Source organism: Hemiscyllium ocellatum, chromosome 16 (genome assembly GCF_020745735.1).
Source record: "Hemiscyllium ocellatum isolate sHemOce1 chromosome 16, sHemOce1.pat.X.cur, whole genome shotgun sequence".
NCBI classification, from domain to species: domain Eukaryota; kingdom Metazoa; phylum Chordata; class Chondrichthyes; order Orectolobiformes; family Hemiscylliidae; genus Hemiscyllium; species Hemiscyllium ocellatum.
In genome coordinates this window covers 34,644,038-34,788,216 of record NC_083416.1, presented here as the reverse complement: position 1 = coordinate 34,788,216, position 144,179 = coordinate 34,644,038, and the positions used below count along the sequence as shown (strand labels likewise).

Genomic DNA, 144,179 nt, shown 5'->3' with positions numbered 1-144,179 from the left:
CCGGTCCAGTGAAGTAGTTGAGGCTTCCTCAGTAAATGTTTTAAAGTGAAGATAGATAATTGTTTGAACAGTAAAGGAATTAAGGCTTATGGTGGGAGAATGGCTAAGTGGAGCTGAGGCCATGAAAAGATCAGTCATGGTCTTATTGAATGGCGGAGCAGGCTCAAAGGGCCAGGTGACCTCCTCCTACTTCTAGTTCTTATGTTCTTTTGAAAGAGATTGAACACATGCTCAAAGACAACATAATCAAATTGGGTTGCAGTGAATGGAACACACATGGTTTGGACCAGTTTAAAGTCATGTCATTTACTATGAAATATATGCCAGCCACATTTCAAGAGCTAACCAATAAAGTCATTTCAGGATTACCCAATTGTGTGGTGTACAATGGTAATCTGGTGTTTTTTAAACATGCATAGAAGAAACATTTGGAATAACTATTGGAATTGTTTGATCAACTTCGGGAGGCTGGCTTGATGATAAACCCGGCTTAGAATGAGTTCCCAAAAGCCAAAGTCAGCCATGTTATTGGACATGGACAAATGGTCCCATGGGAAGTGAAAACAAAGTTACTGGGGAGTTTCACATATCATTGATGAAGAGGGAAACACTACAATTCCTGGGAATTAGTATTTTTTATTGGAGGTTCATACTGAATTTTAACAGCGTGGTTGCTCCACTGATTGACATGTTGAAGAAGTGCAGAATATGTCAGTGGATGGTGAAGTGTGAGAAGGCCTTTGACAACCTGAAAGCTGTGCTGACCACTGCCCAGTGTTAGCCACAACTAATTACACAAAGCTATTCAAGGTGGCTATTGATGCGAGTCATGTGGATGTTGATGTTGTATGCTTACAAGAAGACAATGAGAAGGTAGAAAGATGATCTGGTTATTTTTTCAGGAAATTGAATAATCATCAACAGAAATGTTCCACAACTGAGTAGGGAGACTTTGAGTTCGGTGTTGACATTGTAATATTTCAACATTTACATTGCCAGTAATGTGTCTGAGACAATTGTTTATATTGGTCATAGCCCCTTAAAGTTTATGGTACTTGGCATAAATAGTGAGTCAATGGCTTCAGTATAAAGGCCAAACTTTCATTCACCACTTGCCGGTTAATACCAGCACAACTGTCTCTGCCAAGTTCAATACCTACCTTGAATAGTGATGGATTGTCATATTCATAAATCATAAGCCCTGCTGAACTAATCACCTGCTTTTATATGGTATTTATTGTCATACTTTGTTAATTAAGTTGTTGGTCTTAGAACCAATTTAACTACCTGCACTGTGGTAAGTAGATTTTATCAAGAACATGCCTTGTTAAAAAGCAGGTAAGTGTTCTCTCGATATTATTTTAACAAGGATCTCATACTGACCTATCATGGAAAGGAAAAAAAATGCAATATTAAGTTCTGTTCATATTCTGTTTATTTTGTTCACAATTACTCATTCATTGCTTTTACAAAATACGCTCCATCATCTGGTATTGAAGTGTCTAACGGTTGCATTCTGTATGTTTCGTTATACGAATGTTGACTTTCCTTTGTCTGAAAAACAATGCAATATATTCAGTCTAAGTTCTGCTACAGCTCCCCTTATTGCCTTTCATTGCTGACAAATTAGACAACTGAGCACAGGTGCTATGCATATGGGAGCAAGAACTTTGGTGAATTTTTAAACTAACAGATGAAAAATAGAGTTTAAGGTGATACTGGCTGATGTACAGGAAATACATTTGTGTGATCTCACTATATTCCCACACATAAACTCAACACAAAGCCATTACTCATTACTGTAGCCTTGGAATATTTTTGACCATCTGCTTATTTTCCCCAGATCCAGCTACACCCTAATTTTAGTCAATATATAATAGTGTTATAGTCACAACCTTACTGACTGTAATAATAAGTCTTGCACTTTCTTATTTTATTGGTTATTATTCAATTGGATATGATCACAATTAGTCTTCCTCTTCAGAGGTCACCTGTGCAAATAATCAAATTATTATTTCTAAATTTCCTCAGGCTTTCTGTCACCTTGTTTGCCCATGTATATTATGTTCTGCATCACTTCAAGCATGTAAATTACAGCATTTCAACACCAGAGAACAACAGACTGCCATTTGGCCCTTTGAACATGCAATCTCTTTCAATGAGGTCATAAGTGACCTGTACCTCAATTCCATTCAGGTATCTCATAGCCAAATCCTATCATCCTTGCCTAACAAAAATCTATCCATTTCATGAGATTTCAATTATCTCAGCTGTAAATTTCAGATTTTTATTGGCCGTTGTTAAAAATATCAAAAGGTTTGAGAATATACAGATGCAATGCTTTGTTAATGATCTTTTTTTCTCTGTTAATTAACATTACTGAACTTTAGATTTAGGTTTAACATTCCCCTGCATGCATATATTTGTGAAGAAAACAACTGGCTTCCATCTGAGATGGAAATGTTTATTGTAATTTGATTGTTATGGTTTTTTGCTTTATTTGGTACTACATTCAATTAAAACATTCAGGAGCTTTATCTAATAACTTATTGTGAGACCTTTATTAAAATTTGTAACCAAACAACAATTGCTTGCTATTTCGGATGCACACATTTAGCTCAATGTTTGTGTAATCAGTTTGTATACACTATACAATATATGATAGAGACTTCTGTACAAATAGCTACTTTTCATTTCCTTTTAAGTAAAAGAACTAATTCACTCACTTGATCTCAAGACACATCAAGCACTCATTTGAGTACGTGTTGCCATCTGTACCGCAGACAGGAGCATAATTCCTCGCACATACAGGTAATATGTATTTATCACAGGCAGGCTACAAGAGATGGAGAGTTGCACAACTTAATGCTAAGTTTCAATTACTGTAAATTCCTTTTTTAAGTATCAGACAACAAATCATGATCTTACCTGTTCAGTTTCTTCATTAATATTAATACTTTTGGACATATCTGAAATATAAATAAAAAAATTCATATAAAATGCAACTTAATGCATTCTGTACTTTGTGAAAAAACAAAACCAACTATACAGAAATAAAACTGAATGTAAATGAACTAACCAAAACATTTCTAATGCATTAAAACGTGTCGAAGATAGAAATTTTAATTTGTCAGATCTTTTCAAATGCAAGATGAACAGAAACCTATATCAAACAACATGCATCATTTAAATGGTTGAAACAGGGAATAAGCTTAATAGAACAAGAGTTATAAGTTGAAAATAAAACTATGCACAATAAATAATGGACTGTTGACTATATCTGCATATAAAGTATATTTTTAAATACAATACCAGAGTACGGTAAAGGAATTTCCAATTGACTAAATTCTGTTACGAATTTAAAAACTGAACTTCGATTTTTTTTAGCAGAATTGCTTTTAGGTGTTGTATTCACATCCTTATTTTTGCAACAAGGTTTCTTTTTACATTTCTTCTATTTGTAGTCATTCATGACAAAATAATTAGGAATGTTATTAACATTGGATATAATGACCTATTCATTATAATATTTCAAAGCTTTTTACTCATTTTAAAGATGATGGTGAAACATACAGGTAGAAACTTTACTTACCAGTAAAAATGAAAGCCACAATAGCAGCAATGAGGAAAGACTTTGTTACCTTCATGCTTAGTTTCCGGGGTAACTTTGAACCACTTGGTTTCAGCAGTATTTATATCTTTACATGATCCTAGTCAGCACGTTTGTGACATCATTAGCATATGATAAAAGATCAGCCATTGCACAACCTGATACCTGCAACAGTTATATCATAGCTAAGATCGGAGAACAATCACTTTCAATGCTACTTGCTAAATGTTATACTTTCAATGCATTTGATTAAGAGGTGGACATTAATTGAATCATTTACAATACAACTTTATGAATCAAGAATATTTTAACTTAAAGTACTGATTCCTTACATAGCAATAATGAAACTATTTGTCAAGAATTACGGTTATCAATGAATATTTACTTAAACAACATATTATGACTATACGTGAATACTAAGACATAATTTCTCCATTCTCTTAACAATTTACGATATTTGCCTAAATCCATATTTCCTTCAGTTAGGCAAGGACTAATAACTACAAACATGGATTTCAATAGATGACAAAAGAGGCTTTGTTTATAAAGTTTGGAAATAAGTTATAATTTAAACATCAATGGAAAGCACCCTGTAGCAATATGCATAAAATATGTACCCAGAATACACAGAATACAATTTTATTGGTTAAGCAAAGGCTAAGTATTTGGGGACAAAAGGCAAGGAAGCAATGACAACCAAACCCTAGCTTCTAGGATTCTCAAAGAGTAGTTAATCAAAGACTGCTTCACTTAAATCAGCCCTCATGTTCTATTCTCTGATTCCCAAAAGTTTGATATAGTCATGCCTAAAGACCCAAAATACTGGAGCTTTCTTTCAATGATCACATTCTGTGCTGCAGGTTGGTTCCTTGGAGCTCAGGACACACACATACCGTAGTACAGTCATCAGAGATTTGGCATCCTGGACATTTAAGTATACATGCACGTAACAATATCATTCCTATCTTTTTACTAATAATGCATCCTCTATCTTGAAAGTCACCACAATATATCAGATCAACTGCCTCAATCATTACATTTTTGAATAAAATAGATGTAGAAACTAAAAAAAATTAAGAATTTACTTTTACACTTTAACTGATGACTTTAAGTGTCTTTTACACCTTGTTTTCTTTTGTTAACAACTTGAATCATGGTTGTGGATTTGGAATTCATTATGCAAACTATCAGCAATAGATAGAGTCACCATCATTGCTGTAGAAGTGTACGGTAAGAGTGATGATGAGGACACTGATGGAGAGCATTCCCATTGTTGCCGAAGGCCTTGTGGGAATCTGTTTAAATATGTATAAACATTGCCTAAGTTCAATGAGAAGGATGTAGAAACCTTTTTAATTTCATTTAAGAACATGGCTGAATAAATGAAAAGGAAACTACGGAAAAGAGAAATGCTCAGGTGGTAAGTGAAAAGGAGATAGCAGACAGAGGAGGTAGTGGAGGGTTGTTTTTCAGAGTGGAGGCCTGCAACCAATGGTGTGCAGCAAGGATCAGTGCTGGACCCAGTTCCAGCTTCCACCACTTCCTCCAGCAGCTCATTCAATACACTTCCCTCTGTATGAAAAGTTGGTCCTTGGGTCCTTTTTATATCTTTCCCCTCTCACTTTAAACCTATGCCCTCTAGCTTTGGATTCCCCTACCCTGGGAAAAAAAAACCCTTGTCTATTTGCCCTATCCAAGACCCTCATGATTTTATAAACCTCTACAAGGTCACCCCTTAGCCTCCGATCCTCCAGGGAGAATAGCACCTGCATATTCAACTTCACCCTAATGCTCAAAACCTCCAATAATTTTGTCCTTTAAATATAAATGATTTCAATGTGAAAAATAGGAGGAATGGTTAGTAAGTTTGCAGATAATACCAAAATTGGTGGTGCAGTCTACAGTTAGTAAGGTTATCATGGAGTACTCCGGGACCTTGCTCAGATGAGCCAGTGGGCTGAGGGTTGTCAGATGGAGATTAACTTAGATAAATGTAAGGTGCTTGCATTTTGGTAAGGCAAATCAGGGCAGGAATTATGGACTTTATGGTAAGGTCTTGAGGAGTGTTACCAAAAAAAGAGTTTCATGGTTCCACAGGTAGACAGGCTAATAAAAAAAGACATTTCGAACACTTGCCTTTATTCATCAGTTCATTGAGAATGTAAGTTGGGATGTTATGTTGCAACTATACAGGACATTAGGTAAGCCATTTTTGGAACATTGCGTTTGATTCTAGTCTCCCTGGCCTTGGAAAAATGTTGCTAAATTTGAAAGGGTTTAGAAGAGAATTAAAAGGATGTTGCTGGGAATGGAGGGTTTGAGTGATAGTGAGGGTTTGAACAATAGGGAGAGGCTGAATAGGCTGGGGCTATTTTTTTCTGTTGAATTGGATGCTGAGGGGTGACTTATAGACATTTATAAAATCATGAGGGGCATGGACGTGGTGAATAGCCATGGTCTTTTTGCCAGGGTAGGGGAATCCAAAACTAGAGGCCATACTTTTAAGGCGAGAGAGGAAAATATAAATGGGACTTAAGAACCAACGTTTTCACACAGAGGGTGGTGAGCTGCCGGAAAAAGTGGTGGAAGCTGGTACAATTACATTTAAAAGGCATTTGGATGAATAGAGAGGGCTTAGACGGTTATGGGGCACTTTTTTAAAATCCAAAATGGAGGTGCAGCAGCAGCTCACAGCTGCCTCTCCGGACTGAGAGCTACTAATTTCCAGGAAAAAACAGGAAACCTAGAGTTTGCAGATATTGTTATAGTCTGCACACACTGCTACAGTACAGGAACCAGCTCAAAACATACCTGGAGGGAGAGCTGCGGCAGGAGCTACACGATCTCAGCTTGTTCCAGAGACCAGGCCTCGTCTGATGCCGGTGGCCGAGTCATGAGACATCAAAAGTGGTGTGTGAGGAGGAAGAATTGCAGTAAGCATGGAGGAGTTCTCGGCCTGCAGCAGAGACCAGGCTCCAGTCCTCAGCCTTGTCTGATGCCAGTAGCCAGGTATTGAGTCATCGGAAGCAGTTTGCAAGGATGCAGAAGCACAGTATGTGTGCAGGAGTTTGTATTAGGCTGAAAACAAACCCTAGCTGGCCAGCCCTTCCATCCATTCTGCTCTCCAATGTCTGCTTCCTGAACAACAAACTGGATTGTGACAGGCGTCTGTGAATTCAGAGACTGCTGCGTCCTTGTTTTCATGGAAACATGGCTCAGGTACAGAGTTCCAGACACCGCCATCCAGCTAGACAGGCTCGCCTTGTTTCGTGCCAACGGAAAGGCAGCTCTGTGTGGTAAGGCTCAGAGTGGGGGTCTGTATGTCTATATCAATACAAAATAGTGCAAAGACTCTGTGCTAGTCTCCAGTTACTGCTCATCACTGGTGGAGTTTGTGACTGTTAGATGCAGACCATTTTATTTGCCACAGGAATTCGCCGCTGTCCTTATAGTTGGGGTGTTTCTTCCTCCCAGTGCTACTGCTAGCTAAGCACTCTGTGAACTATATGGGGCTATTAATGAACTGATTGTAGCTGGAGATTTCAACCATGTGAATCTCAAGACTGGGCTCATTAAATTCCATCAGCATGTGGACTTTGTGATGAGAGAGGAGAACACAACAGACATTGGGTTACACAAACATTCCCAACCCATACAGGGCAAAGCTCCACCCCTACTGTGGCTCCTCAGGCCACATCTCTGTTATACTAATCCCAGCATATAGACCGCTTATCAGCCATGTCAAACTGGTTCTGCTGGCAGGAGCCATTTCTGCTCTTCAAGATTGTTTTGAGTGCACTGTCTGGTGCGTGGCAACCAATGATTATTCCATCAATGTAGAGGAGTACATGGTGTCAGTGATTTGCTACATTAGCAAGTGTATTGATGTTATCGCTGTGTCCAGGACCATCATTTCTCGCCCCAATCAGAAGCCGTGGATGACCATAAAGGTGTGTGCACTGCTGAGGACCTGTGATTCCACCTTCAGGCAGATGACAATGAGGCCCTAACAACAGCGAGGGCCAACCTGACCCGGGCCATCAAAGAGGCAAAGTGTGCACACTCATAGAGAATACATAACCACTTCCAGGACAGCGGCAATACGCGGAGCATGTGGAAGGGCATCTAGGCCATTACTAACCACAGAACAGCATCGCCTACTTGAGCTAGTGATGCCTCCCTCCTGGATGAATTGAATAACTTTTATGCATGGGTTTGAGGTATAAAACGACATGGCAGTGAGGAAGACCATCCTCTTCCCAATGACCAGGTGCTGTGTCTTACCACAGTCGACGTGAGGAAAACCCTATGCAGAGTCAACCCACGTAAGGCTGCTGGACCAGATAACATCCCCAGCAGAGTGTTCAGAGGATGCTCTGATGTACTGGTGGATGTTCTCACAGACATCTTCAACATCTCCCTGAACTGCTCCATTGTTTCAACATGCTTCAAGGCTGCTACCATCGTCCCTGTGCTGAAGAAGTCTTCAGCATCCTGTCTCAATGATTACCGGCCTGTTGCACTAACGCCCATCATGATGAAGTGCTTTGAGAGGCTTATGGTGAGTCATATTAAGAGCCTGCTGCCCCTTCACTGGACACCTTGCAGTTCATGTATTAACTCAACTGCACAACAGATGATGCCATTTCCACCACCTTCCATCTTGAATTGCTGCTAGAAACATGTTTATTATTTACCATCTTTCTACCACACTGTAACTTACGTGTTTTGCACTTCTTATGCACTTTATGCCATGTACGATTGTGTAGTTTGTGCTGTCCATGTAGCACCCATGGTCCTGGAGAAAAGCTGTCTCATTTTCACTGTATCAGTTGTATATGGGAGAAATGACAATTAAAAAGAAAGCTACTCTAGCAAATGCGATTAGATTAATTTTGGATATCTGGTCAGCATGGACCAAAGGGTTTGTTTCCATACTGGACAACTCTATGACTATGACTCTATCTCCTCGAAGATAGTAAAGATAGTTCTTTTAATATTTAGTATAAAGGAAAAAGGAAAACCATGTTGGGGAATAAGAAGCGCAAAAGCTCACTTGTTTTCACTGTAATAAAGTAGGCCACATAAAGTTGCAGTGTTGGTGTTTTAGAAAAACCACTGGGGAGGCAAATGTGGGAAAACAAGATAATCAAGTAAGTTGCACTGACATGATAAGGGAAAGCACAGTGGAAGCTAAAAAGCTGCATAAGAATGTACAGCCTGGTCACGGGTTGGTTGAGAATAAGTTGCTAGATCTCTTTAAAGACGTTACTTGTGTGGTTAAGGTTTATTCATTTATGCCCGGAAGATAGGGTGAAGAAATTAAAATTTTGAGAGATATGTGAGCAAGTCAATCTTTGATGGTGAGAAATGAGGAGATATGTAATTCAGAAAGAATATTTCAGAAAAAAGTGGTAATATGTGAAATTCATGGTGAGAAGAGCTGTGTTCCATTATGTAAAGTACAGTTGGAGTGTTTAGTCAAAGGTGGTGAAGTGTTGGTCAGAGTAATAGAGAAATTCTCAGTTCCAGAAATACAGTTTATTCTTGGCAATGATATAAGTGGATCACAGGTGGGAGTGATGCCTACTGTGGTTGAAAAGTCAGTGGAAAATCAAGTAACTGAGGTGTTACAGGAAGGATATCCTGGGATATTTCTTGACTGTGTGGTAACAAAGTCACCAGGTCACAGGTTTGAAGCAGGAGGAGAAGTCAAAGGCTAACGATAAGGAAGTTGAAGTACAATTATCAGAGACTATAGTTGATCAAATGGTTGAGAGAAAAAAAAAATAGGTGGAGAACAAAGTCAATATTTTTAGCAGAGAAATTAGCTGAATTACAACAGGAGGAGGAATACATAAGGCAGTTGTATCAAAAAGAAAAATAGAAGAAGAATCTGAATGTATCCCAAAATGTACCTTAAAATTTACGTCTTAATGAGGAAATGGAGACCATACCTTTCCAGGCGGTAATGGGCAGAAGTTTACCGGTAGATTATCGAAAGACAGTGTTGTAAGTAGCACATGAATTCCCAGTAGGAGGACATTTAGGGGTAAGGAAAGCTCAGCCTAAATACAAAAGCATTTTTACCGCCCTGGATTGCATAAGGATATGGTTGAATTTTGCCGGGCATGTCATTTGTGTCGGGTATTAGGAAAACCTCAGGCAATCATAAAACCAGCACTATAACTAACCATTCCCACATTTGAGTAATCTTTTATAAGAGTCTTAATTGATTGAGGAACACCCCTACCTAAAACAAAAAGTGGGAATCAGTATTTGTTGATCATAATGGAAGTGCCTGCTAGATTTCCAGAGGTAATTCCATTCTGCAGAATTATAGCTAAGAGGATTGTAGAAGAGTTACTCAAAATTTGTACTAGATATGGACTAGTAACAGAAAATACAATTATATCCAGGGTCAAACTTTACATCAAAATTATTAAAGGAAGGTATGGATAGCTTAGGAATAAAATAATTCAAGTCCACTGCGTATCATCCAGAATCGAGGGAACATTCAAATGGTTGTATCAAACTTTAAAGACCATGTTGAAAGCTTACAGTCAAGACTACCAGAGGATTGGATAAAGGAATTACATTTGCACTTTTTTTCTCAATTAGGGATGCACCTATTGAATCAATCAAATCAGTTCATTTGAATTAGTTTTTGGGAATGAGGTGAGAGGATGACTCAAATTAATTCAGGAGAAATTGGTGAGTCAGAGTTCAGAGACCATATATTTAGACTATGTGTCAAATTTTAGGGAAAGATTTGAAAGCATTTGACAGAATTTGAAAGCAATTGAAAGTAGCATAGCAGGTGATGAGATAGGAAGTGGACAAGAAATCAAAAATCCCTAATTTTGCGAGTGGAGATAATGTGTTAGTGTTACTCCCAGTGATGGGTGAACCTTTAAAGCCAAGGTTTAGTGGGCCTAAGCAAATTGAATGAAATAAAATTGAGTGAGGTGAATTATTTGATAATAATATCAGATAAAAGGAAATCTCACAGAGATTTCATGTGAATATGCTGAAAAGGTATTTTGGTAAGGAAGGAAAGCAAAAGGAGAATGTTTTGTAACCAGTAATACAGAGTGAAGAACAAGATCAGATGATTCTGAATTGGATATTACTCAAATCAAGTTAAGCAATGAGGAAATTCTCAAAGATTGTGATGAATTATTGAGTTACCTTTCAGAGGAAAGACCTGAAAGACTTATCACAATTCCATGGGGAGATACGCAGATATAAGTTGGGAAGCACTAATCTGATCATGTATGACGTAGATATAGAAAATAATGTTCTAATTAAGCAGCATTCTTATAGATTTAACCATCTATGCTTTTGGCACAGGTTCAAAAAGAGATTGAATGCATGATCAAAGACAATATAATCGAAGTGAGTTGCAATGACTGGAGCTCACCTATAGTAATGGTACCAAAACCAAATGGTACCCAACGATTATCTGTGGACTACTGCAAGTCAATGCAGTTACAATATCATTTCCTTTTCCATATTTGGAAGACTGTTTTGAGAAGGTGGGACAAAGCATTTATATTTCTAAATTGGAATTACTCAGAGAATGCTTGCAGTTATCTTTATCCAAAAAAGCGAAGGAAATTTAGGCTCTCATAATGCTAAATAGATTTTACCAGTTTAAAGCTTAAGCCATTTGATATGCAAAGTGCACCAGCCACATTTTAAGGACTAACCAATAAAGTCATTTTGAGATTACCCAATTGCATAGTTTACATTGATGGCCTGGTGATTTTTCTTCACACATGGAAGGAACATTTGGAGCAGCTATTGATATTGTTCAATTCGATAGGTGGTTTGGTGATAAGTCTGGTTAACAGTGAGCCCAAGTCATTGAATATTGACAAATGGTCCCATGGGATATGAAAACAAAGGTTATTGAGGAGATTTCCATACCATTGACTAAGAGGGAAGTGCTATAATTCCTGGGAATGAGTGGTTTTATCACAAGTTCACACTGAATTTTGGAAGTGTGATTCCTCCACTGATTAACTTGTTGAAGTGCAGAAAATTGTAGTGGATGGTGGAGTGTCAGAAGGCATTTGACAGCCTGAAAACTGTGTTAACCACTGCCCTAGTGTTAGCCACACCTAATTACACAAAGCCATTCAAGGTGGCTATCGATGTGAGAGATGTGGGTGTCAACGCTGCACTCTTGCAAGAAGACAATGAAAAGATAAAAAGACCAATTGGATGTTTTTTTCCAAAAAATTGAATAATCATCAACAGAAATGTTCTTTAATTGAGAAAGAGACCTTGAGTTTGGTGTTGGCCTTGCAACATTTCAACGTTTATATTGCCAATAATATGTCTGAGACAATTGTATATACTGATCATAACCCTTTAATGTTTTTGCAAAAAAATTAAAGATAAAAATCCCAGACTTTTTAGATGTAGCTTAGTATTGCAGCCATTTAATTTAAAAATTATACACATGGCCAGATGAGAGATCATAATTGCAGATGCTTGTCGTGACTTCATTGAAGGAAGATGGAGGTGTTCAGGAAAAAAAATGGACTGAAGTTGACTGTAGTAGTGGATGTTTGCATGCTTAGAGTGAATATAATGGATTTATATTCTAGTGTAGCAAAAGTGTAAGACTAAAGGTTGTTAGAAATGAAGCCATCATTGAATATTGATTTTTTTTTAAGGAGGGGGTAGTCCAACAATACTGTGATTTAAGAGATCTATTTTGTTCTTTCTTTATGAGAAAGGTTGAGACAGAGGGGAGGAACAATCTATGCAAAGCCAATAGAGTAAACAACTTGTGAGGTATTGGGGTTGTTTTTTTCAAGCTGAAACAATAGAAGCAGCCTGAATGGGTTGGTTCAAGTTCCCACAGAACCAAGATTTTTAGTTATGGCTTTCTAAATTTCTGGGGTTTTGAAGCTGGATATAGAGGCATTTTCTTTTCCTTTCTTTGTTCCTTCCTCTGGGGTTCTCTTCTTGCTGCTAGAATTGCATTTGAAACAATCTGTTTTATAGAATTTGTCTTTGGTAACAGTGTTTTTCTGGGTTGATATTATATTGGAACAGTTATTTAGAAGTAGTTGATATTAGTGGGCGTCACGGTGGCACAGTGGTTAGCACTGCTGTATCACAGTGCCAGAGACCCGTGTTCAGTTCCCGCCTCAGGCGACGTGTCTGCGTGGGTTTCCTCCGGGTGCTCCGGTTTCCTCCCACAGTCCAAAAATGTGCGGGTTAGGTGAATTGGCCATGCTAAATTGCCCGTAGTGTGAGGTGCGGGGGTAATGTAGGGGAATGGGTCTGGGTGAGTGCGCTTCGGCGGGTCAGTGTGGACTTGTTGGGCCGAAGGGCCTGTTTCCACACTGTAAGTAATCTAATCTAATCTAATCTAATATCTAACATGTTGTTAAGCTTTTTGATAGAGTTACAGTAAAATGAATTAGTTCCTTTTTATTTTGGCATATTTTAACTTTAATGTAAAAATATGTGTTTTGCTTAAAGACCAATCAAATTGCTTCTGGAATGCAATGCCTTACACTTACCTTCCAAATAAGAAAAATTAGGATCCAGCCTATCTTCTTAGGGTTTGGTCTGGTCCTTTAACAAAAACAATTTCTTTATTCTGACACATTACCCATATGTTCTCACATTCACTTTCACAGACAAAAGGTTTGGATACAGATGAAGATAATGTAAAAATTAATTTGAAGTTCCGAATAGTGCATGAAAATACTGGATATGACAATATCAAACTTCGTGAATGTTGATGTAGCTACACACATCCAGGCAAGTAGAGAATATGCCTTGTCGGTGGTGGAAAGGCTTAGTGGAGTCAATAGGTGACTACTCACTATAGAATACCTAACATGTAGCTTGATCTTGAAACTAGTTTTTATCTGGTTAGTCCAGATAAATTTCTCATCAACGGTGATCCCCAGGATGTTGATGGTAGGAATAATTGACAATAGTATTGCTGTTGAATATCAAGGGAAAATGGTTAGATTATCTCTAGATAGAGATCGTCATTGCTTGGCATTTGTGTAGTGTAAAATGTTATTTGCTAAACATTAGTTCAAGCTTGGTCTTGATGCATGCAGTTAACTATCTAAGCAGCTATAATTAGAGTAGAACATGTACAAACATCATAGAACATCTCCACTATTCATCTGCATTATGAAGGTTAGGTTATAAATGAGCTGAAAATGTATTGCTGGAAAAGCGCAGCAGGTCAGGCAGCATCCAAGAAACAGGAGATTCGATGTTTGGGGTATAAGCCCTTCTTCAAATCTCCTGTTCCTTGGATGCTGCCTGACCTGCTGCGCTTTTCCAGCAACACATTTTCAGCTCTGATCTCCAGCATCTGCAGACCTCACTTTCTCCTCCTAGGTTATAAATGAAGCAGCTGAAGATGGCTAAGCCTACGACACTGTTTATGGATTCCAACATTGAAGACCCAGGGATGAGATAATGGACTTCAACAAGAAAAATCATCATCATTTACTCTAGACATGATTCCAACCAGTGGAGATCTTTCCCTTTGATTTCCATGCATGTTGATATGGTGAAGTTGGTGGTTTGCCCATGTGTGTCAAATGATTGAGATTAGTGGCCATGAAGCATGCAAGGTAATAGTTCTGAAGAAGCAATTGCAGGATGGTCAGGATAGGTATAAGTCTCTCATCACTAATTTTATCTCTGTACCTGGCATCTATCACCGTACAAGCCTTCACAACCATGGCTTTATGTGTAACACCCAGGTGGACTTTCCACCACTTATTAGCACCATCACTAAGATCACCTATTTCTATCTCCATAACATCACAAGACTGTAATTGATTCTATGACCTAATGACCATTTACCCAACTACTTTTAAAAGGCCTACTCCTGCACTTATTTTATATTTCCAGTGTCTTTGACCTTGACATCGTCATCCTTTTATCAAATGGCTCCATACCTTATGTCATCTTAGTTCTGTAACCTCCTTTGGGCTAGAGTCCCCTACATCTCCACACAGCATGCATTCTGGCCCAATCAGCATGTTCAATTTTAGTTACTCCACTTTTGGTAGCTATCCCTTCAGCTGTCTAGACTTTGGAAAACTCTCACAATATCTCTGTTCACTCAGGCTCATTTTCCTCACTTAGATTGGTCCTTAAAACCTTCTTCAGTAACTAAGTTTTTTATCATCTGGCTTAATATTTCTTAATGTGATTTGGTGCCACATTTCGTCTCATAGTTCTCATGTGGAATATGAATTTGGATGCTGAATTAATTTAAAGGTGGCATCTTATTATTGTTACTGATCCTGTGATGTTCTCTTTAAAATTGCCAGGTTCAATGCTAAATGAGATTGTGACTCAAGTGTGGGAAAGAAGGATTGCCTCATAATGCCCTCATGAACATGAAATATAAATGTCAAACAACAATGCATCTTGCTAGTGGAAACCAAAAGTGAATGTTATGGTATGTGGCACAAATAGTGAGTCAATGACTTCAGTAAAGGCCCCATCTTTCATTCTCCACTTGCCCGTTATTATCAGTACAACTATTTCTGCCAAATTCAGTACCTATTTTAAATTGTGATGGATTGCCATATTCATAGTTTATAAACTCTGCTGAATGAATCCCCTCTTTATATGTGGTATTTATCTTTCATATTTTGTTTAATCAAATTGTTAGTCTTAGAATTAATGTAACTACCTGCATTGTGGTTAGTAGACTTTATCAAGAACATGCTTTGTTCGAAAGCAGGTAAATGCTCTCACAATATTAAACAAATAAAAATCTTATAATTACCTATCAAGGAAAGGAAATAAAACATGCGGTATTAAGTTCTGTTTATATTCTGTTTATTTTGTTCACAATTACTCATTCATTGCTTTTACAAAATACACTCTGTCATCAGGTGTCGGAATGTCTAACTTTTTAATTTTGCATTGTTTCATTATACGGAGGTTGACCCTGAAAAAGCATATGGAGTTTTCAGTGTAGGGTGCTGCTGTAGCTCCTTATTTCCTTTCATTACTGACAAATTAGACAACCGAGCACAGATACTATTGATATTGGAGCAAGAACTTTGGTGAATTTCAAAACTAAAGGATGAAAAACAGAGCTTAAGGTGATACTGGCAGATGTTCAGGAAATACGTTAGTATGATCTCATTATGTTCCCACACATAAACTCAACACAAAGCCAATACTCAATATCATGGCCTTGAAATGTTTTTGACCATCTGCTTATTTTCCACGGTGTAGCCACACTTTAATTTTAGTCATTATATAATAGTGTTATACTTTAACAATGATATAGACCAGACTAGAGCTTAACCTTTTCTTATTTTAAAGGTAGATGTGAAATGGGTGTTCCATATGTGATGTGACTGGTCAAACTACCAGGGTGTTAAGCAAAACACAATTTATTTAAATACTGTAGTTAAAGTACAAAAGACAAAAGAAAGAGGAATTTAGATACCTATTGGTAACCTTAACTGAATAATAGATATAGTACCTACTAATTAACCATTCAAATATAGTAACATCTCATAAACACACACCTTGGCAGAAAGGCAAATTCAGACACAGTTTCTTACATGCAGTTCTCCATTCCAAGAGGAAAAAGACGTCAAAAGAGATTTTACAATAAATAGTGGCTTGGAATCATTCACTGAAGCTTCCAACTCTCCTGAGACCCCAAACAGCATCTATCTACTAAAGCTAAAAAACACTACAAAATCTGGTCTGTGAGAGCTGGCCACATCCATTCAAGCTGCTTCCATTGTTAAAAAACCTAAAGGCCTCACGCAGATCCTTGACTGGCACTACATCCATAAGCCTCCACTCCTTCCAACAGCGACACTCAGCAGCAGTGCATATTGTCAACAAGATCATGGCAGAAATTTACCAAAGATCCTCAGACAGCACCTTCTAAACACACAACCACTTCCATCTAAAAGGACAAGGGCAGTAGATATATGAGAACACCACCATCTTCAAGTTCCCCTCCAAGCTACTCACCATCCTGATTTGGAAATATATCGCCATTCCTTCACTGTCATTGGGTCAAAATCCTGGAATTCCCTCCCTAATGGCATTTTGGGTCAACCCACAGCAGGTGAACTGCAAGTTCAAGAAGGCAGCTCACCACCACCTTCTCAAGGACAACTTGGGATGGGCAATAAATGCTGGCCAGCCATGATGCCCACATCCCACAAATGAATGAAAAAAACATTGTTAACTGAAACAGTTCTCAGTAATCGGTTTGGCACCTCTGCCTCATAAACTCTCTTAAATAAAAACCAGGACAAAATCTTTTAAAGTGACAATGTCATCACAACAACCTCCCTGATCATAATGTAGGTCCTACACTTTCTAATTTTACTGCTTATTATTTAATTGGATGCGATGACAATTAGCCTTCATCTTCAGAAGTTGCCTGTACAAATCATGGTTCTAAATTTCCTCAGATGTTCTGGCACATCTAATCTATAACATTATTTCCCCATGTATATTTCCTCTACATGCCAAAGACATTAATTTGAATGTTCCCCAACCGGAAACCAGATAAACCAGCTGATATTTTTCCTACTGAACTCCAGGTGTACAGCATTCAGGTCAGCCGACCCTGACCTTTACAAGAAATGCAGATAAAACCTCCGTAAGGCTATGAGAGACACCAAGAGGCAATACCAGGCTAAGTTAGAGACCCAAACTAACCACACGGATATCTGCTGTTTGTGGCAAGGTCAACATGAATAACAGCAGATAAAAATACATCCCTCTCTGATGTGTACAGTACAGTTTATGCTCATTTCAAATGGAAGATCTGTGAAACATTGTCACCTGCCCCGACAGTCTCGGATGCACTGTTCCCACATTCACCATTGCAGAAGTCAGATCGACCTTTTTGAGAGTGAACCTTTAGAAAGCCCAGATGGAGTGTCCACAAATGGCCTCAGATTCTGCATGTACCAGCAGGTAGGAGTGTTTACTGACACCTTTAACCTCTCCCCACCTGCTTCAAGAAGACCATTGATGCCAAAGAAAACTCATGCCGTGAAACTCAATGACTACTGCCCAGAGGCTCCGACCTCAATAATTATGAAGTGCTTGGAGAGGTTAATCATAGCTCATGTTGACCCTCGCCTCCCAGTCTGCCTTGATCCCTTGTAATTTGCCTACTATCATAACAGGCTCATGTCAGATGCGATCTCCCTGGTCCCGCAGTCATCCCTGGAACATCTGGATAACAATACCTATGTCAGCCTTTTACTTATTGTCTACAGCTTTGCCTTCGACCAAACCAAACTCCAAATTCTGAGACCTGGGTGTTTCTCTGCTCTCTGCAACTGGATCCTTAACTTTCTGACCCACAGTCTGCAATCAATGAGAATAGGCAACAACACCACCTCCACGATAATCCTCAACACTGAAGCCCCACAAGGCTGTGTACTCAGCCCTTTTACTATAGTCCCTACAGCCTCATGACTGTGTGACCTAATTTTATCCTAACTCCATCTGCAAGTTTACTGACAACACCACCGTTCCAGGCCAGATCTCAAAAATGAGAAAACAGAATACAGGAAAGAGATAGACTGCTTGGTGTAAAGATAACAATCTGTCCCTCAACATCAACTAAATGAAAGAGCTGGTCATTGACTTCAGGAAGCAAGATGCTGAGGGGGACATAATCAAAAGTGTCAAGTTCTTAGGAGTGATCACCAACAATCTGTCCTGCTTAATCCATATTGATGCAATGGTCTAGAAAGGATATCAAAGTTTCTAATTCCTCAGCAAATTAAGGAAATTTGGCATGTCTGTTACCAATTGCATGACTCTTACCAATTTTTGCAGATGCACCGTAGAAAGCATTCTATCCAGATGCATCACACCTTGGTATGGTAACTGCTCTGCCCAGGATCCATAAGAAACTGTGGAGAGTTGTGAACACAGCCCAGTCTATCACACAAGTCAACCTTCCATCCATTGACACCTACAATTCTTGCTGTCTTGGGATAGCAGCCAACATTAATCAAAGTTAATCACCACAATTATAATCGCTTCCAACCTCTTCCATCGGATAGAAGACCATAAAACCATAAGACGTAGGAATAGAAGTGAGGCCATTTGGCTCATCGAGTCCACTCCGCCATTTATTCATGGCTGATGGGCATTTCAGCTACATTTACCTGCACTCTCCCCATAGCCCTTAATTCCTTGTGAGATCAAGAATTTATCAATCTCTGCCTTGAAGACACTTAATTTCCGGCCCCTAGTGCACCACATGGCAATGAATTCCACAGTCCCACCACTCTCTGGCTGAAGAAGTGTCTCCTCATTTCTGTTCTAAATTGACCCCCCCTAATTCTAAGGCTGTGCCCACAGGTCCTATTCTCCCTGCCTAACGGAAACAACTTCCCAGTGTCCACCCTTTCTAAGCCATGCATTATCTTGTAAGTTTCTATTGGATCTCCCCTCAACCTTCTAAACTCGAATGAATACAATCTCAGGATCCTCAGCTGTTCATCATATGTTAGGCCTATCATTCCAGGGATCATCCATGTGAATCTCTGCTGGACACACTCCAGTGCCAGTATGTCCTTCCTGAGATGTGGGGCCCATAAATGGACACAGTATTCTAAATGGGGCCTAACTAGAGCTTTATAAAGTCTCAGCAGCACATCGCTGCTGTTATATTCCAATCCTCTTGAGATAAATGACAATATTACGTTTGCTTTCTTAATCATGGATTAAACCTGCAAGTTAACCTTTAGAGAATCCTGGACTAGCACTCCCAGATCCCTTTGTACTTTGGCTTTATGGATCTTCTCACTGATTAGAAAATAGTCTACGCCTGTATTCTTTTTTCCAAAGTGCAAGACTCACATTTGCTCACGGTGAATTTCATCAGCCATTTCTTGGACCACTCTCCTAAACTGTCTAAATTTTTATGCAGCCTCCCCATCTCCTCAGTACTACCTGCCTATTCATCTAACTTTGTATCATCAGCAAACTTTACGAGAATGCCCCCAGTCTCTTCATCCAGATCATTGATATATAAAATGGACAGCTGCAGCCCCAACATTGAACCCTGCAGGACCCCGCTTGTCAACAGCTGCCATTCCAAAAAAGGAACCTTTTATCCCAACTGTCTGCCTCTGTCAGAAAGCCAATCCTCACTCCATGCCAATAGCTCCTCGAACACCATGGGCAATCACTTTACTCAGCAGCCTCCCTTGAGGCACCATATCAAAGGCCTTTTGAAAGTCTAGATAGATAACATCATGGTCTAACCTACTTGTTACCTCTTCAAAGAATTCTAACAGATTTGTCAGGCAGAACCTCCCCTTACTAAATCCATGCTGACTTGTTTTCGTCTGACCCTACACTTCAAAGAATTTAGAAATCTCACCCTTAAGAATGGATTCTAGATTTTTACCAACAATCCAGGTTAGGCTAATAGGCCTATAATTTTCCATCATTTGTCTTGATCCTTTCTTGAACAAGCGGGTTACAACAGCAATTTTTCAGTCATCTGGGACTATCCCAGACCCCAGTGACCTTTGAAAGATCACAGTCAGCGCCTCCACTATTTCCTCAGCCACCTCCCTCAAAACTCAAAGATGCAATCCATCGGGGCCAGGAAATTTATCAATTTTTAGACCTTTTAGCTTTTCTAGCGTTTTCTCTTTTGCAATGGCTACCATACTCAACTCTGCCCATTGGTACTCCTTAAGTGTTGGGATATTACTGATGTCTTCCACTGTGAAGATTGACACAAAGTGCTTATTACGTTCTTCAGCTATTTCCTTATCTCCAAGCATTAGCCTTCCTGCATCAGTCTGGAGCGGCCCAATGTCTACTTTTGTCTCTCGTTTGTTTCGTATGTATTGAAAGAAACTTTTACTATCATTTCTAATATTACTGGATAGTTTACCTACATAGGTAAAAACAAGGACTGCAGATGCTGGAAAGCAGAGTCTAGATTAGAGTGGTGCTGGAAAAGCACAGCAGGTCAGGCAGCATCCAAGGAGCAGGAAAATCAACGTTTCGGGCAATAGCCCTTCATCAGGAATATTTACATTGCCTGAAACCCTTTGTCAGCCATGGCTGTCTAATCTACCCATGGCCTCCTCCATTGCCAGACCATGACAGGTCCTTGGCCTCCTCCATCGACAGACCATGGCAACACGACGCCTGGAGGAAGAGCACCTCATCTTCCGCCTAAGAACCCTCCAACCACAAGGGATGATTGCAGTTTTCTCCAGCTTCCTCATTTCCCCTCCCCCCACCTTATCTCAGTCCCAACCCTCGGACTCAGCACCGCCTTCTTGACCTGCAATCTTCTTCCCGACCTCTCCGCCCCCACCCCCTCTCCAGCCTATCACCCTCACCTTAACCTCCTTCCACCTATCACATTCCCAACATCCCTCCCCCAAGTCCCTCCTCCCTACCTTTTATCTTAGCCTGCTTGGCACACCCTCTTCATTCCTGAAGAAGGGCTTATGCCCGAAACGTCGATTCTCCTGCTCCTTGGATGCTGCCTGACCTGCTGCACTTTTCCAGCAACGCATTTTTCACCCCTTTGTCCTGACCAGTGTTCGGAGGTCTGTACATATCTCCCATTATGTTTTTTTTTTACCTTTGTGGTTCCTCAACTCCATCCACACAGACTCCACATCATCTGACCCTATGTCATTCATTCAAGACACAGAAAGTTTAAACACACATACCAACAAATTCAAGAACAGCTTCTTCCCTACTGTTATTACACTCTGTTTGGACGTCTCAAACTTTAAAGATAATTTTGATCTCACTTTTGCACACTTTCTCTGCAGCAATAACATTGTATTCCTTGCTCAATTGTATTACACTTATGCACTTTGTACGATATGATCTGCCGATACTGCATGCAAAACAAAACTTTTCACTGTACCTGGATACATGTGACAATACTAAATCACATTAAAGATGGTGATCTGTATCACAGCAAGCATGTAAATTACAATGCTTCAACAGTAGAGAACAGCAGACTGCCATTCAACCTCACGAGCATGCAATCTCTTTCAATTAGATCATAACTGATTTGTACTTTAATTCCATTCATCTGTCTTATCCCCAAAACCTTACTACCCTTGCCTAACAAAAATCTATCCACCTTCATGAGATTTCAATTATCTCAGTAGCAAATTTCAGATTTTTAGAATTTTGAGAAGTTTCAGAAGTTTGAGAATATCCAGACTCAATGCCTTGTTAATGATCTTTTTTTCCATATTAGTTAACATCATTGGGCTATAGATGTAGGCTTATTATTTCCCTGTATGTTTCTATTTATGAAGAAAACTATTCATGCTGTCCATCTGAGATGACATTTTTATTATAATTTGATTATTATGGCTTATTTTGCTTTATTTTCTACTCAAATTTGTAACAAGATTTCAGTTATCTATAAGAATAATAGGATGGTTATGGTAGGGAATTTTAACTTTCCAAACATAGACTGGAACTACCGTAGTGTTAAGAATTTAGATGGAGAGGAATTTGTTTAGTGTGTACAATAAAATTTTCTGATTCAGTACATGGATGTACCAACTGGAAAAGTAGCAAAACTTGACCTACTCTTGGGAAATAAGGCAGGACAGATGGCTGAGGTGTCAGTGTGGGAGCACTTTGGTGCCAGAGACCATAATTCTATTAGTTCTAAAATAGCGATGGATAGGAATAGACATGATTTAAAAGTTGAAGTTCTAAATTAGAGGAAGGCTAATTTTAATGGTATTAGGTAAGAACTCTAAAAAGCTGATTGGGGGCAGATGTTCACATGTAAATGGATGCCTGGAAAATAGGAAGCCTTCAAAAATGAGATGAGAGTACAGAGACCAGGCTGGTAGGTGTAGGGAAAGCTGGATGACTAGAGAAATTGAGCATTTTGTTAAAGAAAAGAAGGAAGCATATTTCGGGTATAGACAGGAGAGATTGAATGAATCTTTAGAGTATAAAGGCAGTAGGAGTATACTTAAGAGGGAAATTGGGAGGGCAAAAAGGGACATCAGATAGCTTTGCCAAATAGGATTAAAGAGAATCCAAAGGGATTTTATAAATACACTAGGGACAAAAGGGTAACTAGGGAGAGATTAGGACCCCTCAAAGATTAGCAAGGCAGACTAAGTGTGAAGCCGCAGGAGACAGGGGAGATACAAAATGAGTATTTTGTATTAGTGTTTACTATGGAGAAGGTCATAAAAGATATAGAATGTGGGGAACTAGATGGTGACATTTTGAAAAATGTCCAAATTACAGAGGAGTAGGAACTGGATATCTTGAAATGCATAAAAGTAGATAAATTCCCAGGATCTGATCGGGTGTATCCCAGAACTCTGTGGGAAGCTGGGGAAGTGACTGCTGGGCCACTTGCTGAGATATTTGTATCATTGATAGTCATAGGTCAGGTGCTGGAAGACTGGGGGTTGGCTAATGTAGTGCCATGATTTAAGAAAGGTGGTAAGGAAAAGCCAGGGAATTATAGACCAGTGAGCCTGACATCGATGGTAGGCAAATTGGTGGAAGAATCCTGACGGACAGGATTTACATATATATTTGGAAAGGCAAGGATTGATTAGGGATAGTCAACATGGCTTTGTTCGTGGGAAATAATGTCTCATGAACTTGATTTTTTTGAAGATGTAACAAAGAGGATTGATGATAGCAGAGCAGTAGATATGATCTAAATGGATGACAGTAAGGCATTTGACAAGGTTTTTCATGGAAGACTAGTTAGCGAGGTTAGATCTCATGGAGTAGAGGGAGAACTAGCCATTTGAATACAGAACTGGGTAGGTAGAAGAAGGAAGGGTGGTGGTGGTGGAGGGTTGTTTTTCAGACTGGAGACTTGTGACCAGTGGAGTGGCACAAGGATCAGTGCTGGGTCCACTGCTTTTCATTATTTATATAAATGATTTGGATATGAACATGGGAGATATAGTTAGTAAGTTTGCAGATGACACCAAAATTGGAGGTGTGGTGGACAGTGAAGAACATTACCTCAGAGTACAATGGGATCTTGATCAGATGGGCCAATGGGCTGAGGTGTGGTAGATAGAGTTTAATTTAGATAAATGTGAGGTGCTGCATTTTGGAAAAGCAAATCAGAGCAGGACTTATACACTTAATGGTAAGGACCTGGGAGTTTTGCTGAACAATGGAGTGCAGGTTCATAGTTCCTTGAAAGTCGAGTCGCAGGTAGATAGGATAGTGAAGAAGGTGTTTGATATGCTTTCCTTTATTGGATGGAACATTGAGTATCAGAGTTGGGAAGTCATGTTGCGGCTGTACATGACGTTGGTTAGACCATTTTTGGAATATTTTATGCAATTCTAGTCTCCTTCCTGTCAGAAGGATGTTGTGAAATTTGAAAGGATTCAGAAAAGATTGATACCATTTTTCCAAGGTTGGAGGATTTGAGCTATAGGGAGAGTCTGAATAGGCTGAGGCAGTGTTCCCTGGAGAGTCGGAGCCATTATAGAGGTTTATAAAATCATGAGGGGCATGGATAGCAAAAATAGACAAGGTCGTTTCCCTGGGATGGGGGAGTCCAAAATTGGAGGGCAAAGGTATAGTGTGAGAGGGAAAGATATAAAAGGGACCTACAGAGCAATGTTTTCACACAGAGGGTAGTGCATGTATGGAATGAGCTGCCAGAGGTAGTGGTGGAAGTTAGTACAATTATAATATTTAAATGGCACCTGGATGGGTATGTGAGTAGAAAGGTTTTAGAGGGATATGGGCCAAGCGCTGGCAAATGGGACCAGATTAGGCTAGGATATCCGGTCGGCATGGGCGAGTTAGATCGTGGGGTCTGTTTCTGTCCTGTATTTTCTATGACTCTAAAAAGTCCAAGAGTTTTATCAAATAACTTACTGTGAGACCTTTATTAAAATTTGTAACTGAAAACAACTATTTGCTATTTAGCATGTTTAGTTCAGTGTTGTGTAATCAGTTTGTATAAAGTGTACAATACATAGTAGAGATTTCTGTATAAACACATACTTTTTGCTTTCAAATGATTCATATTCACATCCTTTAAAGTGAAAGAATTAAATCACTCACTTGATCTCAAAACATCATCACTCATTTGAGTATGTGTTGCCATCTGTTCCACAGACTGGAGGATAATTCATCAGACATATTGGCAAAGTGCATCAACCACAGGCAGGCTACAGGAGATGGAGAGTTGCACAACTCAATGCTAAGATTCAAATACTGTAAAATCTTTTTCTCAGTATCAAACAACAAATAATCACCTTACTTATTCATTTTCTTCATTAATGCGTTGGGCATATCTGAAATAGACAAAACATACAGAATGTAGTTACATAAATATGTGCTTAACTTAATGCATTTTGCATTAAAAACAAAGCCAACTAATGTTCTGGAGAAATAGAACTGAAAGTAAATGAACGAGCCAGTATGTATTTCTAATGCACTAAAATGTGCTAAGATAAAAAATTTCATTTTGTCAGATGTTTTAAAATGCAAGATGAACAGAAACCGTCACCAAAGAACCTGCATCACCTAAACGGCTGAAGTAGGTAATAGCTTAATAAAACATCACATAAATAAACAAATGTTTAAAGCAAATAGTACTATGCACAATACATAAGTGATTATTGAAGATGTTTGCATATAAAGTACATTGTTAACAGAAAACCGGAGTGCAGTAAAAGAATTGCCAATTGACTGAATTCTGAAATAAATTGAAAGAGTGAATCTTGACATTTTTTAACAGAATTGTTTTTAGGTGTTGTATTTGTCTCCTCATTGAGTAGCACCAAGAGTCTTTGTTTAGATTTCTTCTATTTGTAGGTATTGCTGACAAAATAATTAGGAACGCCATTAACATTGCACATAATGACCTATTTATCAAAATACTTATAAGCCTTTTACTTATTTTAAAGTTGATGGTGAAAAATTCGGGTGCAAACTTTATTTACCAGCAAAAGTAACAACATGACTCATGGAGTTGCTTAAAATGTTGTGTGTCCACCTTGTGGATTTGGAATTCATTATGTAATCTGTATCAGCGATAGGTAAAGTCACCATAATTCCAGAGGACCAAAGGCTGCTCTCTCATTAGAGACAAAAAACTGGTAGTGAGTTTAACTTGAGGGTCACCAAGCCTAAAGAAAAGGACAAGGTTGAGATGATAACACCTTCATAGTAGCCTCAGTTGGTAAAGTAACTACACTCTGTATTGCAAATCAGCCATTCAATAAACTGATTAACTGTTGAAAAACTATCCAGTGGAACCATAAATTCCTGGAGTCTGCAAATGAGCCTTCCTGAGCAGTCCACACTTTGAAAATAAGCATCTGAGCCCTCTTAGGAGAATTAGTGTGTCTTACCATTTAATATTCTGCTACCCTATCTCTTTCCCTAATTTCTGTGCGCTTGTGTACAGGGACACCATTTTGGAGACACCTCCTCTTGCCTAGTCTAGATTATATTTGGCATCAATATTTGTGCTGGTTATAGTGAGAGGAAGATGAATCACAGTGTTTCTCCAGGACACTGACACAGGAACTTCTAAAGTTTCAGTACCTGACATGAAAGAGAGATGCAATGGCCAGCTTCCAGTGTAAGGGGACAACAGGGAGGATGTACTTGGTGGTAAAAGTGTGTGCAACATGACATTCACAGTGTGGAGGGTGGGATAGGATCATTAAGATGGAAAGAACGTAAGGTGGGAAATGACTGTGCAGAATGTCAACTGTCAATCACTATGGCAATTTACTTCTCCCTTCTGTCAAAAATCCAATTTTTATCCTGCTTCTTGCTAATTTATTCTATACCTGATATGACTTTGAGCTCATCCATGCAAATTAATAATTCCTGTCAGTAGTTAATTTTACAGTCTTTCAATCTGATTTGTTACAGATGTGGCTGTTTCCTTTGTTCACTCAGGTCTCAGATGCCCTGTGTCCTTTACCTGCTGCTTCTTATACGTACAAAAAATTTGCCGTGCAATAAAAAATACAAAGCTCGATGTTCATGACTAAGTCTAAGGAATGACTGTTTCCATTAGATGCCATATTACAGTACATTCTGGATCATTTCAAAGGGTTGTATACAGTGCACAGTTCCTATATGTATCACACATATTTAATATCTCCTTTAATTCAGAATAAACATGATTATGAAACATTGTAAGTATATAAAAATGTAGCCCACTGAAGGAAAAGTTCCCACTTCAAGCACAATTTATCTCCTGTATGTAATCAGCTGTTAAAGTAAAGAAAATGACTTTTTTAAAGAAAATTGGACAGAGCCGATTACTTACCATGTTGGGATATAATCATCAGTGCCCTATTCAACCAAAAATGCATTCAGACAGCTTTTAAAACATGCCTACTAATAAAATTTAGGCCGGAAGATAAAAAAATACATGTGTGGCCTCCTTCAAAGCCAAAATAAAATGGAGTACTTAGCAGTACATCTAAAAGGTAATTAAAGCATCAGGAGGGTATGAACAATAGATCATGGGCAGGAGCAGTTTTCTTGCAATAACCCAGCTGTTCCAATGACCAGAGTTGTGGAGAAGCACAGACTGGAGTTGCTTATTGAGAACATGTGGAATCCTCAGTATAGCACTCCATAGAAATTGCCTGGGAATTTGATGGGCAATTCCCCTGCAACTGGGACTTTCCAAGAGAAAATTATTTTTAAAACTAATGAAAATAATCATGGAAATTTGTACTTAAATTAAGGTGATCTTTTGAGCAGGTTCTGCTGACAAGTTCTGGTGGTCCAGTTCGAGAAAATAAGTGCAAGTGAGTGGAAATGCAACCCAATATATTTTCAAGATTTAATTTCTTATACATAACCCATCCAGAAAATAAGCATCTTTACTGCCACTTGAAATGATAACAGTCATGCTTCATTTGTCGTAAATTGTTTCTGACTAAATTTATTTTACTCTGCAAATGTAAACCAATTTCAGCAGACAAATCATTTGTTTCGTGATCAAACCACGTGGACATACATTTTGAGAAATCATTATGTTGTTTGCTGCAGGATACTAGGAACATCTTTTAATAGAGAATCAGTACTTTAAACAAATGATTTGCTTTTTTGTTCCACATTTCTTAGTTTCCAAGTGTTGAGTAATCATCTGTGCAGAACCGGTGCTTTTTGAACCATTCAGACTCTGTGATTGATCGCCAAATGAGAACTGATAAACACAATAATATAAATCTTCTTGTCAGTGCAATCATTTGAGGTCAGAACATGTTGATGAAGAATTCAGCAACTAATTTATCTATCACTAAAATAAAATGGGAACTGTTGTTGAAACCAATAATAAATGACACGGCTTCAGCAATGATCACTGGAGGTAACCTTGCTGTTTTTCTAGATGTTTTAGTATCTAGAATGTCATGACCACAACATAGTAGCTACATGGTGACTCAAAGGGTGACATGGTGGTTCAGTAATTAGCACTGCTGCCTCACAGTGCCAGGAACCCAGGTTCAATTTCACCCTCTGGTGACTGCATGGAGTTAGCATGTTCTCCCAGTGTCTGCCTGGATTTCTTCCTGGTGCTCTGGTTTCCTCCCACAGTCCAAAGATGTGCAGGCAGATTGGCTATGGGTAATGCAGGATTACAGGGATAGGGTAGGGAATGGATCTGAGTGAGATGCTCTTTGGAGGATCAGTGCAGACATGATGGGCTGAACGGTCTGCTTCTGCACTATAAGGTTTCTATGATCTCTCAGTGCTCCATCTCCACCTCCACCTATCTACTCACTTCTCCCCACACCTCCCTCCACCAGTCCTTATTTTGTCTTCAACTTAAATACCAGTTTTCCTAACTACTGACAGTTCTGATGAAGAGTCACCAGACTTGAAACATTAACTTTGTTTGCTTCCCACAGATGCTGCCAGATCTATTCAGTTTCTCCAGCAATTCCTTTTATTTTTTTGCTTCAGATTTCCAGTATCCACAGTTTTTTTGTTTTATTTTACCTTTCTTGATAACACTGATATGCTTTAGAAACAGCAGTTAGCTCTGAAACCCCTTAATCTTGTTGCACCATGTACAGCTGACCTGTACCACCTCTGCTTTCCTAAAAGACCAGAAATAAGTTTTTGCTGCAGAAAATACATTCTATAACATATAATTCTGTTCAGTTAAGTGTAAATCTGAAAGTATCTTTCATACTTACCTGGTCTGGCAGTTTTGTGACTCCAAACCCACAGCAATGTGGTTGCCACTTAACTGCCCACCCTGGGATAGGCAATAAGTGCTGAGCTAACCAACAATGTCCTCATCTCATGAATGAATTAAAAATGAGGCACTGCACATGATCTATCAATGTTATTGGAGAAACTGCAACAAGACCGCCTACACATGAACAAAGCTGGAATCAACATTGATGAGAAGGCCAAAAGTAACATATATGACAATGTGGAAAAGAATTGAGCACTAGGTGGTGCTTTTTTCTTTGCTGATGACAGGGAATACACTGGCTAAGGCTATCAGCAGCAAATGGTGATGATGAGAGAATGGAGTGGACATGAGAGCTTGAGCAGTTCAGTAGTCTCTCTCTGGAGCCAAGGTCATCTTGGCAGACTGAGAACTGATGGAAAAATGGATTTCCCCAACTAAATATGAACTACAGTTTTAAATCAATGTAAATACTCTTTTCTTTCTTTTACCCTAATTTCTCTTCATGCTTTTAAAGACCTGATTTTGGTAGAATGTCCCTGCTTCATAATCTTCAGACCTTTTTTGTGCTTAAATCTCACATTACCTTATCAGTACAGAAGGTAGATGTGGCCATACTTACTAATGATAGACTTTTCCCTTACTTGTTGAAAATATGGGGGATTAAAAAGCTTTACCAAAAAAATTAATACTATGTGTGCTGGGCTGGGCTCCCATGGTAGCTGTCAATCTACCCATGGATGCTGGCAAACAGTTGTGTACATAGTTGCTCTCCTGCAGCCTCTGGGCAATGAGTGCCTTTGCACCTCATATACCTACCTGCCTCTCCTGTGCCCCCCCCCCCCATGCTGCTTCAATGAGGTTTTCACCAGTTAATACTCCCAAAATTTTGAAAGCTAATATTGTCACTACCTTGCCAACATCTGAGTGGGTGGGAGGTGCAGGTGGCAGACTCGCTGGTGCTTCCTCTGAGGCCTTGGTACTCTCGTACCCAGTGGCGTCTGGTGGACATGGCCTTCTCTACACAGAGATGGTGAACTGGGCCTGCAAGACAAAAAAGAGACAAGGCAAAGTGGCCAATGATTGGAAGTGGTATGCAGTGAATGACACCTCTGATGGGTTTACCATGAGACATATAGTGGAATGAAGAGTGGTATTTGCTCAGTTGGTGGGACATTGATGTCTCAGCATTCCCATAGGTGCAGTCATGCTTTTCCCCTGCGAGGGACAGAACTGAGAAGTTTGATGTCAGGCAACCATTTTGCCCTGTTGTGGGCTAACTTCTCCTGGAATGAGAGAAAGACAGGTATTGAGTGTGCCTAATTTGGTTGAAACAGCTGTTACTGCTGGTTCATATGGTGAGGAGTCCCGGCGAGTAAGTAGGAAACACAGAGGACGTACAAGGTTAGTGTTGTGGAAGATTGGGCAGGTGAGAACAAGGAAGGGAAGATGTTGTATGCGGTAGTGAGAATGGCAGAGCATGTGCCTTGATGAGAGATGGATGTATTTCACAGAGATAGAGTGAGCCACTTACCCTAGCAGAGCAGTAAAGGTCATTGAACTTCCTGCACCACTGCTATCTCTCTATACCACTGAGGCTGCACTGGTTACCTTGGATTAGGCAGCCAATGTCTGATGTTTGTGACCTGTTCTGCCTGTCCTCAGGGAAGAGGTTGCTATCCCGTCTAGCAGGACATCCAGTCCCTGTCAAGAATCACGATGCCATCTTCTCTTTCTCTGACAACCTTTGCAATGTGTGCATTACTGAATACAGCAGATTTGGAATGTCAGAGGTTGTCTAGATGATACAACAGCCTTTTCAATATGATATGGAAGCCATATGTTTTTGGCTTTGTCGTAAGAATCCAACAAAAGACTCAATACAACTCACCTATAGCCAAATAGGCTAAGATTTAGGCCAAACATCTTTTTATAGAGTTCAGTGTCAAATGTTATTTACCATGTTTCAATTAAGCACCTTGGGTTGTTTCATTAAGGTAATGACATCGATTTTTAAGGTGTTATTTGTCAACTACCCCTGGTCGCCAAGCCACCAAAATTAATTTTTAAAATCTGATACATAATTCTATTAAGTCATGGTGACCTGGTACCTATGAAAGAGGTAAAAACAATGACTGCAGATGCTGGAAACCAGATTCTGGATTAGTGGTGCTGGAAGATCGCAGCAGTTCAGGCAGCATCCAAGGAGCAGCGAAATTGACATTTCAGGCAAAAGCCCTTCATCAGGAATTCAGTCCTGTACATTATTTAAACTCAGCTTCTGTTGGATGATGTATTTCGTGGGTTTAAACTGAGCAACCAGCTTAAGATAAATCTGTGGCAAGCTTCCTCCCTTGCTTAATGCTTTGGATGTTTCTCCAGATGGGTGGATGAAAGATTTCTATCCATAGTAATTTTTTTTTATGTTGTTGGAGCTGCAAGTGGAGAGAGTGTTCCCATTACATTCCTGACTTGTGCCTTGCAAATGATGGAAAGGCTTTGGAAAGCCAGGAGATAAGAAAACAAGGCAAATCCTTCCATTCTTGGGAGCTTTTAAAAAGAAAGAAAATTTCAAATGTGAAATGAAACAATGTTCTTGCTGACTGGAATGTAATACTGAATTACAACAAATTGTTTTTCTCTAGTATTCCTTCAGCCTCACGTGATCTAGAATTTTTGCCGAGAGCACAACGGCTACTTTGCAACTGCCACATGCTTCCAAACTGGCGATTTGATGCAACTGAAGAATCCATCTTAATTACAAATCTAATTGCTAATAATATATGATGATCTTGCTCGTCTAAATCATTGCTAACGATATACAACAAAAACCTCTTAACATAGATATATAAGAATCGAACTAATTCATCATCAAGGACCAAGAGACAGGAAGGAAATAGATCAGATAATGATGTCCAGACATTTTAACTATAAACTAATTTAAAGTCATTGTTGTGTCTTTACAAAAACAAATTTTATTTATGAACCATAATGTATAAATTAAGTATTATAGATTGCATTCATCAAATTGTAATTATTACTCTTAAAATGATGTTAATACGTTAAGATTTTAACATTATATGTGATTAGTAAGTTTCATTTCTAGCTATTTTTTTCTCCAGAATTTAGAAGAAAAACATGGAATGCACATTCTTAAACATGACACATCGGATTAAGAGAGTGAATTCTAATGGGGCTTCATCCTTGCTTCCAAAGGTGCCTCAGGCTCCCAGAGAAAATGACAAACCTCCTTTACTCTGATCTTCCTATGATTTCTACTGTTCTTTGAGCAGAGTTATGGTGGAAGAACAGATCTCCCACATAAATTCAGCCCAAGAATACCAAATGTTATTTTGCTGTTTACCTTTTTCTCACATATACTTGTAGTATTTTATTCTGTTGATGATTAAAGCCTGAATCTTCCATTGTCCAGAGTGATGAAGTCTGAACTTTAGTGTTTTGCACATTGGGCTCCTCGCAGAGATTTTGATGTATGCATGTGCACAATAAGGCTCTGGAAGTTTAAATTTTCAATAGGTTAACTTCTGCTGTCAAGGATACTCATGAGCGTCTCCAACACTGAGCTCAGTGTCAAAGATTTGGGCCAACCACAGGAGGACTGACCTCCATACTTACCCAATACAGATATATCCTGGCCATACCTGGTTTAAATCAGAGATTAACTCAGCTGAGCTTTGTAATGAAACAAAAGATAATACAAAAGATACTAACTTGGGATATGAATGCATGTGGCTATAAACCTAGTTACAAAGACTAAGGAGTTTCTCAAATGAGGAAAATGCAGGAGAGAGGTTTACTGCTTCAGGGAATTTACAGTCTGGTCAGCTGACGGCAGAGAAATTAAAATCAGGGATGTCTGTGTCACCAGAATTAGTGAAATGCAGCAAACACAAGGGATTGTGATGTTGGATGAGATTACAGAAATAGAGAGTTTTAAGTTCTGATGACCTGAGGCATCAAACTGTGTGCTCTCCACAGATGCTGCTAGGTTTGCTGAGTTTCTACAACAATTTCTGTTTTTGTTTCAGACTTCTAGCATCATTTTAGGGAGGGAGAGTCAGAAAGAGTTTTGACACCAAAATAGCATAGATCAATGAGCGCAGGTGTGATGGTGTGTGTTAGGATATAGGCTGAGAGTTTTGGAGGAACAAAAGATATGAATGAGGGTTTTGTTAAAAGCTGAGCTAGGGCAGGGACGGAGTCAAGTGATGTTACATAGATAAAAGTAGGCATGGACATGAGTGGGAGATCATCTCAAAGTCAAATACCTGCCTCAAGTTGCAAATAATTTTGTTCAGCCTCAGACTATAGTCAAGAAGTGGGATAAAACAATAGCCAGGAGAAAATGTTTGTGGCAGGAATTGAAAGCAGTGGCTTAGTGCTTCCACTATTTGGCTGGAGGAAGTTGCCTGACAACCAATAGTGAATGAATAGAAATCAGTAGAGAAACTCATTAGTTCTGGCAATATCCATGAAGGAAAAAACAGAGTTTACATTTCACATCCCTCTATGGAGAATGAGTTTCTCCAACACTTTCAGACCTCCAGCATTCATAGTACTTTGACGTTGAATCAGTCTGACAATTTGAAGACTGTAGGTGAGTTGGGAGAGATTGAGATACAGTGGACTTGAGTGTCATCAATGTGTATATGTAAACTAATATTTTTTTTCAGGTAAGGGGCATTATATAGATAAATAATCAAACATTGGTACACAACAATAGAAGATAAAAACATAAAATGTCTCTTTTCACTTCAAGAGAAGGACGCAATAATTGAATCATGCTAAAACAGATATTAACAGCATTTATCAATTAAGCTCTTTAATCATTGGCAAGAACTTGATCAATATATGTTGCCCTTAGATCATTGTAGACAAATATATATTAGAACATTGCTCTTAAAGGCTTCACAAAACAGATAATTTTAAAACTGATATAGGAAGGAATTGCAAAGCTAAGATGGAAGATGTCCTTTAGAGTTTGGAAATTTAAAAACATTACTTATTTATATTTTGAACTGACAAGTTAAGGAGCTACATAACATCAGTGTTCACAGAGGCTGCTTAAAACAGCAAGATGCTTTAATGCCCAATTATAGTTACTTCAGTTCTCTAAAGATGTGATATACTATTGCAAATATACAATTAGTTTTAAAATATCATGTGGATTGTTATTGGAATTTCAGGTTGAGGTAATTGTTTTGTCTCAGTGAGATCATATTCAGAGATGACAACATAAATAAAAAATACCAATTAATCCTAATAAAACTGCATATCTAGTCAAAGGGAAAGAAATATTTGTACTGAATGTTGACAAAATTACCAGTTTTAAAGAACAGAATGAAATGTACAATTCTCTGCTGCATGAAGCTTGCCAAGAACAAAAATCAATTATCTCAAGTTACAAACCATCTGGATGCACGTTGAACACAGTCATAGTGCTGAGAAGTAGTGTTTGTTAATTGTAATGACACTAAATTGCCCCTTTGTGACGGTTTGTCATAAAAACACAATTTGTGTTTTTAATTTAAGCAAAAGAGCTTTGATTTTGCTTTGAAAGACTGGGAGAGAATCAGGTCATTGAAATATTTCAAGTGGGAGAGTGAAACCAGTGAGAGCTTAAACCAGCTCCAATCTACCTCGTACTACGCTTCTGAATCACCTTTGGCTTCCTCTCCCTCATCAAGCATATTTAAATATAAATCCACTTCTTTTTTGCCTGACTTTGCATTTGCTAAAATTCTGTTCATCTCCACCACCTTAATTGACATAAAAGATCATTCATCCTGTTGTGGCACTGGTGGTCTCGCCTCCAAACTGAAGAGTCAGCAAAGGTCAGGCAATACCTCTTTCCCAATAAAGTCAGTCAGGTAGAAGCGAGGCCAGCAGCAGACGCTCCCTTTGGAATCAAGCTCTGGCAGCTATTGAGCTGAGTAGCATCAACAGGGAGGCTGTGACCAATACTGGAAGGACAGTTACCAGAGTCTCAAAATCACAGAGCAACCTGGGTCAAAGTGATGTAACGGGGTGGTTGAGATATGTTCAAGGGTGATCGGTATGGGTGGTGGGGTTAGTGTGGAGTCGTGGGCACAATGGGAAATCTAGAGGGTAACAAAGGCAGGGGTGGACTCCCACTGAGTGCTTTTTATCAAGAGTCTGTCCCCCTCTCAATGGGAGGTGACAGGCTGATTGAATAGTTTTAGCTGCTGTGCATGTTACATGTCGAGTGGTAATGGTAGTGGAGAAGGAAAGTCGACCCTAGTCCTCCTGTTTGGATCACAATTCTGGCAGAGGCAGGAAGGCAGTCAGGTTTAGGTACACCACCACCTTGCTTAACTGTACGGTCTTTCTGCCCTCAAGCAATCATCCGAGTAAAAGGTTCCACTCTATAACCCTATGCTTTCAGAGATTGCGAAGAGGGCAAAATAAATGCTAATTATTGTTGTTGACTCTCCACAAAGACTAATTGGCCATCTGAATATTTTCCAGCATTTTCAGTTGTCATTTTTCATCTTAGCTGAATTGTATTTCCAGAGGATGCAATGTTGAAGGTGTAGGTCACATTTGCAAAGGTTCAAATTAGACAAATTTCTGATAAACTGAAATGGAGATAACAACTTGGCATTTGCTTCTGTTACCATATCATTGCCCTTTCAAAGCTGGGAAGGACAAAACCGATGATCTAGTAGATGTTGTAAATCTGAAATAAACAGGAAGTTGCAGAGAAACTCAGCAAATCTGGCAGTGTCTGAGGAAAGAGAAAACCTGTTAACGTTTCAAATCCAAAATGATTGCACTTCAGACCTGGTACACTAAATGAGGATGCTCCAGAAGTACGTTGTTGATGATTAATGAGTAGGATCAGAATATTTTACATATGTTTTAATGTATAAGTAGGTAGAACATCTCTAGAAAGGTGTCACTTTGGTTCAAACTGCACCACTTGACCTGAGCTCCCAACTCACCACAATCCCAACTACTTCCTCTAACCAAAAACAAAACAAAAAACAGTGGATGCTATAAATTAGAAACAAGAACAGAAATTGCTCAGCTGGTCCGGCAGGTTTTCAGAACTGAAGAAATGTGACTGGACCTGAAACGTTAACTCTGCTTTCTCTGTTGCCAGACCTGGTGAGGTTTTCCAGCAATTCCTTTTCTTGATTCTACATCCTCTAATCATGCCAATCCCAAAACCACATGCTACCCAGAACTGAAACTTCAATCATTCCTAAACTCTTGTCCACTTTCCAGCCACCCTACCGCCTCCCACACCTAGCATCCAATTTCTGTCACCTCACAAAGTTAATGGTCCCAGAATCCTATTTACAGGGCACCTGGATAGGCTTTCATTCCTTGTAGCCTTAGAGCATCAGTCCAGTTCTCTGAGTGCACTACACTGCAGCAAAACTTCCTGATCTTCCCTGACAGGATGCCGTCTGCTGCCACTTGCTATTCAGGAGTATGTTATCTCTGAGACAATGAGTGGTCTCCAGGTTTCTCGATACCTAATTGCTGATTCTCCTCAGCGTTTCTGGGAAACGTGAGAGGTCCCGTTTCCAGCATGGTAACAGGAGACCCTCCTGCCTGGCTGAGGTTGCAGCCCAGTTTAGCGACCCAATTACCTTCAACCTCCCATTCATCATCCTCAGGATGCATTCCATCATGATTAAGCTCCTCATAATTACATTCGAGTCTCAGAGCTTTGCAAATAAGCTTGCTAGCATGGCCCTTGCTTCCCCTCTCAGCCATCGAGCATCTATGGTCTTATGACATTGAAGTTCCCTGCATGATTTAGCATTCTTCCTCTGTCACCTCAGAAAGGTCAGAGGACTACCAACTCCCTCTTTCCCTTGGACAGCCCTGTCTACACTGTTGTCTTTAGCTTGCTGCTGATCAATTGCAGTCATGGCCTATCGTGAACAATTCTCCAGAAAAAAGCAGCATCTAGTCACTCCAACTCTGACATGTTGAATAACTTGCCTGCTGTGTGCCACTTAGGCATAGTTGTGAATTTGAAGACACATACTTCTTGCTTGCAGAGCACGTAGTATGAAAGGTGCACTTAATTCTGACAAGATTGTCTTTTAATGAACAAATGCATACATGCCAAAGGGCTTCTCACTACTTCCCATGAAGCTTTCCTTGTCATACAGTCATAGTGTAGAACCAGGCCATTCAGCCCATCGAGTCCACACCAATCCTCAAAAGAGCATCCCACCCAGACCTACTCCAACCTTGAATTTCCCATGGCTAATTCACCTAAATGCACATCCGTGGATACCATGGACAATTTAGCATAGCCAATCCACCCAACCTACACATCTTTGGACTGTGGAAGGAAATCAGAGCAGCCGGAGAAAACCCACACAGACAGAAGGAGAATGTGCAAACTCCACACAGTGACCCAAGAGTGGAATCAAACCTGAGTCCCTGGCACTGTGAGGCAGAAGTACCAATCACTGAGCCACCATGCCACCCCATCAAACCTCCAAGTAATTGATCCATAGTTGCAAACTGCCATTGAGAAGTTGATTTTAAGCTTCCTTCACAGTTAAGTTCCTCCAGGGGATAGCACCCAATAGTTGACCCAATACATTTTTGTAATATTGATTGAGGGGTAAGTATTGACCAGTACACCAGAGATAATCCCCTTGATATTTTTTTGAAATAGCACCACACACACTTGAAGTGTAAACAGGGTCTCAGATTAACATTTCACTGACAGTTCAGCGCTCCCAGGAATGTTAGCTTTGATTTTTCTGTTCAAATTCTGGAGTGAGAATTGAACCTACAACTTTCCAGTTCAAAGGTGAGTACTGCCAGTGGAGCCACATGCCTAAAGTATGCTGTTCCATATGTATATCCCTTAGCTAAGATCAATGCACAGCTTGCATCTTCAGTTACTCATCTCTGTCATATTTAAATCGAATTGATATCACATGGTCAATTATTTTGGGGGTAGGAAATAAACTTCAGTCTAAAAATGCAGCACAAAGTTCTGTTGTGCAAATGTCTGTTGCTTTTTAAATTGATTTTAATCCTTGTCATATTTTTCTGCCATTTTAAAATCTATTTTTGGTCTGCTTATTATATGAATAACATTACAATTACATGAAATAAATACTGTCACAACCATATTTTGTAGCACAATGCATTAAAATAAACACTCACCTGTGCCCAAACAGCTTACACATAGTTGCATAATGATGAAAAACAATCAATATGGTGGGAACTAAAGCTGTGAGGTTGGATGACTCTCCAAAATAGTTTACTATCCTTATTCATTGTGACAGCATAGATGACAATATCTGTTCTTGTTTAAATAACTGCCTTGCTTTTCTGCCTTGTTGCAGCTTTCAATAATTGCATCTCAGGCTCAGGCAATAATGGAAGACTTTCGACTGCCATTCAGATGCTGAAGTGGGAAAATAGTTGATTATCTATTGAAGCACTGCATGAAGACTTCCTCAATAAGATCTGACAGTCCTCAGTGGAGTTTGAATGTGAAACATTTAGCTAGTTCAAATACTGGTTGAGTTGTTCAATAGATCACTACTGAGATTATGATGCAATATTAATGGAATATTTCCTTAAATAGAGACAGTTGATACATGACATACTATTTCCCTTCTGAGATTCGGTCACTGCAACATCTAGTGGTAAAATCAAGTACTGCAGAACATGTAATAGCACATCAGGAGTACATACACTCTCTAAGCATTAAAAATTTATAAGTGAGCACTTGTCGCAATGCAGTTCGTAAGAAAACTATTTTGATTCCCCAATTAATTGTGTTTTTTCTACTTTGAAGAGCTGTATCTTAAAATGGAAAATGGCAACTATGGATTTTCAGCTTGTGTTAATTTACTTCAGTGAGAAAAACTAATTATAAAGGGAATGAAAAAGTCTACATTTTAAGTTTTTTTTATATAACACGGTCGTTTATCAACTCACCTTATCTTCTGTTATTTAGTTTTTCTAAACAAATGTTCAGTCTCTACAATCCTTTGATCAGCAGTTTGAGAGAACATAAATCAGGAATATTGAGAAGGCTATAATAAAAACCATTCTGTTTATTCGATGATTCCAGAAATAATTTCAGCTAAAAGTATTTTATTGTAGTGAAACGTCAGTAAGGGGGGATTTTCATGAAGTTTTATTTGCAGGGGTTTTGGTATTAAATACAAATGATTGCAACATTTAAAAAAGTCAAATGATATTGTGATTTAATATTTCAATCTGTTGATTTGCTGACACACATAAATAAGCCGTTCAATGTATTGTCATAGGGATACATGCTAATTAAACAGATTTGCACCTGTATATTAATAATCTGCATTAAAAAAACTCATAAAAAGTTTGCAACCAGTGAAGAGTGAAGAGACCACATTTAAGATATTTTGCAGCTATTTATGCAGTCTGTCTTCAACACAATACATTGCAAAAAATTTGGAGAGGCGATTAGTCAACTTTCAATATAAGAAGTAATTTAACATTGATGAGAGAGTGATTGAATTGAATTAATTAATGCATTAATTGAATCATGTTGAAATACATTTACCATTCCTTTTATTTCTTGCGTTTAAATTTTGCTAATATGTGGTATTCTACAAAACTCCATTTGAAACTCCAAACATAGCAACTTAGATGCATCCAATCTGGTCCAAATGTCTTACACCCAGCCTTTCCAGTATCTAATGTTCTGTCCAGCTGAGGAGAGATAAATTGCTTCTCCTCTTTTCAACCTCCACAGTTGGCCCCATCATAAGAATATTAAGTTATTTTTAAGGCAATATCTGTTTTTCCAAAAGAAAGGTGTAATTAACTAATTTTATTTGCACATTAAGAAACCAATCACAAAGTTTTGAGTGGAAAGAAAAATGATGAAGACTTAAAGTCAAGCGTATCTGTGAAATCAAGTGGGTTCTCACACTGATACAGTGTTAAAGGAGAATACTGTCCACTGTGAAGGATAAGGTGGTTTAAGGTCCCTTAAGGTGGTTTAAGGTCCCTTAACCTGAGACTATGGCTGTTTAATTAATGTCTTTGGCTATCAGCAATTGTGAAGATTGAGAACTGAAAGGATAAATGCAATGTCCTAAATTTTCTTTTTAATCTGTATCATCCCTGAGCATTTTTTTTCCTTGTGGAGCAATGGATAGGCAGTTCTCAGCCTGTGTTCAATGTTGTATCCTTTGCTTCAGTTCACACTCTGCCATTAGCTTAATCTTGAAATACCAGGTTTTTTTTTGTGTATTCTATGTCTGAAATAGGTGAGGCTCTATCCGATGTTTCATCATTTAAGCAAATGATTTGGATGAGAATATAAGAGGCATGATTGTAAGTTTGCAGATGACACCAGAATTGGTGATATATTGGAGAGCAAAGAAGACTGTCCAAGAGTACAATAGGATCTTGATCAACTGTGCCAACTGAAGACTGGTAGATGGAGTTTAATGCAGATAAATGTGAGTAAGTAAATGAGAGTAAATTTTGGTAAGACACACCAGGGCAGGACTTACACAGTTAATATTAGGGCCCTGGGGACGCATTGTCAAACAGAGATCTAGCAGTGCAGGTACATTGTTCCTTGAAAGTGATGTCACAGGTAGACAGAGTGATGAAGAAGGCATTTGGCATGCTTGGCTTCATCTGTCAGAGCACTGAGTACCAGAGTTGGAACGTCATGTTTTGGCTGTACAGGATGTTGGAAAGGCCACATGTGGAGTGCTGCACACAATTCTGATCGCCCTGCTACGGGAAGGATGTTATTAAAATGGAAAGGGTATTGAAAAGATTTACAAAACTGTTACCAAGACTAGACAGTTTAAGTTATAGGGAGTGGCTGGTACTTCTTACACTGGATCATAGGAGGCGGAGGGATGACTTTATGGAGGTTTATAAAATTATGAGAGGCAGAGATAAGGTGAATAGCCAAAGTCCTTTATCCAGGGTAGGGGAGTCCCCAGGGTAGGAAACTTGGTCAGCATGAACAAGTTAGGCCAAAGATTCTGTGTCTGTGCTGTATGATTATCTCTAATGTATGAACACTTTCATGTAGGTGTAAATCAAAATGGGAATTGAGGTCCTCTTTGTGCCTCCAATGGGCAGCTTGCTGGTTAGTTTTACTGCCTTTGGATAAAATATTAATTTTATTTCACCAACTTTTGCCTAACCACTTTGCTTTCCTGAAACTTGGTCACCTGTGTGGTCCAGTGATGTCTGTTAACTGATTTACATCAGAATCGGTTGTCTCTCTTTTAATCCATTTGGGTCCATGGAAGTTCCTGGCATTAGATCAGAAAATGGAATTCAAAAATCAATAATTCATATTTTATATCATTGTGACACTGCTCCTGATCTGTTTTAATCACACTGTAGTCGAGAGTGTGATGCTGGAAAAGCATAGCAAGTCAGGCAGCATCTGAGGGGCAGGAGAGTCGACATTGCAGGCATAAGCCTTTCCTCGGATGCTGCCTGACCTGCTGTGCATTTCCAGCACCACTCTCTTGATGCTGACCTCCAGCATCTGCAGTCCTCACTTTCTTCTCCTTCTCGATCACACTGTATCCTGACAATCGTTTTGTTTACAGTAGCTTTGGTAAAGTCCTCATCCTTGTTAAAAGGTAATACAAAGTGTTCATTTAATCCCTCAGTGTTGCCTCTGCCTCCAACAGAAGGTTTCCATTTCGATCTCTACTTGGCATTACAACTCTTTCAACAACTCTTTGACATTATTTAATTTGATTTATTAATGTCATGTGTACTGAGGTATGTGTTACGTGCTATATACAGGCAGGTTATACTAGTGCATCAGGGTAACAGAACAGAATGCAGGATACAGTGTTACAGCTGTGGAGAAAGTGCAGAGATCATTAACATTTAAAAGGTCCAATCAAAAGTCTGATAACAGCGGGGAAGAAGCTGTTCCTGAATCTGTTCATCTGTGTATTCAAACTTACATATCTTCTGCCCAACAGAAGAGAAGTGGAAGAGAGTATTAGCAGGATGGGAGGGGGCTTTGATTATGTTGTCGCTTTCCTGAGGCAGCAGGAAGTACAGATTAAGTCAATGGGTGGAAGGCTGGTTTGTATGATGTATTGGGCTGTGCTTATAACTCTAGTTTCTTACGGACTTGGGAAGAGCAGTTGACATACCACGCTGTGATGCATGCTGATAGGATGTTTTCTATGATGCATCTATAAAAATTTGCAAGAGTTTTTATGGACCTGTCGAACTGCAGGAGGCAGAGACTATTTATTTATTATAAAGCTCAAGAATGACTAAGAATTTTCTCCCAAAACTATGAGGTATCTCAACAAAATCAACAAATATCACAACAATGAATAGCCTGCTGATAATTTAACTGATTTCAGATGAAAGTTCATCGAGGGTAGTGGCAATGTCATGTATTTCTCTTATTTTTGGGGGAGGTTCAGCAGACAATAAACTTGTTTTTTTTAACTTCAGAAAACCTTGCAATTTGCTCCTTATTATTACCATTGAAGATAAACATGAAACTACATTTTAATTGGGAAGAGGTGTAGCAATGTGCTGCGAAGAACAGAAATCTTTGTTAAAACCAGCTGGGGGGGTGGACGAAAAGGGACCCAATTCACCCATCTTCAGCAGTTCATAACAACAAACAACAAAACTCAGAATTCTCAAGTTCATGATGGCAATAATCAGCCAGACTCCCCATTCTGATTACTATTCAGAGATGGATGGGGTATATTAATGTTAAACACAGAAATGTTCATGTTGGTGGTGGTTCTATCCCTTCCTGAAATAGTTCAAAATTCTGGCAATCTCAGTACTTTGGCTTACTCTTAAAATGAGAATACTTGAATTTGTAGCAGATAATTATTTCAGTATTAAAGGTGGAAGAGGGAAAAATTGATGGAAAACAAAGAGATAATAAAATGAACAATCCAGAGATATTCACAAATTATTGGCACTCTGAGAAGATTATGCCCATTTCCTAACCTACATAATGTACAATGTTAAGTTAGAATATAATTACTGTACCTTGGACAACAAGAGATTGATACAGCCTTTTCTTTGAAGCTGAATATCCTGGACACTGTCTATGGCATAATGCATTACACAGGATCAGAGAATTGAATGAGAATGATGAATCCAATCACTTATTCACTGTTTTCTAACTATTAGCTTGATTTAATTATTAACACTCTTATCTCAGAGCCTCAAGGTTGAACATTGAGAATCTGAGGATGGACTTGAACACACAGTCTGCCAACTGAATGAATAACCATAGCAGTGTTATACATAAAAATTGTAACACAAGCACTGATTAGTTAGTTCAGCCAGACTTTATTCATGTTTTATTTAATATAAGCACTTGTCTTGATCACAATTACCCAAGCTGCTTCTATGTTTCATTTGTTACTGTCTAATGTGGCCTGAAGGAATGCCTGAAACCTAATGGAATGAAGGAATACATGAAGGATGTATTAATTCTATATGTATTGGCTGTATAAATATGGGGTGCTAAAAATGTGCAGCAGGTCAGGCAGCATCCAAGGAGCAGGAGAATCGACATTTTGGACATGAGCCCTTCTTCAGGAATGAGGAAAGTCTGCCAAGCAGGCTAAGATAAAAGGTAGGGAGGAGGGACTTGGGGGAGGGGCGTTGGAAATGCAATAAGTGGAAGGAGGTTAAGGTGAGAGTGATAGGCCGGAGTGGGGGTGGGGGCGGAGAGATCAGGAAGAAGATTGCAGGTTAGGAAGGTGGTGCTGAGTTCAAGGGTTGGGACTGAGACAAGGTGGGAGAGGGGAAATGAGGCAGTGGAAGGGAACTGGTCAGTACGGCGGGAAAGGAAAACTGGAGAAATCTGAGTTCATCCCTTGTGGTTGGAGGGTTCCTAGGCAGAAGATGAGGCGCTCTGACTCCGGCCGTCGTGTTGCTATGGTCTGGCGATGGAGGAGTCCAAGGACCTGCATGTCCTTGGTGGAATGGGAATGGGAGTTGAAGTGTTGAGCCACGAGGTGTTGGGTTGGTTGGTCCGGATGTCCCAGAGGTGTTCCCTGAAGCGTTCCGCAAGTAGGCGGCCTGTCTCCCCAAAATAGAAGAGGCCACATCGGGTGAAGCAGATGCAATAAATGATGTGTGTGGAGGTGCAGGTGTATTTGTGGCCGATACGGAAGGATCCCTTGGGGCCTTGGAGAGAAGTAAGGGGGGAGGTGTGGGCGTAAGTTTCGCATTTCTTGCGGTTGCAGGGGAAGGTGCTGAGAGTGGAGATTGAGTTGGTGGGGGGTGTGGACCTGACAACGGAGTCACGGAGGGAGCGGTCTTTTCGGAACGCTGATAGGGGAGGGGAGGGAAATATATCCCTGGTGGTGGGGTCCGTTTGGAGGTGACGGAAATGACGACGGATGATACGATGGATATGGAAGTTGGTGGGGTGGTAGGTGAGGACCAGTGGGGTTCTGTCCTGGTGGCAATTGGTGGGGCGGGGCTCAAGGGCAGAGGAGCAGGAAGTGGAGGAGATGTGGTGGAGAGCATTGTCGAACACATCTGGTGGGAAATTGCGGTCTTTGAAGAAGGAGGCCTTGCATTTCTTGCGGTTGCTCCAAGGCCCCAAGGGAAAACTTGCGCCCACACCTCCCTCCTTACTTCCCTCCAAGGCCCCAAGGGATCCTTCCATATCCGCCACAAATTACCTGCACCTCCACACACATCATTTACTGCATCCACTGCACTGGATGTGGCCTCCTCTATATTGGGGAGATAGGTCGCCTACTTGCGGAACATTTCAGAGAACACCTCTGGGACACCCAGACCAACCAACCAAACCACCCCATGGCTCAACACTTCAACTCCCCCTCCCACTCCACCAAGGATGTGCAGGTCCTTGGACTCCTCCATCGCCAGACCATAGCAACATGACAGCTGGAGTCAGAGCACCTCACCTTCCGCCTAAGAACCCTTCAATCACAAGGGATGAACTCAGATTTCTCCAGTTTTCCTTTCCTGCCATACCTACCAGTTACCTTCCACTGCCTCATTTCCCCTTCCCCCACCGTGTCTCAGTCCCAACCCTCGAACTCAGTACCACCTTCTTAACCTGCAATTTTCTTCCTGACCTCTCCGCCCCCACCCCTCTCCGGCCTATCACCCTCACCTTAACCTCCTTCCACCTATCGCATTTCCAACGCGCCTGCCCCAAGTCCCTCCTCCCTACCTTTTATCTTAGCCTGCTTGGCACACTTTCCTCATTCCTGAAGAAGGGCTCATGCCCGAAACGTCGATTCTCCTGCTCCTTGGATGCTGCCTGACCTGCTGCACTTTTCCAGCAACACATTTTCAGCTCTGATCTCCAGCATCTGCATTCCTCACTTTTTCTTGTATAAATATGGGGAGCTAGTAATAAGTAGGATGTGAGATTTATGGAGTATATGTAGTTAATTGAAATCAAACTGTCACTAAAAGTAGACTGGAGTTGTAGTAGAGGATGATTGAGTCAAGGTGAATATAATGGGACATAATTAACATCTTGTTCTTTGAAAATTAGTCATATAATCAGTTGAACAATGAAATTAAGATATGGAATTAGCTTAATTATTTACCAAAAACAAAATAAGGTATAGTTTTAGCACATTGTTACAATACAGAGGGCAAACCCCTCTGCTGATTAAAACTAACACCCCACAAAAGTTTGCCTCAATCTGCTAAAAGTGTGATTGAGTGAAAGAAAACCCCGAGCTCCACTGTTTAAAGAAAAAATAACAATTTATTTTTCTACCTCTAACAGTGAACACTAAATAATCTGATCCCAACTCTATTAAAATGCTGCTTCAATAACACAATTATTGAACGTTAAATCAACTTAATCTCTCAAAGTCCACACAATCACTTATGTTGGCTTCTTTCCATTCATCCCTCCAATTGTATTAACTTCTTAATTTTGTCTGCAAGTGTGGTTGCATATAATTTCTTGGTACCCTTATAGATGATGCCTTCTGAGAGATTTCTTTTGAGAGCAAAATGTTTATTTCTTCAGGTGGCATTTGGCTCTCAATAATTTTCAAAATGCCCTTCCTTTTTAAATCCCCAACATCGTACCCTCTCATTGCTCCGATGTTGTCAATACAATTAGATCAAATTTTTGGTATCCTGGACATAATATAAATTAATTTGATAAATTCAAACCTGGTTGCCTTAACATCAAAACACAACCTCAAGGTGATCATTACATATTATCAATTCTCAGCACTCTCTGCATCTGTCAGCTAATTACAACACATGTGCTATCCCAATCTCTCAGCTCAGAAAAAGCAAGTCTGCCTTAAAATGACCGTACACTCTTTTGACATTGTAACAACTTTTATTACCATTCAGAAGCAAGATAAGAAGGAAAGTGTTTTTGGAACTTAAGGCTGATGATTTGAACATGGATGATGGTTGTTAAGATTGTGAACCGCATGAATAAAATTTATCAAAAAGGTGCTTATGAGATATGGTCAGAATTTGACAAATTTAGAAAGACTGCAGACAGTACTAATGAAGAATACATAATGGAATTCAGGAGGTTCTTTGCAGAACTGCAGAAATTTCACTTGGAAATTCCCCAATCTAACATTTATGTTAAGACTGTGCCAAGGTATCAAGTATGACCGACTTCTAGATTTGGGAATTAAAGTTGTAGATTAACATACATAACAGGAACAAATGTCAGAAGTACTAAAACAAATTCTAGGAATGTATTTCATTCTGTAGGATTCTGGTTTTAAATTCCCTACAATGTGGAAACAGGCCTTTCATCCCAACCAGTACACACCAACATTCCAAAGAGTCACCCACCCAGACACATTTCCCTCTGATTAATGCACCATAACAATGGGCAATTTAGCACGGTCAATTCACTTGACCTGCACATCTTTGTGCAGTGGGGGAGGAAACAGAGCACCCAGAGGAAACCCACACAGTCAGAATGTACATACTCGACACAGTCACCCAAGCCTAGAATCGAACCAAGGACCCTAGTGCTGTGAGGCAGTAGTGCTAACCACTGAGCCACCGTGCCACTCAATCAGATGTTAGCTGATTTTTAAGTGGTTCAAATCACTCCAAGATCTCTGGTTCTGGACACCAGACATATTTAGGGAATGTGAAATGATGAGGATGTAGACAGGAGTTTCAGGCCAAAAGAATCTCTGTGCTTATTTAAAATACAAAAGGTAAGTATAATACCAGAAAAATAGGTAAATGCAATAAACAAGGAAATTGTCACAATCAATTATACAGAGAAAATAGTACTATTAAATATGTTATTAGCTAGACTAATTATACTGGAACCTTATTCTACTGAAGTATAGGAAACAACAGTGTTTAATTTCAGACTCTTTAATCAGACTTCCTATCCTGTCACCCCACCCGCTTTCCCCTCTCTGCTGGCTAGTTCGGAACATTAGAGTCTTGGGAGTTTATGCTCACCATTCAAAATGAGGCTTTGAAGTGCACCTGGCTATTGAGGTTCTTGCTGTCAATTCTCTTGGTTCAGGATAGAACCTTGTCTGGAAGCTCTTGTTTGGATAGCTCTAGGATTTGTTTCTCTTGGGTCTTGCATCGGAAGCTGCTTGTTGGGGTGGAAGCCTGTGGCGAAGTTGTTCATACAGAAGCTTCTTTTGACAAAGGCACTTGGAGATTGGGACTAGCAGTTATACTGACTCTGAACCCTATTGTCTCCCTTCAAATCTGTAGTTTTCTTTAAGCTTTAGATGTTCTGTTCTGAAGTTAGTTGGCTTTCCGATGGTTAGAGTATGTGTGAATAGGTTTTGATCGAGGTTGAATGTCAAGTATCTCTGTAGGCCCCATACTGTCCTACCTGTCCACCTTCCTTCCCACCTATCCACTCCACCCTCCGCTCTAACCATCACTCCCTATCGCATTCCCAGCTACCTTCCCCCTTGCCTCACTCCCTTCCATTTATCTCTTAGCTCCTTTGCCCCCCACCACAGTATTTTCAATATTGAAAGATTGTCCATAGTTCTGTCCAGTATTTTAGTTGGAGATTTTTGCTTGATCCTACGTGTCCAACTACATTCACAGCACACGGGGGCAATCAGTGATGCAGCAGAAAATGGAGGACACAATATTAATAAATTGGTGAGGCTGCCTTGATACAGATTGCAAGCAACTGTACAAAAGGAGAACTGAAATGAGTTGAAATACTTACAGAAGTGCAGTTGATAATTTTTGAGAAGTGAAGAGAATTTTGGATTTACAATAAGAAAATGAACCCAAGAAACAAGAAGATAAATGGTGGATAGTGGAGGATCATGGCTGTGAGAGCTGCTCTTGGGTTTGAGGGTTTTTTTCAGCACTCAGCTAGATTTACTCACTTCCTTGGGACAGTAATTGCTGTTTTTATTTTACAAGTTGTCGCATTGTTTTTGGAACTTTATATATTAAAAAAAAACCTTACAAGGAGGTAAGGAAAGAGAGTTTCAAGAGATCAACCATCTGGCAAAGTCAGAGTCTGAGGAAATGCATATCACTCAGAGATTGGCTTTTATGAAGCAGCCAATAAGTGTACAGTTGTTTCTGCTATAACGCGCATTTCGTCAATATGAATTCGCTGTAATGCAATTGACAAATTGTGGTACAGTTTTTAAAGTGCAAACTTTTTAAATGTGTGTTGTAATCATGATGTAACATGATTACATTACCAGCACTTTAAGCGGTGTTTCTAGATTAGATTACCTACAGTGTGGAAACAGGCCTTTTGGCCCAACAAGTCCACACCAACCCTCCGAAGAGTAACCCACCCAGACCCATTCCCCTACAGTTACCCCTGACTAATGCATCTAACATTATGAGCAATCTAGCAAGGCCAATTCACATGACCTGCACATTTTTTGGATTGTGGGAGGAAACCCACACAGACACAGGGAGAATGTACAAACTTCACACAGACAGTCGCCCGAGGTGGTAATCGAACCCAGGTCCCTGGTGCTATGAGGCAGCAGTGCTAACCACTGAGCCACCGTGCTGCCCCAACTTGCAATTTTTCTATGACATGGGATTGCACAAGAATGCAATCATTGCTTGATAGAAATTAGATTAGATTAGATTCCCTACAGTGTGGAAACAAGCCCTTCGGCCCAACAAGTCCACACCGACCCTCCGAAGAGTAGCCCACACAGTCCCATTTCCCTCTGGCTAATGCACCTAACACTATGGGCAATTTAGTATGGCCAATACACCTTACCTACACATCTCTGGACTGTGGGAGGAAACCCACGCAGACACAGGGAGAATGTGCAAACTCCCCACAGACAGTAACCCGAGGCTGGAATCGACCCCGGGTCCCTGGTGCTGTGAGGCTGTAGTGCTAACCACTGCATCACTGTGAACTGACTGTAGATTCACAGCTGTCAGGATGAGACATTAAACAAGGGCTCTGGAAATCAGGTTTCACTAAAACAACAAACAAGCATTTAAGTTTCATTGCTGATTTCAGAGGTCTGAATAAACAATCAGTGCCTGAAGCTACAGAAGAGGACAACCTTTGATTTTTTTTTAACCTGGTCAGCTAACTTATAAGATTTCTAAATTTTAATCTGTTTTGCTTTTGTAAATCCATAACAGTGAGTAAGGTGAGGGCACTTTTTTATGTTTATACTGTGATCTGTCTCTTGAATGTCTTTTAGTATTAAGGATAGGTATTAAGTTATCCCAGAGCAGTGTTTTGGAGCAGTAAGACTGTGCTAATGCTATTTTTTGAACAAAGTGTGTTGTGTTTGTTTTTCGTTGAAAGTATTTGATTGAGAATCCTGGAGATCACATGGATCGGCAGTTAGAGGCAATGTAGAGTATACAAGAGCAAGGGGGTGTGATACCAGTTTCAGGAAGGTGGAGACACTGCAGAGACAGTCAGGTAGACAGTTGACCACTAGGAATGGTAGGAGAGGTAGCCAGGCAATGCAGGAGTCTCCTGTGGCTATCCCCATCTCAAGCAGGTAGGCCGTTTTGGATAATGTAGCGGGAATGACCTCTCAGGAGAGTGTAATACTGACAGCTAGGTTTCTGGTACCATGACTAATTCTACTGTAATGAGAGGTACGTCAGGTTCCAAGGCGGCTTTCGAGTCTGGGGCACAGACAGTGTTTCTCTGGTCATCAGCGAGACAGCAGGATGGTATATTGCCGTCGTGGTGACAGTTTCAAGGATGTCTCGGAGAGGATGCAAAATATTCTGAAAGGGAAGAGTGACCAGCATTTTGGTACCAATGGTTTAGGTAGGCAACGGAATAAGATTCTGCAGACAGAATATAGGAAACTAGGCAGGAGATTAAAAAGTAGGTCCTCAACGGTGGTAACATCTGGACTACTACTGGTGCCAAATGCTAATGAGAGTAGAAGGATAAGGCTGTGTTGCTGAGGAGCTGATGCAGAGGGGAGGATTCACATATTTGGACCATTGGGATCTCTTTGGGGTAGAAATGCCTTCTATAAGAGTTCCACTTGAATTGGAAGGAGACTAATATCCTTGTGGGGAAATTTGGTAGTGCTACTTGGGAGAATTTAAACTAGTAAGGAGGTGCTGCGGGGGGAACCAAAGCGATAGTGAGTAAAGAGAAAAGGCTGAGGCTGACACAGTAGGTAAGGGGAGCAAGTTAAATAGTCAAGGCAGGCAAGATCAAGATAGAGAATGAGTTAAGACTGATAAATTAAACGGCATTTACTTCAATGCAAGAAGCCTGACAGCTTATGGCATGGCTGGGACATGGGACTGGAATATCATAGCTATTACAGAAACATGGCTCACAGATGGACAGGACGGGCAGCTTAATCTTCTGGGGCATAGATCCTCTAGGAAGGATAGAAAGGGAGGCGAGAGAGAAGGGGGAGTAGCAGTTTTGGTTAGGGAGAATAGTACAGCTGCATTTTTTTAGATTAGACTTACAGTGTGGAAACAGGCCCTTCGGCCCAACAAGTCCACACCGACCCGCCGAAGCGCAACCCACCCATACCCCTACATTCACCCCCTACCTAACACTACGGGCAATTTAGCTTGGCCAATTCACCTAACCCGCACATCTTTGTGACTGTGGGAGGAAACCGGAGCACCCGGAGGAAACCCACGCAGACACGGGGAGAACGTGCAAACTCCACACAGTCAGTCGCCTGAGTCGGGAATTGAACCCGGGTCTACAGGCGCTGTGAGGCAGCAGTGCTAACCACTGTGCCACCGTGCCGCCCATAGGAGGATATTCCTGGGAGATCATCATGTGGTTGGAACTCAAAAATAAGAAAGGGATCATCACCTAGTTGAGATTATATTACAGCCTCCCCCCAGTAGTCAGCGGGAACTTGAGAAGCAGATATGTAAGGAGATTGCAGAAAGCTGTAAGAAAAATAGGGTTGTAATGGTAAAGGATTTTGGAGTCGATAAACTGTGGAGCTGGAAATAGCATAGCAGGTCAAATAGCATCAGAAGAGCAGGAGAATCGATATTTCGGGCACGATCCTTTCCAGTCCTGATGAAGGATCCTGTCAGAAATGTCAACTATTCCGATGCTGCTTGACAAGTGTTTTTTTCCAGCACCACATTTTATCGACTCTGGCTTTCCAGCATGTGCAGGTCTCACTATCACCATGGTAGAGGATTTTAACTTTTCAAACATAGACTGGAACTATGATAGTTTAAGGGCTTGGATGAGGAGAAATTTTTAAGTGTGTACAAGAAAACTATCTCATTCAATATGTGTACGTATCTACTAGAGAAGGAGCATTACTTGATCTTCTGTTGGGAAATAAGGCAGGGTAAGTGAATGAGGTACAAGTGGGAGAGCATTTTGGCGTAAGTGATGACAATTCTATTAGTTTCAAAATAGTTGTGGAAAAGAATAGATCCGATCAAAAAGTTAAAGTTCTAAATTGGAGTAAGGCCAATTTTGGTGGTTTTAAACAGGAACTTAGACAGAAAAGTTGATGGGAGATGGGTTATTTGCAGGAATAGGAGCTGTTGAGAAGTGGGTGGTATTTAAGAAGGAGATAATAAGAGTTCAAAGATAGCATGTTCCTGGTAGTGTGAAGGGCAAGGCTGTTAGGTGTAGGGAATGCTGGGTGACTGGAGAAATTGAGATTCTGGTCAAGAAAAAGGAGGCATATATCAGGTATAGCCGGTTGAGATTGAGTGAATCCTTAGCGTATAAAGACAGTACATTTAAGTACACTTAAAAGAGAAATCAGGAGGGCAAAAAGGGAACATAAGATAGCTTTGGTAAGTAGAGTTAAGGACAATTCAAACTGATCCTACAAATGCATTAAAGGCAACAGACTAACTAGGGAGAGAATAGGGCCCCTTAAAGGCCATCTACATGTGGACCCGCATGAGATGGGTGAGATACTGAATGAATATTTTGTGTCAGTGTTAACTGTGGAGAGTTACATGGAAGCTAGGAAACTTAGGGAAATAAATAGTGATGTCTTAAAAAGAGTTCATATTCCAGAAGAGGATGTGCTGGAGGTCTTAAATGTAGATATATCCCCAGGATCTGATGAGGTGTTTCCCAGACCTTCATACAAAGCTATGGAAGAGATTGCTGGGACCTTGCTGAGACACTTGTGTCATTGATAGTAATGGGTGAGGTGCTGGAGGAATGGAAGTTAGCTAATGCGGTGCCATTATTTAAGAAGGATTGTAAGGAAAAGCCAGAGAACAGGTGGGAATGAAACCCAGGTCCCTGAGCTTAATGTCAGTGGGAGTAAGTTGTTGAAGGGGATTCTGAGGGACAGGAGTTACTTGCATTTAGAAAGGCAAGGACTGATTAGAGATGGTCAGCATGGCATTGTGCATGGGAAGTCATGTCTCATGAACTTGATTGAAATTTGAAAGAGATTACAAAGAAGATTGATGAAGGCAGAGCGGTAGACAGATGGATTTCATCAAAGTGCTTCATGGGATCAAGTGGGAGCTAGCCAGTTGATTTGCTTGAAGGTAGGAGACGGAGGTTGGAGGTGGAGAGTTGTTTTTTTGGTCTGGAGGCCCGTGACCAGTGGGGTGCCACAAGGATCAGTGCTGGTTCATTGCTATTTGTAATTTATATAAACAATTTGGGTGAGAATGTAGGAAGCATGTTTGGTAAGTTTGCAGATGACAGTAAAATAGATGGTGCAGTCATCAGTGAAGACGATTATCTCAGAATACAATGGAACTTGATCAGATGGGCTAATGAGTGGCAGATGGAGTTTAATTTAAATAAATGTCAGATACTGTATTTTGGTAAGGCAAACCAGGGCAGAACTTATATAATTAATGGCAAAGACCTGGGAAGCATTGCCAAACTCCATGAAAGTTGAGTCATGCATAGACAGAGTGCTGAAGGAGGCATTTGGCATGCTTGCCTTCATTGGTAATAATATTGAATATAGGAGTTAGGAAATTACATTAAGGTTGTAAAGGACATTGGTTAGACTGCTTTTGGAATAGGCTGCATGTAATTCTGGTCTCCCTTGTATAGGAAGGATGTTGAGAAACTTGAGAAGTTGCAGAAAATATTGACAAGGATGTTGCTTGGACTTGAGGATTTGAGCCGTAGGGAGATGCTGAATAGGCTGGGGACATTTTTCCCTGGAGTGTCAGAGGCTGAGGGGGACATTATAGAGGTTTCTAAAATCACAAGGAGCATGGATAGGGTGATAGGCAAGGTATTTTCCCTTGGGTGGGGGAGTCTTAAACTCAAGGCCAAAGAATAAATTGCCACAGTGTGGAAACAGGCCATTTGGCCCAACAAGTCCACACCAACCCTCCTAAGAGTAACCCAAACCGACCCATTCCTCTACCCTATATTTACACCTGCCTAATGGACCTAACACTAAGGGCAATTTAGCATTGCCAATTCACCTAATCTGCACATCTTTGGACTGTGGGAGGAAATACACACAGGCATGGGGAGAATGTTCAAATTCCACATAAACAGTGGCCCAAGGTGGGAATCAAACCCAGGTCCCTGGCGCTGTGAGGCAGCAGTGTTAATCACTGAGCCACCATGTCATATGTTTAAGGTGAAAGATTTAAAAAGAACCTGAGGGTTAACTTTTCCACGCAGAGGGTGGTGCATGTATGTAACAAGCTGCCAAAGGAAGTGGAGGACTCAGGTACAATTACAACACTTAAAAGGCATCTAGATGGGTACTTGAATAGGAAAGGTTTAGAGGGATATGCCAAACACTGGCAAATGAGACTAGGTCAGATTGGGATGTCTAATCAATGCGAATGAGTTGGACTGAAGGGCCAAGCCTCATTCCTCAAGAAGGGCTAATGCCCGAAACGTCGATTCTCCTGCTCCTTGGATGATGCCTGGCCTGCTGCACCTTTCCAGCACCATACCTTTCAACTCTGGTCTCCAGCATCTGCAGTCCTCACTTTCTCCTCCCTGAAGGGCCTACTTCCATGCTGTATGACTCTGTCTCTATATGTTCAAGGTATAGTCAATCAATGTTTCAGGCATGATTCAGTGTATCATTAAGCCAGTATCTTAAAATATTTTAAATTAAACATGAAATGCAAGATTTGGTAAAAAAATGTTTGAGATAGAAATTAAAGAGAGAGCATTTTATTGGTCATAAGAAATTTCAGTCCAGTGATGAACATGCTGGTGGCAGAGTCTTTCAATTGTGCATTGTGGATGCACATCTACAATATGTGGAATAGACTAACACCTGAAATCCTATCTAGATATTGTGAGTAATAGCAATCAGAACAAAGCTCAGTCAGTTTCCAAATTGAGGATGATAAGACATTAGAATCTTTGAAAAGAGTGATTATTCATTGTAAAGTAGCCAGAATCAATTATTTTATTAAGTCAGAAGTCACGCTATACCAAGTTATAGTCAACCAGGTTGGAGACACTGAATACTGAAAAGGCTACAGGCTTGACAACATTCCAGCAATTATACTGAAGACTTGTGTGCCAGAACTTGCCACTGCCCTAGCCAAGCTCTTCCAGTAAAATTACAACACTGGTATCTACTTGACAATGTGGAAAATTGCCCATGTATGTCCTGCACATAAAAAGCAGGACAAATCCAACCCGGTCAATTTCCGTCCCGTCAGTCTACTGTTGATCATCAGTAAAGTGATGGAAGGTGTCATCAACAGTGCTATCAAACAGCACCTCCTCAGCAGTAACGTGCTCAGTGACACCCAGTTTGGGTTCTGCCAGGGCCACTCAGCTCCGGATCTCATCACAGCCTTGGACCAAACATAGACAAGAGAACTGAATTCCAGAGGTGAGGTGAGAGTGACAGTCCTTGACATCAAAGCTGCATTCAAATGAGAAGGCATCAAGGAACTCTGGCAAAACTGGAAACAATGGATATCAGGGTGCAAAATTGTGCAAACAGATAGGAAGATGGTTGTGGGTTGTTGGAGATCAGCCATCTCAGCTCCAGGACATCTCTGAATGAGTTCCTCAGAGTAGAGTCCTTGGTTCAACCATCTTCAGCTGTTTCACCAATGATCTACTCTCTATTATAAGGTCAGAATTGGGGATGTTCACCGATGATTGCACAACATTCAGCATCATTCACAACACCTCAGATATTGAAGCAGTCCAAGTTCAAATGCAACAAGATCTGGACAATATCCAAGCTTGGGCTGACAATTGGCAAGTAATATGCGCTCCACACACATGCCTGGTTATGACCATCTTCAATATAAGACAATTTAACCACTGCCCCTTGACATTCAATGGCATTACCATCATTGAATCCCCACTATCAACATCCTGGAAGTTATCATTGACCAGAAACTTAACTGGACTCACCACATAAACACAGTGGCTACAAGAACAGGTCAGAAGCTAGGAAAACTTTGGTGAGTAACTCATCTCCTGACTCCTCAAAGCCTGTCCACCATTCACAAGTCACAAGTGTGTGATGGAATACTCTTCACTTGACTGGATGAGTGCAGCCCAACAACACTCAAGAAGTTTGACACCATCCAAGACAAAGCAGCCGACTTGATTGGCAGAACATCCAAAAGCATCCACGCCCTCCACCGCTGATGCTCAGTATCAGCCGTGTGTACCAACTGCAGAAGTTTGCCAAACATCTTTGAAGAGCAACTTCCAAACCCACACCCACTTCCATCGTAAAGGACCAGAGCAGCATATAAATGGGGACACCATAACCTTCAAATTCCCCTCCAAGTCACACACCATCCTGACTAGGAAATATATCAGCGTTCCTTCAATGTTGCTGGGTCAAAATCATGGAATTCCGTCTCTAATGGTATTGTGGATCGACCGACAGCAGGTGGACTGAGCAGTTCAAGAAGGCAGCTCACCACCACCTTCCCAAGGGCAACTAGAGATAGACAATAAATGCTGGCCCAGCCAGCAACACCACATCCCACAAAATGAATAAATTTTTAAAAAACACAGGTTTATTTTAAATCACACAAGCTTTCAGAGCGCAGCCCCTTTGTCAGCTACACCTGACGAAAGGCCAGTGCTCTGAAAGCTTGTATGATTTCAAATAAAGCTGTTGGATTATAGCCTGGTGTTGTGTGACTTCTGATTTTGTCCACCCCAGTCCAACGCTGGCACCTCCACATCAAGGCAATCATTTTATTAGCACAGATGTAATGTCCAGAGAAATACAATTGTTCATAAATAGGCCATTAATCAAGAAAGCACAGATTAAACTGGAAAATGACAAAGCTATTTTATAGGGAAATCTGTGAGGTTTCCATGTACATAATTGGGACACTATTGTATTCCTTTAATGGAACATAATCTCTCCACTAAAGAAATTATTGACATCAAGGATAGAAATTCAGAATACAAAAAGCCATATGTATTAAAGTTACATCGGCAATTTGCTTATTCATCTTCAAAAATGTTACAAATTTTAGTAAAGGAAGCAGGAATCAGGGATGGGAAGTATGATAAGTGATAGGCATGAGATTTGTTAGAAATATTGAAGGAGTCAAACAGGGCTTATAGTAACTCTGCCCTTTGCAATGAATTATTGGTTATGCAATTAAAGGTACAGAATAATTACTTTCATTTCACGTTTTGTTGCTTTAGCAACCAGATTTTGTCAATCAACAATAATACATAGCAAAGACAAGAAAGCAATTGTGAATAAGATAATGGAAAAGTAGATAAGGACTGGACTATGTTGCTGATCCAATGAAGAGTTTGAAGTAAATTCACCTTAACTATTAATGTTTCTTAAAAAGGGGTCTGGTTAGCTCAGTCAGCTGCTTTGTAATGCTAAGTGACACCAAAAGTGTGGGTTCAGTTCCTGGATGAGCTGAGGTTACCATGAAGGACTCTCCTCAACCTTTCCCCTCAGCTGAGGCATGTATCCCTTCAGTTAAACCATCACCAGTTACCTATCTCTAAATGAGACAGCAGCTGCTCTTTCATTTAATGTCATCTGAAGGGATGTTAGATGCATAACAGAACAAGGGAATGGGTAATGGATACATTCACGAAGAGTTAATTGGGTTTAAATTGATTGCACAAATATGGAGAGCTAATAACCAACGAATATGAGTTTTATGGAGTGTGGTTAACTGAAATAAAGCTCTTACATAAAAGTATGCACTTGAATTCTGTTTACATCCAGCTATCCTTTGGAGTGTAATAGTTGCTAATGATGAATTGAGAAAAAAGTATGCAAATATGAAAATAATATTATGAATTTTACAGCAGCAGAAAGGCCTTTTAGCATTGGGGTATATGAAAGGAATCATGAATTAATAGACAAATGCTTCATAAAATGCTGGCAGATCAACAAACACTGGTTTCTTGTCTTCATTAGTGTGGGCTCTACATGCCAAGAATTTGTTGCAGATGCTTGGAGGATATTCATCCATAACGGTTGTATTTGGTAGGAGTTCCATCAGTAATATGATCAATCCCCAGCTTGGAAGGAAAAACAATTAGTTCTAATTTTTTTTAGAGCATTTGAATACAAGGTTATCAGGCAGAAAGGCTTTCATTCAAGCCAAAGTCTCAAAGAATCTCGTGAGCGTTAAAATAGAATGTAAGGCAATTGGAAGCAAGTGTTGATCAGAGAGATATGGTTTACTACAAGAGAGAAATGGACTTAAAAAATGGAGAGCAATGAAAAAGTTATTAGTTAAGATAGAAAATAATTATTGTGCAGCGTGCAACCAGACTGGTCAGGTATTCTTCGAGGTTGCTTGGTATGGAATACAAATTTGCAGTTTCTGAAGAAGTTATAGAAAATAATGAGCCAGGCAAGTCTCATACTGAAATGTTACACAGCTATAAGAATCAATGTAATACAACTGACATCAAAATAAAACAAAGAACTGCAGATGCTGACTCATCAGAATGGATGAAGTTCTCATGAAAAGTCACTGGTCACACAATGTTAATTCTGTTTCCTTTCCACAGATGCTGCCAGACCTGCTGAGTTATTACAGCTTTGTCTGTTTTTGTAACAACAGTACCACACTTGATTGAAAAGTTGGGTTGGATCTGACAGCACAGAGTGCAATCAATTCAAGGGAGATAGGTTCAAATGGGTGAGGGGGACAGAGAAATTAAGGTAATCGTTGTCATATTGATAGCTCTTAATGAACAAGTGGATTGCAGGTAAAAGGTCAGATGGAAGAGTCCAAATGGAAGGAGATTGTTGGATGTTGATGAAGGGGTTTGTGGGATGGGAAGAAGACTCTTTATCAAAGAAATGGATATAGAGGCAAAGATGACAGAAGGAAAGTTCAATGCCAAGGCATGCCCAAAACACATTGAGGTGGGGACAATGGAGGTAAAAGACCATGAGCTTTGCTGGGTACAGAACTTGCAGTTTCATCAATGGTAGGTCGATAGTAAACACTGGACAAGATACAGGGTTAGGTGAAGGGATGGAGGCAGAGGGAAGGTTTAGGGAGGAAGGTTGCAGAGGGACAAGAGAACCACTGAGTTGATTAAGCTCGTACACTTTAATGCCTGAAAGGAATAGAAAACGTTTTGCGTTCAAATATTGAACGAGCCAGAGAATGACGTGGAGGTGAGGAGGGGGCAGGGCAGTTCTGAGTCAATGTGAGGTGGATCTGATGGAAGGAGAAGTCAAAAGTGTGCACATGGTGGTGCATAGCACTGAGTGTGGATCGCAGAATGTGGCACATAGGGCTTCCTAAAGAGCATAATGCCTCACAGACCAATTTTTTTTATTAGCATATTAAGTGAGATTTATTGAAAGGAACAATCTATGGTAAATTTCTGCTGTGCATCTAGTAGATGGTACAGACAGCTAATACCCTGCATAGGTGGAGAGATTGAATGTTTGTGAATGTGCCAATCAAGTGGGCTGCTTTCTGCTGGATGCTATTGGAGCCGCATTAATTCAGGCAAGTGAAGCAGTCATACCTTTGACTTTTACCAAGATTTGGGGAATTAGGTGAATTACTTGCTCCAGAATTCTAGGCCTCAGACTATATTGTATTGATTACATATATTGACTAGCCAGCTTTGTCGGCTACATGGAACAGTCTTACTTCTACAGTTACGCTGGCACCACTCCCCACCTTTTCCTCCGCTACATTGATGATTTCATCGGCACCACCTTGTCCTCCCACGAGGAGGTTGAACTTCACCAACACATTCCACCCTGACCTTAAATTCACCTGGACCATCTCAGACACCTCCCTACCCTTTCTGGACCTCTCTGTATCCATCAGCAGTGACCTACTCAACACTGACATTTTCTACAAACTCACCATCTCCCACAGCTACCTGGATTACACCTCCTTCCACTCTACCTCCTGCAAAAGTGCTATCCCATATTCCCAATTCCTCCGCCTTCTACAAACTCACCATCTCCTCCAGCTACCTGGATTACACCTCCTTCTACTCTACCTCCTGCAAAAATGCCATCCCATACTGCCAAATCCTCCACCTCCGTCGCATCTGCTCCCAGGAGGACCAGTCCCACCACAGAACACACCAGATGGCTCCTTCTTTAAAGACAACATATCCCCTCCCATGTGGTTGATGATGCCCTCCAGTACCATCCACATCCTGCACCTCTGCCTTCGAACCCCCCCCCCCCAACCACAACAAGTACAGAACCCCTCCCCCCGGTCCTCACTTTCCACCATCACATCATCCTCCACCATTTCCACCACTTACAAACAGACCTCACCACCAGATATATATCCTCCACCTCCCCTTTCCACTTTCCATAAAGACCATTCCCTCCGCAACTACCTCGTCAGGTGCATGTCCCCCAACAACCCACCCTCCCCTCCCAGCACCTTCCCCTGTCACCACAGGAATTACAATAACTGCGCCCTCATTTCACCACTCACCTCTGTCCACAGCCCCAAAGGGGCTTTCCACATACATCAAAGTTTCACCTTCACTTCCACATATGTCATTTATGGTATCCGTTGCTCCCAACACAGTCTCCTCTACAGTGGGGAGACAGGACACCTACTCACAGAGTGCTTCAGAGAACATCTCTGGGACACCTGCACCAACCAACCCCACTGCCCCGTGGGCGAATGCTTCAACTCCCCCTCCCACTCTGACAAGGTCATGTTGGTCACGGGCCTCCTCTATCACCACTCCCTAATCAAATGACACCTGGAGGAAGAACCTCCAGGTTATTCCTGATGAAGGGCTTTTGCCCAAAACGTCAATTTCGCTGCTCCTTGGATGCTGCCTGAACTGCTGTGCTCTTCCAGCACCACGAATCCAGAATCTGTATCTGCAGTCATTGTTTTTACCTGGAGGAAGAACACCTCATCTTCCACCTTGGCAGCCTACAACCTCATGGCATCAATGTGGATTTCCCCTCCCCCAACTTATCCAGTTCCAACCTTTCAGCTCAGCACTATGCTCATGACCTGTCCTATCTGTCCATCTTCTTTCGCAACTCTCTGCTCCACCCTCCCCTCCGACCTATCACCATTACCCTCACCTCCATCTCCTTATCACACTCTCAGCTACCTTCCCCCCACCCCACCCCACCCCCCTCCCTCCCCCCCACCTGAGGCTCCCAGCCTCATTCCTGATGAAGGGCTTTTGCCTGAAATGTCAATTTTCCTGCACCTCAAATGCTGCCTGACCTGCTGTGCTTTTCCAGCACCACACTCTAGTCTAATACAATTTCTAGTTAATTATAATCTCAAGGATATTGATATTTGGGCCAGCAATGCTAATGCCATTGAATTCTAAGGGAGAGTTTGGAGGGATATGAGCTAAGCGCCGGCAGATGGGACTAGTTTAGTTTGGGATTATGGTCAGTGTGAACTGGTTGGACCAAAGGGTCTGTTTCCATGCTGGATGACTCTATAAAGAGATTAATTGCAGGTTAAGCTGTGTTTAAAACAGTCAGCTAACCCCAAATGTAACAAAGAAGAAGGAAGCTACTTCTAATAAGAAGGCAAGCTAAAAGTTTGAGGGCTAGAAGTATAATCTATTTGGGATGAAAGAATCTAATAAATCATCAATAATGTTACACTTGAAAGAGAGAAAATTGTGTAAGAATCAAACATCACAACAATTCATGATTTGGAGACGCCAGTGTTGGACTAGGGTGTACAAAGTTAAAATCACAAAACACCAGGTTATAGTCCAACAGGTTTATTTGGAAACATTGGCTTTCGGAGCCCTCCTCCTTCAGCAGGTGGTTGTGGAGAATAAGATTGGAAGACACAGAATTTGTAGCAAACGTTTACAGTATGATTTAACAATTGTGTCATGTCGGCCCAGATAATGCATTGAAGGTGCGAGCTTCCCTGTGTGAGGCTGTCTGTGCCACAATGGTCAGACTGATTCTAATCTGAAAAAATGGATTTACAGAAACTTACATGGATTCATGCAGTTTTTGAACAAAGTAAAATGTAATTCTGCAAGTACAAATTCATCCCACAAACTTATATGTATGTGTGTGTGTAGGAGTCTGTAGGGAGGGGTGGGATATGAGTATCTGTGAAAGAGTGTATGTATGTGTGTGAGTGTGAGTGTAAAGGAGTATAAGTCTGTGAGAGGGTGTGTGTGGGAGTGTATGTGTGAGCGCATGAGAGAGAATCTGCCTGTGTGTGTAAGTGTGTGTGTAGGAGTCTGTGTGTGTGTCTCTCTGTGCATGTGTATATAATGCAATGGGGTTATCTGTAGTGTGACACGAACCCAAGATCCCGGTTGAGGCCATCCCCATGGGTACCGAACTTGGCTATCAGCCTCCTCTTGGCCACTTTTCATTGTTGCCTGTCCCGAAGTCCACCTTGGAGGACTTGCAGTGTCTACCATGACAGGTTGAAGTTTGGTGATTGTTTAAAGGTGAGATGTGGAGGTGTGGGGAAGGTCTTAGCAAAGTGTTCATCCTCAGTGATAGTGTGTTGCAGGCTGCAAAGAATATGGTGTAGTTTTTCGGCTCCTAGAAGTACTGGACAGCAAAGGGTATTCTGTCAGTTGCAGCATGTGTCTGTCTCCTGAGGATGTCATTACGGTTTCTCGCTGTAGCATGTCGGAATTGGCGGTCGATGAGTTGAGCATCATACCCCATTCTTGTAAGGGCATCCCTGAGTACTTCCAAGTGCCTGTCACGTTCCTCCTCATCTGAACAGATCCTGTGTATGCATAAGACTTGTCAAAAGGGGATAGCTGCTTTAATATGTTTTGGGTGGAAGCTGGAGAAGTGCAGCATCATGTGGTTATCCATGGGTTTGTGGTAGAGTGAGGTGCTGAGGTGTCCATCCTTGATGGAGATGCATGTGTCCAAGAATGATAGTAGAGAGTAGTCCATGGTGAGTTTGATGGTGGGAAGAAGCTTGTTGATATCACTGTGTAGTTTTTTCAGTGACTCCTCTCCATGGGTCCAGAGGAAGAAAATGTCAACAATGTACCTGGTGTATAAAGTTGATTGGAGGCCCTGCATGGAGAAGAAGTCTTGTTCGAACCTGTGCATGAAGATGTTGGCATATTGGGGTGCACATTTGGACCCCATGGCTGTTCCATGCGTCTGGATGAAGAACTGGTTGTCAAAGGTGAAGACATTGTAATCGAGGACAAAGCAGATGAGTTGTAGTACGGTGCTCTGATATTGGCAGTTGTTGGTATTGAGTACTGAGGCTGTTGTCGCGATGCCATCATTGTGGGGGATGCTGGTGTAGAGTGCTGAAATGTCCATTGTGATGAGGAATGTTCCCAGTTTGATTGGTCCATGGGTGCTGAGTTTCTGTAAAAAATCTGTAGTGTCACAACAGAAGCTGGGGTCCCTCGTACAATGGGTTTCAACATGTCTTCGACATAGCCAGAGAGATTCCCACACGGAGTCCCATTGCCTGATACGATGGGACATCCTGGTGTATTGGCTTTGTGTATCTTAGGAAAGCAGTATACGTTGCCTATGTGAGAAGTACGTGGGATGAGTGTGCATAGGGAAGTCTAAAGAACTGGATCCAAAGTCCTGATCAATATGTTTAGATCACAGGTGTGCTCTTTGTTCGAATCGGCTGGTGGTTGCCTGTAGTGTTCATGTTGTTCAGTTGTTGGTACACTTCTTTGTAGTAGTATGTTCTATTCTGAATGACGATGGCTCCTCCTTCATTTGCTGGTCTGATGACAATGTTGTGATTCGTTTTGAGAGCATGGATGGCATTTCATTGTGATCAGGTAATGTTCTGCTCTATCTTGTGAGTGCAGCGGATGAGTCTGACATTTATATGTTTCCTGATAGTTTGAGCATACATATCAAGCTCAGGGCAACAGCCCTCAGGTGGGGTTCAAGTTGACTCCCTGTTTGGTCGCTACTCTACGGATCTTGTGGTGACTGTTCAGGTTTGCCCGTGTGCTTATTGGGATCACTGCTGGCATTTTGAAAGAATTCCTGGAGTCTCATTCATCTGATGAATTTCTCAGCGTCTGCTGCAAGCACCATGGGGTCCATTATAGTGGTGGGCACCCCACACACACTCACACTCACCCCCACGTGCAGACATACACATGTAAGTTTGTGGGGTGAATTTGTACTTGCAGAATTACATTTTACTTTGCACAAAAACTGCATGAATCAATGTAAAATTCTGTAAATCCATTTTTTAGATTAAAATCAGTCTGACCATTGTGGCACAAATAACATCACACAGGGAAGCTCATATCTTCAGTACGTTATCTGGGCTGACACCAATTGTCAAAGTTCACTTGAGAGTGTAATTTTTAAAAAAGGTTTTGCGATTTACATATGGAAGAACTGAAACCAACATGGTCATCCTAAAAGATGAGAGACTTAACAATCCAGGTCTTTTTCTATATGCCATTTCAGTTACATGACACTGTAAACATTTGCTACAAATTCTGTGTCTTACAATCTTATTCTATACAACACCTGATAAAAGAGCAGCACTCCAAAAGCTAGTGCTTCTAAATAAACCTGTTGGACTATAACCTGGTGTTGTGTGATTTTTAACTCAGAACAAGTCAGTGGAAGAACTTTGAAGAACAGCAATGCACAAGGATTGAACCCTGGGCACTTCCAGAATCATACACATTTGATTGGAATCCTGGTTAAGTTCCAACATTAATCAGATAATAGCCAAATTGAATTGTTGGGCTTAACTTGCTTTCTTGAGGGGTTTTATTTTGGTTGCTATATGCCATAAAGTTTAAATTATTGTTTCAGTACTAAATTGAGAATTTCTTAATAATAACCAAATTAAAGGTAATTTGTGGTAATTTACCCTTAACAGTATGAGAGTCAGCTTTCCCAAGGTCCTATACCCCCTGCGGGAGTCTGTGCCCCACAACCTGAGCCGCCTCAGGGGTTGCACATTTGGCTATTACCTAACTAATGTTGGAACCTAATGTTTGTCCCCTTTAGGGACATAAAACGGCAGGCTATCCATCGATTGTTGCTGCACATCATCCACCTCTTCTCCCTTAGCCACCATCCGCACATGCCTTGGCATGCTCATTTGCCACCAAGTGGTGGGGATCCCCAGTGGAGGGCTCTCTAAGCAGGAATCCTCCCCCTTTCTCTCAGGGAACTCAGGTAGAGGGTGCTGCACATGGCAGCCTCCTGTAACCGTGGATTGTGGTGGTTCACGAACTCCCAGCCCAGCTGCTTGTTCTGTGGTGCTGCGGAGTTCGGCCCGGTTGTCCTTGGAGAAGGAGCACACCATGTCTACCAACACCTCGAAGTTTTCAGGGAGACGTGGCCACCGCGGAGTGTGGAGTGTTTTATTTCCCCCTCTAACTCTATTTCGATTTAATCCCTTCCCTCCCTTTCACTTTTGTTTTGATCACTCAGCACTGCCCTTTGTTGAGGAGGTCACTGCTTGTCATACTGGCCACTCAGGTGTTTTCCTTTCTTTCTGGTGGCAGAATATAAATAAAAATTTATGCACTCATTCTACTTCACTGTGTCCTACTCCAGCACACACATGACATGTGTTTTGGGGAAAATAAGCAATACCACTGTTAGGCAGTGGTGTGGGGGAAAGAGAAAAAAGCAAAAGACAGCTGTTTATGTCAATACACCCCACCAGAGCTGGCGCAATACTAGACTTGACCCTGGGGAATAAAGCCAGACAGGTTTTCAAGGTGACAGTGGGGGAGTAACTTAGTGAAAACAACCACAATACTGAATGTTTTAATTTTGTTATGGAAAAAAGACAGTTTTCAAATAAGTATTTTGGATTTGTGTCATGTAGATTCTATTAAAATAAGGCAAGATCTGGCCAAAATGGACTGGGAACAGCTACTTGAGGGTTGGAGGCATTCAAACAGGTACTTTTTAAAATTGACCTGTGGGACGTGCGTGCCACTGGCTGGCCTGCAATTATTGCCCACCTCTAGTTGCCCTTGAGAAGGTGGTGGTGAGCAGCCTTCTTGAACCATTGAAGTCCATGTGCTGTAGGGTGACCTATGATGTTCTTACAGAGGGATTTTGATCCAGCAACTGTGAATGAATAGTGATATATTTCTAAGTCAGGATGTGGCTTAGAGGGGAACTTGCAGGTGGTGGCTTCCTTTGTCCTTCTAAATGGAAGTGGTCATGGATTTGGGAGGTCATGTCTAAATATCTTTGGAGAATTTCTCCACTGCTTCATATTGTACACACTGCAGCTACTGAATATTGGTAGTGAAGGGAGTGATGTTTGTGGATATGGTGCCAATCAAGTGGGCTGCTTTCGCCTGGATGGTGTCAAGCGTCTTGACTTGTTGAAGCTGCACCCATCCACCCACTGGACAATATTCCATCACAATCCCGACTTGTGCCATGTAGATGGTGGTCAGACTTTGGTGAGTCAGGAGCTGAGTTACTTGTTCATAGCATTCCTCACTTTTGTCCTACTCTTATAGCCAGTGTTTATGTGATGAGTCCAGTTGAGTTTCTGGTCAATGGCAACCCCAAGGATGTTAATAGTGGGGGATTTAACACCATTGGTGATGGTTTAACATCATTGAAAGTCAAGGAATGGTAATTAGATTGTATCTTATTAGAGATGACCATTGCAAATGAATGTTATTTGCCATTTGTTGGCCCAAGCCTGGATATTGCCTGGTCTGGTTGCATTTGAACATGAGACTGCTTATTTATCTGAGGATAGTGCTGAATACTGTGCAATCATTGGTGAGCATCTGTATTTTTGATTTTACGATGGAAGGACAATCATTGATGAAGCAGCCATTGATGGTTGGACCTGGGGTACTACCTTGAGCAACTCCTGCAGAGATGTACTGGAGCTCAGATGACTAAACTCCAACAACAATGGTCATCTTTCTATGTGGAGAAAGTGAGGTCTGCAGATACTGGAGACCTGCTGCGCTTTTCCAGCAACACATTTTCAGCTCATCTTTCTATGTGCCAGGTATGACTCCAACCAGCATGGAGTTTGCCCCTGATACCCCATAATTGCAGTTTTGCTAGGAGTCCTTGAGGCCATATTCTGTTGAAAGCTATCTTGATGTCAAGGTCTATCTCTTTCATCTCACCCCTATGTGGAACTCAATTGTTTTTCCATGTTTGAACCAGTGCTGTAATGAGGTCAAGAGCTGAGTGGCCTGGCAGAACCCAAACTGGGTATCACTACGCAGATTATTGCTGAGCAGGTGATGCTTGATAGCACTGTAGATAACACCTTTCATCACTTTACTAATGATCGGGAGCAGACCTATAGCGTGGTAATTGGCTGAGTTGGATTTGTCCTGCTTTTGTGTACAGGACATACCTAGGTAATTTCCACATTGTCAGGTAGATGCCAGTGTTGTAACTGTCCTGGAACAGCTTGGCTAGGGGAACAGCAAGTCTTGGAGCACAAGTCTTTGGTACCAGTGCCAGAATGTTGTCAGGGCCATAGCTTTTGCAGTATTCAGTGTCTTGAACCTTTTCCTGGTATCACATAGAGTAAATCAAGTTGGTATCTGTGATGCTGGGGACCACTGGAGGAAGCTGAGATGGATTATCCAATTGGTACTTCTAACTGAAGATTACTGTGAATGCTTCAGCCTTATCGTTTGCACTGATGTGTTGGGCTCTTTCATTCCTCCCACTGACTTTTCCTTCTAGCCACCAACCAGATTCATTCCTCCCATCGACTAACCAGGTCATACCCTCTCCCAGTCTTCACATATTCCCCCCCACCTCATTTATCTCATTATACCGACCCCCAGTGCTAAAGAGTTACACCCAAAACATTAACTTCTCTACCTCCTGATACTGCTGAAAATGTGTTGCTGGTTAAAGCGCAGCAGGTCAGGCAGCATCCAAGGAACAGGAATTTCCTGTTCCTTGGATGCTGCCTGACTTGCTGCGCTTTAACCAGCAACACATTTTCAGCTCTGATCTCCAGCATCTGCAGACCTCACTTTTTACCTCCTGCATTACAGTAATGCATTTTTGGCATTTTATACTTCATGGATTGAAGGGCCTCTTCTGTACCCTATGATTCTGTGACCACCACGATCTAAATCCCACGTAATCAGGAGTGTTGCTAGTCACAAGCAAAATAGAAAACAAGTTAACAAAAGATATCAAGAAGTAAAAAGGAATACAAAGCAGGGGAATGGGTGGGGAGTGCAGTGTCTTGAATGGCCCTGCCTGTCCTTACTTCTTTTATATGGGCCCAATCAAGCCAACCCATGTGACTGCCTCCCCTACTTGCACTTCCCTCCTTGCCGTGAGAGCCCCTCTACCTTGGCACAAACTTCTCTGTGATCCCAGTCCTGGTCACAGCTGCTACCGGCCCTGCAAGTCAGTGGTGTGATGTTCACAGGAGACAACACACCAGGAGTGTCTATATTCACCTGTCAAGAAGGCCACCAAGTACCACACTGACAACAATAATAATGGAGCTAGGCAAAACACTGCACATGCTGGAAACCAGAGTTTAGATAAAAGTGCTACTGGAAAAACACAGCTGGTCAGACAGTATCCAAGGAGCAGGAGAATCCCGAGCAATTTCTGTGAAGAGCAGAAGCGGACTAGGCCGCAAGCGGAATGGGGACACGGCCGGCGAGCAGACAGGCGCAGTAGGGACGGCTTCCTTTGGGGTGGGGAGAATGACGACGCCAGCAAGAACGCATGCGCAATAGGCGGGGGTACTGGCGGACAGGCGCAGATGATGATGATGATGATGCCGGCAAGTACGCAAGCGCAGTATGGACGGGACGGCTAGCGGACAGGCGCAATTGGGATGATGTCGGCAGGCACGCAGGCGTAGTGGAGAAGGGGCCGGTGCGGGGTCTTGTGGGTCAGCTGGCGGATGTTGATGTCGCCGGGCTTGAGATCCCGGTCTAGTGGCGGTGTGACTGCGGCGTAGGTGAGCGACGGGAGGAAGGGAAAGAGTATCCAACCTGGTTACGCTGTGGCATTCCCCGATAGCGAGGTGTCTGAGGAACTCTAGCTTCATTTATTGCCCTCTGTCGCTGGGCCTTATGAGGCCCGGCCTCTCCCGCAGCTCGATCGGTCTTCCGGGGGCAGGGAAACCGTCTCCAGAACAGCTTCTGGGCTTTGAGAATCAGAATAACCGCACACACTGGTCCCCTCCTCGGAGGAATGAACACCCGGGCCAGTTTTTATTTTGCGTGTGTTTTGTTTTGTTGTCGGAAGATTCTCATCCATTTGTTTTCACGGAATCTTATTATGTGATCTGACAAATATAGTCGCGTCTGGAGGGTTTTCAATTAATATATTTCCTGTTCCGTATAAAAATATCAAACGAACATTTCCTGCACTTTTGAACACAATTTCTTTCGTGTCATCCTACAGCCACCATTTCGGGTCTCCATTTGAAATTATTCTATTATGGAATGGTCTGAATGCAAGTCAACATTTTAAATTATGCTGAGTTTGACTAGAGATATGACATAATAGATTCTTGACTGCCTTAGAGTTCGCATCTGGTTTGATTGAATGTACTGATTCCTTGGTTGCAATGTGAATTAACTCTCAGACAAGTCCCCAATCCATGTTGTTGGAACAATTCCTTGTGTAGGAAGAGGAAGTTTAAAGTGAATGGCTTCTGTGTGGATGTGATACTAAAATGAACTTGTCAACTTATATTAAAAAGGTAATTTTAAAAATTGCAGTCTTTGCTCTTCTGGTAGCTTTCAAAGTGTAACTTGTTCACCTTATTTTCATTTCTCACTTAATTTCCAAGTGATCTGGTATACTGTTATTTCTAGGAAATTTCCTGGTGTGGAAATGCTGGTGTTGCAATGGGGTGGAGAAAATCAGAATCTCACACCACCAGATTAATGTCCAACAGGTTTATTTAAAATCACAAACTTCTGGAGTGCTGCAGCTGTATCACCGATGAAGAAGCAGTGCTCTGATAGCTTGTATTTTGAATAAACCTGTTGGAGGATAACCTGGTGTCATGTGACTTCTGAATTTCCTGGTGCCTTTATTCTGTTATCATAAATTTGCCTGTCACTCAAAGTGACAAGAACGTGCTATAAGTCACCCAGTCTTGTCTTTTGGGTACAGAACAGGTGATCCTAGCCACCAGTTTTCACATATCTATTGTATTTATTCTAAACTCCACTCCCGAGCAATCTCTGATGTCCCACCCAATCAACTACGATAGAAGTTGCCACCGTTCACATTTATATGACTAGCTCAAGTTTCAAATATCATGTCAAAGTGTAAATCTATAGTATTAAAAATAATCTGTTATATTTGCAGAAAAAACTCAGCAGGTCACATGCATGGAGCGAAACAGTTAATGTTTTGCGTCTGGTGATCTCTTCAGAATTCTTAAACTTTTTTTGTTGTAGACATCAGAAATTACTCCAGATTAACTCATTCAGTTGTAGAACATAACCATCCATTCTGCTCAACAGTCTTAAACTTAAAAGAAAATGCTGGACTAACTGCCAACCAAAATACTTGGGCAGATTTTGTTAACTCGAAGAGAATGCTTCCAGCCAGCGGACAGAATAGTTTTATCACGCATAATGTAGACTGAGAGATTTATATGTATTTTAATATCATTGATTTTTAATTTAAATTTTGAATTAACGATATACAACTTCCTCTGTGTGTCTCAAGGGTTTAATGATAAACTTCTGAGCATTTCTGGAGCCATGATTACTTATTTGAAAACTGTATGGTTGAGAAGTAACCTCTAGGACTAATGATGTTTTTGTTTACATTTTGGAGAGTTTACGATTGACCAAGGCGAACAATTGGTTCCGCGAGGTTTCAGTTAAAAGCTTCTGGACTTGTTTTCCCTAAGCTTAAACCAAACCCAAAGTTTAAGAAAAAGTTTATCTTTTTTAGTTTGGGGCAGTTCTGCAAAATTTTGATGAAGATGGATTTGTAAAGCAGTGTTCCAGAGAAAGGGAGAAAATAGTAAAAATAAATTATCTTTGGAGCAAGGAGTTTAGTAGTAGTCGCTGATCAGAAGTGTTTGTAGCTGAAGAGATTATTTGAGCTAAGAATGTTTAGGCTCATGTGTCCGACAGGTCTGGGAAAAGAAGGTTTTTCAGATTGGGACTTGCAGGCACAGTTAAATTCAACGTATTGCGTTGTTAGAGAAAGTGTTTTTCTTTGGTGTGATTATTGTGCAGAGGGTGTCGTGAGGGTACTGGTAGAACCATAAAGCAGTGTTTTTTGGTCCATTGATGTGATTATAATTTGTCTGTTTCAAAATCTTTAAATTTGTGTTATATGTAAATAGATTTGATCTACACTATTTTACCTTCACTTCTGGTGCTTAATAAACTTCTGTTTTATTGTTAAAACCAAATCTCCAACATTGTGCTTATGTTTCAGTAAACCTTGTTAAACAAAAACACAATGTGAATAAACCGGACTTCAGTCTGGGATCTGACTTATCCAGTCATAATATTAGCTGAGATCATAATACATGTATAATGAAATTTGGGTTCAGGTTCCAAACACGTCAGACTGACAACTAACATTGTACTATCTAATTATCTAATGACAAATTGAATTTAGAAATATTAGAATTCTTGGAGAAGCTAGTTGATTATTAATGAAAATATAATTTGATATATTTGAACTGCCAGTAACTTTACAAAGGCGTGCACTTCTGAAGCACGTGCTGAAGATGGGACCTCGACGGAAAAGCATCAAGAAGTGCTCAAGTGTGAATGAAGATGGGGAACCTGTAAAGGAAGATGAGCAGAGGGACTACATGAATCAGTTTTCACATGAAGTTTTATGTCATATATTCAGGTTTGTATATTTTAAATTATTCTTAAGCGTGTCACTGTAATGGGGAAACCGATTCATATGTGTTTGACTTTATGTCTTTCTTTGTTTCATTTGCACGCAATATCAATGGAATTTTTTTTTTGAAAAGCTGAGAAGAAATCCTATAACTTCCACAAATACTTCCTTGATTTATTAAGTATGCCTTATAATGCAGAGCACTGAAGGGGATTGGAGAAGGAATGGAAGGAAAGCAGAATCTGCATTGTGCCTATGAAAATGTACTTACCATTGGCACAAAAATGAGTGGGAAAGAAAATGCTGAAGATGACGCACAGATTCTGCAGAGTGGTATAGACCAATTAAGTGAGTGAGCAAACCTTTGGAGTGTAATGTGGGATGTTGAGGTTATGTGCTTTGTGAGGAAGAATACAGGAGTCAAATATTACTTAAATGGAGAAAGACTGCAAAAAACTCAGCAAATAATAGGGAAGGCAAATTGAACTTTATTTCAAAGGGACTAGAATAGAGTCATAGAGATATACAGCTTAGAAACTGACCGTTCGGTCCAACTCGTCCATGCCGAACACACATCCTAAATTAATTTAGACACATTTGCCAGCATTTGGGCCATATCCCTCTAAACCCTTCCTATTCACATACCTACCCAGATGCCTTTTAAATGTTGCAATTGTACTAGCCTCCATTATCTCTTCTGGAAGTTCGTTCTATACAAGCAATGTCCTCTGCTTGAAAAAGCTGCCCCTTGGAACCCTTTTAAATCTTTTCCCCCTCACCCTAAATCTAGCTTTGGACTTCCCTCCTTTGGAGAAAAAAAATCTATTCACCCTGTCCATGCCCCTTATGATTTTATAAACTTCTTTAAAAGTCATCCCTCAGCCTTCAATGCTCCAGGGAAAATAGACCCAGCCTTTTCAGCCTCTCCCTGTCATTCAAACCCTTCAACCCTGGCAATATTACTATAAATCTTTTCTAAACCCTTTCAAATTTCACAATATTTTTCAATTTTCAATAATTTTGGGAGACCAAAATTAAACAGTGTTGTATAAATAGGGAATTCTTGCTAAGGGTATACAAACAAATTTGGAGCATAGAAGATAGGAATAGGAGGAGGCCATTTGAGCCTGCTATGCCATTCATCACAATCATGGCTGATCATCCAACTCAATAGCCTAATCCTGCTTTCTCCCCATAAACTTTGATCCTGTTCGCCTCAATTGCTATATCTGGCTACCCCTTGAATGCATTCAATGGTTGGCATCAACCGTGGTAATGAATTCCACAGGCTCACCACTCTTTGGGTGAAGAAATAACTCCTCATCTCAGTCCTAAATGGTCCAGCCCAAATCCTCAGACTGTGACCCCTGGTTCTGGCCGCACTCACCATCGGAACGTCCTCCCAGCATCTACCCTGTCTAGCCCTGTTAGAATTTTATAAATGTTTGTGAGATAACCCTTCACTTGTTTGAACTCCAGCAAAATTAATCTTAACCTAGTCAATCTGTCCTCATATGTCAGGCCCTGGAATCTGCCTGGTGAACATTCAGAGCACTCTCTCAAGAGCAAGAGCATCCTTCCTCAGAAAAGGAGACCACAACTGCTCTCAATATTCTAGGTGTGGCCTTACCAAGGACCTCATCCTTGCTCCTGAAACCTCCTGCAATGAAGGCCAACATACCATTGACCTTCTTTACCGCCTGCTGCACCTACATGCTTACCTTCAACGACTGATGCACAAGGAGATCCAAGTCCCACTGCACATTCCCCTCTCTGAATTTATAGCCATTCAAGTAGTAATCTGCTTTCTTGTTTTTGCTTCCAAACTGAATAACCTCAGACTTATCCAAATTATACTGCATCTGCCATTGATTTGCCCACTCACCCATCCTGTCCAGATCATGTTGAAGGACTTCTGTATCCTCATCACAGTTCAGCCTCCCACCCAACTTGATAGCAACTGCAAACTTTGAGATGTTACATTTTGTTCCTTCATCCAAATCATTAATATATATTGTGAATAGCTGGGGTCCTAGCACCGATCCCTGTGCCGCCCCACGAGATACTGCCTGCCAATTTGAACAGCCCCCATTAATTCCTACTCTTTGTTTCCTCTCTGCCAACCAGTTTTCTATCCATCTCCGTACACTTCCCCCAATCCCATGCTTTTCACCTTACACAATAATCTCTTATGGGGGACTGCGTCAAGCATTTTCTGAAAGTTCAAATGCTTGAATACAAGGCTCTGGTTGGACAACAGCTGGAAAACTGTGAACAGTTTTGAGCTTTATATCTCAGGAAAGGTATCGTGTCATTGGAACCAGTCCAGAGAAGGTTCATTAGGTTGACCCTTGGTAAGGAGACACCTTTCTCATGGGGAGAGGTTGAGTAGGTTTGACCTACACATTGAAAATTAGAAGAATGGGAAATGTATGTTTCAGTAAGGACACGATTCTTGGGGAACTTGACAGGTTAGCGGCGGAGACGTTGTTTCCCATTGTGAGGGGGTCTCGGATCAGAAAGGGTATTCTCCGAGAAAGTGATGCCCCTAAGAGTAGAGTCTGAGAGTAGGGAATTACTGTGCAATTCATTACCTCAGCAGGCTATAGAGATTGGGTTGTTAAGTTTATTTGAGGCCGAGGACAAATTTTTAATTGGAAAGAGAATTCCTAGTTGTGGATTATTAGATTAGCCATCATCTCACTGAATGCAGGAGCAGACTCAACAGGCTACTTCTGCTCCTATGCCTTATGGTCTGAAGGTATAGTATACACAGCAGATTGAGTTTTGCTCGAGTGTGTGAATTGTGTTCTGTTTCTGTCTCTCTTGTTTTATTAAATGTAGGCATGTATTAAGTAAAATATATTTTCAAATGAAGTGCCCAGCATTCCATCATTGTCGCTTCTGCTCTATTATTTATACAACAGTAAACCAAAACCATGGAATTAGCTTTCTCATATGCTAATGACATGAGCTCACAATGCACCTCTTGATAATGTAGCTGTCTCAGCGACCAATGACCTGTCTGACATTAAGACCTGAATGTGATCAAGTTAATTGCAGCTAGACAAATATTTAAGATAGTGGAACATATTGTGTGGGAAAAACCAGCAAAGATATGATTTCTTCTTTGCTGCAAATTCCAGAATTTCATAGTCTTTGATTTGACTGATATTAAGCTATGCCCTGTCAGCACTGTTGTGTTTCCCCAACCAGAATTTCACTTCTCAAGTGGACTACTTTAGTGTTCTTGTCAGCTTCCCCATTCCATTCAGTTATAAACTGACAGTGCTCATCAGCTTCCCCTTATCAATATTCTTAATTAGCACCATTAACATCCTGTCTTCTCCCAAGAAGTTTCTTCTAAAATGTCTCCTTACTATATCTTATTCTTGCCTCCAGTTCTGTATCCTTCTACATATTGTATATCTTCCAACATTTTTATAATAAAAGATGCTGTCTTCCTTTGTTTTCAAAAGCTAAGACCTTGATCTTCAGTTTTGTTTTCAAGATCAAAGATCATCTTCACTCCCTCCTGGGCTTGGTTTCTACACAGCTGACTTCCTCTAGAGCATTCTGAGGTTATGTAATATTTACTTAAGAAAGTTGTTCACTGATGCAATAATTTGGTTACTTACTCGGTTGCCTTATTATAGAAATTGCTTGTTTGGCTTCAATCTTTCTACCTTCTCATCTTCCAATCACATTTGTTTTCCCAATATTCCAAGTCATTTGTCAATACTCCCTCTAGCTTACAACTGCTCATTATAATAGTAATGCAATCATAGAATCCCTACAGGCCATTCAGCCCATCAAGTCCACACTGACTCTATGAAGGGCATCCCCCCCAAATAACTCTGCATTTCCCCTGACCAACTACCTAACCTATTGGACACTATGGACAATTTAGCATGATCACTCCACATCTTTGGAATGTGGGAGCAAATCAGAGCACCTGGAGGAACCCCATGCAACAATGCAACATTTAAGAGGCATTTGGATGGGTATATGAATAGGAAGGGTTTGGAGGGATATGGCCAGGTGCTGGCAGGTGGGACTAGATTGGGTTGGAATATCTGGTCGGCATGGACGGGTTGGACCGAAGGGTCTGTTTCCTTGCTGTACATCTCTATGACTCTGTGTGGAGAACGTACAAATTCCATACAGTCACCGGAGACTGGAATTGAATCCAGATCCCTGGTGCAGTGAGGCAGCAGTGTTAACCACTGAGCTATTGTGCTGTCCCTAGAATTCACAATCTGATTTTTCTCAGAAACTGTATTATTGATATTGATCATATAAGCATTGTTTTCTGTGTCCAAATATCTTGTTTGCAGGTATCTTCCCCTACAGGATATCATGTGTATGGAATGTTTGTCCCGAAAGCTGAAGGAGGCAGTTACTGTATATATGCGAGTAGTGAAGGTGGTTGACCTATGTGCTGGCTGCTGGTGGGAGTACATGCCATCAGGTTAGTAAAGTAGAAAGATGAGTGTCATATATTTTGCAGTAATAGTGTCACTACATATGCTCTGAGTGTGCTGTACTTTTATAATCAAGTAGGAGGCCTGTGACCTGTGGAGTGCCACAAGGATCGTTGCTGGGTCCACTACTTTTCATCATTTATATAAATGATTTGGATGTGATCATAAGAGGTACAGTTAGTAAGTTTTCTGATGACACTAAAATTGGAGGTGTAGTGGACAGTGAAGAAGGTTACCTCAGCTTACAACGGGATCTTGATCAGATGAGCCACTGGGCTGAGAAGTTGCAGATGGAGTTTAATTTAGATAAATGTGAGGTGCTGCATTTTAGGAAAGCAAATCTTAGCAGGAGTTATACACTTAATGGTAAGGTCCTGGGGAATGTTGCTGAACGAAGAGACCTTGGAGTACAGGTTCATAGCTCCTTGAAAGTGGAGGTAGATAGGAAAGTGAAGAAGGCGTTTGGTATGCTTTCCTTTATTGGTTAAAGTAATGAGTACAGAAGTTGGGAGGTCATGATGCGGTTGTACAGGATATTGGTTAGGCTACTCTTGGAATATTGCGTACAATTCTGGTCTCCTTCCTATCAGAAAGATGTTGTGAAACTTGAAAGGGTTCACAAAAGATTTACAAGGATATTGCCAGGGTTGGAAGATTTGAGCTATAGGGAGAGGTTGAATAGGCTAAGGCTGTTTTCCCTGGAGCGTCAGAGGCTGAGAGGTGACCTTATCAAGGTTGATAAAATCATGAGGGGCATGGATAGGATAAATAGACAGTCTTTTCCCTGGGGTCAGGGAGTCCAGAACGAGAAGGCGTAGGTTTTGGGTGAAAGGGGAAAGATATAAAAGAGATTTCAGGGGCAACTGTTTCCCCACAGAGGGTGGTACGTGTATGGACTGAGCTGCCAGAGGAAGTGGTGGAGGCTAGTCCAATTGCAATGTTTAAAAGGCATTTTGATGGGTATATGAATAGGAAGGGTTTGGAGGGATCTGGGCCAGGTGCTGGCAGGTGGGACTAGGTTGGATTGGGATATCTGGTCGGCATGGACGAGTTGGACCGAAGGGTCTGTTTCTGTGCTGTACATCTCTATGACTCTAAGTAAAAATATACATCAGACATTAGGAAAGAAGATCTATTAAAAGTCAGCTTCTCCTTTAAAGTTATTTCAGTAGTTAAGAATTTAAAGTTCAGATTTCAACTTTGTGTATAAACAATATGTGCTAATTAAATGCTCGCTGCTGCAATGGTTGACCTAGTCTCAAATTTCCGTTTCAAGGCATATATCTGGATGGTGTTTTAATGGTGTTACTCATATGGTACAAAATGAGACCATTTAGTCTATTGCACATTCACCGTTGGGTGTAGATAGATAGCACTGGAGTATTTTACCTGACCAAGACTTCATGAAGATATAGTTCAATTCTGTAAAATGTGCCTTGGAAATCAGGTAATAGAAAAACCGGCACTTTTGATACCCATACAAGTATTGAAGCATAATTAATTGAGTGTTAGTAGATTGTGTAGGAGGATCATTACTATAATCAAAGGCAGAATGTTGGGGCACCTTCACAGTTATAAACACAGATTTCCAGAAGCTATTTCTTTGAGGACAGTTACAAGTTTCTCCCTTGGAGGATAGTGCTGTAATGTTCGACAATGATCTCTGATATGGATCAGCCAACACCAGACTCCCCTCCCAAGTCTATTATTAAGATAACCTAAGCCCTAATTTTTATATATTCTTACAACCCAGTTAAAAGGAAGCAAAAGGAAGAATGGCATAATTTTACTGTATTGAACTACTTCACAAGATGATTTATTATTTAACCACTAGTCATCAACTGTTTCAATATAGGCAGCATATCATCAACACATCCTTGACAAAGACAGATCAGCAACTTGTTTATTATTCTGATGTACTGTCTCTCTAGTCCAGGAGAAAGATGGCCGAAAGAAACAATCTGCCATTTCAACTTAAGAGGAAGCCTTTCTAAGTCTTCACTCGAGCAGCAGCGAACTCTGTCTTTCAGCTCAAGCAAAAGCCACCAACTAACTGAAAATGAAACCAAAATGCTTTTGGGTCTGGTATGAACCTGACCCCACCCACTCATTCTTTTGTCTTGCTTTTAAAAAAACCCACATAGATCTCAAAGCTGTTTACCTTCTACCTGTCAGAAGATAACACTTCGGCATTACTGTGAAAGCACCCCTCTGCTTGAGAAACAGCACGGTATCTTAAAGGCACAGTATTGTCACATCTCCAGAAGGAAATTCTTATTGCTGCAAAGTAAAAGTTAATTCAGAGAAAGCACTAATGTTAAGAAATTATTGTTTTGCACTGTTTTATTTGAAACAAAGGATGAAAGTACTGAATCTGAAGCCATAATCAATGAATGTGGAATACACAACCTGTCCTTTTAAGAAAAGGACAACAAGGTATTCAGTTAGAAGAAAATGAAATAACTATTTAATGTCTTATTATGGATGCACATATACCATCCGGTTTAAATGTACTGCGAAAGTAGTAATTTTGCCCAATATGCAGAAGAACCCTTAAGTAAAAGCATAATACTGTCAATGCTGAAGATCTGAAATAAAATTAATGCTGCCAAAACTCAGAATTAGCGGCATCTGTGGAGACAGAAATAAAGTTAGTGTTTCAAGTCAAAAGATTCTTCTTTAGAACTCGGGAGAACAAGTAGGCAAGTACTGCAAATAAAAGACCAGAATTATCATTGAACTTTCTTTAATAGAGTCCAAAGTAATCTTATGTTCAGATCGCTCGCTGTGCTGTGGAAATAGTAATATTGCCTGTTCATGGGGAAACGAAGAATATCCAGGTAGCCATTGGTACAATTAGAAGAATACAAAATACCTATTGAGCTTCCTACTACAAATTCTTCTTTAGAATCTAGTAGGATGGATGGGTGAACCCACAAATGGATGAGGCAGAAGACATAGCCATACATCATATCTGATTCAAACTAAAAGAATTACACACACATTAATTCTCTTAACAACAAAGTTACTATTTATTGTATCCAAACTGATTTTCTTAGCAATTCTGTATCTTAATCAGTAGTACACACTAATATTCAAGTGCAAGGTATCTTAACGCATAGTGAAGACATTTCTTAATTAGATGCACAGTATAGATTGCGGTGTTCTTGAGAAAATTGTTTATCATTAAAGAATACTTGAAGAGTATTCTAGCTTATGTTTGTGTGCTGGATAAATATAATTTTTTTGTGTGTGTTTAATACCAGGTTTCATTGATGCCAGTTTTTTAACACTATTGAAAAAAATGCCTGACTTGGAACAGCTGTATGGATTGCATCCCCGACACTTGGAACGACGGCGAGTCAGAGGGCACGTTGCATTCAGCATTCCTGGTGTACTTGAAGCTTTGCAAGCCTGCCCAAATCTATTGGCAAGTGAAATAAACATTCAACACGCTACTTAAAGATTAATTGCTTTTCATGTAGAAAAGTGTTTTTTTTTAAGCTTGGTGTACCGAGGACAAACATTGGGTTTAGTGATAAATAGATATTTATAATTTGTTTAGAATAGAGATAAATGGTTTACAGTTGATGTTGCATTAATTCTAAATTAGTGGCACGTCCCTGAATACAATATAATCGGAACTCTTGGCATTTTTAATCAACCTCTCAGAGATGCTGTGAGACCTGAAACCTCTCTGTGCTCTCAGAGTAGGTGGGACCACCTTTTGACCGAGAGGTAGGAACCCTACCACTGCACCGCAAGAGCCCAAACCTTATTAAGCAAGTTTTTTTTAAAAAAACACCAAAAGTATTTTATGATCTAGTAATCACATGTACTACGTTCTTTTAGTGAGAATGTTTAATGCAATAAAAAAAATCCAAACACAGCACCCAATATTATGTGTGCTATTGCACCTACATCCAATGAAATTAGTAGCATTCTCGATGCATCTAGTTGTCTTATATACATTTAATGGAGCAGTAGTGTTTAGCATATGGAACATGAAGCATTTTTAAACCTAGACTATGTTGGCAGTTGTTTTAGTATTGGAAGTAATATTACAAGTTCTTGAATCAAGATTATATACTATTTCCAGATTTCATTATTCAAATAAAAAATGGCTAGAAATACTCAGGTCAAGTAATATCTGATGAAAGGTCATCAACCTGAAAAATTAATCCCGTTTCTCTTTCCTTAGATACTGCTTGATCTATGGAGCATTTTCAGCATGTGTTAAATTTCAAATTTCTAGCATCTGCTTTGTTTTGCACACATTATTACTCAAACAATAAATTGTAGCTGGTTTACATTTTAATTTTGATTCCAGGAGCCAACTTTTAATTAATGCTGATTGCTTTGCTTTGGTCTGCTGTTGCGTAAAGATAACTAAAGCTGCCAGAATTCAGATGCAAGCTGAAAACTAATATGATGAGGCTTTATCATTTAGTCTACTACTATTGTCAAGACAAATATTTTGAATAAACCACATCTAAATTTCAAGAATATATCTTAATAGTTGATTTTATATTTCAATGTTAAGTATTAAGGTGTAGTAAGTTAATTGTTAGATTCAAAATAATCCCTGCTAGATTAGTTATAACAAAAAAAATTAGCAGAATATCAGATTCTCCACTGCAAAAGTTCCTGAATGAACTTCCCAGAAATTTGGTGAGAAATTGCATTAATTTAAGTCAATTCAACTGTATAATCTAGTTTCAAGAATTTTATATTTATATTTCGGGACTATGCAAATCTGTAAATTTAGTGAGCTCTCTGGCTGTTAAGTAAAATATGAAATTCTTGTTTCCTCAGTACCTTTATCATTTTTTTTGGTAGGGTGTAGAAACTTCCCATTTAGAATTAGTAGAAGCCATCTGGAATTACATGCCACAGGTCCAGATCTTGGGAAAGTTTCGAAATCGTAATGGTGCTTTCCCAATCCCTCCAGAAAACAAACTAACAATTCCAGTAGGAGTCAAGATACAAACACTCCATCTGGTTGGTAAGCAGAGTTTTATGCATTTGGTTTGCAGTGGAGAAAAAAGGGATTTTAGTTTCAAAATCTCTTGGCTGAAATGTTCCTGTTATTTTGAATTGATTTAGTTTAAATTTCTTTTTCTTTTAGGAGTGAATGTTCCTGAAATTCCTTGTGTCCCAATGTTGAGACACCTGTATTTACAATGGGTTCGACTAACCAAACCTCAGCCTTTTAAAGACTTTCTGTGTGTCAGTTTACGCACTTTTGTAATGCGGAATTGTGCAGGTACAAAAGAAGAGTATTTTCAACATAGATGCTGTTATGCAAATAAATTGGTTATTTCTTTAAGCCATTTTTCAAGTTCATAAAATGCGCTATACTTGCACTTTTTTTAAACCACAAGTAGTCAGAAATAAAGCATGATTTGTGCTTACAATATGAAGAAAATTTTTAACAAATACATTTGATTTGTTGCATTTTGTAGGTCCCACCAATTCCTTAAAATATGTTCCACTAGTGACTGGGTTAGCTTCAGCCAGGAACTTGGAGCATTTGGAACTAGTTCGTGTACCTTTTCTTGGAGGATTGATTCAACATGTAGTTGAAGACAGCTCCAGATCAGGTATGTGACTTTTCATTATGCTTGAGAATAGGTTAATATGACAAGTTTTGATTTAGTGGCTGCATTTTATTTCAAATAAAAGGAAGTTATTGTATGTTGCCAGTCATTTCAAACTAAATTTTTGCACTGATCTTCTTTTTGAATATGACAAGTTTGTAATAGTTGCCTGTCAATAGCAGCTTTGAAGGGAAGTCTAGCACCGAACTTTCAAATCTGTACAAAATTCATGGTTGACCTATTTTTATTTGACAGTGCCTTTTTGAATTTTGTAAATCAATAAATTAAAATCCAGGCGGTCAGGCAAACGTTTGTGGAATATAAAACAAGGGCAGTTATATTAGATTGAATAGTCAGAAAATCGTAAGTTTCAAGTTTGTAAGTTGAAGAACTGTACTGATATTCTATAGAAACATTTGGCATGAATTACTTCAGGAGTAGTGCAGAATAGGTGACTGCCCATTATTACATTCTTTCCATTTTTTCTTTGTTTGCATGAAATGTATTTTTTAAAAAGTTGATCTGTTGTTCATCTTTCTTTTGCATCTTTGATGTTGTATTCCATTTTTCTTAAAATAAATGCTTTGAAATTTAACATAAGTCGCAATCTTGTATTTTTATCCAAGTTAGTAAAACTACTATAAATATACAATATTAATGTTAGATTATCTTCGTTCTCCATTTACGTAATAAATTCACTTTTGCATTAAATGAAGTCTCACATGATGCTCTACAGCTCTTGAAGATTGAAGTGAGATTTTGTGGAGACGTAAGCTAGTCCAATACATAAAAGCAATTACTCAGCAGGATCTGTTGTCCATTTATCCAGGTGCACAGATGGAATTTGACTGAGAGTGAACTAAGAACTAAAATGATCTAGGGTCGAAAGGTTAGAAGGACCTGATCAAAAAAAAGAATATAAATAGCTGAGCCGGTACTTATGCTTATATTGAATTGGGCCTTTTTTAAAAAAAAAACTTTTCTTAATATAGGTGGTTTCAGAAATCTACATACCATTGTATTTGGAGCATGCAAAAATGCACTAGAAGTGGACCTTGGCTACCTCATTATCACTGCTGCTCGTAGGTGAGTTTATGCAATGTATGTCATAAATGCCTTGTAGGTGTATTAAATGAATTAGTTTGAATAAGATGCATCTATGGAAGACAGTGCCAGAGAGTACAACACCATAACAAGTTTATCTCTAATTTGAATTTAAAGGTTAGCAAATACGTCTTGGATACAGTGAGAGTGAAGAATATTCAAGTGATTGGTAGTGGGAAATATGATTTGTGTAGGGTCAGTTCCCAACAATTTATTTCTTTTTCAGTACTGTTCTGATGTTTTATATAAATTTTTTGTTACATGCTTTTAACCTCAAAGTAACTGTTTAGTTAACATATTATTCCAGCAAGTTGAAAGATTTGTGAAGTTGCATAGGATTCTCTTTGTATTGTTTAATTTCCTTCAGAAAATTGTAGCGAATTTGTGAAAGAAAGAAGTGTTAGTTCTCTTTGTGAAAGTACAGAACAGGATAGGTCCTTGGATAATAAACAGACAAAGAAAAATGAAAGCCGAATGCCTACGTCAAGTAGTAGCTTATAAAAACAGAGATTGGAAAGACTTTTAAGTATTAGGGGGTAAGAAGTTTCTGTACATTTTAATGTTCATAATAAAGACAGTTGGGAAACAAAGATGAGATCGAGCCTTGTTTTCTGTTAAATTAGTTTTAAGTATGACTTGATACGTTCCAGGAATTAAGTAATGCTAACTCAACATGATATAATTACAGATTATGGTAATAGAATAAAATTGTTTGTTTAGTTAATTGTTTAGGCCTCACCAAACCACTGGAATTTTGTCTCGTGTTGCGTTTTCTTCTCCTGTCCCCCTTTAATCCCACCGTCAATTTATTATCTAGTTAACCCACTATGTTAGCATTGCTACTTGGAGTAATTCACTTGCATTATAATGATCTTTTACATGAAAAGAAAATTGGAACATTTTACCCAAAATATCTACGAGTACTGATCCTGAAGTTATCATCCCATATTATTGATTTTTCATTGAGTAGAAAAATTATTATGATTAGTCTCTGAACTCTCCATTATTGAATAAGCAGAATTTTTTTGAGTTAGATATTGGGAAACCAAAGTCATTTATTTTTTAAAATCCCACTGCAAACTTTGTTTCCTAACCATTGGCTACATCCCTTCCTTTGTCCTCTAAATTTCCAAAGTGTTTTAAATATTAATGCCCTATTGATCCTATGCTATGGCATTTCAAATATTCCTCTAAATGCTACTTAATTATTGTGATAGTTCTGGATGTGAGTTTGCTCACTGAGCTGGAAGGTACGGTTTAAGACATTTTGTCACCATGCAGGTAACTTAATCTGTGAGCCTCTGGTGAAGCGCTGGTGTAATGTCCCACTTTCTATTTATATTTTGGGTTGGTGATGTCATTTCTGTTCTTTTTCTCAGAGGATGGTAGATGGGGGTCCAACTCAATGTATTTGCTTCTAGGAATTTTCATGTTTGATCTATTTGGCTTGTCCTAGGGTGGATGTATTTTCGCAGTCAGTGGTGTCCTTTATCATATGTATGTAAGGATACTAGTGATAGTGAGTCATGTATCTTTTTGTGGCTCGTTGATGTTCATGTATCCCGGTGGCTAGTTTTCTGCCTGTTTGTCCAATATAGTGCTTAATACAGTCCTTGCAAGGTATTTTGTAAATGATGTTCATTTTGCATGTTGTCTGTACAAGGTCTTTTTAAGTTCAATGGCTACTGTTTAAGTGTGTTGGTTGGTTTGTGGGCTACTATGATGCCAAGAGGTCTTAGTAGTCTGGCAATCATTTCAGAGATATCTTTGATGTAGGGTAGAATGGCATTTTGTTGCTGAGAAATCGGCAGACGATGGTTATTGGCTACCCGTTCTTCTTGAATACACTGTATAGGTGATTTTCTTCTGCTTAGTTCCTCTGTGCCACAGTGTGTGGTGGCTCATTGAAGTAATGTCCTAATGCTTTGTTTGAGGGTGTTTGGATGACTGCTTCTGTAGTTCAGCATTTGGTCCGTATGTGTTGTTTTCCTATAGATGCTGGTTTGAAGTTCCCCATTGATTGTTCACTACTGTGACATCTAAGAATGGCAGTTTGTTGTTGTTTTCATCCTCTTGTGAATTTTATGCCAGCAAGGATATTATTGATAGTCTTGAAGATTTCCTCTAATTTGTTACTTTTAGTAATGACAAAGATGTCATCCACATAGGGGATCCAAAGTTTGGGTTGGTTGGTTGGCAGAGCTATTTGTTACTGCATCTGCTAGGAAACCTGATATCGGTGATCTCATGGGTATTCTGTTGGTTTGCCTTTAGGTCTTGTTATTGAAAGTGAAGTGGGTGGTGAGGCTTGACAATGTTGTCTTTATTGAAGTTGGCAGTGTCTGGTGTTTGTGTTTTTGGTTCTTCTAATGGTGTAGTCAACATCTTTTGGCCAGGTTGATGTTGATGGATGTGAACCGGGCTGTTTTTGTATCTTGGTGTCTTTGGCTTTCAGGAATTCTTGGGGGGAACGAATGAAGTGATGTGAGTCCTCTACTAAGTGTTTCAGTCTTTTGTGGAGTTTCTTGGCTAGTCTGTACAGAGGTGTTCCAAGTAGTGAGACTGAGTCTGGCGGAGGGTCCTAGTTCGTGAATTTTGGGTAGTCTATAGAAGCATTATGTGTTGGATTAGTCTGATTTCATTTGTTGTAAGTCTGTTTAGTTTAATTCTCCTGATTTCTTAAGTGTTTTTGTGTAAGGCTGAGGTTCGGTTCTCTAGTTATGGGGTTGGGTCTGTCACCACCTGTTGGTAAGTGTCAGTATCTGCAAACAGTGCATTCGCTTTCTCGTAATCATCTGTTTTGTTTAAAATGTCCGTTTGCCTGCAGGTAGTGTTACTTTTTTGAGTCCTTCTAGTGCTTTCCTTGTGTGTTGTGTTTCCTTCCTTTTTCCTGCTTAATGTTGGTGCATCTGTCTGTCTCATGGTTTGCTGAGTTTACGCTGAGAGTTTGTTGTCTTTCAATGTTCATTCTGATGCTGATAAGAAATCTTTTTTGTCCACATTGCTGAAGTTGTAATTTTAATTCTCTTACTAAGACGGCTTTTTTAGTGTCTGTTAGGGGTTGGTCTGATAATTTTTTTTATCCAGACTTCTGTGTTGTTCTTTTGTGAGTTTGTCTAGTTTTTTCTGCAGGTTTAGTTTTCTTCGTTTTCTGTTTGCCGCTGTCTAATGCCTATGGCTCGTTGTACTGTGGTGCACTAAAATCTACTTGCCATTATTCTGTCCATCTGTTGTCCTGTAGTCTTTTCATGGTATGTCACATTGGTAAGTAAAGTTTTTTTTCTTTGGCATGACATTTCCTGGTTGTAGTTACAGAGGACTCAACCAACCAGAAACCCTAGCCACTCTCCCCTGTATCAAATACATCTCTGAAATGACTGCCAGACTACCCAGACCCCTTGGCAACATGGTAGTCCACAAGCCCACCAACACACTAAAATAGCAGCTAATGAACTTAAAAGACCCTATACAAACAGCAAGCAAAATGAATATCATTTACAAAATACCTTGCAAGGACTGTATTAAATACTACATTGGACAAACAGGCAAAATACTAGCCACCAGGATACATGAACATCAACAAGCCTCAAAAGGACATTACCCACTATCACTAGTATCCTTACATACAGATGAAGAAAGACACGACTTTGACTGGGATAACACATTCATCCTAGGACAAGCCAAACAGACATGCATGAGAATTCCTAGAAGTAAGGCATTTCATTCAGAACTCTATCAAACAAACACATCGATTTGGACCCCATCTGCCATCCTCTGAGAAAAAGAACCGGAAATTACATCACCAGCCAAAAGAAACCTAAACACATAAATAGAAAGTGGGACATGACACCAGCGTTTCAATGGTGACTCACTGACATTACCCAGTATGGTAATGAAACATCTGAAACTGAATCTTCCAACTCAGTGAGCAAACTCACATACAGAACCTCAACCTGAGCTATAAACTGGCTAATATTGTGATTGTTCCTGCCTCTGCCACCTTTCGGACAGTGTTCCAGATTCTCACTGCCTTATGGGTAGAAAGGTTCTCCCTTAACTGCTTTTGAAACCCCCTGTTGTCCCATTCCCACCGCAGTCAAAGCAAAACGCTCAGAGACGCAATATAGTTTTGTCTCCTTCATCTTTATTCCAGGCCCTGCAGGGAGGGAGAATGATCACCTATGTGCATGGGGACATGATTTCTCTGTTTTCTCTCGAACTGCAAGTTGTTAATGAATTATATAGTCACTTGCAGGGAGGAGGATCCAGAGAAGGCAACATTCATGCAGCCTTCTTGACCAGTCTTCCATGTGACATCATGTCATAAGCTTTACTGAAGAATATGTAGATTACATCAACTGTACCAACCTTAATTTAAAAAAGTACACACCAAGCCACTTCTTTGTAAAAACTCAGTCAAACTGTCAGACATGACTTTCCCCTGATGAAGCCAGTCTGACTATCCTTGATTAATTTTTGCCTGTCCAAGTGAAGATTGATTTGATCCTCAGAGTGATACCACATTAGCTGTCTTCCCCTTCATTTGACACCTCTGTTGTGGCCAGGAAGGATTTGAAAATATCTCCTTACTTGCTTCCCACAGCAGTTAGCAATATACCTAATCTGGGCCTGGACACGTATCCAATTTTAAGTCTTCGAAAATCGCTAGTATTGCCTCTTCTTTGATTGTGATTTGTTCAAGTATATCTTAAGTCCTCTTCCCTGATATCTATACCTGATCACCTTTGGCAGGTAGGATTAGTTTAGAATGGCATAATGATTGTCACAGACATGGTGGGCCAAAAGGCCTGTTCCTCCACTTTACTGCTCTGTCTGCTATAGTTAAGGCAAGCTACTCATTTTAAAACCTCACCTACATATTCCAGTTCCCCGCACAGTTTGGCACTTTGCTTTCCAATGGACCATGCTTATCTCCTCACCCCTAATGTACTTATAGCATGCCTTTTAGGTTTTCTTTTATTTTATCCACTAATATTTTCATGCTCCCATGCATCTTGACCATCGGTACCCACCAAAACTTCCCAGTTCACTTTGGCTGTATAACGTGGCTTGCTAACTCTCCTTGGATGCTGTGTGACCCATTGTGATCCTTATCATTTGTTGTTTTCAGTGCTGATTCCAGCATCTGCAGTTATTTACTCCCTCATGTTAAAATTAGCCTGCCTCCCACTCGCTTTTATTCCTGGTCCATCTTTGTCTTTTTTCCATGACTACCTTTATTCTTACTGTGTTATGATCACTGTTACTGAAATGTTCCCTCAATGATACTTACTTCCACTTGCCTAGCTTTGTTCTCTAAAATCAGATCTAATACGGATCGGACTTTGTACACGTTGGTTTGAAAAGCTTTCCTGGATATGTTTAAGAGCTCCCCCCACACCCCCAAACCCTTCATTCTTTGTCCATCCCAGTTAATAGTGGAGAAGTTGAAATCCCTTCTCACATCACTTACTTCTCTCTGGAATTTGTCTACATGTTTGCCCTTGCATTTCTCTCTGACTGTTTGGTGGTCTTCAGTACACTCCAACGGTGTGATTGAGTCCTTTTTTTAAAGTGGTGCCTGTATCTGTCTCAATAAGGGGGAGGCCATGTTGACTGAATTGAGAAGGAATTTCATCACTTGCCCAGAATACTTGGGAGAGTCAATTATTGAGTGTGTTCAAGACTGATTATGATTTCTAATGTTCTTTAAGGGATATGGGAATAGTGTGGGAAAATAATTTTGAAATTACACAGCCTTGATCTCAATGGTTGGAACAGGCTCAAAGGGTTGGATGGCACATTCCTACTTCTGTTTTATGTCATTGTAAAGATAATGTCTTGTCTTTTCTATATTTTTGATTGTGGACTGAAATTAGAAAAGAACAGTTTTTAAGTAACTGGGATTGCTGAGGTTTGCTGTATATTTTGGATGCAAGTAGTCTGATGCTGACTGTGAAAATTTTGCACTGCTGCTGCTTTTAGTAGTAGTTTGAAGTGTAATTTGCAGATGAAATGGAGCTGGTACATGTCGCTGATTGGCCTGTGAACTAATAACCAATTATTGATGGCAAAGGTTTTCTGCCTGTCTACAGCAATGTAATTGGTTCTCAGATAACTGAGTAGCTTGAGGCTGGGAACCAGATGCAGAGAAAACTTCTATTATCTCGAGTTTATTTTTTTTCTCCAGCAGTTGCTGTAAGATTGGATTTTTAATTAATAAGTCAGAGGCCTTTTATGAATGAGACTGCCACGGTGTGCTGTTGCAAACCAGTGCAAGCAATTAAAAGGGGAAGGTCGCGAAGCACCATTCTGGTCAGCACAAGAAATACCTCAGCAGATCCTGTGAACAGAGACAACTGAACTGTTTTCTCAGTTTTCCCTCTCATTGCATCCTCCTTATTCTTGTGCATGTATGTATAAGGAGTTTATAAGGTGTTCAGTGTTTTAACTAATAGTTATATGATAGTTCAGTTGTTTCGCAATAGGTAGAATTTTATTACTTGTAATAACTAGTAATTTTTAAGTACAGAAAATAGATCCATGCTTTTTGTCAACCTGGAACTAAGATGACAGGTAACTTGGGGAAAGTTGCAAATGTTTCACAATCTTCAAATTTTCTGACAATGTTGAGAATAGTGGGGCTTGACTTCCAGTAAGGCGTAGCATTTTGAATGATGTAGACACCTGGTGGCGTTCTTACCAAAAAAGGAATTAAGATATGGTCTTGGTTTTGCTTCCTGTAAGAATTAAATCAAAGTATTTAGTGATCTGGATGTCTGTCAATTAGACAGGAATGAAGGCTTTTCCCTTTTTAAGAGTTCCAAGATGAAATTTGCAAGAAAGGTGATGGTTAGTACGTTGGGGAGATTAGGTAGTTGAGGGGAGGTGGAAAGAAAAGGGCATTGATTAGATTAGATTAGACTTAGATTAGACTTACAGTGTGGAAACAGGCCCTTCAGCCCAACAAGTCCACACCGACCCTCCGAAGCGCAACCCACTCATACCCCTACATTTACCCCTTACCTAACACTACGGGCAATTTAGCTTGGCCAATTCACCTGACCCGCACATCTTTGGACTGTGGGAGGAAACCGGAGCACCCGGAGGAAACCCACGCAGACACGGGGAGAACGTGCAAACTCCACACAGTCAGTCGCCTGAGTCGGGAATTGAACCCGGGTCTACAGGCGCTGTGAGGCAGCAGTGCTAACCACTGTGCCGCCGTGTCGCCCATTGAGTTGGGGTTATACCTGTCTTTGTATGGTCAGTGTGAAAAGTTCCTCGTCATTAGCACATGGATTGTGGCATTGACTTCAGATTCTGGACGTCACTGCCATGCATGGATCAGAGAGTCCTGTGCAGCCAGAAAGAAATGAGCGGGAATTCTAATTGGGGATCAGTTTTGTAGCTAGCCAATAGTAAAAGCAAATTTTAGTCCCATTGATATTTCCTGGGCAGCTAATTGGAAGTTAGAACCCACCAGTCTCTGAATCTAACTGAATTGTGAACTCTTTGGAAGTTTCCATATGCTGGAAAATTGTCCTTCAGATGTTTAAATTTCATGGGTAATTGCACTATAATCATTGCATTGGAACTTTCAAGAGGTCCCTGAATCTTTTGAGGTCTGATCTGACCTCCAGCTATTTGAAGATTTGGGTATACCCTTTAAATGTCTGTGAGGCATGGTTAAGCTTCATTAGGCTTCAGAGCAGAGATTGTCATTTTGGGAAGAACACTTCATGAAATAATTGTATAAAAGATTTCCTTAATTTCATTTGGCGATCCTTTTGATCAGTGCTTGCTCCAAGGCGTGCTTTATATGATCTGGCTTCTAAACCTAACTTGTATAAGGTTCTTCAAGAAGGAGACTGTCTGCTTTCTTGGGAAAAATGTTCCTGCGGCCATGATCGTTTCCCTCTTTTCATGGAAGCAATGGAATAATTCGTACTAGTGTAGAATAGAGGATTCGATGAAATTATGCAATTTCAAAATGCCCTGATGCTGTATACATTGCAACAATGCAATGAAAAGATTAAAAACAGGCAGAGGATGAGGTCACCTTTTTAATGGATCTTTAAAGTAGGAAGCAAAATTGAAACAGTAATGACAGACAAACATGTCCCAGGAATGTCTAATGAACAAACTTAAAGTAAACATCGCAAAACAGAATAGTCAGGACCTCAGAACTAATCAATAACAGAATAAAGATAGTGATAATTCTGAAAATATTATACTGCTCACAGGAAGTTTAATGCTTTCATGAATTGGTTGTTTGTGGACTCTTTTGCCTGGTGCTGCACTTGATCTTTGACAGTACATGGAATACATTTTATTTTATTCCTCTATGGAGTGTGTGCGTCACTGGCTAGGCCAGCATTTATTGCCCATCCTCAGGTTGTCCTTGTGGTGGTGAACTGTCATCTTGAACCACTATAATCCATTTGGTGTAGGCACACCCACAATAATTGGTTAAATTTGTTACCTTGATGTATTAAGTGTTAAGATTGACGTGACATTTAAAAAAAGTATTCCTTAGCTTTTGGCAATGTCAACATATTGAGGCCACTAAAGTGTTGTATTTCCATGTAAGTTAGCTGGAGTAAGTAAGTACTGATGTAGTTTCTTGCTAATGTTATACCTTGCCTTTGAATAAATCCTTGATTGAAAAAGACACAAATTAAACTGAGATCATAAGACAACTGATTTAGGAAGGCGGTGGTTTTGCAGTTTACTTAATTAGAGTATCTCCTTAACAAAACCTCAGTTTCTTTTCATTGGTTCAGTGGTTAGCAATGCAGCCTCATAGTGCCAGGGACCTGGGTTCGATTCCAGCCTCATGTGACTGTGCAAGCTCCACAGACATTCTCTCCGTGTCTGTTTGGGTTTGCTCCAAATGCTCCGGTTTCCTCCCATAGTCCACAGATGTGCAAAATAGGTGATTTGGCCAAGGTAAATTGCCCATAGTGTCCAGGGATGTGCAGGTTAGGTGCATTAGCCAGGGGAAATGTAGAGTAATAGGGTAGGGGAATGGATCTGTGTGGGATAATCTTAGGAGGGTTGGTGTGCACTTGTAGGGCTAAAATAGTCTGTTTCCACACAGTAGGAATCCTAAACAAAAGTAGTAATGACATCAGGTAATAAGAACAAGAAAGGAAAAAGAACCATCATATTAAAGTTGTGTAGGAATTTCCTTGCCCTACTTGACAAACAGCAAGCAAAGTAGCAGGTTAGTGACAAGTACACCAAGCTGTTGAGCTGTTGTGCGAATAACAGATGAAAAGAAGGAAGTGACTACATTCTCTACAATCTTTCTATGATGATAGATCTCAAAGACGAGATAATTATTAGGGAGAAAGTCATGGAAAAACAGAGTGCAGATCTAGGCTACCCAGTGAGGAGTTTTGAAGCAGAATTTGCAATGATTTGAGAGCCATGTGAAATATGTATGTCATGAATATTCTTTTCAGGAATAGACTCACTATGATTGATAAAATTGTGAAAACTCATCTAAGCCGTAATCTGCAAGTTGACACTTCCTTAGTAAAGCCAATTCATGCAAAGAATTCACTCCAAATGTTTGAATGATATAGCTCCCATCAGTTAGTCTATACAAAACCCAAATTGCCTCCTGGAGTGTGTGGTAGCCTTTCAGTTTTAAAAGGTATCATTTTCTGATTAGTACCACCCTTTCTGAATGTTGGAATATTTACTGTGCAGAGAGATGGGTTTTCATCAAAGCTGAGGTATGTGCTAATACTGAGAGCTTTGAGACATCGTATAAGCTTGACTGAAACAGAATGTAATTAGTGAGATTTGGTGTATTACAAAATGTTCATAGGAAGTGGAAAAGCCCCTGGATGAGGTAGTGGATCATTACGGTACAACTGTACTTGTTAAATATTGCGATCAAATTGTTCAACTTTGTTCATCATGATTAAGTGGAATTAATTCTGTGCAGTTGACAAGTGAACAAAGTCACCTGTACCTGCTGAATGGCTATTTAGTGTAAGATGAGTGGTTTATGATGCACAGGGCCAAGCTATCACATTCACAGGCCAGTTACCCAATGGAGTCGAGTTAGTGGCGATGTGCAACAATTGTGGAACCTGCAGGAAAAAGTGCTGACAAGTTTAAATATTGAATGCTCAACTTGATGGCTCAAAACTGAGGTCCATAAACAACCAGAATAAGTTGAGTGTGCAGAGTAAGATAATGTACTGTGTGTGTAGGAAGTGAGTATGGAAGTGCTTTTTGCATCAGAAAACCATCATGTACTAGAGAAGAAACCTCCAATAAAGTTTTACCATCTAGACTTTACACAAGCAATTAGACTTGAATGCGAAAAGAATCGTGCAAATGGTGCTTAAGGTTAATATGAAGTTAGTTGCTGAAAGTTTTGAAGGGCGACTGAACTGTGCCTCATTTCATAGTTGCATAGATCAGATAACATAAAGGCTGTGTTTCTCCTGAGTAATATTTTTCAGAGAGCTATTTCTGCAACCACCCAAAGAAGCAAATGGAAAGCTATCACAAATGTCCAAGAATTAAACAATGATTCCACTGCATTTTTTTTATTCTTGGCGAGATTGGTTTTGCTGAAAACGGGTGATGTTGAACTAAAGGTGTTTCTTATTTTCTTGATATCCTGTCAAATGTTTTTGGCAAACTTTTAGATCTCTTCACGATGCATGATTTCTGGAAGTACTGCTGAATGAGAAATTCTATTGTTAGTTTAATTTAAAATTAGATATCATGCTCATAATTTATTTAAATATGTTGGTTTAGATGATTAACAGAGGAGATCTGGGATAACTTTAAGTGGATATTCTGATTTACTGTTACTTCCATCCTGATTGATCATACTATGGTGTCAAAGATGATAACTTAAAGAAAAAGTAGAAATCTAAAGCTTAATTGGTTTGTGCAATCAGATTTGAACATGGCTTCCCATAATAGAGATTGGGAGCCCAATTGGGGTTGGAGGCTCCAAGGCAACCATGCACCCCTGACCTCACACCGGTTGCAACCGTTCTGGAACCTTGAAATGGGGTCATGGCAGAAAATGATTTGGCATGGAGTAGGCCAAATGCCCCATTACCCTCCCTATGACTTGTAAGTATCTTGCCTAGCATTGAACAAATCTGGTACCAACTTGAACCAGGACCTAATCAAAAGAAAAAAAAAACAAAACTGCGAAACGAAAGCATATGTTTTTGGAAAAGCTGAGCAGGTCTGGCAACGTCCGTGAAGAGAAATCAAAGTTAACGTTTCTGGTCTGATACCCTTCCTCAGAACTGATGGTAGGTTGGAAAATGTTAGTTTATGTGCAGGAGATAGAGGGATAAGGAGTAAACATTAGGGAGGGATAGAGCCCAAAGGGAGAGAAGAACAGTTGGACAGACAAAGGAGTCAATAATCTAGCGAGGAGGGTGAATAGCTGTGAATGGAGATTATTAGAGGCTAACAATAATGTGGAGGTGCTGGTGTTGGATTGGGGTGGGAAAGTTTAAAAATCACACACCACGTTATAGTCAAACCGGTTTATTTGGAAGTACGGAGGAACCCTGATTATCTGAAGGACATGGGCGGAGAGGATTTCATTTGGTTAATCGGAGTGCTGCTCCTTCACTGGCAAAGGAGCAGTGGGTTCGAAAGCTTGCACTTCCAAATAAACCTGTTAGACCATAACCTGGCATTGAGTGGTTTTTAACTTGGCTAGCAATAGGTGGTGTGTAATGACATTATGTGATAACAAGACCTGGTGTGTATAGCGTGGGGCTAGGACAAGGGAGAGTTGAGGCCCTAAAATTTATTGAATTTGATAGAGTCCAGAGGGCTGCAGGATCACCAAATGGAAAATGAGGTGTTGGTCTTTCACTGTGAGCTGGCTTCGCTAGAGCACTGCAGCAAACATGAGGCACAAATGTTTTCCAGGGAACAAGGTGGTATGTTAAAGTGGCAAGCAACTGGAAGCTCTCAGGGTTTTTTTGTGTGCAGAACCCGAATGTTCTGCAAAGTGGTCACCCAGTCTCTGCTTTGTTTTCCTAATGTAGAGGAAACCACATTGTGGGTAGCAAATGCAGTAGATTAAATTGGGAGAAGTGCAGGTAAAATGCTGCTTCACCTGCAAGGTATATTTGGGACCTTGGATACTGAGGAGGGAGGTGGTAAATCGAATGTAGTCAGGCCTACTGGCCTAATCAAAGGATACTGGTTGCTTTTGTCCTCTGTCTCTATTTATAAATGCAAGGAACCTACTTTTTTCTGAATCTTTAATTTGGCCTGCCATGTTTTAAAGGCTTGCAAACATAGATCCCAGGTGTCTGTATCCTCCACCTTGTCTTTAAATTTTCACAAGTTTAAATTGTCTCATTCTTGCCATCAAAATTAATCACTTCACACATTTCATCTGCCACATCGGTCTTCCCTATACATGTCTATGTACCACCATTTGTTACATTGAGTTTTGTTTCATCAAACTTTTAAAGTTTTATATCCTGTATGCTCAAGTATACTTCATAAGTATCAAAAAAGGCAGTGGACTTACACAAACCACCCAGGAAACAGCACAACACATTTTCTGAAAAACAATTTGTTTGCTTTCTGTTCTTTAGCTAATTTTGTTTCATGTAGCAACTGCTCCTTTAATCTCAAGGCTATGTCTATTATGTACTACTTTATTATAGTGGTTCTCAAATTATCCGTCAGTACCCTCAAGTGTAGACTCATGGCTGGTCCAAAATGTCGGTCACTGACAATGAAGTACTGTTGCTGAGCCCATATAGGGAACCAGGCAAGAACCCCCATTCTCTCTACTGCGGTAGAGGCATATTTTGACAGGCTCCCCCTGTGCATGGCAAGACTTGTAATAAGTGCAAGCAACAACACTGTAGTTTTATAAATAATATTATTGTTAATTTTATTAAATTAATATGAATGCACAATAATTGTTTCTCAGAATTTTTTTTCTAATTTTAATACATTTTTAGAATGTTTCAAATAAGTGCGCTTCTAATGAGATTTTTACCCAGTGGAGAGTAAAGGCAGGTGAGATAGGATTTGTAGGGTCTTTTGCTCAAGTACTTCATTGGCAACTTGGTTTTGAGAGCTGCTGCTTTAGTAAATATTTTTGATGGTATTGTGCACAATTTAAATCTCTGAAGCCTTTCAACATTTTGAACATTTGAGAATATTTCCAAAATGAATGAAAGAGTTTAAATGCTCATTTTGTAGCTTTGTACATCAGCAAAAACAATGAGGTTTTTGTTTAATATGCAAGATTGCATACTTAAGGGAATTACAATGAGGACTGGCATAATCAAGACTCCCCAAATATTGGATATATGCAGCAACATGAAAGGAAAATGATGGCAGTAGGAAGAGTGTATAATTTTATCTAAGGACAGGAAGACAAATAAGCTGCACAGCATGGCAATGTTTGCGACCTTTGTCCTTTTGAAAATCTGGTGGATTCTTATTTGTAGAAATGGGAGTATACAAGTGTATTTTTAAGAAGTCAGTAACCTGACAATTTTGAGCTGTTCTGTTCTACTTGCTTTAGGTTACATGAAGTTCGTATTCAACCTTCGCTAACCAAAGATGGTGTTTTCTCAGCACTAAAAATGGCAGAGCTGGAATTTCCCCAGTTTGAAACCCTGCACCTTGGATATGTTGATGAATTTCTATTGCAATGTAAGAATCTGAAATTATCTACTTTTTAAAACTGGCACTTCATTGGTGTGATTCAGAACAGAGCTATTCACCAATGGTGTATAATTCAGTTAAATTGACTATCTTGCCAATGATTCTTTTATGGGTTTTCGGTTTAACATAATAAACATGGATATTAAATGCATGGAAGTAAAAAAAAAATTGTCTGTGTTCCAACTATGCTAGTTTATGATTTACTAATGCATATTTTCTCTGTTTCCAGGTAAGATGACAAATACTGAATTAGTGAAGCATGGTTTGGCAGATGTGGTTGAGAATCCTGGTATCATTACAGACATTGGGATGAAAGCCGTAAATGAAGTATTTCCTTGTATCAAATACCTAGTTATTTATAACTGTCCCCATTTGCACAATGCACATAACTGGATAACAGGTACTGCAGTTTTTTTTTGTCTTTAGTTGAGTGTTAAATAGAAATATTTGTTTCTGTATATGTTACCATGAGTTTGAACTCATGGAAGATCATGCAGTAGAATTTGCAATAGGTGATCGGTGATATGGAATAGAGTTGTTACTCAGTTCAGTCATTTCAACGCATGTTTATTGCTAAATTTAAGATAGTTCCCAAATAATATGCATATTTATTTGAAGCTGTTTGCAAAATTATGATTTTAAAATTGAGTGATGATGAATTCCATGAAGAAAGGTTTTCATTCCTGTTATACCCCCTTGTGTTTCAAATATTACAAAGTTTTTTAAAAAAGGAAGTTGTGCATTTATTTTGAAGTGTGGTGACTAACGTAGGCAAACATTTCATGATCATAACAAAGAAATATTGTTTCCTTCCTCAGCATTTTGAAAAATAGCAAATCATAGTTATTTATTGTATAATCTCTGTACACAGATCAAAATTCAAACTATAGTGCCAGTAATGCAAGAATGTGAGTTGAAGTTCATTGTAGATGTGCATGATGTCAATTAAGTTTATTTGTGCATTTAAATCAGGTGCTCAACCTTGAGATCCTTAAGTATTTGTAGGGGATTCCAAACATGGGCAATAACAGCCTTTCTTTCATCCATCATCCCCTGACTAATCTTTACCAACTTATCACTTCAGGATTAGATGAAACCAATTTTTTGGGGGGCTGCTTGGCTGGCCATTTCTTTTTCCCTGTTGCTGCTTCCCCAGCCTCATTCTTCAGTAATCCAAAGTTCTACCTGCCTTTCTTTCAGCTTTTTATATATGTAATAAAAATCTTTAATATTACTAGCTATCTTACCCTGCAATGTCATTGCCTTCCTGCCCCCCCCCCCCCCCCCCCCCCCCCCCCGCCCCAATTGCTTTTTTTAGTTATTATCTGCTGATTTGTAAAGGCTTCCCAATCTTCTGGCTTCCTACTGATCTTCACATTATACATCACCAAATCCAGAATAGCTTGCTCCCTCATGGGTTTTGCTACAAGCTACTCCAAAAAAAATCTCATAGACATTTCACAAATTTCTTCTTGAGATTTGCGACCAGCCTGATTTTCCCAGTCCAGCTTAATGTTGAAGTCCCTCATAATTATTGTAATAGTGCATTTCTTGCATGCCTTCTGATCTGCTGATTTATTCCCCACATCCTGACTACTGGGGTATGACAGTAAACGCTTCTGCTAATTAAACCAAACACAGAAAAGCTCACCTTTCTTCTTAATCTGTTAAAGTGTGAGTGACAGAGAGCCTTCGCTACCAAAGTTCCACTATTAAAGAAAAAACATCAATTTTATTCTTTAACTCTTAAAGTGAACATTAACCAACAACTATTTACAAATCTACGCCTCCTTTCTCTGAAAGGTTTGTTATCTACTTCCCACTCTAATACTATACTGATCCAATAAAAGCCCCAATTAAAATTACAGCAACTTAATTTTCAGACAGTGGCTGTTGTCTCCAGCGTCTGCCTTCCTCTGTTTGTAGATCTCCCTGCGTCGTCTTCGGTCTTCTGCTGCAAAGATGTTTCAAATGGTAAAGGTACCTTTGATAGTGTGTGTTTTCAGGCAATCTCTCAATGACAGGTCGTGCTGGCTCTCTGGCTAACTCTCGAAATGCCAGTTATGTGTATCCCAAACATCAGATTGTCTCGTTGGTTCGATGTTAAAACAGTAAAATTCAAATTTGATTGGGTTTTAGTATCCTAGAGCATAATTTAAACTGGTTAAATTCAAATGGTAGTCAAAACATCTGAGGTATCAAGTTTACAATCAAATGTTACATATTTTCAATTTTCCATATACTCTGAGACTGCTAGTCAGTCACATGGCAGTTGCCTGCAAACCCTCACTGTCAAAACAGCCTTCACACTCACTCAAAGGTACAGTGCACGCCTTCAACTTCATTAGAGGCCTGTATATAACTCCTTTTTTTTAACCTTTGCGGTTTTTCAACTCAGGTTCTACACCTTCGTCTCTCTCCCACTGCTTGTTATCAATTTAGTTTCATTTCTTATTAATAAGACAGTCCCCACCCATCTCTCTGTTCTTTTGATAGGGCGTATATCCTTTGATTACTTAGTTCCCAGCTCTGGTCCCCTTGCAGCCATGTGTCTGTGATACCTACAAGATTGTACGTGCCAATTTCAGTCTGCACAACAATTTCGTCTTGTTTCGTATATTGCGTGCATTAAAATACCACATCCTCAGTCCTAAGTGGACTGCTCTGCTTCTCATCGTTGTCCCCTTATCTGCTGTGCCTGTTAGATTCCTGACCCTTTCCATGCACACTCTCTCCTACATTTGTAACTAGATCATTAATGTACATTTTTTTAAAATGCAAGGGTCCCAGCACTGAACACTGTAACAGGCTTTCAGTCACCCAAATGACCTTTGACCATCACTTCTTTTTCTTGTTGCCACTAAGCCAATTTTTTTTTAAAATTCATTCACTGGGTGAGGGTGTCAGTGGCTAGGTCAGCATTTATTGCCCATTCCTAATTGCCCAGTAGGCAGTTAAAGCTCGACAGCATTGCTGTGCCTTGGAGTCACATGTTGGCGAAACTAGGCAAAAGTGACGACTGTAGATGCTGGAAATCAGTCTAGATTAGAGTGGTGCTGGAAAAGCACAGCCAGTCAGGCAGCATCCAAGGAGCAGGAAAATCAACATTTCAGCCAAAGCCCTTCATAAGGACTGAAGGGAGGGAGCCTCCAAGCTGGAGAGATACATGGGAGGAGGGTGGGATTGGAGAGAAGGTAGCAAAGTGTACAATGGGTGGATGAGGGTGGGGATGAAAGTGATAGGTCAGTGAGGAAGGTAGAGCAGATTGGTGGGAAGGGAGATTTGGCAGGTAGGACCAGTCATGAAGATGGTGCTGAGCTGGAAGGTTAGAACTAGGGTAAGGTAGGGGGAGGGGAAATTAAAAAACTGGTGAAGTCCACATTAATGTCCTGGGTTGAAGTGTTCCGAGGTGGAAGATGAAGCGTTCTTCCTCCAGGCGTCAGGTGGTGAGGGAATGGCGGTGGAGGAGGCCCAGGACCTGTATTTTCTCGGCCAAGGGGGAGTTGAAATGTTGGGCCACAGGGGTTGATTGGTGCGGGTGTCCCAGAGGTGTTCCCTAAAGCACTGTACGCGAAGGCGTCCAGTCTCCCAATGTAGAGCAGACCACATTGGGAGCAATGGATACAATAAATGGCATTGATGGATGTGGAAGGCTCCTTTGGGGCCTTGAATGGAGGTGAGGGAGGAGGTGTGGGTGCAGGTTTTGCAATTCCTGCAGTACCAGGAAGGGAGGGTGGGTTGCTGAGGGGTGTGGACCTGATTAGGTAGTCACGGAGGGAATGGTCTTTGCAGAAAAGGGTGGGGAGGGAAATATATCTCTGGTGGTGAGGTCAGTTTGGAGGTGGCAGAAATGTTGGCGAATGATGCGATTTATGCGAAGATCGATAGGGTGGACGGTGAAGACCAGGGGGTTCTGTCCTTGTTACGGTTGGAGGGCTGGGGTTTGAGGGTGGAAGTGCAGGATGTGAATGAGATATGATGGAGGGCATCTTCAACCACGTTGAAAGGAAATTGTGGTCTCTAAAGAAGGACGACATCTGCTGTGTTCTGTGATGGAACTGGTCCTCCTGGGAACAGAAACAGCAGAGGTGGAAGAATTAGGAATACAAGATAGCATTTTTGCAGGAGATAGGGTGGGAAGAGGTGTAATCCAGGTAGCTGTGGGAGTCAGTGGGTTTGTCAAAAATGTCATTGTTCATTCGGTCTTCATTGATGGAGATGGAAAGGTCCAGGGAGGGGAGGGAGGTGTCAGAGATGGTCCAGGTGAATTTAAGGTCGGGGTGGAATGTGTTAGTGAAGTTAATGAATTGCTCAACCTCCTCTCAGGAGCACGAGGTGACGCCGATGCAGTCATCAGTGTAGCGGAGGAAGAGGTGGAGAGTGGTGCCGGTGTAACTACGGAAGATGGACTGTTCTATGTAGCCGACAAAGAGACAGACATAGCTGGGGCCCATATGGGTGCCCGTAGTCATCCCTTTGGTCTGAAAGAAGTGGGAGGATTCAAAAGAGAAATTGTTCAGGGTGAGGACCAGTCTAACCAAATGAATGAGTGTCGGTGGAAGGGTACCTTTGGGGACGTTGGGAGAGGAAGAAACTGAGGCCTGGAGGCCCCTGTCATGGCAGATGGAGGTGTAGAGGGATTGGAAGTCCATGGTGAAGATGAGGTGTTGGGGGCCAGGGAAACAGAAGTCTTAGAGGAGGTAGACGGCGTGGGTGGTGTCCCGAACATATGTGGGGGGTTTCTGGAGTAGGGGTGATAGGACAGTATCGAGGCAAGTAGAGATGAGTTCGGTGGGGCAGGAGCATGCTGAGACAATGGGTCGGCCAGGGTGGTCAGGCTTGTGGATCTTGTGAAGGAGGTAGAATTGGATGGTGCAGGGTTCCCAGACTATGAGGTTGGAAACTGTGGGTGGGAGCTCTCCTCGTGAGGAGATGAGATTGTGTGCTTTCCACATCCATCAAAGTTCCACCTGCACATCAACCAGTATCATTTATTATATCCAGTGCGGCCTCCTCTATATTGGGGAAACTGGATGCCTTCTCACAGAGTGCTTTAGGGAACATCTCCGAGACACCCGCACCAATCAACCCCACCGTCCCGTGGCCCAATATTTCAACTCCCCATCCCATTCAGCCGAGGACATGCAGGTCCTGGGCCGCCTCCACCGCCACTCCCTCACCACCTGACGCCTGGAGGAAGAATGCCTCGTCTTCCGCCTTGGAACACTTCAACCCCAGGGCATCAATGTGGACTTCACCAGTTTCCTCATTTCCCCTCCCCCCACCTTACCCTAGTTCCAATCTTCCAGCTCAGCACTGTCCCCATGACCGGTACTGCCTGCCAATCTCCCTTCCCACCTATCTGCTCCACCCTCCCCTCTGACTTATCGCATTCATCCCCACCCCCATCCACCTATTGTACTCTTTGCTACCTTCTTCCCTGCCTCATCTTCCTCCCATTTATCTCTCCAACCTGAAGGCTCCCTGTCTTCAGCCCTGATGAAGGGCGTTTGCCCAAAACGTCGATTTTCCTGCTCCTCGGATGCTGCCTGACTGGCTGTGCTTTTCCAGCACCACTCTAATCTAGACTCTGTTGGCTAAACTAGTTCAGGATGTCAGTTTCCTTCCCGAAAGGACATTAGTGAACCAGGTGGGTTTTTCTTGACAATCGACAATGGATTCATGGTTATCCTTAAACTGTTACTTACAGGTTTTTTTTTAATGAATTCAAATTCAATCATCTGTTGTGATGGGACTTATCCCAGGGTCTCCAAAACATTACCTGGGTCTCTGGGTTAACAGTCCAATGATAATAGCACTAGGTTGTCACCTCTCTATTTTGGATCCAATTTGTCAAATTTCCTTGAATTCCGTGGGCTTCTACCTTTTCAGCCAATTTTCCATTCAAGTCCTTGTCAAAAGCCTAATTGAAGTCCATGTAGATTGCATTGTGTACATCTCTATGACTCTATGCCTCTACCCTACTTTACACAACTGGTTACCTCACATCTGTTAGGTGTGATTTTCCCCTAACAAAGCCCTGTTGACTATAATTGAATCCTTACCTGTCCAAGTGAAGAATAATTCTGCCCCTCAGAAATTTCCCCAATACTTTCCTATCACAGATGTTGGACTCACTGCTCTGTAGTTGCCTGGTATATCCCTATCACACTCCTTTACATGAAGGTACGCCATTAACTGTCCTCCTATGTCCAGATTATTTGAAAATTAATTTCAGAGCTCCTGCAATCTTCTCCCTTCCCTCTGACAACAGCCTGGGGTACATCTCATCAGGGCCTGGAGATTTGTCACTTTAAGGCCTGCCAAAACCGCTAATACCCTCTCGCTCTTGCACACACTTTCTTTTGCACTCTTGCTGTCTGACTCTAGCTTTGCTAATTCATTGAACTATATCTCAGCATGCATGCGTTATCCTTTTCTACAGTAAATATTCATTTAAAACCTCAGCAATGTCTTGGCTCTACACATATTGCCATTTGCCCGATAATGGACCTTGCTTTTTCCCTGGTTGTGTCTTGGCCCTAATTTTCATTAATTTCCCACCAATTATTTTTACGTCTGTTCTTCGCTTCTCTAATTTATTTTTCAGGAACTTCCTGCAGTTTCTGTAGTTCTGTAGAGCACCTGTTGCTCCAGCATCACCCCACAGCCCAGTCCCCACCCAAACCTTTCTTGTAGGACTTTTTAACCTGCTGGGACAGGAGGGAAGTGCATTTGCATTTGAACCAATGCTGTCAACAGTAGTGAATTTCATCAACTTGCATTTGACGAGGAGCAGTGGACATTATTAATAAATAAACAGCTTGACAAGATGCTTTTACAACTTCTCTGACAGAACAGCTCATCATTCACTGCGGCGCTCTCCTATCCATACTTTCTCAATGCTGTACTGCCACATTACTGCATTGTAAATTGCAAACAATGTTTTAATCCTATTACAGAAAGCAATGTTTTCAATACCCTCTTCTGCACTGAAATGTTATTTGAATTATAGCAAGTTCATGGAGTTTTCAGAATTCATTGTGAGGAGAAGCTCAAAGCAAATTGAGATGCCTGTTTTTAAATTAGGAGAATGAATATATTCTAAATATAATGTGATCTTATTCATATACTTTTATAGACCATTCACGATGGAGTCGCTTGGTGGATCTTACACTTGTTCGTTGTCACGCAATCAAGCTAGAGTCATTCAGTCAGTTTGTAGAAATGCTGCCAAGCTTGGAGTTCATTTCATTGGACCAGATGTTCCGGGAGCCTCCAAAGGTGTGATTTGGACTTTGCAAAAACAAACAAATTTTGACAATACTTACAAATTTGTGGCATTATTATTTACAACCTTGGTGCCCTTGTTTTTTGGATTGAATCTCCTCTCTGATGCAGTGCTTGGGTGTCTTAACTTTTAAGAAACATTATGTGCTAACACATTAAGAAATTAAGGCATGGATTTTCCACAGTTTTATGTACTGAACAACCAATAGTTTCACAAGTCCTCAGCCATGCCTTTTGGTGGAATATCTTGAGGAAGAGTGATTCACCCAAGCAGATTTTTGCAGGGTGGGGATAGAAAGGACAAAAGTAATAATTGCATTCAGCTCCAAGGTCACCAAGGTGTCATTATTCACTTTCATTATGAGATATCTGAGGTGATGGATATTTTATTTCATCGGAAGAAATGGGAAAGAAAGGATTTTGCCAATAAATTGAATAATTTGAACTTCATTAAAATCTTTTCTTCTGATGTGGGGACTGCTTTTCAATCTTTTGAGTTGCATTTTGTGCTAGCTACAATGTGTGCTCGGTGAAAAATGTTTTATTTGCAAGGAATTATAATCAGTGAAACCTACTACTGACAGATGTTACTGTGGCGCTTTTGTAAACTGCAATGATGCAACCTTAAAATATTGATAGTAAAATCAATGTAATGCTTATCTGTCACATCAGGGCTGTGCTCGTGTAGGGTTGAGTGCTGGCACAGGAATTGGTGTTTCTTCTGCTCTTGTTAGCAATCAGAATTCCAACAATGATAATGATAATAATCAAAATAATCACGGCAATATCAATAATAACAATAACGAGGAGAATGATGCCCGACAAGAGAGAGCAGTTCCTGACTTACCAAACCCAGTGAATGGTAAGTTTTTAATGTCTTTAAAGATATTCAGAGTTCTCTATTTATAATACCTGTGGTGTCACTCTTTAATCAACAGTCTTATTGTATGTTAGCTTCATGTTGTGAAATTTACTTTCATTTAAAGAAGTTATTTAGCACCTGACAAACTATCAACTTTCTACACAAAGTCCAAACTGCCATTCATTTGTTATGGAGTTTCCCACTACAAATAAATTGAGAAACTAAATGAAGAACTATGAGAATTAATTAGACAAATGAGCACACTGGTATTTTGTTTGACGATATTCTTAGTCAGCAAGGACCAAATGAGATACTGGAAGTCTTTATTGCATTGCAGATAGTTACTCCACTGAGTTATAGTTTGAAATGTTTTTCTGTCTTTTTTCATCTTGCCAAATTCTGAAAATTAATCAGTTAGTGACCCCTTCTTCCAGGCCTCTTTGCCTGGCCTCTAAAGTTTGTCTGCTGTTGGCACAGTTTTTCTTCCATTTATATAATTTAGATTACTAATACATGTAAAAGAAGTTTTGAATTGTAGGTAAATGAGGAATTGCCATATTTGAGTATTGCAATGGGGAAATAAAAGCATATTTCTTCAAAGCTTTTCATCTTGCATTCAGCAGGACCATTTTCAGGGTATACCAAAGTAAAGGGGAAGTGATATTTATACAATGAGAGAAGAGTGCTTGATCGGTTGGCACGTTGTTTCTGATTAGTAGCTGTGTTGCCATGAAGACAGAACCTGTACCAGAGCAGTTTGGCACTGTTGCCTCAGTTCCATGGACTAGAGTTTCATTCCAGCCATTGACAACTATCTGTGTGGATGTTATCTGTATGTCTGTGTTGGCTTTCTCCCCTCCGGGTGCACCAGTATCCTTCGAGTTCACAAATTGCATTAGGTGATCAACCATGCTAAGAAATGCCACATAGTGTCCGGGTATGTTCAGGTTAGGTAGGTTAGCCATGGTATAAACACAACGCTAGGGATGGGTCTGAGTGGGGTGGTCTTCTAATGGTCATTGCAGACTTGAACTGAATGTCCCCTTTCTGCATTACAGGGTTCTATGATTCTAAAATGCTGATTGACAGTTAACTGACAAGCTTTGTTAAACTTTTTAGCAAGGTAGGTTGACTGGTCAAGGCATTGACTTGAGGAATGAACCGGACAATAGCTGTCACCAATTTTGTTACATTGAAATGGGCACTGTGCACATCACCTATCTGTCTGGAATGACCCTGTATATTAATATACATTGAGTTCACTACAACTGAGTGCATCATACTTCAAGCCAAATGATCATAATTTGATTACTGTTTTTCACCCAAACAGGAGTCTGTAGGAAATAATGTCAAGTTGCAGAAGTTTATCTAATGTTGGACTGTGTTGTGAGATGTGTAAGAACAGTATAGTTGGGTATGGTTAGTACCTTGCTTGCTGTGACCTGCCAAACCATCTGCTGTTTGAAATGCCTACCTATTTAGCATCACACTAGCAATGAAATTCATATATTGCGTGTGTGATAGGCAGAATGCCTTTATGATTTGATGGCTGCATCCTGTTAATGGCAAATATCATTGTATTGTTACTGCATAGAAGCAGCATCAAGCTAGCTTCGCATGTTTCTGAAATTTCTGGGGTGCCTTATCCCTCCAAGGTAGTCTGATGTAAGTTGAGTACTTTTCAGGACCAAAAGAGATGACCATAGGCCAAATCCATTTGTGATGCCATGTGATATACAGTGAAGAATGATTTGATCAGCATAGCCATTATCCCACATCATATTTCAGCATTGTGCTTACATCGTGAGCAAATTACTTTTCTCTGTTCCTATTTACAAGGTTGTAATAAGGTCAGTCTTCTGCCGCATGGAATTGTAGGAAACCTAGCGTGCATGTTGATTTGTGAAAGTAGGCTTTTAATGGGTTGGTGTGTTCTTCATGAGAATCCTTCTACCAATGAGCCAACCAGTCTTTTCTCATACAGTATGAATGTTGGTTTCTCTTAACATTGTTACTGTGAGTTGTCCTGATGAGTACAAGACAAATTCTTTGACAAAATGCCTGTCTTCACTAGTAATCAGTATCTGTACAACAAAACAAAAATAATGTTGTTTCGGGGTGACGTATTAGCCACATCGGACAAGGCTTAATGTTAACTATGATGTAAATAAACTGCTGTTTTATTTTCACTGAAATTTTCAAATAGTGCGGTGGAGTTTTATTCATGATGCTTGTTCATTCCATGATTTTATTTTTAGATGTCTTAATCATTTGTAGGTATTTTGCTGTTTCAGATCAAGGACTCCAGGAGGCTGTCCAAGAAAGTAGACCAAATGGAGCTGAATGTAGCTCTGACCAGAATAGTGGGCATTCTGTGACACCCATGGATATAGATGAAGAACAAGCAGGTAAAGTGTGCTGTAGTAATGTTGGATTTGTTGATAAAAGCCTTATCTTATTACTATATTGAGTTGTATCATTGGGATTACATTGTCGATCTTGGCTTGTATGATCTTAAGGTTCCATAAGGCAGAAGTTTATATTTTTGAGGAAGCACAGTAATACCAGTTTCTGGCTATCCTTTGCTTACTTGAAGGTTATTTATTTAAACCATAGCTTCATTAAGAATAGAAGAGAATAAATGAAATGACAGATAGTGGATTAGTTACTTTGTTTTTGTGATTTTTGTTTTGGTTGTTGTTGTGATGTAGGCATCACTAATAAAGTGGACATTTTATTGTCCATCAGTTGTCGTTGAGAAAATAATGGTGATGGGAATGATGCAGTCTTTGTAATGAAGATGTTTCCTTAATGATGCTAGTTGGGGAGTTCCAAGATTTTGATCATGACTGAAAAAGTATATGTCCAAGTAAGAGTCTAACTTGATATTGATCCTCATGCACCTGCCTTGTCTGTTAAATAGTATTCATAGGTATGGGTTTGTTATTTTAAAAATTCGCATTGAATTCCTTGCTCTACCATGATGGAGAAAATCCTTAACTTAATAACTTACACCATTTCTTGGAAAGTTAATTATTTATTTTCATGGTGATCCAGTTAAAACAGGTATATATTTTGTTCTTGAATGGTGATGTACTACTAGTGTTGTTGGAACTGTACCCACTTATATTTTGTGCCATCTGTTGACTGAACATGTATAAAATTTAACATAAACAGATTTCAGATAGTGAAGATATTTTGGGATTCCTAACTGCCATTTCTGAGGATCCATGGTAAACTTATATTAAAAATGTAACTGCTGGGGTAAGCTTACTGCAAAAAAAAAGTAATTTCCCAGGATAGGAGGGTTCAAAGAATAGAGATTAGAGTTTGTGTTATGTTTGAAACAATATGATCTGCATGCTTATTGCCAGGTTTAGCAGGTGGATTCTGCTGTGATGTTACTCAAATTGATTGGAAGTGAGGTCAGTTGCAAACAAAACAGAGTATTAAGGGGAGAGGCAGTTTGACACTGGGCTGAAAAATGCATTGGTTTGATTTCTGTTGGCTAGTTAAATTAATTCTGAAAACATAAATAAGCCAATCTATCAGTGTAAAATAATTTAGTTTGTTACTTTGAGAGGAAGTGAAACAGAAAGATGAAAATAAATTATCCTTCAATGATGTGTTTTTAAAAAAAGGATTGTTGTTATTCAGGCAGAATTAAAACTCCTGTTTGTATTGAAAGTAAAACAGAAAGACTGTTGCTGATATCCTACCAGATGCTCTTTCCTGTATTCAAAGGGTAATAAATCTTATTGCTCTTTGGCAACCTAGTTTCCATGACAACCAACCCTCTTAATTAAAATTCCACAAACAAATTGAGTCGCAGAGGTACACAGCACGAAAACAGACCCTTCGGTCCAATTCGTTCATGTTGACCAGCTTTCCTATGTAAATCTAGTCCCATTTGGCTCCTATCTTTCTAATTCCTTCCTATTCACATACCCATCCAGGTGCCTTTGAAATGTTGGAATCTTGCCAGCCTCCACCACTTTCTCTGGCCGCTCATTCCATACATGCACCACCTGCTGCATGAAAAGGTTGCCCCTTGGATCACTTTTTGTATTTTTACCGTCTCACCTTAAACCTATGCCCTCTAGTTTTGGATTCCCCCTACCCCAGGGAAAAGACCTTGCCTATTTATCCTATCCATGCCCCTCATGATTTTACAAACCTCTATAAGGTCACCCCTCAGCCTCCAACACACCAGGGAAAATAACCCCAGTCTAGTCAGCCTTTCCTTATAGCTCAAACTCTCCAACCCTGGCAACATCCCCCAAACTTCTTCTGGGCCTTTCTTAATTCACAAAATCCTTCCTATTGCACACAATACTCCAAAAGAGGCCAACCAATATCCCATACAGCTGCAACATGACCTCTCAATGCACTGACCAATAAAGGCAAGCATACAAATGCCTTCTTCACTATCCTATCTATCTGCGACTCCACTTTCAAGGAGCAATGAATCTGCACTCCCAGGTCTCTTTGTTCAGCAATAGTCCCCAGCACCTAACCATTAAGTGTATAAGTCACACCCTGATTTGCCGTTCCGAAATGCAGCACCTCACATTTATTTCAACTAAACTCCATCTGCCACCCATTGGCCCATGTGATCAAGATCCTGTTGTACTCAAAGATAACCTTTTTCACTGTCCTCCAGACCTCAGATTTTAGTGTCATCTGAAAACTTACTAATGATACCTCCTACGTTCACATCCAAATCATTTGAATAAATGACAAAGCTTGAAAGATATCTTTTAGAAGCTTAAAAATGGATGAACCATTAATATCAGCATAGGCACTGGAGGAGACAAAGGCATTTCTATCCAATCAACCCCAGAAAATCATCCTCACTAATATTTTGGAGCTTGTTTCAAAATTAGGAAAGTTGTCTCTCAAACTAATCAAGTAGCAACCACATATAGTCTCACTCAGAAAATTGTATCTGATAGGAAATATGTCAGTCATCTCCATTACCAGCATCTTCCCACCAGCAAGGCACACTCACCACTGGTAGTACAGTATATATTAATGATCTGGATTTGTTGTGTGGAGAACAATTTTAAAGTTTGCAAATTGCATGAAACTTGAAAGAATTGTAAATTGTGAGGAGCTCTGTGTTGAACTCCAAATGAACATTTTCAGGTTGGAGTGGCCAGAGAAGTTCAATGCAGAGAGATGAGATGGTGCATTTTGGTAGGAAGAACAGTGTAAAATAGGGGATACAATTTTAAAAGGGATGGAGGAGAATATTGCATCCAGCTGTGGGTGCCACGTTATTGGAAAGATGTGAATACACTGGAGAAAGTGCAGAAATAATTTATAAGAGTGGTGCCAGGAATGAGAAACTTCATTAATGAGGATATATTGAAGCAATTGTGACTGCTGTCCTTAGACAAGTGTTCGACAAGGTTCCCCGTGGGAGACTGGTTAGCAAGGTTAGATCTTGTGGAATACAGGGAGAACCAGCCATGTGGATACAAAACTGGCTCAAAGGTAGAAGACAGAGGGTGGTGGTGGAAGGTTGTTTTTCAGATTGGAGGCCTGTGGCCTGTGGAGTACCACAAGGATCTGTGCTGGGTCCACTACTTTTCATCATTTATATAAACGATTTGGATATGGACATAGGTATAGTTAGTAAGTTTGCAGATGACATCAAAATTGGAGGTGTAGTGGACAGTGAAGAAGGTTACCTCAGATTACAATGGGATCTTGATCAGATGGGCCAGTGGGCTGAGGAGTGGCAGGTGGAGTTTAATTCATATAAATGTGAGGTGCTGCATTTTGGGAAAGCAAATCTTTTCAGGACTTATACATTTAATGCTAAGGTACCAGGGAGTGTTGCTGAACAGAGACCTTGGAGTGCAGGTTCATAGCTCTTTGAAAGTAAAGTCACAAATAGATAGGATAGTGAAGAAGGCGTTTGGTATGCTTTCCTTTATTAGTCAGAGTGCTGAGTATAGGAGTTGGGAGGTTATGTTGCGGCTGTATAGGAAGCTGGTTAGGCCACTTTTGGCATATTGCGTGCATTCTGGTCTTTTTCCAATCGGAAAGATGTTGTGAAACTTGAAAGGGTTCAGAAAAGATTTACAAGGATGTTGCCAAGATTGGAGGATTTGAGCTATAGGGAGAGGCTGAAACGGCTGGGGTTATTTTCCCTGGAGCATCGAAGACTGAGGGTTATAAAACCATGAGTGACTTGGTTAGGATAAATAGACAAAGTATTTTCCCTGGGTTGGGAGAATCCAGAGCCAGAGGACATAGGTTTAGGGTGAGCGGGGAAAGATATAAAAGGGGCCTAACAGGCAACATTTGCACACAGAAGGTGGTGTGTGTACGGAATGAGCTGCCAGAGAAAATAGTGGAGGCTGGTACAATTGCAACATTTAAAAGACATCTGGATGGGTATCTGAATAGGAAGGGTTTAGAGGGATATGGGCCAAGTGCTGGCAAATGGGACTAGATTAGGTTGGGGTATCTGGATGACATGGATGAGTTGGACTGAAGGATTTGTTTCCATTCTGTACATCTCTATGACTATGACTCAAAGGGAGGTATCAATAGGGTGAATGCACTCTCTTTTTCCCAGGGTTCGGGAATCGAGGACTAGAGCACATCAATTTAAGGTTAGATGGGAAAGAATAAAAGGCAACCTGAGGCGGTATGCGTATGAATGAGCTGCCAGCAGAATTGTTTGCGTGGGTGCATTAACAATATTTACAAGGCATTTGGGCAAATACATGGATAGTAAAGGATTAGACGGATGTGGGCCAAGTGCAGGGAAATTAGGTTAGCGTAGATGGGCATTTTGGTCGACATGGACCAGTTTGGGCTAAAGGACCTGTCTCCATGCTGTAGCACTCTAACTCTACAAGTTGCTTAGGCCTGAGGCACTTTCTTCATTGATGTTCTGGAGTTGCAATGATTGACTCCAATCATTATACCTTATTTCTTTGTTAGATATGACTCTCACCAGCAGAGATTTTTTGTTTTGTTCCCCAATACCCGTTGACTCAAATTTTGCTTAGGCTCCTCAGTGCAACTGAAACTCTGATTTGTCGCAGAAACTCACTAAGATTCCCTTGGTAGCAGTTTTGAAAGCTGTAACCTCTAATTAGCTAAAGGTCAAGTTGCCATTGTTATGATGGACCATAAGACTGGTGTCCTGTTTGAGAGAGACAACTTATCGTGAGTTTAACCTGAGGGTTATCACTCTTCTGGTAAGGGACAAAGTTGAGAAGCTAGGACCTCTATGATAACCTCATAAGATTTGAACCTACATTGTTACCATCACTCTGCATCACAAACCAGCCGTCCAACCAACTGAGCTAACGAACTTAAAAGTACAATGGCAGCAGATGGATGTGAATGTCACCAACTGCAAGTTCCCTGCCAATTTGAACATCATTTTAACTTGAAAGGTAATTGGTCTATCATCATTGAAACATTGAAAATAAGAGTAGGCCATTTTGGCTCTTTGAGCCTGCTCTGCCATTTAATATGATGGCCAACTTGGTATCCTGTTCCTGCTTTCACCCTATGCCTTTTGAGCTTTCAGCCCTAAGAACTATATCTAACTCCTCTTGAAAGCATTCAGTGTTTTAGCCTACTCTGCTTTCTGTGGCAGGGAATTCCAGGTTGATTAAAAAAAATCCAGGAAGTCTCCTGAACAACACTGAGCATGTCCTCATTGGACTGCAGCAGTTCATAAAGCAGGCTGACTACTGCTTTTTCAGAAAATTATGACCAACAAATGCTTGTTCTACAATTAATGTTATCACCAGATATTAAGTAAAGGAGATGTTGTGTATGTGATTTATGTTTTTGTGCATTTTAATTTTAGCTCCTGGTCCAGCAAATGCCTACATTCTAATTGCAATTCCCATTTTTAAATAAGTGCAGCTGACTCTTGTCCACTTGCTCTCTCCCTACCTTCCCCTTTACGTCTACACCCCCTCCCACCCCAATTTCTGCCCAACAACTCCAGTTTATTTTACTTTAATTGATTCACTGCTATCGCCCCATTCTAAAACTTTTATTCTCTCTGCCCTTCGAGACAAACTTTTCAATCACCCTTTATAACATGTGTCCAATGTCACATTTTGTTGATAATGCTTGAGATGATTTCAGCTATATAAAACTATATTATCAATGCAAGTTAGTACTTACAATATTTTGTTTGTATGAAGCACTTTGAGAGATGCAGTTAAGGTGCTATGTAAGTGAGAACTGTATTGTTAACACAGGAATTAAACTAAATATTTTGAAATTGGTCTGTATTTGTGAACTTCTGTTGTGAGCAGTGTATGCCATTTGCTTAGGACCAAGTGGACTTCAACCAACTGTGAAAGTAAATCCAGTGATGGTGCATGATTCAGATAGTGAAGACGAGGATGAATATAGCATGGATACTTCTGGAACTCTGAATGGGAATGATACTGGGGATATTTATTCAGATGGTGAGGAGAAAAAGAAAGCTACACCTATGCTTTGTGAAAGTTCTGGTGAGTCCTGGGGTTGATACACAGTGCAATAAGCAAATGTTTTTTGTATTATCATTTCCAAATTACTTGGTTTTAACCATCAAGGTGTCATTTGAAAATTGATAGAAAAGTTGAAGGGAGCAACTGTGAAGTAAGTAAACTGTTAATTTATTTCATATCGCAAACTAAAAATTAAAGGTGAAAGCTGTTTGGTAAGTCTCTTGTGGCACAGTGGTAGTGTCCCTACCCTTGGACCAGGAGGCCTAGGTTCAAGTCCCACCTGATCTAGAGGTGTGTAATAACATCCCTGAACAGGTTGATCAGAGAAAACAAATCTGATCTGAATGGATGTTCTGTCTAGTGAGAAGCACCCACGTAAGCATTCACTTGTTATGCATCTGAATAGAAAAAACTTGAATTAAAAAGATTACTAGTCTGAAGTCAAAATCTGCTTAGCTTTAAATGTCTAATACTGCATAGGTCAGTAAAATACATCTCAATTTCATAGAAAACTGCTGTTACCATTTGGCATATGTTTGTGTTGTTCCACTTCAAAATCCAGCTTTTCATTCACCTAATTATCTGATAATGATCACTTACAAAACATTTCCAGTAATAGTCTTTGATTAGCTTAAAAGGGCATTCCACCAAATTAGAAAGATCTTCTTAAATGATACGAGAGCCTAACGAGCACTCTTTAAAGTCCAGCTGGAGTTTAATTTACTCACGTTTCTTCACTGTGAACCTTCGGTATTTTGTCCCACATTTATTTTTCCAAAATGCATTTGGAGATTTATTTCAATTTCTTGGTAAGTCTCTTAGTTGATTTTAAAAATGATTTGCCCTTTCACTCATTTGGATGGATATTGGCTGGTTTTGCTCTGTACGTGTCAATTTTACTAACATAAAGATCTGAATATACAAGATTTGGAATAAGTTTGACAAGATGTTCATATGATTCATTTTGTTTCTTAATGCTAGACTAATGCTATTTTATTTGACAGGTATTTGTGGTAAAGGCAAGGCTCCACTACGGAAAAAGAGCCCAATTAATCAACCAGGTCTACTAGCACCATTGCACGCAGAGGAAAGCAGTTGTGAGAAAGGTTGTCAGGTGACCAGTGAACAGATAAAGGCTGATATGAAAGCAGCAAGTGATATCCCAGAAAGGAACAGGAGCAAAGATGTTCCTTCTGGAACAGGAACCTGTTCTGCTCCTTCAAGAACAACCAACTCGAGCACTGTTGAAACTCCTCCGTACATAGAACCTAATAGAACATCTACTGTAAATGGAGGGTGCAGGCATTGCAGTCCAACATATTCATCCCAATCTGGTAGTGGGATTCATGCCTGTTCGTGTACTTCAAATACAGTTGGAAATTCCTCTGGCAGTAATGAGAGAAGCTCGAGAAGTTCAGTTCATACTGGCTGCATATGCAACACATCTCAGGTAAATGAAAGCAGGACAGGTGAATGCTCTGAACTGGATAAACCTTCCACAAGCAGGTCATCTGAAAACTGTGATTTAAATGGACATTGCAACACAGATTCAACTATATCAGAGTTTTCACAAAGGACATCTTCCACTTGTGCACAAGGACAAGTAAATGTTGATAATGGGAGGACTTGCATTGATGATGCCAGAGATGCAGAGAATTCTAATCATCCTACGTGCTTTAAAGGTGCCCAGCATGAAGGTTATCCACGCAGACCAGTGACAAGAGCGAGTAGTAAATATAGCCAGGTTCCATTGATCACAGAGCCAGGTAAACAGCATGTGTGATTGTAAATATTTTGCAGTACGTAGCATGAACAATACCTGCAGTAGTGTATGGTATTAAATGTAAGAGAACGTAGAAAAAGAAGGCATTGTTCTCCACTACCACAGACTGTGGTTAGCCAACTTGTTCACTGATTTTTGCCACCATTGTATCCATGTGTCTGGTTTAGATTTTGATCTTGTGTGCACAATTCCTAACTTTACTGTTTTGATTTTGTCACTCCTAATCCTGCTTTTGCAATTTAGTTTTGAAATTATTTTTGGACCCACTCCTCAGTCTTGTTTTATTTGTCTTGCATCTGATTTTCTCTTTCAAGATTAAAAATTTAGTTTTATCTCACAGTGAGACTTTGAAGCACTTCTCTGAGGCAACATTTGTGCTGAATAGTCTTTTTTTTTTCTGATGACTGGAACTGAGCTCAAAGTCTGATCAGTGCAATAATATGTTGGTATCAATTCTACAGTTTATCGTTTCATTAATAGGAATCAGCATTTATTCATCGTTGCTGTGCAGTAATTGAATGTTTTAAGTCTTCTGTCAGTTTCAGATAATGGATGGCTTTCACTAGTGGCTTAGCTATTCCAATATTTATAAATTGCGTATTTAGTTATTTAGAGCTGAAAATGTGTTGCTGGAAAAGCGCAGCAGGTCAGGCAGCATCCAAGGAACAGGAGATTCAATGTTTCGGGCATAAGCCCTTCAGGAATGAGGAAAGTGTGTCCAGCAGGCTAAGATAAAAGGTAGGGAGGAGGGACTTGGGGGAGAGGCGTTGGAGATGCAATAGGTGGAAGGAGGTCAAGGTGAGGGTGATTGGCCGGAGTGGGGTGGGGGCGGAGAGGTCAGGAAGAAGATTGCCGGTTAGGAAGGCGATGCTGAGTTCGAGGGATTTGACTGAGACAAGGTGGGGGGAGAGGAAATGAGGAAACTGGAGAAATCTGAGTTCATCCCTTGTGGTTGGAGGGTTCCTAGGCGGAAGATGAGGCGCTCTTCCTCCAACCGTCGTGTTGTTATGGTCTGGCGATGGAGGAGTCCAAGGACCTGCATGTCCTTGATGGAGTGGGAGGGGGAGTTGAAGTGTTGAGCCATTTTGCAAGTCTGTGAGAGTGTTGTCCTGAGCTGGGGTAAGTCTAATTGCAGGGAATGTAGGTAGCGACGCATGGCTGCAAGTGTGGAGTGGAGGATCCAGAGGGAGGTCTGGTGCTGGAGGCTTCGGATCTGTTGTAGGTACTGGTTGTCCTGGTTGGGTCCAAATTTTGTTGGTCGGAATGTAGTCCGGAGTCTGTGTGGGATCAGTCGGTTCCGTAGGCAGATTATTTTCCCTTGTATCCAGTTATGTGCACTTGTAATTTTGAACAGCCATATTGGAATTTATCATGTTGCTTTCTTAATAATCGGGATCACTTTACCATCTGCAAACTTGGCCAATTTATATTGGGTTTCTGAACTCAAGTTCTTTTAAAGTAGAAGCCACAACATAAGAGGTATTGTTAGTAGGTTTGCAGATGACACCAAAATTGGAAGTGTAGTGGACAGTGAAGAAGGTGACCTCAGATCACAACGGGATCTTGATCAGATGGGCCAATGGGCTGAGGAGTAGCAGATGGAGTTTAATTCAGATAAATGTGAGGTGCTGCATTTTGGAAAAGCAAATCAGAGCAGGATTTCTACACAATGGTAAGGTCCGAGGGAGTGTTGCTGAACAAAGAGACCTTGGAGGACAGGTTCATAGTTCCTTGAAAGTGCAGTCACAGGTAAGTAGCATAGTGAAGAAGGTATTTGGTATGCTTTCCTTTATTGGTCAAAGCATTGAGATTAGGAATTGGGAGGTCTTGTTGCAGCTGTACAGGACATTGGTTAGGCTACTTTTGGAATATTGAGCGCTATTCTGGTCTCCTTTTTATCAGAAGCATGTTGTGAAACATGAAAGGGTTCCAAAACAATTTACAAGGATGTTGCAAGGCTTAGAAGATTTAAGCTGTTGGGAGACATTGAACAGGCTGGGGCGTTTTCCCTGGAGCGTCGGAGGCTGAAGGATGACTTCATAGAGGTTTATAAAATCATGAGGGACATGGATAAGTAAACAGACAAGGTCTTTTCCCTGGGGTGAGGGAGTCCAGAAATCTAAGGCATAGGTTCAGGGTGAGAGAGGAAAGATATAAAAGGGACCTCAGGAGCAACCTTTTTACACAGAAGGTGGTCCGTGTATGGAATGAGTTGCCAGAGGAAGTGGTGGATGCTGGTACAATTGCAAGACATTTAACAGGCATCTGGATGGGTATATGAATAGACATGGTTTAGAGGGATATGGACCAAGTGCTGGCAAATGGGATTAGATTAGTTTAGGATATCTGGTCGGCATGGACGAGTTGGACTGAAGGATCTGTTTTTGTGCTGTACATCTCTATGTTGCCCAAATATTGACTACTGGGGCATCTCAATCAGCTTGATTTTACCTGCTCCATCTTCTAAAATACTTGTTCTAATTAGTTCTGAAATGCTATTCTTCAGTAAGTTTCTCATCCCTTTCAAAGCTTTACCCTGTATTCCCACCATTTGTTGATGTCAGTTTAGAGGTTTGTGGAACACATGAGGCTATCTAGTCATGTAGCCATAGTTGTCTTGTTTTAAAGGAAGTGAAAAATCGTTTTAGGGTAGCTAACATTCAAGTTAGTTGTTTACTAATTACAATTATGCTGATTTTTAAGATTTATTATGAATCCATTTAATTGGGATGCTACTGAAATAAGAATAATTAATCCATACTAAAAACAAAGATATTGGAAATGCTCAACAGGTCTGGCACCATCACTAGACAGAGAGAACAATTGACTTTTTTAGGTTTTTAAAAGAAAGGGCAGCACGATGGCTCAGTGGTTAGCACTGCTGCCTCACAGTGCCAGGGATGCAGGCTCGATTCCTACCTCAAACAACTGTCTGTGTGGGTTTCCTCTGAGTGCTCCGGTTTCCTCTCACAATCCAAAGATGTGCAGGTCAGGTGAATTGGCTATGATAAATTGCCCATAGCGTTTGGTGCATTAGTCCGGGGTAAATATAGGTCTGGGTGGGTTACTCTTCAGAGAGTTGGTGTGGACTGGTTGGGCCGAAGGGCCTGTTTCCATACTTTAGGGAATCTAATCTAATCAAAGGAAAGCCAATGGATGTAGTATATTTAGATTTTTAGCAGACTTTTAATGTCCCCCACAGGAAAATAATAAGAAAAATTAAAGTGTATGGGGTAAGAAATAATGTACTGACATTGATTAATTAGACAGACAGGATCAGCACTTAGATCCCAGCTCCTCACAATAGATAGCCAAGGTTTGGAGTTGGGGACCACATAGAATATTTCCAATTTTGTAAATGATGCAAAACTAAGTGAGAATGTGTGTCGAGGAAGATGTAAACCAGCTTCAATGATTTGTATCAGCTTACTGAATGAACAGGAACCTGGCAGATATGATATAATGTGGAAAATTTGAGATTATCCCCTTTGGTAGGAGGAACAGATGAGTACAGTATTTCTTAAGTGGTAACAGGTTGGAAAGTTTAGATATGCAAAGGGTCCCAGATGGCTTTGTTGATAAGTTACTGTAGCAACCTATTAGGAAGGCTAATGGAATGTTAAATGTTTTTCTGAAAACTAATTTGTGTACAGGAGTAGCAAAGCCTGTCTTTAATTGTTGAGGACTTGGTCAGACCTCATCTGGAGTACTGAATGCAGTTTTGATCTCTTTATCTCAGGCAAATATTATTTCCATGAAAGATCACCAGGCTTGTTCCCAGGATAGCAGTACACTCTGATGAAGAGAAATTGTATATTCTAGAGTTTCAAACCCTTCCCAACCCCATGAAAATCCAATTTGCTTCTGACAACTGATAAATTCTTGCTATAAGCAATTTTCACTTTAATTGCCACATTCATTCAGTAATTCTCAGTTGCTGCTCCAAGTAATGTGAGGACATTTTGATTCAGTCTAAATGTTATCAGAATGAATTTCTATAATTACAGCTTGTAGCATTTTAGATTCTCTTAAAATCCAACTTCTTGCTATAGATGATTTCTTGACTCGAAGCCTTAAATTTCATTGATCATAATCTTCGATAATGTTGTTCAGATAATCAAGAGTCCTGATAATACTGTTTCGAACAAAAAGTTTTGAATGAAAGGTCGCATATTAACTTCTAATCTAATTAAGCTTGGTTAATTACATTTAGTTGCAGTTTCCTCAGTTGTAACTCAGGCCAAAGGAATATCCTCTACATACACATCATAATCTGGTCTTGTTTGTTTATCCCATCATCTGAACTGTAATAACTAAAAATTAATAATATTGTTCCCATTTCATGGTCTTGCCATCTGTTAAGACGGACCTCGGGGGTCCCGTCTTTGCGTATTCTTTTAGAAGGTGAGACAGAGACTTTACCATTCGGCTCAGGCAAACGTTTATTTACAGAATTTTGACTGGTAGATGATACAACGAATTCTACAGCATGCAATTCGTTGGAGAAGGCGTTCTCTCTTCCCCTTCTGACCTGGCTCAATTATACTTCGCGCCGCCAGGAGTTCCCGGTCAGTTCTCCCTCGTTCGTCCCCCTCATTGGTTGGTACACCTGAGAGCGAGGGGGTCTGCGCCTCCATTGGCCGTGTCGAGGTGCCTGTCCAGCTCCTGCTGTGCCGGACAATGGTACAGCCATCCTGGGGTCGGCAGTTCCGACCCTGTAATCAATGGTCCATTGTTCAGAGTATCGATCTCATTACTATGTGTCTGACAGAGTCAATGGTCTTTCCCAAGCGAATTAACAAACATTATCATTTATCATGGGTTTCGAGGGGAATCTATTCTGATAGGTACATTAACAGATGCTTTAGTAATCATGTACTCCGACAGCGCAATTCATACCGTTCGACAGTTACCGGTTCCTTTATTAGTCATGAGTTCTCAATGGGGCAGTCTGATACTGGCTGACATGATCTAATCAGCGTGGAAAGCTACTTCAGACAGGTAGCCCTGCAGTTGCCAGGTTCTCCCCCATGGCTGTGATTAACTGTTTGGGGACTGGAGCTGGTAATGTCTGGTGTAGCAATAGTGCTACCCTCCCTAGCCCCACTCTTAGGCAATCTAGTAGTTATTCTCCCCAACACATCTGAAATTAAATATTTCGCTGTTTTAGTTTCGTTTCTAATAATGTTGTCCTTTGCAGAGTTGTGCAAGTTTGGATTAAAATCTTTTTAAAGAATTTGTTTTTGACAAGAGGTATTTCATATTTCAAGGGAAAATGTAGAAAACGTTCACCTCATCACTTGTGACTTGTAAAATTTAAAAGCTTTGGTATATAAAAATAACTGCTCAAATAGTAAATGCAGTAATTGCTGAGTTAGGTGGTTTCTTAAGACCCTGGGTTTTCTGTGGAAGTATTAAATGTTCCCATCTTTAGTATTTTATGTGTTAGCCCAAAGAGAGTTCTATTGAAAACTGTCTTCAGATGCCCCTAAGTGATAAATAAATAGATAGACACAGACACACTCTCTCACACACACACACACACACACACACACACACACACACATCAACATTTTGCTTTCAGTTTGTTTGAGCATCAGTAGATTTCATTGTTGCTAGCAGTTCTTGTATTTTTCAGTCTGTGCTAATTTCTTTTCACAGACAACAAACAGTACAGGCATTAAGGGGCCTGACGTTTTCCTCTATTGTTGTGACAGGATGTGGAAATCTTAATAGCTGATTGGCGTTTATTTTTCTATGCTGCATTCTATTTATCAAAACATTATCCGGGGGTGGGGGGGGGAGCGGGGTAAGCCATTAGAGGTTCTCTCATTCTTAATTGACAATGCTGGTAGTTCTCTTGAAAAATTCACTTGCAATGTCAGGTTTAGATGTTGTGGTTTTGAGGCCCACACTAGCAGCTTGTATCAAATTGTCAGTCATAGCGTGAGTTTTATTTATTTTCAACTTGCTATTTTCAGTCCACGTCGTCTTTGGTGGAAGGGATGATAAATATTCCTCATGATAATTTAGTAGCATCAGTGCTTGAGTCAGGTTCTGAGAATTAAGAGTCTCTCTCAAATAATTGTGATTTGAGTACCCACATTTCTGCAAAAATGTGGATGCTGTTTTTATTCCAGGCGATGTGGACGTCGTTGGCTTGGCCAGCATTTATTGACCACCCTTAAGTGCCATGTAGTGTAGGTACACTCTCTGGTATGCAGCAGAGAAATATACAGCATGGAAACAGACCCTTCGATCTAACTCATCCATGCCAACCAGATAACCTAAATAAATCTAGTCCCATTTTGCCCATATCCCTCTAAATCCTTCCTAATCCATCTAGATGCCTTTTAAAAGTTGTAATTGTACTAGCAACCAGCACTTCCCCTGGCAGCTCATTCCATACATGCACCTCCCTCTGCATGAAAAAAGTTGCCCCTTAGATCCCTTTTAAGTCTTCCCGTCTCACCTTCAACCTATGCCCTCTAGATTTAGACTCCCCTACTGCAGGCAAACGATCTTGTCTATTTCCCCTATCCATGCCCTTCATAATTTTTTTAAACCTCTATAAGGTCACCCCTCAGCCTCTGACACTCTGAGGAAAAAGCCCCAGTCTATTCAGCCTCTCCGTATAGCTCAAACCCTCCAACCCTGGCAAAATCTTTGTAGATCCTTTCTAAACCCTTTAAAGTTTCACAATATTCTTCGTAAAGGAGAGAGACCAGAATTGCACACAGTATTCCAGCATTGACCTGATCAATGTGCTGTACAGGCACAACATGGCTTCCTAACTCCTGTACTCAATGCACTGATCAATAAAGGCAAAAATGCCAAATGCTGCCTTCACTATCCGATCTACCTGCGACTCCACTTTCAACAAACTATGAACCTGCACTCCAACGTCTCTTTGTTCAGCAACCCTGCCCAGGATCTTACCATTAAGTGTATAAGTCCTGCTCTGATTGGGTTTCCAAAATGCAGAACTTCACATTTATCTAAATTAAACTCCATCTGCCACTCCAACGGCCCATCTGACCAAGACCCCACTACTCTGAGGTAAACTTCTTTGCTGTCCACTACACCTTCAATTTTGGTGTCATCTGCAAACTTGCTAACTATACCTCCTATGTTCACCTCCAAATCGTTTATCTAAATGACGAAAAGCAGTGAACCCAACACCAACTCTTGTGGCTCACCACTTGTCACAGGCCTGTAGTCTGAAAAACAACCCTCCACCAACTGTGACTTCTACCTTCAGGCAAGTTCTGTATCCAAATGGCTAGTTCTCCTCACATTCCATGTAATCTAATCTTGCTAACCAGTCTACCATGAGAAACCTTGTTGACCACCTTACTATCATCCATACAGTTCACATTTACCACTCTGCTCTCATCAATCCTCTTCATTGCTTCTCAAAAAATTCAGTCAAGTTAGTGAGACATGATTTCCCATGCACAAAGACATTTTGACTATCCCTTATCAGTCCTTACCTATCCAAAAACATGTAGGTCCTGTCCTTCTGGATTCTCTCCAACAGCTTGTCCACCACCGATGTCAGGCTCACCAGTCTACAGTCCCCTGGCTTTTCCTTACCACCTTTCTTAAATAGTGGAACTACGTTAGCCGACCTCTAGTACCTCACATGTGACCGTTGATACAAATATCTCAGCAAGGGGCCCAGCAATTACTTCCCTAGCTCCTCAGAGTTTTGGGGTACACCAGATCAGATCCAGGGGATTTATTCAATTTATGAGACATTCAGCACCACCTGCTCTGTATTATGGACATTTTTCAAGACGTCGCTATCTATTTCCCCACATTCTCAATCTTCCAAATCCTTTTCCACAGTAAACACTGATGCAAATACTTATTTGGTTTCTTCCCCCAACTCCTGTGGTTCCACGCATAGGTGGCCGTGCTGATCTTTAAGGGGCCCTATTCTCTTCCTAGTTACCCTTTTATCCTTGTGTATTTGTAGAATCCCTTTTGATTATTCTTAACCCGATTTGCCAAAGCTATCTCACGTCCCCTTTTTGCATTCCTGATTTCCCTCTTAAGTATACTCTTTTCAAGGCCTGTAGCGTTTATAGTATCCATGGTTCAAGCACATTAAAAACCAGTGCATTATTGAAGAAAATGGAGACCTGTTTGCTTTAAAGTTGGAAATCTCTGGAAGAGCATTTCTTCTTATAGTGTTGAAATTTTAATTGACAGTATATTGATTAAGTGATAAGTTGGATTGTACAACACTAGCTAAAACTGTTTTAATACTTCTCCAAAATGCTATGTCATGTTGTTTTTATCCAGATTTTATTTAATTTATAAATAATTAATTTGTTTCCTTCTCTAAATTCATTCATTCCCAGATATTTCCAAACCCAAGCCCAGGCAATCTGTCAAGCGGAAACGAACTGCAGATAAATCCACAAGTACTAGTGATCCTGTCATTGAAGATGACCATGTCCAGGTGAAGCATGAGATTTCTAGGGCAATTTCTTTCTTTCAACATTGTTATTAACACAGTGGGGAAAAATTAACTCGTGAAAAATCATACACTGCAAGTTACTTTCATTTTGGTTCAATAAATCACTTTCATTGACATAAATTTTGACTGTAGTTAGAAAATGAATTCCTGTGTTTTTTTTAATAGTTTTTTTCTGTTCATACAGTCTTCACAGCTCATTTGCATGCATTGTCTCCTTGCTGAATTTCAGGGCGTGTCCTCTGCCATTATAGCTATATGGCCCTTTTTAATCATAGAACATGATAGCCCTTGTCAGTTTCCATCCTGTTTCAACCAGATGTGTTGAATTATAATGAGAAATAAGGGCCAGTGTTTTTTTCTTTTCCCTTTTCGATCTTGTTCCAAAGCAATAAGGCATTTTTCATATCCATGCTATTGCTTTAGAAGAATTTGGCTGATTCATCAGAGGTATGAAATCTTACTACATCAGCTAACTCAGCTTTTCCTTCTGCTGGACAACTTTATAAGCTGCTCAAAATTGACATTTTTATTTGTAGTCTGTCATGACTGTGATATAGTGTTATGACTGTGATCGTAGGGCTGTGCTTCCTGTTTCTAGTCCAACTACACAATCAGTTCAACATAAAATTTTACTGTTATACTCAGGTACCCTTATGGACATTTATTCTAAATCAAATCTCAAGAATGTAAATAAAAAGACCCATAAATCAGTTTTCTTTTATTAAACAATAAAGTTAGTGTTTGTAAGACACAAAGCTAAGCAATATTTCAAATTGTGTTAAAGTACAATTATTTACCCTTCTAAATAGCCTCGTGTGCACATCCACTAGGTAATGGAAAAAATTAGGACTTTTCTTCAAAAATTAATCTTTGAAGAAAACATTCACCATGATCAATAATGGTTAGTTCTTGAAGAACAAGCGGATATTGTATTAAAGGTGTATTTCATCCAGCATCCTATAGATGGGTATCATGAAACATGGATCCTCAAACAGAGAGTTCAGAAACTTCAGTTATTTTTCCAGGAGAATGATTAGATCAGTGCTTCACTTATCACACAACTCAGATAAGTGTTTTCTCAGATAGTCAAGAGGATGAGCTGGGTAACTTTTGTGTCTCTCTCTCAGCAAGCTGTGCTTCACCTGAACTCTGAATAATAGTTGGAATTAAATGTATCAACTGATATGCGGTACCCAGTAAACAAAGTCTAGCAGTTAAATTAAGCCATGTGATCTCTTAGTGTTTTTTAAATATCCTAATGCCCTTTTAAGCAATACCTTTTTTAAAAAGAAACTCAAGTTCAGTTGTACCTGCTGTCCACAATCCATTAACATGAATCCTTCAAACAAAACTAATCACTAAGCTTCTTCCTAATATTAGCCTTCACAGTAATAGCTTCAGAGAACAATATTCTGATACTTCCTTTCTAAATAATTAGCCTGAACTGTGTTCCAGGTTCTTAATCTGAAGTCCAAAAACTTGGTTGGGATTACGCTTGCTAATTGTGGAATTACTGATTTGGTACTCAGAGATTGTCCGAAAATGATGTTTATCCATGGTGAGTTGGTGAATTATTTTTGGCAGATTCGTTACACAACTTTTCCAATGTGTTGATGTATCATATGCACAAAATGTGTCTTTTACATAGTGAAAATCTTGACGTGAGTATTATTCAGAGTACAAAAGTGGAAGATAACTCAAAGCATGGTAGCTAGGAAACTGTCAGTTTATATGCAGTCGATATGGCAAGGGTAAGGATTTATCAACAGGTGGGGATAGAGCTCAGAGAGAGAAGAACAGTTAGACACAGGAGTGGATAACGAATTGGCTAGGAGGGTGAATAACTACTAATGGAGACTGTTAGACTGTTAGTGGCTAACAATAGGTAGTGTGTAATGACAGACTGTGATGACAAACCAGTGTGTGGGGTAGGGGGCTAGGACATGAGAGAGATCAGGCCCTAACGTTGTGGAACTTGATATTGAGTCCAGAGGGCTGCAGGAGCCCAAAGTGGAAAATGAGGTGTTCTTCATCCAGCTTACACTGAGCTTCGCTGGAGCACGGCAGCAAACCTGAGACAGAGATGTTGCCCAGGGAATAGGGTGGTGTGTTAAAGGGGCAGGCAACTGGAAGCTCAGGGCTCTTTTTGCAGACAGAAGTAGATGATCTATGAAGTGGTCACTGAGTCTACACTTCATTTCTCCAATGTAGAGGAGACCACATTGTGAGTAGCGAATGCAATATATTAGGTTTAGAGAAGTATAGGTAAAGTGCTGCTTCATCTGGAACCTGGGACACTCTGATCCACTGTTTCACTTGCTTGCAGAGTTTTTAAACTTGGGTTCATAATTTAGGTTTGGGTTTAAACTTAAATTTGGGTCTTTACAGTACATACAACAGTCTTGAACTTAGTATACCAATCTTGGCTGAAAACAAAACATGCTGGAACATACAGCGGGTCAGGCAGCATCCGTGGAGAGAGAGCAAGCTAACGTTTTGAGTCTAGATGACACTGTCATAGCTATATTAACCTTAGTATTGTTGTGCTGCTAAAGACTATTTAAAGTATGTGACATAAAGGCAGTAATTTTATTTAAGATGCATCTTACAGAGGCCAGATCTCGCCATGAGGCTACGAGGGGGCAAGGTCATGTGACATTACATTACTTTCTGTGATTATGAATCAGAGCAAAAATGGATCAATATTCAACTTTCAACATTTGACTTTGTAAGAGACTTCCATGACCTTAAATAGTTTGAAAATATAAAAACGCTGCTTATTTTGGGAATTGGTTAGCTCATGTGGCTGGATGGCTGGTTTGCCATGCAGCGTGATTCCAGTAGTATGGGTTGAATTCACATACCAGCTAAGGTCACTGGAATCCCCACTCTCTCAACTCTCCTCTTAACTGAGGTATGTCAGCTTTCCAGTTAAATGCATGGCAATGCTTTCTAGTGACAGAGCAACTTGTAGACCTTTGAAAATAATAGTCCTTTGGTGACTTTCAGTTTTTCACTACTAACCTAAAATGGCTACTATGATCACCTGGCAAATCCAGACAACCCATGTGGAATATGCAAAAACTGACAGCATTGGACTTAATATTATAATCGTGAAGCACTGAAAGTTGATGAGGTATCAAGAGATTTGCAACCTTTGTTTTACTCATACTTGGATAATAACTTCATATATTGATAATGTAAGGATACCTAAGGAATATTCAATTTGGAAAAGCCAGTGGGGCTCAACTGGAGATGTTCAAATGAATGAGATAGCAATAGTTTGCTTTGAATAGCAATAGATAAACAAAAGGTAAGACACACCGCAGGGTATAGATAGCTCCTCTCTTCCACTTTTCTCTCCAGTTTCCTACTCCTTCTCTGCCCCCTCTCACCTTCCCATCTAAGTAAATGAGTGTTAGTGAAAAGTACACGTTTTCTTTCTCATTGAATCCTATGGATTCTGAACTATCTCATTAAATGTTTGGAACTACATCTCGAGTTATATACAGTAACCTGGCTGGCTGCACAATGACATCAGTTCCCCCAGAGAGACTTGCTCAACATATACTGGATATTGGATTGTCTTTTGACCGGGCACACAGCCCAGTGAAACCTGCAAAGTACAAACTCATTACTCTTCATGTAGGGACTTGTCAACAAAAATCCAACATAGGCATAGTGTTACAACCAGATGAGGGGGAGAACTGGCTTGGTTCTTAGTTGCAACAAAACATTTTATTTCATTTTTTAATCGTGTGCTTCAGTTAATGCATCATTAATTGAGTCAAAATGAAAGAATTACAAGATTTCCTTGAATGAAGTAGAGCAATTTTATTAGTGCCCTGAAAAAATCATGAAAATGTGACATCAAGCATAGGTAATAAGCTTAAAAACAAGACGTTGCCCACTACAGATAAGAAGGTGAAGGAAATTGTAGTTTAAAGTCATTGACATATGAGACTGACCTACCACTGTAAATGTACTCAGACATTATTTTGCCTTTGAGTATTATGAATGTTCCATTGCAATGGCAGTATGAAATAAGATACAAAAATTCGTATGGCTACACATGCATTCACAACGGCATGGTGGCTCAGTGGTTAGCACTGCTGCCTCACAGCACCAGAGTCCCAAGTTCGATTTCAGCCTCTGGAAACTGTCTATGCAGAGTTTGCACATTCTCCCTGTGTCTGCGTGGGTTTCCTCCGGGTACTCCGGTTTCCTCCCACAGTCCAAAGATGTGCAGGTCAGGTGAATTGGCCATGCTCAATTGCCCATTGTGTTAGGTGCATTAGTCAGAGGGAAATGGGTCTGGGTAGGTTACTCTCCTGAGGGTCAGTATGGACTTGTTGGGCTGAAGGGCCAGTTTCCACACTGTAGGGAATTTAATCTAATCGTTCACTTTGTCCTAACCTGGATTGAAAACCTCTTTGGGGCTCGCAATCTGACTAGCTCACAATGCTGTGCCATAATTTCACGTACTCCTTGTTTGCTCATGATCTAGATTTAGGCCTTTTCACAAATTAATTTTCTAGAAAGTTGATGAATGGTAACCTGAGGTTTGCTGTCTGAACTTACATCCTGCATCTCATTTAACTTCTTCGACCTGAGTGGATTTCCTCAGGTTTAAAACTTGTTTCTGTCCCTTTGGATCTCCCAGTGTGTTTCATGCACTGATATGCGCCTGGTGGCATTACCAAGGGATATGTTCTCATTCTTTTTCCCTTTATTTCATGAATGGGTTTTTCTGTAATCTGTTCCAGTTTTTTTGGAATACCATTGTCATCAAGTGTAAGTTCAACTTCTGCTGTACTCCTCTGTGGCTCCTCAAGTTAGCATTCCTATTCACTTTCTTCTGATCTGTTTGAGAATTTCATTGATTCCCTGTAATTTTCCCATAAAAGTATCTGTGAACTATATCTCTTGCTCTGGGGTGTCGCCTTTTCAAATCCTTCCTGACTTTTCTTTGTGGCTATTATCCTTTTTTTTTAGAGCTCTTTTAACTCTCCGGTATCTGTTCTGACTATTTCTGACACTTCTGATTGGACTTTATTCCTGTATAAAACAAGTGACTGTTCCTCTGACACCCTAAACCTAGGCTTTTGCAGCTCATCTAGGACATCGCGGCCATATCTATAAAATTTGAACAGGATACTAACTAGATGAATGGAGGATGTAGTTGGGGTGTCTAGAGACTAAGTCATGGCCTCAGGATAAAGAGTAGGCCATTAAGGACAAAATGAGGAAACATTTAACCCAGGACGGTCAATCCATAGATTTTGCTACCACGAAAGGCTTTGGAGGCCATCTCACTGAGTATATTCAAGAACGAGATTAATACATTTTTAGATATTTAAAGGGTATTAGATGATATGGAGAGAAAGCAGGGTTATCGCACTGAGATTGAGAATCAGTCATGATCATGCTGAATGTCTGAGCAGGCTTGAAATACCTATTGTAATCCTAATTTCTATGTTTAAGCAAATATCATTCTAGCATCATGCCTGACTGAGCCTTTCCTATTGCAGGACAAATCCATCAATGTTGGTGGCACAATGGGAGAGAGAACTGTCAAGGAGAGTAGCATTCTAAGTCCTTGATGTTGGTGTAGGTCCCATTGCATCATATAATGGCAAGGAAACCTACTGCTGATGACCATCTACTGCCCTTTCAAACAGATGAATCAGTACTGTGCCATGTTGCACCATGTTGTACTCTTGTTTGAGGAGCTGGGGAGAAGGGGACGGTTGTTCAGTATCCATCACTGAGTGATTCCATGGCACCACTGTCTACAGTCAACATCCACATCTATCCATGAATGGCCACTGCCCAGTCCTTGTGAAGACAATGTCCTATCTTCACTCGTGTATGCCATCTATCATGTGGGCACAATTACTGTATGAAAGACTACCAATTCTGTTTTTTTTTCTTGAGTGTAAGAGTAGAATTTCATTTCCTGCTACCCCCAAGAAATAACAAAACAGATCAAATGCGCACACAAGCACATACGCATGTTCATAAGTGCATGTTAAGAAGTGCAAAGGGAAGGAGAGAAAATGGATTTATATCAGACAGGAAAGTGAAGGCATATGCAGTAATGGGTCTTAGGAGATCCTTGAGTTATGCAAATTAAATGACCAACTCCATCTGTTTAGCTGTTACCCTATTTCTTTAGCAGTGAAGTTTGCAGATACTGTTCTCTGAAAAGTGATATTCTTCCCAGTTGCTTTTTAACCAATGCTGATTTCTGTGATTGAGGGAGGCAGACAGAGAAAATCTTTGAGCATCATCCTTGTTATTTGTCTTCATTATTTCTCCTGTGCACTTGATCAGAGGATGGTTGAGATGTGTTCCTTTGTAAATTCTAGGGTCTTTGGCTTTTTCATTTCAAGCTAGAATGTTGTAAGCAATCTTTCATCTGTCAATATGTGCTGATGCCAACTTCTTGATGCTTGTCAGTTTCAGAACCTTTTGGCTAAAAATGGTAATTTCAAAGCAACTGGTTTTGTATATATCCCATGTGGGCTGTGTGGGCTATATCACTATTAAAATGTACTTTTTAAAACCGCTTTCATCCATGAAAGTCTCGATTACAGTCAAATGCTAAAAATTGAAGATTGATTGTCCATTTTCACTATAGGCATAAAAGTACTTTTGCCCACTAGTGGTGTTTGTACTTTCCATTATATAATACCTTGCACATGAATTTCTTCCCAGCCTCCTTTGCCTCTCTAGCTCCCTTCCAACTTTAAGGTCATCCTTAAACAACGTCATTCATTATTTTAAATACCTCCTCCTTTAGTTTTGTATTAAGTTTTATCTCATGGTCTCTGACATGTCTTAGACCTTTTTAACATGAAATGCCTGCTAATAAATATTAAAACTGATGAAAATAAAAGCTTCAAAAATTTTTGTTGCTTCAGTACACTGGATTAAGCTGTGTTTTTGTATTCACTTTCATGATATTTGGCCTGAATATTAATTTCAATCTATTTCATAAAATCTTTAGATAGCAAGCATGATTTAATAAGTAAATGTTGGTGTACGTTCATTTTTAAGCTACTCGATGTCGGGTACTAAAGCACCTAAAGGTTGAGAATACACCAATTGTAAACCGCTTTGACTATGTGCAGTGTCGGAAGCTCAATATTGAACAAGTGCTTGACCAGATTTTACAAATGCCTCCTGAACGGAACCGTATCATTTATCTGCGACCAATGCAACAGGTGAGTGAATGTAGTTATCTTAAATACAATTGACTTTTATTTGTAATGTCTATTAAAAAGTTATCTTTAATTTCTATTGTCATTTGCAATAGATCAGAGACAGTTTAATTGATTTGTATATGTCCCATTATAAAACAACATGTACCAGATTTTCATGGAAGAATAAATTGTTTGATTCTTGATAGTGATATGCGATGTTTGCCAAGCCATTATTTCTCTGGTAATGTTTCAAACAGTTAATTTCTGAAGTGTGAGCTCTCCCAATTAGTGATATTTGAATCTGTCTATAGACGTGCTTTGCACCTTTGTCAATTATAATTTGCCTTACATATTGGGATTGGTGATATGTGGGAACTGAAAAGAATTTCCAGCATTACTTTCTTTGCCCTGCTTTCAGCTGAGAAGCATTGTCATTAGAGCTACAACATTGGGATATTATACCTGTGTCATGTCTTTAGGTGAACTGTTCATTTAGTCCCAGTCCCTGCTGTTTGAGCATTGATATGTTCATTTTTGCTTTTCAAAGTAGCAGTTATGAAGCTGTTAGTTAATTTGAATTATTTAATTTTTTTTAATAAAAAGCAGCTGTTGTGTTCTAGAAACTTCTGTTGGTCAACATTGGCTATAAATTTAATTGGTCCGAACATGTAAATTGTAGATACAGGAACAGCATTTTGTGGTGTCTGGTTGATGTCCCACTTGGTTCAGATGTGGAGTGTATCAAAGTGCTTTGGATTTGCTTATGGGAGTGAAATTCAAACATCACTTGAACCTTGATGCCAGAACTAACCATCCACTTGATTGGCACTCTCTCCACCACTTTAAACTTTCACCTGTCTGTGGCAAGGATACTGTGTATGCCATCCAGAGATGCACTTACAGCAACTTATTGATACTACTTCAGTAACGCTTCCTAGATCTGTGATCTGCCAGTTGGAAGGATGAGCATTGGCTTATAGAAAGAACTCTCCAAGTTGTACACCATCCTGTGTTGGAAAGATGTTGTCATTCTTTCATCATTGATGCCTTAAAACTTTTATTAACAGCAGTTTTAGACTACTATCACCAGATGGATTTCTGTAGATCAAATGGGTGGCTAACCATCCCCTGTTAAGAGTGTTTACAGATTGGCAATAACTGCCAATTAAACTCACATTTTGTGAATAAGTAAATTAAAGCAAAATATAAATGCTCTGGAAATCTGGCACAAAATTAGAATGCTATTGAAGATACTGAATAGGTCAGGCGCATCATTCGACATTGCTAAGTGTTTCCATTAATTTAGATCTTTAGTGATGAATTCTCCAGTGAAGTGAAAATAATTCTGCTAATAAATCAAGTATTTTTATTGTTTTATTAATTTATGAAAATGTAAATTTTGTCAACAGCAGATGTCATTCTTTGCCTTTATCAGGCTCCCTTAAATAGGTTTCAAGATATTCAAAAACTTAGTAGAATATAAACAAATGACCAGAAAAGGTTTCGTGTTTTTAAAATTAAACATACCTGTTTCATAAGGGAGAATGAAGACTATAATTGCATTTTTTAAATTTGGAAGTTGTTTTAAAGAATATCAATTTCTTTTCATATTGTTGCAGATTGATACTTTAAAATTGGAGCGGATGATATTTAGTGGACCTTATCCCTATCACATCTGTATTATTCATGAGTTTAGCAATCCTCCAAATGTGCGAAACAAGGTTCGCATTCGTAGCTGGATGGACACAATAGCAAATATTAATCAGTAAGTGTTTTAAGTTGTAAAATGTTGAAATTACCTTAATAAAATCATAGAATTTACAATTAAAAATAGTAATATTATTACTCGTAATTTCTGGATGAATTATAAAGTACAGACTGATTTAAACAGAAATCTAATGAGTCAAAGAAATTGAGTAGAGGATGGATAAGCAGTATAGAAATTGTTAACTGTAATATTATGATTTTGCATGAGTGCCAAATTTAGTAAATTTATTAGATTATCAAATAGTAATTTTGTTGGGTAAATTATACTTGCATATACTAAAGTTGCTGATCTTAAATTGATTTTTTTGATTTTCTTCTTAAAGAGAATTGATCAAGTATGAGTTCTTCCCTGAAGCTACTCGCACTGAAGAAGATGTGAAAAAATATCTCAAGTACCCTTGGGGGAGGGATATTTATAGTTTGGAAGGTTGGTGCCAGTATATGATTTATCAGTTATCAAACTGGAGTTTTCAGACTTTAGGTAGCTACAAGATCATAAGCGCAACTAGTTTTTAGATATACACCTTAAAAGTATTAAGCTCAGGTACCAAGGTCTTCATTTTACCATTGAGCTTTAATCAGCAGACTGGTAGTGATGAGCAGGTTGCTATCTTCAAAGGAAAACATCAAGTGACTATTTATCCCATCTCACATTCTCAGTAGTAGCTTTATCGTTACTTGCTTTTTTTCTGATGATCTCTAATTTAGCAGTCACTTCTGCCAACTTCCTTACCTGCTTATTACTGATCCTCATTGTATATTAGTTCTTTTCCCTAGTGCACCAAGCAGTGTTTGGAAAACATGCCCCAAAGAACATGATCTTATGCCTAAATAGTACTATCTCTGACTGACTGAAAGTCCAGTTTTATGCAGTGCAGAGTTAGAGAAAGAGTTATCTATACGGTAGTGATGCTAATTGAGAGGAAAACCAAGGTTTTGGACAAACGTTAACTATCCAAAATCCTGCTAGAAGTGTTTGCCTGAAGCTAGCTGTTCTGTGCAGAGTTTGCTCTTTGTTCTGACTCCTGAGTACTTGGCTTTTTGTATTGGACAGAGTAACTTGTTCTCAGAACATCCCTGATATCTGTCCTTAAATTTGCACATTTCAGCAATAGCTTTTTTTTTTCATTTGGGATGTGTTGCTAGTTAGTCCAGCATTTACTACTACTGCTAGTGTAAGCGTACACACAGTGCTGTTAGGACAAGGGTTTCGAGGTTTTGACCTAACAACAGTGAAGTCTTGACAATCTGGATTCCAAGTCAGATATGAAAAGCTATGAGTGGAACTTGCATGTTGTTCCTATGCATCAGATGCCTTCATCCTTATACAGGTCACAGTGTAGGTAGATATTGTTGAAGGAGTCTTGGTGAGTTGCCGCATTGCATCTAGCAGATGATAAACACTGCTGTCAATGCATTAGTGGTGAATGTTGGAAGTGGTGTTAGAGCTGCATTTATCTAGGCAATGATTTGTGTCTTGTAGATGTTCAACAGCCTTTGGGGAGTTGGGAGGTGAGCTACTCCAAGTTCCCTGTTTTTTTTAGTCAGTGTACTAAACTAGCTATTGAGTAGAGATCAGAGTGGTGCTGGAAAAGCACGGCGGGGTGCGCAGGTGGAGACCAAACTAGCTATTGAACTAACTGAACCAACTATTTACATAGTTCAGTCCAGTCTTTGGACAGTGTAACTCCTAAGATATTGATAATGAGAGATTTGGTTATGGTAATACCACTGAATATCTCAATGATGGTTAGATTAAATATGATTCTTTACTTGAAAAATGATGAGAATGCTGAACTCAGTGTTCAATGCAAAGCACATATATGTTAAGGGAAAACTAGATGTATACATGAGGGCAAAAGAAATACACTTCTTGATGAGAAGAGGTGAAGTATAAAGAAGAGAAGGCTGAGATAGTAAATAAATATCAGCATAGACATGCCTTGCTTTTCCTGTGCTATAATTGTTTTACTTTGGAATTTTGTTGTAATAATGCATTTTTTAAGTTCCTTCGTTGCTCTGAATTAGTATTAGCAAATTTATTTTTGTGGAATGCAACATTCATTCCGACAATTAACATTACACCTATGAGAGAGATTATGGTTTATGGTCATTCTCCCAAATTCCTTCCATCCACTGAAGTATTGAGGTGCATTGTACTATCGTTAAAATTTATGTTATGCACATATCAATGCCAATATGTATTATTGTGCATATAGGTTTAGGAATTAGTCTTTTACTTATTCAGTGAATTTTTATGTCTTCCGCTTGAGCAGGGGAGTAAAATATAACTTTCTCAATTGTTAGATGTTCTACTCAGGATTTTCTTTTGATAGGAACAGTAGATGGAGCTCCCTACTTCATGATCACTGACTTTCCTTGGCTTCGTTCACTACGCACTGCAGAACCGAACAGCTATGCAAGATATGACTTTGAAGATGATGAGAGAAGTAAGTACTCTTTCAATCACTAGGTATCTAGGCCATGGTTTTCAAACCAGGGTTTAAGCTTTTTGAAGGTGCATGGAATGATTTTTGGTTTCTTCATTGTGGATCTGCATATATTTTTTTCAACCCAGTATTTGTTATCCCTCTTTTGCTGGTTCATTGTGACACTTCATGTGATGCATTGAAGTTTAAGAACAGAAAAAGTTCAGCAGTAACATTGCGCCACAACCAAAACCACAAATTTGGGATGCTGATGCCAATCTTGACTATACTAGGGTAATTTAGGACAGATTATGAATTGAAATTGGAAATTATCCAGTCCTTAGGAGCAGAACTCAGAATGTTGAATCTGTGGAACTCAGTACCACAGAAAATGGCTGATGCCAAAACATTGTATTTTCAAGAAAGAGATAGATTTACCTCTTTTAGCTAAAGGGATCAAGGGATATGAGGGGAGGGCAGGATTAGGATCATTGAACCCAATGATCAACCATGACCATATTGAAAGTGGAGCAGGCTCATGGGGTCAATTGGCTGACTGCTGCTCCTGTCTTCTACATTTTACACTTCTGTGCTACTCAAAAAGGCATGCTATCTGTAGAAGCTCATCTGCCTAATACCTCAAAAAGCGGAGCTTACAATCCAATCGTGTCCTGTTAAGTATGTATTTCCAATATGTTTGCTGCTTTTGACATGAAATTGTTTTGAAATCTTTACTTTTTTTCACCAGCTTATCTTAATAGCACACAGTCTTATAATCCTTAATTTAATATTCAGGCTTTATCATATACGTTTCTGTGGAATTAAGCTTTATTTAACATTTGTGTGAAAGGAGGAGGGCACAAGGAGCAAAAATTTATTTTGAACAGTAATGTCTTCATGGGGGAGGAATGATTAAAAGATAAAGAATAATAAAAAAAACTTGTAGTTAGATTTCCTTTCATTATATGTCTTGAGAGCAAGTTTTCAAAATACACCCACTTATATGGAGTTAAAATTGAGCCCATGTGATCAGAGCAGCATCACTGCAGCGAAGTGAGTAAGAACCAAAGTTCTTCCTCATTTCATGATCCAAGCCGTATTTGTGGTATTATGACCAGATGAAGAGTAGTTTTACACCCTTTTTTTTTAAACTTATCCCTGCTTTCGGTTAGTCTTTATGCTTCATTCTTGGGAAGGTAAAATAATTTAATCAGAAAGTCAATTTCAAGCCTTTCCTGAGTGGAGTTTTATTTTACCCTCTCGAATAAAAAGTGACAACATTAACGTTCAATTAATGAGCTTACAAAGAAAGTTAAGTGGGGTACAAAGATGAATATCTGGTACCTGCAGGAAGTCAGTTGCAATTTAGTTATATTTTCTAAGAGTCTTTCAGTTGTGCTCATGAAAAGACCTGAATCCAAATGCTTAGGTGTTTTGTTTTCCTCCATAACGGTGAAATTGTATGTGTCCTGGAGTTTTCAGTGAATCATTGTTATTCCAATTTACTTTTCTTCAGATAGAATCATTAAATTCAGAAACTATGAGAGAGAGAGAGAGAAAAGAACTTCCAATATCCTTGATGTTCTCAGCGTATGTTGTTTTGTCTCTGCTTTGTTGTTCAGTTAAAGTATGGTTCCTTTGTATATTCCAACACTAGCTCCATTATCTTTTTCAAATTGAACCCTCCACAGGTGTCTGTTTTTTTTTCTTTAATATGTGAAGTTACCATCTAGATGTAAATAAAGCAAGAGATGTGAATTTCCTAACCCTAATCCTGACTGTGTTTCAGGACCTCATGATTAAAATTGTAATTCCATTTGTATATTCTTTGTGGGATTTCTGGGCTTGTCAGGTGATGACTGTAGCCATTTTAAGTAAGCAATATCTATTTTAAAATGATTTATGGTCCATGAAAGCTTTGTTTATTGAAATCAAATGATGGAGGTTGAATATTGCTGTCAGTCGTAATAGTAGACGTCTTTATTTATGGCAAATTAATTGTTATTTTTCTAGATGATGTACTTTTAAAAGTACCTGTAATTCAATTAAACTAAATTGAATATTCTTAAACTCTATAATATGTTCCAGGCTTCAGATGCTACAGGCAGGGAAGAAAGAGAAGCAAGAGAGGTGGGAGAACAGTGTTTTTAATTAGAAGATACTGCTGTACTTAGGATAATCCTGGGCGATTGTCCAGAGAAACTATATGAGTAGAACTTAGAAATAAGAATGGGGTGATCACTTTGGGATTACACAACCCCCCCACTCCGCCTCACCTCAGTAATCAGTAAATATATAGAGTGATCTCAAATGTGTAAGAATAATAGGGTTTTAATCGGGGATTTCAACTTTCTAAACATAGACTGGGATGGAAAGTGACATGCTACAGATCACATCAGGGTGGTCTGTGTTAAAGACTTGGGAGGCGAAGAATTTGTTAAATGTGTTCAAGAAAATTTTCTTTATCAATATGTGGATTTATCTACTAGAGAAGGAACAAATCTTGACTTCTCTTTGGGAAATAATGCAGAGCAAGTGATTGCAGTATTACTGGGGAACACTTTGGGACCAGTGATTGTACTTTTATTAGTTTTAAAATAGTTGTGGAAAAGGATGGGCCTTGTATAAAAGTTAAAGTTCTAAATTGGAGTAAAGCCAATTTTGACAGTGAGACAGGAACGCTCATGAGTTAATTCGGTAGACTATTTGCAGGTTAAAAAAAAATGACTGGCAAATGAGAGGCTTTCAAAAGTGAAAAAACAAGAGTTCAGTTTGGTATGTTTCTTTTAGAGTGAAGGGTACAGCTGGTAGAAGGAGGAAGCAATGGATGAATAGAAAAATTGAGGCTCTGGTCAAGAATAAGGAAGAGGCACATGTCAAGTACAGATAAATGTTTGTCAGAGTATAAGGAAAGTGAGGCATTCTGAAGAGGGAAATCAGAAGGGCAAAAGCAAAAATGAGATAACCCTTTCTGCCAAAGCTCAGGATAATCCAGAGAGATTCTACAAGTATATTAAAGGCAAAAGTCCAATTTGGGAGACAATGGGGCCCCGTAAAGATCAACAAGGTTGTCTGTGTGGAACCACATGACATGGGAGAGATACTAAACGATTATATAGCTTCAGCATTTACTGTGAAGAAAGACGTGGAAGGTAGGGAGCTTATAAGTAAATATTGATATCTTGAAACAGCTCACTTTATAGAAAAGAAGGTGCTGGAGGTCTTAAAAAGCACAAAGGTGGACTCATCTCCAGGACCTGATAAAGTGTATCCCAGGACATTGTGGGAATCTAGGGCAGTAATTGTGGAGTGCATAGCAGAGATATTTCTATCAACTATAGCCACAGATGAAGTGCTGGAAGACTGGAAATAGCAAATGTTGTGCCATTATTCAAGAAAGCCTGCAAAAAGAAGCCTGGGAATTATAGACCAGTGAGTCTGACATCCATGGTGGTTAGGAGAAAATGAGGACTGCAGATGCTGAAGAGAGATCCCAGCATGGTGGTTGCATTGTTGGAGTGATTCTGAAAGGCAGGATTACATGTGTTTGGAAAAGCAAATGCTGATTAGGGGTAGTTGGCATGGCTTTGTGCATGGGAAATAGTGTCTGTCAAACTTAATGGCGTTTTGTGAGGATATGACCAAGAAAATAGATCAGGGCAGTATGTTAGACATTGTCTAAGTGGGTTTTGGTAACTCCTTTGACAAAGTTCCGCGTGGTAGACTGGTTAGCAAAGTTAGATCGCATGGGATTCTGAGAGAGCTTGCTAATTGGAGATACAATTGGCTTGATGGTAGGAGACAGAGAGTGGTGGTGGAGAGTTGTTTTTCAGACCGGAGGCCTCTGAGCAGCAACGTTCTGTAGGGTTAGTGCTGAGTCATTTGTATAAACTATTTGGATGAGAATATAGGAAGCATAATTAGTAAGTCTATGGATGACACTAACAGTGGTGGTATTGTGGACAGTGATGAAGGTTATCTAAGATTACAAAGGGATCATGATTAATTGGGTCAATAGGCAGAGGAGTGGCAGATGGAGTTTAATTTAGATAAATGTGAAGTGTTGCATTTTGGTCAAACGAATAAGGGCAGGTCTTGACAGTAAATGGTAGAGCCCCAGACATTCTTGTAGAACATAGAGAACTTGGCGTACAGGTACATAGCTCCTTGAACATTGCTTCACAGGTAGACAGAGTGGTAAAAAGGCATCTGGAATGCTTACCTTTATTGCTCAGACCGTTGTGCTTAAGAGTTGCTATGTCATGTTGAGGTTTTACAGGCCTTTGGTGAGATCATGTTTGGCATTCTGTTGCCCTGCCATAGGAAAGATATTATTAAATTGGCGAGAGTGCAGAAAAACGTTTCAAGGATGTTACTGTGATTGGAGGGTTTGAGTTAAGGAGAGGATAGATAAGCAGGGACATTTTACCACTGGAGCATAGGAGGTTGAGTGGTGGCATTATAGAAGTTCTTAAAATCATGAGGGGTATAGACAAGGTGAACAGCAAAGGTATTTTCCCCAGGGCTGGGGAGTTCAAAACTAGAAGGTATAGGTTTAAGGTGAGAGGAGAAAGATTGAAAAGGGACCCAAGGGGCAACTTTTTCACATAGTGGTTTGTACATAGAGTGAACTGCCAGACAAAGTGGTAGATGCAGGTAGAGTTACAACATTTGGATATGTACATGAAATAAAGGTTTAGAAGAATATGGGTCAAGTGCAGGAAAAATGGGACTAATTTAGTTTGGAATATTTGGTTGATATGGGCAAGTTAGGCCAAAGGGTCTGTTTCCATGCTGTGTGACACTGATTCTGTATGTAATTGTCCTGTTTTCTTCCCTCCAGCTACAATCTACGCTCCACGGAGAAAAGGGCAGTTGTCAGCTGACATTTGCATGGAAACAATTGGTGAGGAAATCTCTGAGAGAAGACAGATGAAGAGTGGTGTGTTTCAGCGAGTTGTAGCTATTTTCATACATTACTGTGATGTCAGTGGAGAGCCTGTTCACGATGATTATATCTGACTATGCCTTTCTTGCTCATGACTGTCCAAAGGCCAGAGACTACAGCCTGCAAGATTTGATTTATCAGCACTGTGTAGCTGAATTATACCCCAAATACTTTTGGAACAAATTATATAATTGTGTATAAAATATTTGTGTACAAATGATTTCTGTATAGAAATGCTCTTAAAATTAATTGGCTTCCGGAAGCAGTATCATTTCATATGTTTATACAATTTAATTCATTCAAATGTTATTGAAAGGGAAATAAATAGGTTTTAAGAAGAGGCTATTTATATCCCCAATTATATAGTTACTAAGATGAACATTTTCTGATATTTTGTTACAATATTGTTAGGTAGAAAAATATGTATTAAAAATCAAGGCCATGTTCTTTGGCAGACGACAAAGCTTAATAAAAGACATGACTTAGTTCTTTGAATATTCTTTGGTACTGATGTGCCTTTTTTTTGAGTTACATTTTGTAAATGAAGACTTGAAGAAAAAAACACAAAATTTGTCTTGTCTTTTTTTTTATATACATGTATCTAATTTGAACATTATACTGATCCATTAGTGTGAGGCAATTAACCAAGAATAGGAGTCATGAACCAGTAACTGAAAATAGTATTTCATTACACAATGGCATGCATTTTGTTATGCACTGCTTCCAAGGAACGAAATGGCAGGGAAATTGCATTATAATAAAGTATTTAAGTATGAAAAGCATTTTCTGAAAACTTATTTCTCTGGACCTTCCCCCAATATTATTTTTCCAAATTCTGCTTTGATTTCTCACCAAACTTTGTAGAATACATGCAAAAATATGCATTATTTCACGTGTTTTATATTATTTGACACGGTATGTGTAAGTTACTGATTTTGTCTTGTTTAATGAAATGCACTCAGTTTGACCTTTTTCACCTTGGTTCCTTGTCACCTTTAAACTGTCACTTTTCCTAACTAGTGATCCAGCTTTTATTGAATATTTGAAGGCGCGGTTTAATAGTTTCAGATCCAACTTGGAGTAATCATTGGCTGACAGAAGGTTGAGGTAAGTCAAATCTCTTGGGACTGACTGTTTATCGCTGTTTTGTGCAACCAGACTAGTACAGTGGATGTCAGTTTTGAATACAAATTATACAAACACAAAACTTTTTTCTGTTCAGGCGTGTTACATTTATTTCTGTTAACTCATTTTCAGTTCATACAAGTTTTATGTAGTTTGTGCTCTGATTGAGCCTCTACGTATTTGCCACAATGTGTGTTTTTAAATTTGTTTCAAAGTTTAACAAATTACAACTTAGGACTGATGTGCAACAGCTTATATTTTTGACATGATTGAGAATGATAAGTAATAGCACGTAAAGCAGTTGATCCGGTGTGTAATTTGCCAATCTCCTCTCGGTACCTTCCAAGCTCGAACTTAATTGTGGCAAACTTGCTGCTGCAGAATTAAGTTTTGCACCGCACAGTTTTTGTTTGAGTCCAGTATAATTGCAGGCTTGGGGTGATGTTGACAAGAGGATATATGTTCTTTCAAAGACTTTGTGATCATTAGCATTAAAATTTTCATTCTTGTTTTCGAATTCCTTGTCTGCTTTCTCTATTTTGGTAACCTCCAGACTAGTGTACAGTATTTTGATACTTTCCTGGTTAACCACACCATTTTTTTGTTCATTCTTTGGATATGAATGTACAAGCAAGGCCAGCATTTATTATCCATTGCATGATACTTGAGAAGGTGCTGGTGAACCACTGCCTCATAACTTTTCCCTTCATATTGTATTTGTATGCCCACAGTGTTGTTAGACTGTTCCAGGTTTTTGACCTCGTGACAGTGAAGAAACAGATATATTTCTAAGTCAAGATGTTCAAGGTTTGTGCGAAGATTTGTAGCTCGGGTGCTTGTTGTTGTGGTTCTGTTCGCCGAGCTGGAAGTTTTTGTTGCAAGCGTTTCGTCCCCTGGCTAGGAGACATCATCAGTGCTCTGCAGCCTCCTGCGAAGCGCTTCTTTGATGTTTCTTCTGGTATTTATAGTGGTCTATCCTTGCCGCTTCCGGCAAAGAAGCGCTTCGCAGGAGGCTGCAGAGCACTGATGTTGCAAGCGTTTCGTCCCCTGGCTAGGCGACATCAAAAACTTCCAGCTCGGCGAACAGAACAATAAGTCAAGATGATTATCTCCAAGGGACTTGAAGGCAGTGGTGATCCTTTACATGTACTACTCTTTTTTTTTTATTCTGGATGGCAGAAGTCACAGATTTGGTAGGTGCTGTTGAAGAAGCCCTGGAGGATATTTCATAATGTTCCTGTATTGTATGGAATGAAAGAGTAATGTGATGGATCAGACATTGATTAGGTAAACAACTTTTGTCCTGGATGTGGTTACATTTTTTGGAGTATTGGAACTGCACTCATCCAGCTAAGTGGAGCAGTCCTGATTTATCTCCCCACCCCCACTTCCTCTCATTTATCTCTCTACACTGCAGGCAATCTGCCTCTATTCCTGATGAAGGGCTTGTGCCCGAAACGTTGATTTTACTGCTCCTCGGATGCTGCCTGAACTGCTATGCTTTTCCAGCACCACTATAATCTAGAATCTAAGTCCTGATTTATGCCTTTCTGGACAAATTTTGAGAAGCCAGGAAATGAGATACTTACCACTGAATTCTCAGGCTCTGACCTTAATTATCTGTGGTGGTAACACTGGAAATGATCACTGAAATTAGCAAGCATTCTCACTTTAGTCAAGCTTACTGAGTTACATTGCCTCAATTTTAAGTCTTATTCTTGTGTTCAAATCCTTCCATGGCTTCAACTCTCCCTATCTCTAATCTCCTACTTCTCTCTTCATGTCAGATGTCTGCACTCTAAATTCTGACCTTTTGATTTTAATTGCTCCTGGTCTATCTACTTTCCCCCATAAACCTTGTTTCCACATTGTCTCATTTTAAGGCTCTAGCTAAAGCCTACCACTTTGGCCAAGTGGCCATTTATCCTTATGTGATGAGCATTGTATTTTGTTTGCTTTCACTCCTGTAAAATTACTACACTAAAGGTACTATGTACAGGGGGAAATGGAAGCTGTTTATACAAGAGCCCTGCCTTATGTAAGATTGTTGGCCTCACATTTTGTTTTGCTGCTGCTCCAGTACTGAAAAGTTCTCCAACTCTTCAGTTGGTTTGAAGTCCTGTATTCATGGTTTTACGGGTTAGTTTACGATCTTAAAGGAATCTCAACAACGAGATGGTGAGAGCACACTGCATGTGTATCCTCATCACTGGAATTTCCTTTGTTACATGAGAATTCACCTAAGGACTCTTCTAGTTTTAGTCTTTTGAAACTAATTGGAAGTAAAGGTATGCAAAAGAGCTATGCATCAGTGTTCTGGGAGCAGCTGACAGGGAACTAAGTTACCTCCAGAAACATAAAACATTGTAAACAACCATGAAACCATGGGTTGACAAGCAGGGAGATGAGGTGTTAGTGTTATTGTTTTTACAGAATGAGCTGTTGAGTATATGGTTCAGTGCTCCATATAGGCTAGTCTAAAGGATTGATAAAGTAAGTTATCTGATTGACACTCTAGATCACCAGAAGAATTTACTTTCATATCAATATGTTGAAATAATATCATTCGTGGGAAGGTAGGCTAGTGCAGGTATGTCAGGTAGCAAATGGTGGTGATGAGATAGAGGGATACCAAGACAATTTCTAAACTGGAACATCTACTATTTGCTTACCTAATGCTGGCTTTTAGGAAAGTTATACACCATCGTTTCATACTTAGAAACAAAGGAATGAAAATGACTAAACTGCCCTTAATAGGCTTTGCTTATAAATTAATCAATTGGAAAACATGAGTGATATACTGATGGTGGTTAATAGATTAAAAATATCACAAATAATTTGGTGATGGGGAGGAAATGTTCAGTTGTCTGTAAGAGCACTTCTGGATATAAGAAGAAAAACAAAAATACCTAACAAGAATACTCCAAAAACAAAAAAAAACAGAAATTATGGAAAACTCAACAGAATCCTGAAGATGGGTCAATGGACTTTAACCTCTAAGATGAGCAAGAGTGTACAACTTTAGCCATAGATGATGTGTTGTAGGAGGATCCTTTTCTGTCAAATAGCACCCCGATTGATACAAAAAAAAGGTACTAGTGAAAGCAAAGAAATTTAGTACACATTGCAAAAGCACCTAATTCTCAACCTAGTCAACCTAACTGAAGTTGAGCCTGATTATATGTTTGAACAATGCCTAGGCTACAAAAAGGGGAATGAAGTAATAAGGACAGACCCCCTACCCAATTCCTTTCCTGGAAGACTCTGATGATGGAGTTTGCAATGCCAGATTTCTTACCAAAGTAGATTTGTTAAAGGGATAGTGTTAAATTAATTTATCATGCAGAGCTAAAGAAATACCAACTTTAGTCATGCAATTTTAA

At 39.9% G+C, this 144,179-nt stretch overlaps 1 protein-coding gene across 1 annotated transcript; it reads left to right on the top strand.

Moving 5' to 3' along the window:
• The first annotated feature begins 68,523 nt into the window (after positions 1-68,523).
• Positions 68,524-140,118, top strand: fbxo38 (F-box protein 38). Its single transcript, XM_060836775.1, has 22 exons — positions 68,524-68,636; positions 71,353-71,521; positions 75,853-75,986; positions 79,266-79,429; positions 80,839-81,004; positions 81,128-81,265; positions 81,465-81,602; positions 82,592-82,685; positions 96,268-96,398; positions 96,640-96,810; positions 103,552-103,694; positions 104,373-104,562; positions 106,857-106,970; positions 112,887-113,069; positions 114,053-114,814; positions 123,201-123,301; positions 124,775-124,877; positions 130,382-130,548; positions 132,147-132,292; positions 132,618-132,721; positions 134,631-134,744; positions 139,567-140,118. Exons 2-22 carry the CDS (start codon positions 71,394-71,396, stop codon positions 139,743-139,745), a joined length of 3,570 nt encoding a protein of 1,189 aa, XP_060692758.1. The 5' UTR covers positions 68,524-68,636; positions 71,353-71,393; the 3' UTR covers positions 139,746-140,118.
• Positions 140,119-144,179: the final 4,061 nt, after the last annotated feature.

Excerpts from the sequence above, each read along its gene's own strand:
- fbxo38 (XM_060836775.1), top strand. The coding sequence starts at position 71,394 with ATGGGACCTCGACGGAAAAGCATCAAGAAGTGCTCAAGTGTGAATGAA. Across the intron at positions 113,070-114,052 it reads TATGCTTTGTGAAAGTTCTG|GTATTTGTGGTAAAGGCAAG; the intron begins GTGAGTCCTGGG and ends TTTATTTGACAG. Across the intron at positions 124,878-130,381 it reads GAAAATGATGTTTATCCATG|CTACTCGATGTCGGGTACTA; the intron begins GTGAGTTGGTGA and ends TTCATTTTTAAG.